The 113,355-nt window shown below is 42.1% G+C and overlaps 1 protein-coding gene across 3 annotated transcripts; it reads left to right on the top strand.

The window, feature by feature from the left end:
- Nucleotides 1-3,128: 3,128 nt before the first annotated feature.
- Nucleotides 3,129-110,635, top strand: negr1 (neuronal growth regulator 1). Of its 3 annotated transcripts, none has more exons than XM_077014755.1 (8): nt 3,129-4,018; nt 41,047-41,285; nt 56,889-57,014; nt 62,801-62,932; nt 72,095-72,215; nt 74,243-74,394; nt 84,901-84,942; nt 104,103-110,635. In XM_077014755.1, exons 1-8 carry the CDS (start codon nt 3,885-3,887, stop codon nt 104,198-104,200), a joined length of 1,044 nt encoding a protein of 347 aa, XP_076870870.1. In that variant the 5' UTR covers nt 3,129-3,884; the 3' UTR covers nt 104,201-110,635. The 3 variants fall into 3 exon arrangements, with proteins under 3 accessions (XP_076870870.1, XP_076870869.1, XP_076870871.1); XM_077014754.1 differs by lacking the exon at nt 3,129-4,018 and adding an exon at nt 11,469-11,967; XM_077014756.1 differs by lacking the exons at nt 3,129-4,018; nt 84,901-84,942 and adding an exon at nt 11,475-11,967.
- Nucleotides 110,636-113,355: the final 2,720 nt, after the last annotated feature.

Raw genomic sequence — 113,355 nt, 5'->3', positions numbered from 1 at the left:
TTTCATACGACAGTGAGGAAAAGAAAATCAGTAGTCCAAATCCGAGGCTCGGTGTGTTTCTGAACGCACTGGGCTGTGTTCATTTGGATTGCGTGGTGTGGCGGTGTTTTACAGGAGTCACTTTAGTGAATATCAAGGGAGTGATCCTGTGCATGAAATCTCTACTGCCGCCCCGTTTCTGCACAGGGTGATCCTCCAATTTGTGAAGTGTTGTTGCCATGGAAACGTCACAGTTCATCAAGGTTCGCAACAATGAAAGGAGTCAAAGTCTCGGGTGAAGTCACACATGGACCTGACCCTTCATGTTCAGACTACACAAACAAATACCTGCCCCGATGACCTAATACCTGCACAAACAAGGCACCTTTCCTTCGCTAATTTATCAACGAAACTCATAAATAACATTCTAAAGATGATTTTGAATATATTCTTGCTTAGTTATGCTACACTCTACGAAGAATAACATTAGCACCCATTCACAGAGCAGCATGAATTTATAAAATGATTTTACACCTAAGGGACGGAAATATGAGGCACATGTTATACAGTGTCAAGAAAGTATGTTCACTCTATTGTAATTCACCTGCTTTTGCTGAGTGTCAGCGTCACCAGACAAAACACTCCTTGTGTTTTGTACAATGCTTCTTTCAAGGGTCCAAGACAATTACTTGGTCTGTGAAACCAGCTTTTTGGGAATGACCTCTATTTCTTTCACTGTATGATACAATGAACTCTTGAATGAGAACAAAAATCGAAGTAGTCATCTCCTCAGTCATTTTCTTCACACAGACATTCAAGTGAACAGCAGCAAGCAGAAAGGAAACTGAACTATGTTTAGATCTTTTTACATAGTTATTGTACAAGCCTGTGGTCATTTAGAGCTATTACAGAAACAAGATAATTAAGGGCTAGAAGTGTTAAGGTTGAAATCAGCACACACAGCACAGAAAATTGGATTTAAATTGTACTTTGCACCCACGTTCATGGCACAGGGGGGGCCCACACTGACTGGGTGCCTACAGTTCTTGTGGGGCCATTATACATATGTGTGTGTGTGTGTGCGTGTGTGTGTGTGTGCGCATCTGTGTGTATGTTTGGTGACCAACAGACTAACATAACAGACTAACAGGAGAGTAATTAGTAAAATTTATATGTAACCATGAATTATCTTCCTTTACTATGAATGCACCCTGCATGCCACACACATCTGCTACATAAACACAGACAAAAGGCACACGTGCAGAAACACACAGTCCTGCCCTGCAGTGGTCTTGATCCGGAGTGCCAGGCTTGGTTGGAGAGTGAAGGAAGAGAGACAATGATGGATTATTGTACATGGTCACTTTCCACTGGCGGTCCAGGGGTTCCTCTATATGATCCTAGGTCCACCCAACCCCCCACTGTTCTGTCCATCTGCTCAGTTTTCCCTCCCAACAGTCGGCAAATCAAAGGGTGGTTTGCTTGTGACGTGGTTGGGCTTCGTTGGAAGGAGGGTGTCAGGTATGCAGGAAAGCAGCTTTGTGGCCACAGAGTGTAATTTGTTATTAAATATCAACAAACGCATCTTGATAGCATCCCATAAGGAGTGTTATAGAAGAAGATATGGTAGGCATATGATCTTAATTCAGATCTTCATGTTTTACCTTAAAACTGAGTTGTGTCTGTAATGTGTCTGTAATGGCCATTAAATAACTATGTAAGAGTTGAATTTCCTTCAGCATCTCCTTTTGAATGATCCATGCTGTTTAATCAGTGTTTGTTCTACACTATGTAAAGTATTCACCAGCAGAAGGAAGACTGTGATAGTGACAGAAATAGGTATCTTAGTCTACAAGAACAATCAGACCGAAAGGAGCTTTTTCTTTTTTCAATACATTCATGTCAAAAAATAATTTTTTATAAATATATATAATTTTTTGTCATGTCTGTGTTGAACAAAGATAATATAATAATTATTATAGTGTATATACATATATGCATTCTACTTACTTGAATTGGTTTAGTGAATTGGTTTTAGTTTAATTGGTTTAGCACCACAGCTGTCACTGCTGTCTGCAAAGTATTTGAAAAAATGTCATTGCAGACTTATCCAAAAAGAATAAGTCTCTCCAAGAACATTTAATAGATAAATGTGAGATGTGTATCAAACTGAATTAAACTAATCAATCACTGAAGTCCCTCTTTGTTATACAAGCACAATTGTTCTATAGCCCACTTAGATTTCACTTTAGATATTGGGGATATTTTACACCCTGACCACCCCCACATTAGTATTGACGTGATGTCTCTCCGCCCAGACATGGCCATCTCCATTGCCTCTGCTTCTCTGTGTCTTGTGGAAGTGTCAGTAGCTACAAATGAAAGCAGGGGTCAAGCTTGTGTGGAAGGGGAAACGTAAGGGGAACTGCCCCCCCCCCCCCCCCCCGCCCCCGCCCACCCCTCCCTTATGGGTAAAGAGCCCTCTAGAAGCTGCGGTATGAATCTCGAGAGCAGCCACCTTTAAAGAGCATTCAGCATGCCTGGAGGCCTTTTATCTGGACTGTCTACCTTGCCCCATCACTTCTCATTATCTCCCTCTGAATATCACAATCTAGCCAATTCTGGGTTGAATAAGATGCTTCCCACTCCCTCACAGGGTTTATTTACCCGTCACACCACTGAGCGGGGAAGAGGCCAAACAGTGTCGGCCATTTCCCCAACGACTGGCAGAGCGCAGATGTATGCTCCTTCGTTTTAATGAGTCCTCCGACAGCCACTGTTACAAATCCTTATGGCAGGAGCTTTGCTTTGGTCCTAGCTACTGTATAGCTGTAAGAGAGAGAGCACTGACCTGAGGAGAGACTAATTCTATGAGGGTTAGTTGTTTATAAGTAAAGAAAGCACATGTTTGGCATTAGTCCAACGTGTTACCAGAGCACAGGTAAACAATGTTGAGCTTTTGTCTCCTGAAATTAATCTGCAGGTAGTATTAAAATTTAGAACAAAACTTTACAGTAAGATATTGATCTGATGTAGTTATTCGGCAGTGTCTGCATCCTGAGTTTGTATCCAAAACAAATTGCCAGAAGGAGAAACAGTTTTTTTTTTTCTGGAGTGTGAAGGTCATCATGACTACAAAAACATATTGATTTTACAACTTTTCTGAACTTTAAAAACTGCATCTAATTAAAAGAATTCCTATATCTCCCTTGGACACCAGCTCTGGGAAACCGACAACTTCATGCATATCAAGCCATTAATATGCACCAAAGGTTTGATCACTCAGGTGCGCAATGAAAAATGCCTCAGGGCCATATGCCCGTGCAATGCCAAACTGCATAATATTTCAGGATTGTGTGTTTCAGTATTATATTAGCTTATACAGAAATAGGTGTGCATTCAGATTGTTATTCAGTGGTGTGCTAGAGATGGTGCGGGTGAGATGGTTCTTGCAGAACCGTGGGTGGCCTGACGCTCTGTATGAGAGGGGTCCAATAGATTAAACCCTGTACTGGGAGTCCCACTCTTGCCCAGCAGCAGGTGTGGGGCAAAGGTCTCCTCTCTGATAGCTAGCTTTAAATGAGATGTAAAATTAACTTCCAGTTTGGCATGTGAAGGTCATTCTCTTCAGCGTTCCTTTCAGTGGGACGCTGTCTATTTCCTGTTAAAAGATTCCCTTGGGCCCATGTTGCGAGGAAGAGGAAAATTCTGGTATTGTAAAAGTTTCCTTCTCATCCACATGCAATAAATGCGCTGAGGGATATTACTCTTTCTGTGAAAATCCCAAAGTGAGGATATACCAGAGGTGTAATATCTGTGATTGTAAAATGAGGAGTTATGAAATGAAAAATGTAGAAATCCAGGGTCAAACACAATTACGTCTGTGTGTCTTAAACCGTTGTTGAATGTGGCTCGTCCGATCTCTGTGGGAGGGGAGGATGATGTATGGAAGGACGTTTCCACTGGAACACTGCCGGAACCTGCCGGAACCTGCCGGAACCTGCAGAACTGCTGCATCCTTGGGCATAAAGGCATCTGGGTAAGTTCAGAGATTTACTATAAATATTACCATCTACAGTCTGTGTTAATGGCTGTCATCACCATTGTCTTAATTATTCAGATAAATGAATTTTGTCATGTGTTGTTTTTCTTACAAAATATATTTGCTATCCACTTTATTGGAACACCAAAGTCACACCTACTCTAAATAGAGAGTCACTTTATTATGCACATCTATCTCAGAGGAGCATCGTTTACATCACAGGAGTACAATTACAAACTGTAACCCAAAAAATAAATAAATACATTCCCAGCCACTGCCTTTGCCATTCGTTACTGGTCAGTTTCTCACTGTGGGGGGAGGGGGTCAGACCATTGTCAATGCAGCAGGGACATAAACGTGGTGGTGGTATGGTGTGAGCTGCTGTACTGGTATGAGTGTATTAAGCACAGTACAGAAGTTTAATTTGGTGCAATAAAGAGTCTCCTCATATGGAAGAGGTCTATTAAGCCAACTGGAATGTGCAAACTAAGTGTAAGACGTTCCCTGAATACCTCACTCAGTCTGTACTCAGCCAGAAAAATGAATGTTATTTCAAACAGTAGACACCAGAATGACAAATATATTAGTATATATACATATGGCACAAAACTGACACACCTCATTCACATATTGCAAGCGCTTATGACAAGGCTCCCAAATGTGTCATGCTGTGATTAGACTTAACTAATTAGGAGAACATAGACTTTAAGTCATTTAAAGCAGTGTGTCTAAAATCTTTTTAACTGACTTTTTAACAGATTATCAATTTCAGTTAATATCCTTCTACACTTTGGTGAATGCATTTTATGGAATTTTAGTTGACTAGTGGCTTCAAATGTGCATTTCAACAGAAAGTCCTTACACCCCTTCAGCGTCAACATGCCATGTTTAAAGGAAGGTTATCTCTAATGACCCTGTTTATCACTGTTTAAAATATTTTAAAGGTCGCTCTTGAAACTTGAGATTAATTGAAGATATAAATCAAGTATTTGAAAGTGAACAAAATTCATCTTCTTCCTCTAAGTAAATATCAGAGCTCTTCCCAAAGTAATTACATTTTCTGCTCAAAAGTAGTTTAAGTTGGCAAAATTGTTAAAAGGAAAAGAAAAGAATGAAAAAATTAACTGAAAGAAAATATTAAGTCCAGTGATTTATCATAATTTTTTTCTTGCATAGCTGCAGGATCAAACTAAGCTATACACTTATGTGGCCAAAAGTATGTAGGCACCTCTCCTAATTATTTTGTTCAAATTTTAATGTATAACAAGCCATGCAATTCCCATAGACACACATGGGCAGTATAATGGGTCGTACTGAAGAGTTTAGGGACTGAAGAGAACCCTCTTATTTATACCACTCATGTATATGAAACACTACAACATTTAAATCTTTTCAACAAGTCAGTTCGTGAAATTCCTGCACTGTCAGATATGCCCCAGTCAACTGTAAGTGCTATTATTTAGAAATGAAAGCCTCTAGGAGCAACAACATCTCTGTTGACTGATACAGTTAACTAAGCTTTTAGAGAGGCACTTAAACAGAAACCACATAACCCCCTACAGAGTCAATATGCAATGTTTAAACCTTTGCCACAAGTCAGTTTGTGAAATTTCTGCCCTGCCAGATATGCCCTGGTCAACTGTAAGTGCTATTTTTTCTGCAATGAAAGTATTTAGTACCACATCGGCTTAGCTGTGAAGTAGCAGACCACACAAACTCGCAGTGCAGGACTGCAGACTGCTGAAGTGGGTATTGCATAATAATCACATATCCTCTGTTGCATCAGTCACTAGAGTGCCAAACTACCACTGGAAGCAACATCAGCAAAAGAACTGTGCATCAGGAGCTTGATGATATGGGTTTCCATGGTCTAGACAAGCAGACAAGCCTTAGACACTATGCACAACACCTGAGTGCTGGCAGGAGTGGTGTAAAGCATGCTGGACTCCGAAGTGATGAATCATGCTTCACTATCTCACAGTCTGATGGGCAAATCTGGGTTTGGCAGACACCAGAAGATCACTATCCACCAGAAGGCAAATGACCAATCATAAAGTTTGTTGGTGTTGTTAGGATAATGGTCTGTGACTGTTTCCATGGTTGAGCTAGAACCCGTAGCTCCACTGAAGGGTAATGTTAATGACAATTCTTTGCCTCACAGTTTGTGGCAACTGTTTGAGGAAAATATTTGCCTGTTTCAGCATGACCAAGGCCCTGCACACAAAACAAGTTTCATCAACACATGGTGTGATGAGCTTGGTGTGGACATCCAGTGACTTAGATCCCTGAGCAAGACCCCACTGAACACCTTTGGGGTGAACAGGAATGGCAACCATGCTTCCTTGTCCAACGTCGCTGCCTGATCTCAATACTCTTCTCATTGAATGAGAACAGATTCCCATAGACACCAGAATCATGTGGAAAACATTGCCAGAAGAGTAAAGGCAGGTATAGCTACACAAATGGGGAGAAGGGGATAGGTCCATGTTAATGTGATGGTGTCATGCTCAGGTGTCCATAGCTTTGGCCATATAGTGTAAATTGTCAAAATAGAAATTCGCTATAGTTATGACAAAAAGACACATTTGTACATGTGTAGTGATAATTTTTTGATTTCTTTCATATATTAAATGTAGAACTCATACTAACTTGTCATACTAAGATGTTCATGATTTCTGCATTAGTCCACAATTTTTTTTTTTACAAAATAAAATTCATCCAGTATTCATTTATTAAAAGTCCTTTACCTTCTGACATTTTAGTAGTTTTCTGAAGTGTAAAATACAGAGAGTGGACACAATCTCAGATAAACATAATGGAAAAGGAGTTTAACATTGAAATAAATTTATTACAAACAAATTAATTACAAATTACAAAATTTTGAAATTCACAATGTTTGAATTCCTGGCAATGTTGACATTCAGGAACTACATCCAACCTATAAATCAATTACCTACTGCAATAATTAGATGGCTGAATTCACTTAACATGCCCAACGAGACTGACACAACTTGCAAGCAAGGATCTTATTACATAATTTGCTATTTGTAATAACAACATATTGAAAGATAAATGGAACTCTTAATTTCCTTCTGAAAGTATCTACTGCCTTAGTCAGTACAACAGCTCTTACTCTCAGATTTATTACGCAAGAGATCAGGACTCTGGCATCTCGCGACATTCTTGTTTCGTCAAAAGAATAAAAAGAGGTACACTGTTCTAGTTTATACATGAGACAATTCATACAAAGTGACCATGATATGTAGTGATGCCAATATATATGAGGGATCCACCAGCTACAAGGAAAGGGTCACAGACCCTTGTCAGAAAACCTCAGGACAAAAACTGTGATTCATATCATTTGTATTGCTGTATTTAAGCTGTGGAGGCCTCGTGACACGTACAAGGAAGGACCCCCCATCAGGTTGATTATGGGCAACAGGAACTGGGTGATATGCTAGATCTCTTAGTAACCACTATGGTACACCACATCCAGAACTCTGAGTGTGATGCTGTAGTTATGTGCACACCAACTACAGGGACAACCGAGAGGAAGTAACGGTTGACATACAGTAGCATCCTGTGTATCCTACTACAGACAGGAATACAGTTACACAAACACTTCACCTGAAAACTTTAGCTTTGTGTGCAGCTATGTCAAGATCATATTAGAAAATAAAGAAGACAACAAAATGTCTTTTTTGGAGCTTGCACTGTACATAAATAAGAGTCGAAACATCAATATTGAAGTCTATAGGAAATCTCCTATCGATTAGTATTTACTATTTGATTCCTATAACCCACTGGACTACAAGCTAGAAGGAAAAAGAACTCCACACCAAGGTGCTCAGACTGTACCAACCAACATGAAGAAACACAAACATCTCACAGGAACACTAAAAGCTTGCAGGTATCCAGACTGTCAAAGCAGCAAAAATGTCCAGTAGGAGTATCAGACTCACAGGAAGAGACTCACAGAAGAAAAGAGGACAGAACAAACAGTTATCCCCCGTGTGGCTGGAGTGTCCAGGAAACTCAGGAATATTTTTACAAACATTGCATTCTTGTGCATGTCAAGCCCAGCAACATACCAAGAAGCCACAAGATGAGAGCAACATAATATACTAAGGGCATGAAAAGGGGAACAGACTTGCACGATGGTGAAAGGTAAAAAACCACAAGTTTCTCTTGAAGTGTACAGCTCAATTTATGGAGATCTGTTCAGGTTAAGATGCAGCGATTCTTAAAAGACAAGTGTGCACATTTTAAAAGGAGTAAACAACTGATTCAAAAGGGAAGCTTCTTAGGTTAACAGAATAGAAAACACACTTAAAAGCTATTTACAATTATAGGCTATATTTACCTAGGCAACATAGAATTAATTTTGCACAGATTAACACCAGCAGCTATCTTGTGAGCTTAAAAGAATTTTGCTAGTTTATAGGTGTTAATTACCCACAAAGGTCCAGCCACTCAAGTGAACCACTGAAGCCCTTTGGATGTGAAGTAAAGGGTCTTCACGATTCTACTGCATGTCCAGTCACCACTACTTACTACTACTAGACAATTAATGTCATTCCTTTCGCATCCAGAGATAGTTACCTAAAAATGTAACTTCATTTATCTGTGGAATTTTTTTAAAAGATCAACATAAATCTCAAATAGTAGGTATAGAACATGTACCTTAAAAACTGTTGTAGGCAACATCTTAAAATGTCCTAAATATTGAACAAGTTTGAAATACTCCTGCATAAAAATGATGGGTACTGGAAAAGTGGCAATACTGGGTTTTTTAACAAGCTTCCTTGCTAGTATTTGGCACCACCTTTAAGACTGGGATTAAATCTTTTTATTTAGATAATTATTCATTTTAGTAGGAAATGCAGCCGAATCATTATTACTGAGTGCATTCTGCATGAAAAGAATGTTGAGTATTATCCTTCAAATGGAAATGTATTCTCTCGATTATACAGGTTTTGTAAAACTCATGCTGTACTCTAAAAGACTGCAAGTTGTCTTTTTTTGGTGATTTTTCTGGAGATGTTCTATAGTAGTAGTAGTAGTAGTAGTAGAACTTTATTGTCATTAGACATTGTACAAGTACAAGGTAACGAACTTTCATTCCTCTGGGGCCTCGGTGTAAAGCAGCGCGATCCCAGAGCGGCCGCTGCATCAAGAGACACAATGTTCTATATTAAATATTAAAAGCACGGTTTAATGGTGCAGTGTTAAGAACAGGAAGAAACTCCAATTGTTGCCACCTTCATGCATGGACAAGTAGGTTGAGAGCTATTCAAAGTCCACTCCATTGACAAAGTCATTAGTAGCAGGTGCAGAATCAGAACCACATTGCAAGTTTGAAAACTGATGGTTACAAAATACTTTTATGGGAATTAGATTCCAGAGACATACGTTTTAATCAGGACGCTTATGGTTCTGACAGGGAAAAACCTTATTTATTATTTATTTAACTCTGACCTGAATATACTGTGCAGTACACTAATGACTAGCTGCCGGTGCAGTAATTGAACGGCTGTCTATGCAAGCCGAGTTAAAATATCAAAAGGGGAGAAAAGATATTGGCAGCCATTAACACTAATGACTATCAAACAATTACAACCACAGTCCTTTCCAGTTAAGAGTAAGACATTCAACAAAAACACAATGTTCCATTCTTATAAAACCTTTTCACTGATTTATTCACTAAGTCACACAGCCAAAAGGATCATGTCTTCATGCTGCTGCACTTGCTAAAGCATATGTTGGGTAAACACAAAACTGTAAAAAGTTAGAAAACTAAATTGTCACTGTAATCTGACAATTACAGCCTCAGATAACTGAAACAGATGTTTTTTTTTTTTGCAGGATACATCTCCAGGACAATAACTGGAGTAGAGATACACCACAATAACCTGTGTAGATACACCAATTCAAATACCCATTTTTTCATGTCAAATCAAATAAATAAGCCTGCAGCATACTACATGAATGTTCTAGTACATTTTAACCAGGTCTTCTTCCTCACATAACACTGTTTCATACAGTGATTAATATTAAGGTAGTATCTGATAATGGTTATTCAGTCTTGGTCCTACGGTAATTAGATTGTCAGCTGCACTGGAGCAATGAATGCCCTATGAGTGTATGAATGATTGCATGCAGGTATTGCAGAGTGAAATTCCAGAAACATATCGTGCTGTATAATAATGTGCAAACTGAGTTCATTTTAACTTTGGTGAGTTCAATTTCAGTTTAAGCCTAAAACTTCTCTACTGTTTACATATTCCCTCATTATTTAAGATGATGCAAACACCAAGAATGGGTATCCAATTAAGATTTACACCTATATAAGAGCAGTGTTTAAAAATCACAGATACTGTTCACAAGTTTTGGGAAGAAAGTACAAGAAAAGCAATGCATTGTTTTGTTGTCTAATTAGCAAATAGTTTATGATGGAAAGAGAACTGAATTATCTGGTAGGTACACTCAGTAGTTAGTGTCTGTAAAAATAAAGCTTCTGTGATTGATCTGGCCTCAGCAACAGTCTGGTTGTAATAGCAACCGCCTTTACAAGGAGACATTGCTTCTAATTGTTTTCATGCATGAACGTAGGAAAAGACGTATCCCATGTCTTGGAGTGAAGGATTTGGAGAAAGTTTTGGCAGGAGGGTGTTGGACTGCAGGAAGTGTATTGAAGTTGTTGTTGGTTAAAACTAGCGGAAGGTAGCTAAATTATTAATATAAGATTTATGTTTTCCAGTTCAGTTGGTTTATAAAAGCTCTTCTCATGGCTGGAGTGCAGGGTTGGCAACAGTGGAACGGTTGGATTCCTTATGTGATTCACCAATTGGGTATCCCACTCTCTCAAGTTCACATGGCAAACCCTGTTTTATTCTATGGTAAAATTAGGTAAAAATATGCTAAATTGAATTTTATGGTTGAATGTGCCTACATTAGCTATAGAACTTTGGTTATAGTGCAGTGTTGAGAAATACTATGTTGATACCATGGATCCAATTTAGTTTATTAGCTCAAGTGAGTGACCCCATTGTTGATCTAATCAAAACTATAGAAAATATCTAACCAGCCAGGTCAATTCTTTACCTGTTGTGATGAAATAAATATTTCCAGAAATAGCTAGCTTAGCTAAACAGCTCTGTTTACTCCAAATGGCAACTTGAGGACATTTGCTCCTTTTCTCCGCTAGTAATCTAAATCAAACATGTATATCTGGCTGGAACGTGTGGGGACGTGGGGCCACAACACCAGGTAAACCGCCCAAGCACACCACACCTCGTGGCGAGGACGAGCCCGCCACTCTCGAAACCCCCGCAGCATCCCCCCCAACCTCCCCTCGTAATGACGTCATGACGTACGTGCCACGCACTTCCGATTTGTAGCGTCGCGTTGAAAACCAGTAACTAATAATAACGCTCGGCGCCCCCGATCCGCTCCTCAAAGGGTTAACTCGCTCCATCACGAGCTACAGGGAACAGGTTGCCTGGGAAACGGCCGCATGGCAACAGGATCAGAGCCTGGGGGTTGTGTGCCGCTCGGTCTGCTCCCATTTTACATCTCTGCACTAGATGGTGTGCGAGCCACTGGAGAGTAACGCACACCTCCTCGCACAATAAGACCAAAACAAACCCGGGAAACTACACGGGACGACGTTTCTCTTGGTTTTAAAGTACGGAAGAGCGGGATTAATATTTTTATTTTTTGACAAGCCTTTAAAAAAAATTTTTGATAACGTGGAAAACACTAAGTTTGGCGGTGATGGACATTATGGTTGCGGTGCAGGACGCGTGTGTCTCCGGTCAGTGGCTCACCGCTATAATTCTCGGTCTTTGCTGCTTTCTGCCGTCGTGCTTGCCCGCAGGACAAACTGTGGACTACGCGTCGAGCGAAAGTGTGGTGAGCAGGCAAGGAGACACGGCGCTTCTGAGGTAGGAAACACAACTGGACTAGTCACTATAAACTGAGGAGGGCTTAAACTTAAACGTGTCCCACCGTCCACCAGTTTAGCGACTAGAAACAAGTCCACGTTACTCTGTCCATCATCCAAACGGGTCATTATAAAACTGAACAGTGAGCAAAAAAAACCCCACAAAAAATTAATTTCTTTCTTTTTTTGTACCCGTGAGTTTCTGAACAGTAGCCTGTGAAATCGTTTATAGTTATCTAACAGTTTGAGAGAGATTTTCTTTAAATAAATGCTTATTTTTTGTATTATTTCACGACCTGGGTCTGGAGATGGCGTGTTATTTGGCGCTGAGAGTCCCAGGCTGGTGGTTGCATAACAAGGATGTAAACACTTTTATAAACCCCAAGATGAGCATTTAGTCCAGATAGCTACATTACAAAGAAGTCATTCATACCCCGTCCCAAACTGCTTGATGGTTTGCTTGAAAAAAATAAGTTTTATGCGTGCTAGACTATAAAGGAGAAGTAGATGGGCATAGTAGATAGGCTCTATAATTGAATATTAACCCCCTTAAGATTAATTATGTAGCATGAATTTGCCGCGGGAATTAGGCCGAGTGTAAGATAGTTGCAGGCGTCAGAAAATCGGAATCGTGATGGTAGATTAGCCTACAAACCTGATTTACATCCGAGCTTTAGCTTTTCTGTTGCTCCCTTCATATCTTCCCATCACAGTTTCCTTCATATGTTAAAAAGAACGAGGAATGAATGAGATTGAACACCCCCCCCTTCTTTCTTGCTTTGAGACCTATTGGGCGTGCCTAAATCAGGGTCTTTTACAACTTTGCTGTCACTTCTGTCTTTAGTCTATTTGTTAAACGAAGTGTAAATTAACCATACTGGGCATTAAAGGAATATTTGGATCAGAGGATTACTTCTTTTTTGGAGGAATGCTCCTGAACCTTGCTGACACTGGCTGATATCCCACCGCTGCTTCCCAAAAGGGAGGACCCTAGAGACACAGGTTACCACCCTTTTGCTTTTCACATTTAAGCTCAACCGGAATCTGGCATTTCAAAGAATAGTGCATTAGAAAGAGACTTTTAGAGAGAAAAAAACCTTAACACTTCAAGAGTAGCTTGAGTAATACATGTTCAGCCCTCAGCCAAGTATTTATTCATGTATACCCAGATTAAAGTAAATAATGAAGCAGAGACAATCTGTTAGATGGTATGGATATAATCCCGAGTGCTTGATTGACAGCAGAAGGCCAAGTCGTGCCTCATCATGTCTCTGTGGCTATTTCAGTTGTATTTAGAACACGCATCCCTTTGTACTAAATGGAACGGCTGATGTGTCTGATACACCCAAGTGCAGCTATGTGTCTGATACACCCAAGTGATGTGTCTGATACACCCAAGTGCAGCTATGTGTCTGATACATCCTAGGTGTGAATTTATATCCATTTCTATAATAAATCGGCAAAATAAATAAATCTACAGACATAAGTGATATTTTTTCAGTTTATTTTCATTCCTTATGTTTGATATATGTATGCTCACTGACCACTCTGTTAGGAACATCTCGATTTTCTGTGAATTTGTGTAAATCTGTATATTCAGACGATAGTACATTTGTTGCTATGCACAATTTGCCAGCCACTCTTTAACCTGTTCATCACTAGTTTGTCTCAGATGACAGGACCACTGCTTGCGGTTTCGTATTTGGGTGAGAATCATTCTTAACACAGCAGTGCCACTGATATGGTTGTGGCATGATATTTGGAGTTGTGTTCATTTGAGTTTATCAGGCGCAGCAGTGTTACTACAGTTTTTACTTGGTGTCGCTGCTGGGTTCAGAGTGGTCTGTCACCCAGAGATCTTCAGCCAGCAGCGGTCGTGCTGTTAGAAACAGTTGATGGAGGGTTGGGTGGCTAACACGGACTGTGCATGGTCTCATGAGAATTTCTATTTTATTGGAAAACGTCAGAGGTGGTCATTTGTAGTCAACACGCCTTCTGTTCTCTTCTCGATTGGGGAAGATTAGAAACCAAAGGCTGCTCCAAGACTTTTGAGGCTTCTTTCAGCACTCATACTTTGTATTGACAGAGTTTCAGAAAAATGCATGTTAAATGCCATTGGCCTGCTGGTGAGAAGCTGCCCATTTTGTAGCACCTAGGAGCTCATTTATTTACTCCATGCTGTTTCATCTAGGGAATCAGCATTTGTAATTATCTTAGGTTGGCCTAAGGCTTCCTGGGTCTACTCAGAGGTTTTCTTCAAAGTGACTTGTACCAACCACAATATGTGTAACACCTACAACACACCAAACATATATACATGCATTTAGCTAAGAATGTAATCAAACAGGAAGATCACCCTCTTCCCCTTCCTATTATATCTCTCACCATTAACCTCACTACTCTTCTTACACACAGCACTTCTATGTTGAGTGACTATAATTTCACCTAGAACAAAAAATTGTTCTAAGCAATGTCCCTTAATCAATAATATTGGCACTTTCAGCGACCACAGCGGTAACATATTACCTATAGTATCTGTGTTTAATAAATGTTACAAATAAAATGGGTGGTGAGTATATTTATACAATTCCATTAAATCGACAGCTAGGGCCCTTAATGCTGCTCATTATGCCACTGCTGCTTGAATGTGGCTTTCTTCCTCTTGAAACGTTTCAGTGAGCTGTTTTTTTCTGTATTTCATCTGTGACTGATGTCACAGCAACAATTTTTCATCAGCTTAGAAGTTAGAGTCAAAGTAACTAATAGGCCTTTCAAAAATATAAATTGGTTAGTGAGTGAACTATGTAAAATATTAACTTATATCAGTATTTATTAATGACAGCTTGTGGTGGCTAACTGAAATCAGTACAGATGTAGTTCATATACATGGCTTGTTAGCTAGTTTATGCTACTCTCTCTCATTTAGCTAAATGCATTTTTCCCAATAAAATCAGCTTCTTCATAATGCTCAAATATGTGTTCTAGGACAAATCTGAATGCCTTCATAGTTTTGTTGCAGATTAGCCCACTTAATATGCAATAAAAGACAAGCCACGAGGAACTAAATTAAACTGGGAGATTAAATGTTGGTAGTTATTCTCATTTGTAAATAATTTTTGCAATTTCTTTTCTCTAGTCTAAACCCATTCCAATTGTCTGAGTAACAGCATGGTGCCCTTGTAACAGTATGTCCCCCTTTTAAACCGGTAGAAGTTTGGGAAGTTGCCACTGGATATTTTCCAGTTGTGTCAGACAAGCATCATTGTTGTGCAGCTCGGTTGCAGGAGAACACAAATTGCCTGACTTTCAATGAATACATGACACCTTAAACTGGCTGCTGACTCACTCACACTGAGTGGGTAAATGCCCCACTTTCCTTCAGACCACCAGAACTCTGGCACCTGAACTCCTGAGGACCCCAATTCGTGATGGACATATTGTGACTAATACTAGTAGAAATTGTGCTCTTGCATCCGAGTTTACGCTAAGTATGTTCGACTTATGCTGGCCTCTAAGTCAACTTAGTCTAGAAAACAGGCGCTATTTTTCATCAGTGCAAACAAGATTATTTTGGTTCAGCCAGGGACGTGTCTGTGTCAGCCAATAGCCCATATATGTGCAAGTGTCTGCTCCGGTTATTTTTGGAACACGGTGCATTTGTATTGTAGTTTGCACATCTGCAGTCCCTCTGTACTGAGAGACATTCTGTCACCACCCAGGGCATCATTATTCATGAGTAAAGGGCAAGTTTGAGCCCTGCTGGTAACTCCCCAATATCCTTTGTCTTTCATGGTCATAAAGGTCTTCTCCTGCAGTTATGCTGGCCATAATGAGAGAGACCGTCACACCTGACCAGAATTCTTATGACCTTAGTCTTGAATATCTTTTGGCTTAATTAGTGGAAGAACCACACCTGTAGCACAGGTCATGCTTTGCAGACCTGAGCAACATATCGCATTTTAGCCAAATCTCCATCCTTTGAGTCATTTGTTTTGTTTTGTTATAGGCCTATACATATTTATTTATTGCTGTATTCATTAGGCCTAAGGATTAAGTCTGTAGCTTCTGCGCATGTAGGCTAGCAAAGAATTTCAAATGATATTATCAAGAGTTAGAGTAGATCTGTTGTATGACATCAGTAGGCCAGTCATGAATGTCTCACCTGCTCTATAGGTGGTCCTGGTCCTTGAGGGTGTGATGCTCTTTGGCCTGTAACTTGCTTCAACACTTCATCTGAACGTGACTAGTTGTTCCTGCCTTCTCATGCCACATCTCACTGTGCCATTTCCTGATTTATTGCATTTTAAATATTGTATATGTAAGTATTTTTTTCCTGACAATGCCAATACATCAGTGCCATTTATAAAATTGTGGCCATATATTGTAATTGTGGATTTTGTTAAGTGTGACTAATGTAGATGGGCAGTGACTAAATGTAACTAGATGGCATGTGTCACTTTTGCTGTCAGGATTTTTTATTTTAACCTAAAATAAACATTTTACGTGAGATAGGACCCCTTCATGCTCCTGAAGGATCAAAGTCATTCAAATTTGAAAATAGAAACTTTCAGATTGGTATCTGGCCACCCTCAGCATGTGGCATTCATTTCACAAAGTGCTCGTGTAGCACTGATGTGTGTGCTCCTTCTGTTTTTGTGCACATATTGTGTGCACATTTTCTGTGACAATCACCACACTTTGTGTCAGTGTTGCTTTGTCTCTTAAATCTTTTAAATGTGGTTTAGCCAAGGTGTACATTAGTCTATGCAGCTGTTATTGTGCTGTTTTCTCACTGTAACCCAACAGATGATCTCTTAGGGAACTTGGGAGGAAATTGTTGGTCAAGTAGGTTGCATCAAGTAGAATGGTTTTGTTGCTATAGTGCATACATCACATAAGTCTTTATGCTGCACTAAATCATTATTCAAAAAGGATGAAGTTAGGGGAAGTGAATGGAAGACTAGTCATTCTTAGTACATTAATAAATGTAATCTTAGTTATAATTATATAGTCTAGCTCTGTAGTCACTGGCAATGTTTAGTTTCACAGAAAAATACATATTTAATTTTAAGTGCAGAAATGTTCTTTAAAGAGATATATTGTTTAAAAATAGACTACAGACTCATATCCTAATGGGAAAAACTCTGTATTTCAGCCTGAACTGAACATCCAATATGGACACATGTTCTCAAGGTACTTTTGAGTCATTCTTACTTATTCACACAGAAAAAGAATGTACGGTTGCTAGGAATTTGTAGTGTGATTTTAGCCTAACAAATAATTAAATAAAATAGCCTAATATTTTATTTTATGTTTTTATTCACTCCATTGAATCATCAGGGTTTGCTGTTCTTATTAACATAGACAGACCTTTCTTTATATCTGGAATTAATTTCATCAGTAATGAAGAAAATATCTTAGTCCTCTTTTGTGTTGAATAATGTTTAGACACAATGTCTGACATGCAGTCTTGTGAAATGTTTATCAGAAAAACATTCCCAAGGTCACAGCAAGCCACTCGTTAGTGAGAAACACTTACTGTCAGTATATATGCCATAATAGGTAAGGCAACCTCATTTTTGCGTTCATATTAATCCTACCTTTCATTGACAGTGACAACAGGATGTACTGAGGGTTTTCCATCACTATAAATTAAGAGTATGTGTTGATATGCTGGGTTGCATCTATCCTGACCTGAAATCAGAGTCTGAGGAAAACAAGGGGCTTTTTGGTGCGAAAAAGAATACTAACTGGTTAATATAGTAACATTAGAAGCATTTCCACCGCGCTTATTCTGTTCTGACAGAAAATGTTCTTTTATGACATTCCTTTTCATCTGACGAACCATTTCTAATCCGCAGTTGACGTGATGACATTATGGAAATTGGGGGAAAAGGATCACTAGGGGTTGGTAGTACACAGGGACGATGGGGATGTTGGCAAGGGTGCAGTTTCAGGCCACCCCAACCCTAAACAGGTGCAGCTTAAATCTGTATTCACCCTCCTCCATGTTAAGACAGCGAATGGGCTGTCGGCTGGCTATGAAACAGGGACATTCTTTGTGTCCTCTGGACATAGCACATTGCTAACATGTCTCATATTTCAAGCAAAGACCATAGTTCATTAAAATCAATCAATCTGTGTGATAATATCTTCATTAGGATAATGTATTGCTTTTCATATTTAGAAAAAAAAAAACACGATACTCCAACCTGCATCATCTAAATCTCAGAAAAGTATTTTTCCACTAATGGGCCATTTATGACACAACCACTTCATAGATGCCACACCTATGCAGTATCTTAGTGGTCCATTCCATTGTTATCTCCACCCTCATAAGAAGGGCTGATCTTTGGGAATTTTCATTTCTATGTATCCTTTGATACAAAGACATGGGAACCTACCTGCTGCATTAGCCTATAAACAAACAAAGGATGTACACCCTCATCTTCACATATTGATGTCTAGATGGAGGTGTACACAAAAGTGATTGAGCCCTATAAAAATGCCGAAGTTTTGTTGTACAATGTTGATGATTTGATGGACACTTAGATTGCTCACCATGTCCACTTGATCCATGATCACGAGTGGAATGATCCACTTCTTTAAGCACATCTTTAAAAAGGGTTGAAATTCATTTTTGAATTCAGTTCTAAGCAGCCACACATAAGCATCTAAATCTGTCCTTGTCTTGGGGCACATTCTCTGTAATGTGGGACTATTCATGCAGGTCAGCATAGGTTATGAGAAAGATTGCGATCTCCCTTGATGGGACTGCACGGGCTTGGTGACTAGTGGGGCATGGGTGTAATAACAAACCATGTGGAATCGGATTTTATTTGTCTCCAAATATAACACTGAAGTTTTGTCATTTCCCTGTTCCAACATGCCACACTCAGGTAAAGAAGGGGCTGATAAGAAGCGGATGAGTTGAATCATGTGTGTGAGCATAGGGACAGTGCGATGCAGTGCGGTGTGTGTGTATCCCTCGGCCAAACTGAGAGAAGCTCTGGTTTAATGGTAGGCGTTCCCAAGTAACTGAATATTCCTTTGTGGACAGAGCTTGCATTTGAAAACATGCAATGAAAGCATGTCTCTTTCCACAGGCTGTCAAATGCACAAGTCCCTCGTCTGCATTCTCCCTTTCTGGAGACGTAGAGATGTTTCACTTTGTATTTTGTAGTATACATCTTTTGCAGTAATATTTCTGTATATACTGTCTGACTGTATGTCGGTTATTTCTTGCCTGTTTATATCCTCATGGCCAACTCTAGAGATGCTAAATGGTGTTTCGTTGTTTTAAGGAATGACAATAAAAATAAATTCAGTTAATTGTAGTGTTTGTGGAGGAGTCATCAATCCATCAGGCTGTTAGGGTGGTGCTCATATTGAACAAGTAGATGAGGCAGCGCTGGCGTATTTGATCAGGCTGGTGGAAACGATCAACTCTGTAACTGATGAAACTGGTGAAAAATAATTTATACTGTCACATAGAGAGTATAGTGCTCAAGAGTTCAGAAGTTCTAGCTGGACCTGAAGATGGTTTGATGTCCTTTATATATGAATGTTGTTGTCCTTTTCGTGTATTTGTTGTAGACTGTTTAAGAGACTCTTATAGTAAGTACACTGGACACTTAAGATATTAAGTGAAAGAGACATAAGCATGCTTTTGGTACAGCTCTGTATCACAGAGCAGACCCATATTTTCTTTCCATCGCACCTGATGTTCCTTAGTATTACCTATATGGCATATACTGATGACTACTACAAACAATAGAGCTTCTTCTAAAGTCTTAAAACCTGAAGGCAGTGGTTTGGTCTCAGCTACTGATGACTGCAGCTTTTCTATTTTGTATATTTTCTGTGTCACATGGACCCCGCTGCTAATGAGGCTTTGGTCTAACGTCACTTTATTATCAAAAAAGTAATCAATGCTACCATGCCCAACCTATCTTTATAGAGTTGTATGGTTGTAATATAGATACGGAAGGTTGTAAGCAGTCCTATCCTCTGTATGCTCTGTGCTACAGGGAGCTCACAGTGCTGCCCAGAGAGTGCAGATGGTTGGCAAAGCTGTCACTACGATGGACCTTTTCATTTGCTGACATATCTGACATTCACTTCCTGACATGTTTGAAGCCCAAACTTCACCTGCACACAAGAGAGTAGCATTTCTGATAGTCTGTTTTCTTTTTTTTTCAGTAAGCTCTCCAGCAGACAGTTGCCTCTGTCACCGTGTCAAATTAAAACCATGTCAATCCAACTGCAAGGTTAAAATGGAACACCCATTTGAAAACACTTTGTGTTTGTCTTAGGTGGTTCATTTTCTCATTCCAAAAAGTAAATGTATCTTAAATATCTAAATAACAGTTGATGGTGTATTTATGAAATCTAATCAAAACTGCTTTTCAGTTAGAACGGGCATGAATCATTACTGACCATTATAATGAATGCAATTTTGTAAATATTGAGCTTTTAATGGCACCCAGCTATACTGTGCAGCACAATTGCAGTATTTTAATGGAAATTCCCAAAGTAGCCACTTTTGCCTGTTTTAGAGAGTGATCATGAGTCAAGATGAAATATGGAGAATAATATTCTCTGCCACCAGAAAATAGCAAGCCTAATCTTCAAAGCAATAGGTATGCACCAGTGTGAAAATTCAGGATTTTGTTTCATGGTCTGCACGGGCTCATATCAATATATTATATTTAAGCAGTGTTTAAACCTAATAGATGAAAAAGTAGCTTAAATGTAGGTCTAACTTTCAGGTGCCTTACAGTGTGATTACTTCATTATCATATTAGTTTAAAATGTCGTTTAAGTCCTAGTCTTGAATTGGGCATTTCAATCCCTGCAATTAAGCTGTTCTTTAAAGAAAAAATGCACACATGCATTAGCTCTTTTCAAATAGACTCAACCTCACGTTTCCTTAGCCTGTCGATCATTTTCGTTGGCTTTTGATGAAGCAGGCACACTAAACACAAGATAATCTCTAGTCTTCTTTCCCTTGCAATTTGTCATTCACTATTCTCTCCCATCTATACTGTATGTGTCTTCTCTTACACAACTCATATATACTTTAAAGTCTCTTTAGAAACACTATTCAGTGAAATTAACAGAGAATATCTTAGGAGTTTATGAATGATTTTAAGAAACAACAATGCCAGATATTAGTCACGTTACATCAGTTTATTTACTTCTAAGCAAACCTTACTACTGTTCAACCAGTAAGAAAAGGCATTTCAATTTACTTGACTGTGCATTTCCATGTCTACAAGATTTGCAAATGAAGTCCCAAGAGTACGCTTTCAATGCGTTCCTGTTATTTGCATAATGAATCGATGTGTGTGCATTGCACATGTCTGGAAATGACATGCAGAGCTGAGTAATTGGAAGACCTCCATCAGTAATTATTAGTGAATGGAATGCAAAGCAAGTAGAGAAAATCAATAATATTGAGATCCCTCCTTCCCCATCTAAGAGTTCATATTAAGCTATCACTGTGCAGTTATTTTAAAATAATATTCAAATGAGTTTTATAGCAATTGATAATAACAAATATTGCATTGTGATTAAATTGCCATAATCTTCAATGGGCTTTATATGTATATATTATAGGCACTCTATAAAATTTAGTGACTTGTTAGAACGATCATTTGCATATTGTGGCCTTCCGTCATGTCGCATTGCAATATTGTATTATTATGCTAACAGTTAACTTGGAATACTGTAGCACTTAGGCTAATTGTTATTTAGGAGAACACCGACTTTTGTGACAGGAATCAAACCACAGCCATTTCAGTTTAACTTCTAATTAAAAACAGGCATTTCATTCTTGCCATTCTTAGGTTAATTTTTCACCATAAATAATGCTTGCTTCTAAGGCTTTGAATAGAAACACTTATTAAGACCTAATTTTACATACTAAATTATTCATGGTCTCTAAGCTTCTGTAATATTTAGCAAGACTCCAGGTACAGCAAAGAAATCTAAACTCACATATGAGATACAGTGGTTGGAGTTTTCCAATCCTACTTTTAATGTAGATTATTCTTATTAAAAATATTATTAATAGATTTTTCCTTATGAAAAGCAATAATGTAGTATAATATATTTCAGCTAAAGCATGTTACTAATGCACTGGAACTACACCACATGCATTATGTTTTTACTGTACTTTAAAAACTTTAACAGCAAAATGTTCCTTTTCTGCAAGGTAGTTTGCTTCCCTCGTGAGGATCAGACACATCACCTCACTCTGTCTAAACTGCCCTGTTTAGAAAAAAACCATTTGGAGTGGCTGTTCCTTTAAATGAAAATAAGGAACTTTCTTTCCCTCTTCCCATGGGTGTGCTAAGCATGGCTTTGCGCTGCCATGGCAACAAGCATGAACCTTGGGGAGAAACATGGCTTCTGTACAAAAGCCTAGCAGTGCAACCATATATTTTTGAATGATTGTCAGAACCTGAGCAAGAGGAGATTTAAGAATATTAAGAATGAGTTTACTAAGAATACAGCAGGTGCGTTGGAATAGTTAGCTATTTACTGTGTTAGTTTGACATTTCTTTTTGGATGTTTCTGGGCTAAGGTCATATGGTATTGCCGGCTGCAGCAGACGTGTGGCAGACGACTGCCAGTGTCTAGACACCTACACACATTCTCTCATTTTATCTCATGTTCTTGTGTGTTTATAGGACAAGGTTCATCTAACAGAAATTCAGCTAATGCCTTAATAGCTTTAATATTATTGTGGGGTCTGCAATAAACAGCAATAGCAATAGCAATAACTTACTTGAACATTACATGACCTAAGCTGTTACATCTCTTTTGTCTGTTGGGTTGCCACAGTTGGACTAATCCCTCTTTTTGTAAAGGTTTTGTTGCAAGTGCTGCATTACCAATTTAGCGTCAGAAATTCCATCCACTCAGCTCCTCCGTGCTCAGAGGCTGAGGGCAGATGTAGCGGTTTGTGCAGGTCTGTGCAGCCAATCACGGCGCAGGTCCTGTTCTTGGTGTTGAGCTTCCACATAATGCTAGCGTGTCTGCTGTTTGTGAGGGAGAAAGGGAAATGCCGGACCCTTGCAAAGGTGGTTCTCAGGCTGCGGGTCGAGGTGTTTAGTCGGAGGGCCTGGCATCTGATGTAGGAAGGGCCTGTTGAGCGCCATGCTTTTGAAACCTTGGCAGCCCACAGAAAATGCTAACTGGGTTGTATCATTTCATAGATTGTGGGCTGGTAGTTTGTGGGCTTGTATGATGTGTGTTGATGTGTCCAAATGTGTGTGCACAACCACTGAAAAGTGAATGCTTCACATTTTTCCTTGTATGTAAATACTGTGCTATTATAAGTGCAGATTTTTGCTTTGAGTCATTTTTTTTTACAAAGAAGAGCTGTGCATTAGAGAGCTGTGTCATTAGCTTCAAAAATGGTTTGTTGTGGCAATACAGCATAGTTTATACTCCACTCATGAGAACACACTCACAGGCCTGAAGCTTCTACACATGTATTGTCAGATGACAGTGGGATGTTTGTGCTGTTAATTGTCTGACAAATTGGTCCCTGGACAATAAAGCAACATTTAGGTCTTTGTTATTGCATACATTGTTTTGCAGTCAGTAAATTACTGGTGACATCTCATTGTCTTAACTTTGGTCGGGTTGTCACAATTGTTGTGCAGGTTGGAATGGATAGAGGAGTGTATGTGTGTTGTGTGTGTGTGTGTGTGTGTGGGGGGGGGGTGTCTCTGTGTGTGAAATACACAAAGAAATATAAAAAAAAATCTTCAACTGATTCTAGGGTACTTCTATGTTTCTAGGGTACACTATGTTTCAAAGGCCTGAAGTACACTTCCCAACACTGCAGGATATAAAACGAATCAGCTTTAAATAAAGTTCAAACACTAAACCTTGTTGCAGAGCTACAGCTGAGTCAAAGGAAGTGTGAACAGATTCTTGGGATGAGTTTAAACTGGCGTATATTTGACACAGGCTGAATTTAATGTAAACACTAGAAGGAGCAGATGTCCAAATGTTTTAAAGTAGGACGCAGGCTTCCTTCAGCTGTAATTACCAGTGTCCTGTCAGCTTTTTTGCTTCAGAATACGGTTTGGCAATGTCATTTCTCTGCATCAGACGACAGCTAGCTGACCAGCAGCTATTTTGTATTGGAGGATAAATGAACCCAGTCTATACTGGAAGGTTTGTCTTAACACCTCTTAATATTTAAAGACATAAGCAGAGCAGAAGCAAGGAGGTGGCAGAAATCACAGCAGAAATAGTGAGTTATAGCCATTTTGTGCTGACCTGTCATATCCTCAAGTTGATCTCTGTTAAAACATATAAACCTGCACAAGAATGACAGCAAAAATAATCCTCTGGGCTTATGTCTGTTGCTATGGCAATGCCCGCTTTACCAGTGCTATACCTTGTGCACTCCACATAAGATGAATGTGTATGTAAACACACAAATACTAAGGCCACATTGAGGCCATGCACCATAAACATCATGGTCAAAAGATTCCTCCTTGAATTCCCATATACCTTGAGAAATGGCAGAATAAAAGCATCCTTGTGTCATAATATATTACAAAGAAAAAGGACACAGGTGAGAATACAAGATACTTTGGACTGAGTTCATCTTTATTTGTAGACACTAAGAGAAGACCAGAGTGGCTCTTTGCAGGAATGTGTTAGGACAAAATTAGCTTGTAATTTTAATGATTAATACAATTAAGTAAGACCAACAAATGCTCAGATGACCATTTGCCAAGATATGATATATAAAAATAAACCTTTAAAGCATGAGGCAAACTTTTGCAATTGTGTTTGTTTGCTAGAGTTGCATTTAAGACCTTATGTATTGGTGATGGGGGTACCTGCGTACCTATTTCAGCTTGGTTGCTATCTTGAAATCATTTCATTTGACTGATACTCTGCAGTCTTCAGACAGTGATGACTCAAAATATAACAGTTTAAAATGGTACGAAACATACTGACAGTAAATGAAAATAAAAACAGAGGAAAGCAGTGTTGTTTGTGCATGTTCAAAGTGTTCTAGTGTTGTTTGTGCATGTTCAAAAAGTAACACAAAATAAAGATTCGCTAAAGTGCCACGTTGGCTGTTGTACATTATTAAGCTGTGCCTCGCTGTTAAAGCTTTTAAATATTGGAGGCTAATTGGTCTCATGAGTGTCTGCTGTCAGCAGTTAAGCTGTTAAATTGTTATTGACAATTCATTGTAAGTCTGGGGATATCAGTGAGTTCACATGCTTTTGGTCACAGCTGTGTGCTGTGGGTTGGTGTAATGGTATGAACCATTAAACAACCCTGTCACTGCTGTTGCATCTTTTTGAGTCAGCAGCAGTGTGGCATCGATCAGTGGTAATGAGTTTCTGTGGTTGGGGAAGATTTTATGAGATTCTGACTTATCTCTAATTGTCTTATGACTCAAATGGGTTTTTATAATTATTTATTATCACTCTAAATAAATTAATGATTCATTATAAAACAAATAAATAATAATTTGCATTGACCAGTAAAATTTTAAATTAAGAATAATTAATGGAATTATTAATTATATGCAGGTTCTATATTTATGAGGAATCTAGAGTAAAAGCAGAATTCTGAGATTGCAGGGCTTAGCATCTTTATAATGATTTTAAATTCACAAGAATAATATGGACCACATCTGCATGTGTTACGGTGACAGTCCCGGACCCTTCCCTGTGGGCGTGCCGCTACGTTGTCTGCGTGCTGTTATGTCCATATTAGTACTTCCGTGGGTGTGGGTTGTCCGTGAGCGTGTTCGTAGTATCACCTGTGCCTTGTCTCGAGATCACGAGGGTCTGTGTTAATCACCTATATAATGTGCGTTCGCGCAGTGTCTTGTGCTCGTCTTTGTCTAAAGTTTCGTGTCTGTGTGAGTTGTGTGATTGCTGTTTACACTCCGCACGGAGCTCCACGTGTTTGTTTGTCATCAATAAATGTTAAACGTTTCACAGTTGACGTTCGTCGTTCCTCCGTTACCGAGCGTCACAGCATGAAGGACGTACTTTCAACTTTCCATTAATAAAACTAGTAAAACGGTTTATAGGTGTTTGCACTTTGCATTGGAGGTAGTTCATTACTAATGATTAGAGCTGTGAACAAATGTGACTTTATAATAGGGATACTTAATATAAAAATTAAATTAATAGTAATTTAAAACTTATTAATCACGTCAGAGTAAAGGGTACCCTGTTTTTTCTGGTTAGAAAAGTAAAATTTGAACTTATATGAAATGAACTTTATGATTTCCATGCTTAACTGGGTTATGCAATATGTTCAGTAATGTCTGTAATATTTAACTTGTAGGACGTTTTTCATGGCAATTCTTTGGGCAAATTCTGGGCAGTTATCAGAGACTAATTTAGTGGACTACACCACCTCATAGAAAGAATTTGCAGAGTTGTCCAATTAGCAGTGAAAAGTGTTGGACTGTGAGTGTCTGTCAGCAGGAAGGAGAGAGAAGATAAAGGCGTGACATCAGTCATCTCCACAGCCTTCCCTGTGCTTTCCTGGGAGAAAAGAAGCCAGTTCAGCCTAGGAATGACACAGAGAGCACAGACCAGCAGTGATGTGGATACTCATTTTCATGTCATTTTGCTGTTGAAGATGTGCTGTGTTTGCCTGGTTAATAAGGCGTATTATCTAATGACTTCAGCAGACTTCTTAGACCAACCACAGCGTTTAATGCCCATGTGGTCTAATAATGTAATAGACATACATACAAACATATATCATAAAATATGATTTGTGTGCTTGTTCTTAATTGCTGTAAAAATTTAACACACATGTGAAAAAGAATTAACTCTTATAGGTATGCAATCATAGATGCATAGCAAAGTCTTCAGGGAAGTCACACAGTCCTTTTTTTAACATACTTACATGCAGGTCTGAGATTTCAGCTAGTGCAGAAGCTCAATAGTAGCTTGGGTTTGAAGGATTTATCAAAATATTTAGAAGTGATACACTAGGGTAACTGCAGCTGCATCCAGTAATGCATTTCCAGACTACTACTTCTATTAGTAAAAGCATTCACAGCAAAGCTGCCGGCAGTTTTGATGCTAAGACAAAAAATAAGACCAGAACCAGATTTATGGAAGTTGAAGATTACAGATGGCTTCTTAAGCACAAAGTCATCAACCCCCTCCTCTCACAAAAGAACAGATTAGGAATAGTCTCCTGAAACACACCATCTTTTCACTGATGCAAACCGGTAAGTCTGATTGTCTGATTCATGATAGTGGGAGATGCACTTTAGGAGGTAACTGTTTAAATAGTTTGTTTATTATATTCTGTCTGATTCATCTGTTTATTAATTAAACTAATGTAAAATGCATAATTACGTCAATTAAGCTCATTGCTTTGTACTGTAGGCCCCATGCAGCACAATAACAGACATTAATGTCACTAATTAATAAACAACCATTAAAGTCTCTTGTTTGGTCGCACGTTTTTAGATGCATTTAGATACATAAGTCTAAGGCTGAATTTGATTTCGAAGCGGCTGAGAGTGGACATGTAGCTTGGGCTTCCGAACTACAGCTTTGTTAGTAACCCATGTTGGTTGCAATGGCAACTCGGGTTGTGTTCAGTAGTCTAAATGCACTCACATCAAAGTCTATTTGCACTCTCAAATCAAATCACTTTTATAAATCAAAGAACATTGTAGGCCAATTTTTTGGAAAGGTGTAATGTCTAATATCTCCAAGAAAACACAGTTTGCCAGAAATACTTTGAAATTGCAGGGTTTATATAGGCCGTGTGGTTGCCTGTGTCATGATGCACCTGTGAGATTGGCAAGTAATCAGAATTCACTTTCTTGGCATCACCGAGATGTCTGCAGTTGCAAAGGATGTATGTAAGAAGACTGATGGTCTTTCCCTATAACCTAGTTCTCCCACTGCATGCAGTGGGTAAGAGTGGGTTCAGCTCTGAAAAATGAGCTGCTTACAGAAGTCAGCAAACAGAAATAGGGCACACAGAATATGGCTGGATCCCAACGGGCCCTCCTACACATAATTATTCCGATATTTGTGAAGAGGAGATAGCGTTAAAGTTCTGTGGGATTTGCCTATCTCTGCTAGCCAGGGCGAGAGAGTGCACTTCCATGATGTTTTGAAGGCAGCACTTGTTGTTTGACTGATAACTATAAGGAATTACCCATTAAATTAGAAAGATATGCATTAAAATCATCCAATTTGAACTCATGAGATGGTTGCGGCAATACGATAATGAACGTAAAATGATTAATTCTAGGATATGCAAGTTTCTGTTACGCCTAACTGAGTCTTGACTCTTTCAGAGAACATAAGATTGACTTATATTCTCCAAATAGCTCTCACTTTTATGGAACTCTTCAGAACTGGGTCCTGTAGACTTTTATATCTGAAGCCATTTGCACATGTGGCTCATGCCAAGTCTGACCTGGTACTACACAAAACCTGAGATTATGCCCTGGGTGTGAGTTAAAATCATAAAGGCCATGTGCCCCGACGACAAAGCAAAAGCAAGACTCAAAATGGCTTCATATATTCTGGAGTACAAAGACCGAGTGTGCAGCACACGTCTGCTCTGTTTATAGGATATACTGTAGGCCTAGTGCACATGACAACCAGCTGATGTATCACTTTACATGCTGATGCTGAATGTAGTAAACAGCTGATATAAGTGTGATTAACAGCTACTCTGCTGACGATATCTAAATGCTTAGATATGCCTATGTTTGCCCTGACAACACCGTTTGGTGTTTTTTAGTGTTTGATAACTGCAGCAAGTTCAATTAAATGTTTCCCAGGCATGGGAGTTCAGAACATCTGTTTTTAAAAACTGATTTAATATGCGCCTTTTTTAAAGAAGCTACAGTCACGATTCAGAAAGATGTCCCAGAAAAGATATAGACTTCGAGAACCAAAATAGGCATACTGTGGCATTTACCCTTTCCAAAGTTTAAGAAAGGGATCCTTCTGGCTAATCCGCATGATCTCCTCATATATTTGTTCTGATAAGTACAAGCATAAGAGTGTCACAGGATTCCATATGAAAAATGGTGTAATAAAAGGTGTGCATGCACTATCTGACACCAACCCTAATATTAAACCATCCATATCTTTTCACAATTGCAGTTTTTTAAAATAATTTACATGGCCCATTTCATATGAAGCACCTTGGGCTTATCGTTGTGGCTGGCATGAATAGGAAATAAATAGCGCGATATCAGTGTTTTGTTTCTTAATATGTCTATGGATTTCTGTTACCTGGGAGAGTAGATATTTCATCAGACACTAAGTCCATCCCAGCTGGTGTTTTTCAAGCCGGCAGCTCTCAGACTCGGGGCGGTGATGTCTGGCCCACAGTGAAACAGACTTATTCTCGGAGCTGCAGTCCCACAACTTTCAAACACTGTCAGAGATTCTGGATTTCAAAAATTAAGGGCCTCATAGTTGTAATGGACAGTGATGGCTATAGCAGTTTATTTAAAAATGTAGCTAGGATAGCTGGAGATATTTCATAACCACCAGGTTCAGCTGACTAGGTGTCAAAACTAAAACAATTCCTTTAGCCATTAACAGTGTCTGTGAGTCCATGTGAAGATATGGTACATAAAAGATAAATTGCAGTGCGGTGTTCAGTCATTTGAGAGAAAAAAACAGAAAACCAGATTATCCTCGCCTCACTGCAAGTCATGGAGGCATCCATATGCAGTATGGCAAAGCCTCAGACTTGTGCAGTAATCCACAGACAGGTGTGTATAAAGAGGGTTGTTTGTATCAGTGTTTTGAATGTTTATCATTCAGCTATGCCATCTCACTATATGGAAGCAGAGTGAATCAGTATGTCACTCTACAAAGAGAGAAGAAACAACAACATCTGGCCAGTGCCCAGTGAGAGAGCAGGGAGAATGCCTCCAGTTGCCCTCCCAAAGGACTCGGAGCCACAGATAACACGGCTTGCATTTCCAGCCCTATGTAGAACACAGTGGCAAGGCTTTGCAGTGTGGGAACAACCCGGGACCTAGGTTTATCTGAATTTTTTGACGTATGGAAACAGCGTACATGATCTCTTGGTTAGTCATTTCCCTTAACATCTCTGACAGCTTATTCATGACATGCTTCATATGTGTCTGAAGAAACCTGTGACTAGGGATAGATGTCCTACATAGATACGCTGTGAGAGGCTCAGTTCTGGAACATCCTGTTAATACAAGACCTACTTGGCAAATCTTAGTCTTATAAAACCCTCAAGATAAAACAACAGTAGCATCCCATCACTTATAATGAAGATGCATCAAATTGTATTATTCAAAGAGTCACAGCCTAATGGTTAGGAAATTGCTTGAATAAAAAAGAAGCAACCAATACATTTTTGTTTTCACATTTATAGTGGTTTCAGAAAGTATTCAGACCCCCTTTCATGTCGCACACTTTGAATTTTGATTTTGAATGAATATAGTTGCCTGTCACGTTGCAGCCCCGGGCCCCTCCCTGTGGGTGTGTGTGTATGTGTAGTCTACGTCTGGTCATGTTCATGTATGTATTTCCTTGGGTGTGGTCCTATGTGTGTGTGTTCATCCATCAGACCTGTGGCTTGTCTCCTCAACACTTGTATCTCATTTATTGTCTATATAATGTGCGTTAAAGTAATGTCCCGTGCTCGCATTTGTCTGAGTCTTACGCTGTGTGTGTAGACGTTTAGTGTGCTCCTGTATGCACTATACCAGGGGTAATCAACTATATTGTTCCGCGGGCCAAATTTGGCAGATAGCTCTGACCAACGGTCCGGGGAACGGGAGGGGGGTGGCGAACGTAACACTCGTGACGGAGTGTTTTTTTCAATAGCGCTGAAATAAATGCTCCGGTTTAAAATTAATTCTCCCGTCAAAATTAAGAAATATTTTTAACAATTTATTCTAAGTCCGGATGGGATGGCATTTGGGTCTGTATCCAGTTAATCAGGAATGAGATTGGGTCCGGACAGGACTGCGTTCGGGTCCGGATCCGGACCGCGGTCCGCCTGTTGGTGACCTCTGCGCTATACTAAGAATAAACGCTGTGTGTTGAAAGTGCAGTCGCCTCATCCTTCTGCCTCACCTCACTGTTACATTGACATTTTGTTACCCATCTGTCTACACAGTCTACACCTAATGACAAAGGGAAAACATTATTTTACAGAGGTTCAAAAACTGAAATCTGTTATTCACAAAAGTATTCAGACTCTTTGCTGTGGAACTTCAGATTGTGGTCACGTTCATCCTGATTGTTTTAATTGTCCCTGGACCTCAGCTGGAGTAAACCGGTTGCGATTTTAATTGACTGGGCATAGTTTGGAAAGGTACACACCTAGGCCATTAAGGGCCACAGTCTACATTGATTTATTGGGACAAAAACCAAGCCATGAAGACCAGGGAACCGTCTGTGGATTGTGGCAAGGCATAGATAAGGGCAAAGATATAAAACAACATCTAAGGTTCTGAGTGTTCCCAGGACCACAGTGACCTCAATCATTTTGAAACGGAAGAAGCTTGGCACAAGCTGGAGCCTTTCTTCAGTTGGCAGCCCAGCCAAAATGGGTGTTCATGCCAAAAGGGCCTTCAGAAGGGGAGCAAGGAAATACCCAACAGTCACTTTAAAAGATCTCCAAAAGTCCTACACAGACATGGAAAAATCTAATGGATGGACAGCCATCTTTGCTGCACTCCATAAATCAGGTTTTTATGGCAGAGTGGCAAGATGGAAAAAGGTATATGACAGCCCAGTTGGAGTTTGTTCAACAACATGTAAAGTACTCTGGCAACATGTGGAAAAAGACTCGGAGGTCTGACAAAAATGTAACTTTTGGGGCAGAACAGCAAGCACAGAGTCTGGGGAAAAACAGACACCTGGCTAATACCATCCTTCCAGAGAAACGGTGATGGCAGTATCATGCTATGGGCTGGTCTTCAGTGGCAGGGCCAGGAAGACTAGTAGCAACTGAGAGATGGATGAATGCAGCCAAATACACAGAAATCCGTAGAGACGACCTCCGCGAGAGCACACAACTTTCAACATTACAGTGACATGATGCATATAGCAACGTAACACTGGAAGATTTCTGGGACGTCTCTGAATCTCTGGGAGCCCAGACTCATACCCCGTTGAACATCTGTGGAAAAACCTGAAGATGACAGTTCACAGATGCTCACCATCCAGTTTGATGGAGCTTGTGAGATCTGCCACGAGTGAGAGTGGGCTAGGTGGGCCCCAGCTCGGTTCTACACACATCTCAAAGATAATTAAAGCAAACCGGATGCACAACGACCACAGTTTGCACTACCACAGCATAGGCTGTTTTGTGAATAAGAGATTTCACTTTTGATTTGTAATAAATTTTAAAAACTGTTTAAAAACATAATTTCCATGTTTTGTGTGATTGCATATAGATTGATTGCAATTCTTTCCATTCAGCATCAGACCCGTAACACAATGAAAGGTTGCAGCAAGTTAACTAGGTCCACAGTATACAGATTTGACTCCAGAAAAAGCCACTTCACTCTAAAAGAAAAGGTAGAAATGTTCTCTGTATGGAAGCTGGGCAAAATGATAATAACAATGGCTAATAGATATCAAATGATTTAGACTAGTGCTTGGGTGGCTGCAGGAGATTGTTGTGCTATGTATAGCATTACATACATTTAAATACATAATTTTGATGCAGGAGATGGTGTTGATATCAGGGCAGTGAGATGTCTGTGTGTGTGTATGTGGGAGAAAAGAGAGGCTGAATTTGTTCATATGGCTTAAAAAGCATCTTTTAATATATTAATATTTTACATTGTTCAGAATTCAGTTTGATAAACTGCATTATAGACAGACCAGCCATTACTTTTAAATCACCTGCGTAATATTGTGTAAGTCACTCTTGTACCTTCAAAACAGCCCAGGGAGTATCTGGCACTAAGACGTTAGTGGCACATCCCTTCATTCTTCTAAAGATGACGAGGTGGGGACTCCATGTATTGGACTTGTGTTTCTAGCACATCCCACAGCTGTGCAGATGCTGGATTGGATTGAGATCTGGGGAATTTAGAGGCCAAGTCAACACCTTGAACTCTTCGTCATCTTCCTTAAACCTAGAATGGTTTTTGCTGTGAGGCAGGGCGCATCACCCTGCTGAAAAAGGCCACTGCCATTAGGAAATCCTTTTAACAAGAAGGCCTGTATTTGGTCTGCAACAGTGTTTAGATGGTGGGATGTAGCATCTCATTGCCTTCTTCAGCTTGCCTTCATTCCTTAGAGCATCCTAATGCCATCTCATGCCCAGGTGAGCATGGCATATACATGGCACTTCCACTGAGTTGATGTCAAAGAAACCACCAGAATGTTGCTTCGTTGGTTCTAATGCTCACATCCCTATTGTAGACACTTCTGACAATGAAGAGTGGTCAGCACGGGCACCCTGACTAGTTTGTGGCTACGCAGGCGCATATGCAGAAAGCTGCAATGTACCGTCAAAGCCAGCACCCTTCTGTCAAAGCCAGCATTGCTTTGTCAGGCTCTTGTGTAGGATCAGAGCAGATGGGCTAGCCTGTGCACCCCAAGCACATCGGTGAGCCTTCAACTACTGCTGGCAGTCAACTGGTTGTGCTTCCTTGGACCATATTCGGTAGGTTCTACCCACTGCATACCGGAAACATCCCATAAGACCTACTGTTTTGGAGATGTTCTAACCCAGATGTAGCCATCACAATTTGACCCTTGTGAAAGTCAGTCCTTACGGTTTACCATTTTTCCTGCTTCCAACACATCACCTTCAGGAACTAAACATCTGCTGCTTAATATATCCTACCTATTGTCAGGGGCTGTTGTAACAAGGTAATCAATATTATTCGCTTGTCATATGAGTGGTTTTAATATTGTGGCTGATCACGGTTTGATGTAATTAATAACATCTATATTAAAGTAATGACTATGGAATAATGTGTATCATCTATTAACAGCCTCAATGAATACCATGTCTCTTATCAGCCTCAAACTCTCTCAGGTGTTAGATGTTCTGACTAATATAACAAATAATAAGTCATTAATTGGAAAAAGGGTGAAAAACCAAAATCATAAAGTTTTGAATTCACTGAATACATTTCTCCAGAATGAATACTCCCAAATGGATGCAAGGGTCTATTTATTGGCCATAAGATGAAATGATACTTGCACCCAACCTCATCAGTACCAGTTGTGGGGGTGTGGTACTTCAGGTCAGTCCACAAATGACTGTCTGAACCTTAATTACGGCGAAAAGGGCAATGGCCCATCAGTATGCGGCACTGTAAAGTTAACATCGTTAGTGTATAGTAAGATATCTGAGCTACAAAACTGCCTAGCATAGGCTGCAGCATTATCTGGTGTTTTGCACTTCTTTTGAGATGTTTTTCATGTATTCGGCATTCTTAAGAAATAACGTGTGAGACTTAGGTCTTTAAGGCATGTGGTAGGAAGAAGGGGTGTGTCACTATTAGTGGGAGGTCGGCTGGTGTTTTGTGTCAGCAAGATCACTATTAATGATTTTTTCATGTGATGCTGAGAGAGAGCACAAAAGGAGTTTCTTCGTTCTGCGTTCCACGAAAACCGTAAAAGGGGCAGTGTGCAGAGCTGACTCCAAAATCACAAGATAAAAACAAAGCACACCAGCAGTGCTACTCAGTATGTAAACACACAGGAGAGACAGTGTCTTTGTAGCAAGACGCAGGCTACCAATGCACAGCACAGGAGGAGAGGACCAGTGAGTTATAAATGTTCATAGTTACTAGTCAGGAGTGGTTTGTATGTGTGAGTGGCAGTGGGCGTGTCCCACGGGCGGGCTGTGTGTCACACCATGACAGTTAACTGTCAGCAAAATGGATACATTTTATTTATTTATGGTATATAAATATTATGTATGGAATAATTATACTTTTTTAAATAAACAAGGTGTATTTATACTTCAGTTCTAGTTCTATACCCTTTTTCCTCCATAATGTAACATTTTCTTTAACGATTATTCAAACCACAACAAGCATAAATCTAAATAGCTTACAGCAACTTATTTCTGTCATACAATCACAACAGAGAGCATAGTTGCTATACTGTAGCTACTAGCCTGTGGGCTTCCATAATGGGCTAAAAAGCAAAGGAGACTTTATTTGAGGAAACTGTTCAAAATAACTTGTGGCACTGCAACGCAACATTGTCACATGGGTTATTCTAATGAATACTGCGAAGCTGGGGACACAGTGCTGCCTTCCATTAGCATTAAGAATAAAATACCAGCATTTCTTCTCTGGCTTGGCTTAAAATGGATTTTTCTGGAACATGTAATTAACATCCTAACACTGAAGTACTGGGTGCACTCCTTAGAAGCATGTTGCTTCTTATGTTAATTCATGCTTTTTATTTATTAATTGCCTTTTTATACTTTATTTATTTATTGTATTTTTTAACTGCCAGCAGTGTTGCAAAACCCATATGTATTTGCTGTAGTTACATTCTGTTGTGTTCATTCATTCAACCATTTATGATGGTATTTGCTTGTTTTTCTTAGAGAGGACTGTCTGGTGTCTATGTCCACTGGCCACATTTCTTTAGCAGATTTGTTGACATGCCGACTTCACCAGCCACCGTCTATCCCATTAATCACTGGTCAGTTTCAAAACACAGGGCCACTGCTGACCATATATTTTTTTTGGATGACAGACAGTTATCGTCACAGCATTACTGCTGACACGGTAATGGCATGGTTGTGCTTGCTGGGCTTTGCTTGTTTATAAGATATGGCAGAGTTGCTGGATTTTTTTTTTTTACACGTATCAGTTTATCAGGGTGAGAGGGAATCTGTCACCCAAATGTCCAGATAGGAGCGGTCCAGTGGCCACAGTTGAAGGGCTAAAGCATGACCTGCTCAACTTGTGTCTGACAGTAGATGCTTTTACGTCAACTCTTTTGTAATGTTTAATATGTGTAATATGTACCTAAATAATACAGATACTTATGTACGGCGATACAGACACAGACAGGACTCTTTATTGAAATAATTGTTTCAGGACTATTTCTGTCAGCTCTTACTTTTGACTGAATCATTCAGAAGTCTGAATTTTTTTCAATTTTTAGCAGAATGCAAAAATGATTTTGGATTTCTTAATAGCTGCCACATTCTAACTGAGTTTCTGTGGAACTGTAGATGCTAATTATGCTAGTGGAAACCATGCATGTCTAGATGAGTAAGATTGAAAGCATGTTCATTGTACTTTTTACATTTTTGTATCAACACCTATTTGTGACGTTGGGTGCGAGGCGAAGGACGAGACACAAATCCAGCTTCACAGACACAACGACACGTTTTAATGCAGACAGGTATTGCGCAATAGCGCACGCTAAACCGACACATACACACGTAACGTGTAGACTCAAACATTAGACAACGACGAGCACAAGACACTGCGCGAACGCACATTAAATAGACAGACCACATCAACCCCACGTGATGACGAGACGAGCCACAGGTGAGACGGATAATGACAAGACGCACCCGCACCCACGGAGGTACACAGACGCAGACTAATAGACGCAGACAACGTTAACACACGCCCCAAAGGAAGGGTTCGGGGACCGTAGCGTGACAGACGCCCCCACCAAGGGCACTACCCGTCCCGGGGTGCCAACAGGACTGAGTGCCCCGAACCCACGTCGATGGGCGGATCTGAAGCGCCCAGTCCTGCGTCTGGGAGATGACCGCCCTCGGCGGAGAGTCCGCCACGCACAGTCTAGATCACCCTCCCTGGGAAGACGGGGGAAAACACGTTAGACACATTTAATGGGACATTCACAAACACACACACAGGTACACTTACACATAGTGGCACGAAAGGGAAAAACGGGTTAGGCACACAAATGGGAAGACTTACAAACACTGGTACACATAAACATGAAACAGGCGCCAGACTACGCGCCAGGAGTAGGGCGATAAGGGGAGAGAGATCGGGAGTTGCCGGTGCTGCAGCGGACGGTCCTCCTCCGGTCCTCGCAGCGGACCCTCCGCGGGGTGCAGCGCGACCGGCGGACGTGCCGGGTGCAGCGCGACCGGCGGACGTGCCGGGTGCAGCGCGACCGGCGTAGGCGCCGGGTGCAGCGCGGCCGGTAGACGCCCCGAGCGGACCGCCTGGGAGATCCCCTGCGGTCTCCATCTCCTCCTCCTCTTCTCCTTGGTCCCACTCCATGGACTGCTCCGGGCTGCCACCCCGGGAGCAGTCCATCCTCTCTCCACCGTAACGATCGGAGGATGGGACCGTCTCTGGTGTCCACCTCCCCTTCACAGTCCCAGCGGAACACTCAGAGGGAGGCGGACAGCCTTCCTCCTCCGACTCGAACTCCTCCACCTCCTCATCATAGCCCACGGCGGGGAAGGAGCGTTCTGACAGAGGGTAATCATTGTCTTCCTCCTCCTCTTCCTCACCGTAGCCCACGGCAGGTGCGTTGCACTCGAACGGAGGGTAATCGTCTTCCTCCTCCTCCTCTTCCTCGCCGTAGCCCATGGCAGGAGCGGAGCACTCGGACGATGGGTAGTCCTCCTCGTTCCCCTCTCCCCCACCATAATCCACTGTGGGGGCGTAGCACACGGAGGGAGGGTAATCCTCCTCCTCGCCGTAGTCCACAGTGGAGGCGGAACAAACCGAGGGAGCCTGATCCTCCTCTTCTTCCTCGCCCTCTGATTCCTCCTCGAACTCATTCTCAGGGGTCTTCTCTGTGGAGCAGAGTTCGAGGGAGCCGACCCTCAGGGGCGAGAGGTCTCTGGTGGGAGAGGGATGTCGCTCCCTCCACATCCGCACCGCGGTCTGGCGGAAATACTCCGCCAGTTCCCCAGTGCTGGCCTCCCGAGCCCGGAGCAGCATGACGCTGCATAAAGGGTCCTGCTCCATAAGTTCGGGAGTAACGGTGGCCGCGCGGTGTTGGGCAGGAGCAGAGGCATGGCGGCGCTTGCTGGGCTTCTTGCCCTTCTTTGGCAGGGTGGTGTAGCCTGGCATGGCTTGTTGTGTCTCTGACGGCTTGTCGTTCTGTGACGTTGGGTGCGAGGCGAAGGACGAGACACAAATCCAGCTTCACAGACACAACGACACGTTTTAATGCAGACAGGTATTGCGCAATAGCGCACGCTAAACCGACACATACACACGTAACGTGTAGACTCAAACATTAGACAACGACGAGCACAAGACACTGCGCGAACGCACATTAAATAGACAGACCACATCAACCCCACGTGATGACGAGACGAGCCACAGGTGAGACGGATAATGACAAGACGCACCCGCACCCACGGAGGTACACAGACGCAGACTAATAGACGCAGACAACGTTAACACACGCCCCAAAGGAAGGGTTCGGGGACCGTAGCGTGACACTATTTGTCTAGTAGAACATCTTTCTCATTTAAAAATAAATATTGAAATATGTCATGTGAAACAATAACATTTTAACAATTAAGTAGAACAATATCACATCCTGGGACCTCCTTAAGGAAGTTCCTTACCTACTGGACATCTAATGTGAAGGCAGATGAAAAAGACCACTTTGGGGTTGCTTGCTTTGAGGAGACCCAGAGGGCAAAGCTTTGAGGCAATGAATCAAACTGATTAAGAGAAATTCAGAAGAATAACAAGCATAGCTTGATTACTGTAATTTTCACAGTAGTTTAGACAGCAAATAGCACAGTGCAGGAATCGTTCACAACAGAAGTTTGGTACTTGCTAACTTCACATACGAGCATATTTGCTTGTGAATGCATTTACCATCAGTGTTCAAAGAATTTTTGTGGAATTCTTCTCAAAGAAGCTTTGTCAGTGTATGACCAAATGTCAATGAAGTCAGTGACCATTCATTTAATTATGATTCACTGAGGAGACTGAGGTTTGCTGAAACAGATTGCCATTTTATGATGCATGGAGTCTCTCTGGAATGCTCACGCATCTTTTTCTTCAGTGTCTTTCATCATTTGTCTTAAAAGCCCTTGTGCAAGAGGATTTGATGAAGTGAATGTGGAATCGCTGTACTGAGCACATGATTTGGGTTTCTGAGTTACTGTGATCTAATTTGTATTTGATAAAGCACCATATATGGAGCCCTTAGGCCTCAGGCATGTTGTTTTGTCATTCTTGTATTACTGATGGACTAAAGGTTGTGCTTATAATCATTCTCTCTCTGCATCTACACTGCATATAAATTGTCATATATTTACCTCTATTCTATTCTGTGGGTTTATTTCTCACGTGTTTTGTGCCCCTCTTTGGTTTTATCAGTAATCCACCAAGTTTGTTGGCACAAATTTGGCTTGAAGTGTAGGATGCAGTTTTGTGAGCCCAACTTGCATTTCCAGTCCGTGCGACTGTATTATCCAAGTTGGCAGTCTCAAGCTGTCCGCATGAAAACGCCTGGGTTGCTCATCCATAGGAGTGATGCTTATAATCTGCTTCATGCTTTGTTTGATGAATGTTATGCTAATCATTTTGACTACGTAAATGATGTGTGAAATATCAGTTTTAGTCAAATAAAATATTCTAAGATATCAAATGAGAAACATTTTTTGCATCTTGAGTTTCCTGTTGTGGGTTGCACAAACAAATGACTATTGGGAAAATGAAAATGGCCAATTATGCTTTATATCTTAGTTCTTTTGGGGATGTTATAGCAATATTGTACAAGAGACTTCATATAAACTGTGTATATTATTAATTAAACATTTTGAAAGTGAACGGTTGAATTGTTAGGTTTATGATTTACACAAATATCTGCAGAACTAAGGTATAACAAAGCAGGCAATGTACTCTATTGACCAGCCAGTTGAATGTGGATAACAGTAATAGAATACTATTTGGATTTTGGATAGATGTTACTGATTAAATTATTACATTCAACTAACCTTCATCCACCGCACACAATGTGCAAGATAGGACATAGAGACACATGGGTGGTAGAATTACAGAGGGCTGAGTGTAATCATGTACGAGACTGTTCAACTCCACCTAGAATCAGTTCTCAAGATGTTATGATGCAGTTTGTAAATAAATGGACATTTCAAAATGTCACTGTTTCCACTTTGTCCTCTAGCACATTATATTTCAACTGAAACAATGACTATAAACTTTAAATGTACTTTATTTTGAAAGTATGTAGCTCTGTAGTGGGTGATGTGTTTAGGGACTACAACTTTTGTTATATATATATAGCCCTCCAAATTTATGGGATTAAAAGTAATTGGACAGTTGGCTGTGCAGTCTGTTGTTGCCTCTCAACAGGAGTCCCAAAAACGTGTCAGCAGCAGTAAGGCCAAGGCACGTAAGGCTGAACCTCAGAATGAATTAACTGGAAAAACAGCCAAAATATTAGGCATGTCAAACTCAAAAGGGACGGATAAGAAGAAGGAATGCACTGGTTAGCTGGATAAAGACTCGTCAGTCTGATGGACTGCTGAAACTAGAGTAATCCTAGTGAAAGGTTCTTGAATGGCCAAGTCGATCGAGCAACCGGATTTCACTTACTGGACACAAGGCAAATAGCCTTTGAAACAAGCAGAACCTGAAAATGTCTGCATTACATGACTGGAAAATATCACCAGGCAGGATCCATCTATGGCTCATCTAGGGCTCATCTAGTGCTCTCTGTACTAAAATGTCCATTGTTTACCTTTGTTTGTTCTTTAATTTATGGTGCCCTACAATGTGGAGACTGTATAAATGAAGCAATGATTCTGTTGACTCATCCAATAAAGAATACGAATACTTTAAACTTAGACTTGATCATGTGTACATACGATTTAAAAGCATTGTTTCATTTCAAATCCACTGGAATGTACTGGAATGAAGAAAAAAAAACATTTGGGTGCACTGCTGTGTACCTGTGTATGTAGACAATAGCCATAATATTCCAGCATGGTAATTGTTGATAAGACAGTTTGTTATTTTGAATTAGCGTTGTCATATGTTGCCATTGTTGTTAAACCACATTTCCTTGAGTAATTGTTTGCGTTCTTGGGGTTTCAGGTGCTATCTGTTGGATGGGATCTCAAAAGGAGCATGGTTGAACCGTTCCAGTATAATATTCGCAGGAAATGACAAGTGGTCAGTGGATCCGCGCGTGTCCATTGTGTCGAATGTGGGTGACAAACATGAATACAGTCTACAAATACAGAAGGTGGATGTAACGGACGAAGGCTTGTACACCTGCTCTATACAGAGTGAACGCAACCCGCGACCCAAACTCATTCAGTTAACTGTCAAAGGTAAGTGTCTCAAATCTCTAACCTAGCCAAAACTGCATAAACTACTTTGATCAGTCATACACAGCAAAACAAATACAATTCCAGCTGGAGTGAAGCTTGACACAGCTGGTCATCTCTACTACATTTCCAACTACACCTGCAGAAGTGAAAGTGCACCCTTTGTTGAGTCCTGCTTGCAAGTAATTGATTCAGCTAAGGCTTTTGTTACATTATACCATTAGTCAGCATGACTGGGAACTGCAACAGGTTACTCAACACCAGTATCTAAGATGTCTGCCTGTATGGACATGCTTCTCCCCTTGTTGAGCATGCTGTTAGCTAGCTAGTTTACAGGAGTAAGCGAATGTTACCTCACAGACTGCGGAGCCCTGCACCTAAAGCAGGTTTTGTGGGGAAACTGCAATATAATAACAGTAATGCTTTAGCTGTATTCCTACAGTGTGCATTTCAAACCGTTACTATTTTTGTTCATGTTCTGTCACTCTGAAACTTTGCAATTGAATCTTTTAGTTCCTTCATTGTATTCTGCATAACACTTGGGCTCATACAAATATGTTAAGGGGCAGCAGTTGTATTTCAGAACTTAGGCAAGTTGGCTAATGAATTTTAATGCACACGGGCAGCCTGCTTATGAATATCAATGACAAGTGGGTGGTCTCAGCGAAAGCGTCTCAGGTGTAAGCTAAAGGGAAGCAGAAGGAGGTACCCTACAACAGTTTATTTAAAATTCATAGACATGATTTTCATAGTAAAAATCACCTGAGACATGTTTTGTGGACACTAAGGAATAACAGAAAAAATGCTTGAAAGCACAAAATATAGAAGATTTAATGGCTTGGAAATTCACAAAGGATCACGGAACACACACTGGCCCCTTTAGGAGAATCACTTTTTTTCAGATTCCATAGGCCATCTGTTGCCATCCACAACATGCACAATAGTTTGTATTAGCTATCATACATCCATTCAGTGGTTCATTTCTGATTCTTTTGTAAGAACCTGAGCAACACTTCTCGACCTGATAAACTCACACCATGCCAATGTCACACTGATTGTAGCACTGGGTTAAGAATGGTCTGGCAAATAATTTATGGTCAGCAGAGGTTCTGTGGACACAAATAGACCAGTAATGAATAAGGTTGGGGCTGATGAATTGGGCACGTCAGTAGATGGGCTAGAGTTTGTAATTGTAGACCTCTAAAATGCACCTATAAAGAAGGTGTTTAATGTGGCTTGTGAGTGTACATTGCATGGATATTGTACAAGTGACTCATGAAATGGAACAGTTTTTCCAGAATGTCCTTCCTGTGACACCACATTGAGTTACACAATGCCTCATATTTCTGGTGGCTGTTCTAGATGGAATCAATTCTGTTTTTGCTGTTCTGGTCAAAGGCAGCTTTGGTATTAAGCTAAATTTATATCCAAAGGATTTGAAATGGAAGATCTTAAACCTTAGTTTGAAAAAAGCAATAGAAAGTGGGGAAATCAGATGTTTCATGGATGTAGATTTTCATACTTCTCTGCAAAAATGCAAAGGCTGTGTCATACACCTCCACAGCTGGTTGTATGTGGTGTTTTTTGCATTTGTTGTTTTTTGTATCAGTTTTGGAAGATATATTCAGCCTTAGATTTTAGTCAGGTACAACCCCACTTCTAAAATGATAAAATCAATGTTGCTGCATATTTCTGTGGATTTAATTGGAATTCTGCTCTAAAATCAGTCTCACCATATTTGGTAACGTATCACTTTGACATTATGAAATGATTATCAATATAACCATATGTGAAACTAACACAGTAAATGTGATTTATTGATTATTTAGTTTTGGTCTGACTAATTCAGGACAGGGAGAATAACTGAATCCCGCCAGGTGCCAACATGTCCGTCAGTTTGACCCATGTTCTTTAGGTCTGTTTTGAGCCTTCACCACTCTTCTTCTGTTTCTATTCTCTAATTAGGGGAGCTGAGTAGTTATAGTTATGGGCTTGCTTGCACACCACTGTGGCCAGTTGCTTCAAAATAAAGTACATTTATATGCACATGCAGAGAAGTGTTGAAAATGCCTGATTACTGTGAATAATCAGACGGGCTAATATTCCGTAAAACAAATTAGCATATTTTGAAAGTAATTGGAGGTATGTGCTTGCTTCATAACTACACTCCATGGCTGATGACAATGTACCATCACACCTTTTCTTCTGCCAGCTGAGTACAGAAACAGCCATAGAAACAGAATTCTTCTTGTTTTTCTGAACATCTTCTGCTGGTGAGCCTTCTAATGGAGATAACAGGCATGTTAAAAATACAGGTTTCTGAAAGCTAGATAGCCTTTCGTATATGCAGATATTGCTTTGTTGAGCAATAATCAAAGCTTCAGCACAATGTGAACTGACACTTGGTAACCTAATCTCATTAATTTTACACATAAACAGTAATAAGCCAGTTGTTTTACTTGTATTAACTTTTCTTGATTTTCCATGTACTGGACGCTGTAGGCACTGTAGGCAATAATCTGTAGGCCTTTGTGTTATATAATTACGGTACATGTCCCAGTACTTGTTAGTATCAAAGTTTGATGGCATTCGTTCCAAAATCTGTGCACTGTGGTACAGTGAGTAACTTTGCTGACTTTAGTTGACAGGGTTCATTTCAGCCAAATGGATCTCACCTGTGTGACAGGGAACTTTAACAAGAGGCTGTGGACTTAATATGCTGGACTTTGTCTTCACTTTGTGCTTAAAATGCTCTTTGTCTGAAGAACTCTGTGTCTAATGGAATGTAAGGAGTGCACATAGGTTTCTTTATTGTTCATACACACTGGAAATGGGGGAAACTTTGAGAAGAGAATTTGACTTATGAAGTGGTTACTGGCACAGTTCCTGGCACATTCTTTCCCACAGAATGTGAATTGGTTGTATTTTCATATTTATGGAGGTAAAACTGTAACACAATTGTATCACAAAACAACCCCCACCACAGGAGAATCCAGTGTGTGGAGGATTAGAAGGGAAGTTTTTCCTATTTTTTATTGCATGTCTTTGATCATTGGCTCAGGCTGGGTGAAATGGAACAGTTAGAGGAATGCAAGTTTGCATGTACTATAGATGTGCAGCTCACTGGTGTAGACATGTTCTTTTTGGACCAAGCTGTCTGAAGAAAATGCCACATTTGTTAGAATGAAAAGTTGTTCTGATAACCATTATTGCTGTAAAATGATGTTTTTTGCTTTGGAGCAAATGCAAGCAATTTTGATTGTTGTTTTGGTCTTATATATATTAATGTTAGCTTTGATGTCTTGAACCATTTTTGACAGGAGTGGTTTCTCAGAGAGACCTTTCTCCTCATCATTAGATGCCAGACACTACAGCATGGTGCAGCCTAAATGTGCATTCTCCATCAGTCAAGGATGGAATGGCCTTCTAACTGGCTCCTTAAGGCAGGAGGTTCGTCTTCTGCACATCTTTTTGTTAATGCATTTGGTAAATGAAAGTCAAGCCATATTCATTAAAACTGTTTACTCCACTCTCTCATAACAGAGACACTCACCAAATGAGTTGGCTGTCCATTGAACCAATAAGATGTCTCGTTTTCTGGAGGATCTTTTATTGTACCTATTAGTTCTAGATATGTTTACTGAAAAGGTAAAGACATACCAGATTGTTCTAAATAAAGTTAACATTAGTGTTTCATACAGCATACCTTCCTCTTTAAAGACATAGTTTTTGTGGTCAACCCAGACATCTGATCTTAATGAAGTCAGAACATGACATATACAGACAGGTATATAAAACTACATTTACAAAATGAATCATACTGTAGTTATGTCATCAATACTGTAGTTATGTCAAAATATTATTTGAGAGTACAGCAGCCTCTTTATGTTTTTTTTAATGTTTTTTGGAGCACCACACAAATCCTATCATAGAGTCAGTTTCCCAGACCCAGATTAAGCCTGATCTGTTATCAAAAAAAAAATTTCATTGGTGAATCACCATCTGTAGTTTAATCCAAGACTTTGCTTGCTCCATATCTAGTGCTGAGTTCATACTGAATGCTTTAATACTTCTGAATTCTTGCTCAGGTGTAATCTTTTTGCCTCGACTGTTTGCATTCATGCTGTTATGTGATCCACATCTATGATCAGTGTAAACAGACCTCTGCCCTGAAAGGACACACATGCACTCATGTAACAAAAACAATAACGTCACATTGCATAACCTGCAGGAGTGCATGAGCGATACTAATAACACTCATATTCGCAAGACATATATCCATCAGTGAGACTTGCCAAATAAATGAAATATATATGCTCAGTGCAAACATTACTTGCTATGGAGGTGGTATGGCAGTGTGTCAGCTGCTGAGGATTAGGGCAAAAAATGGCAGTGGCAGAACTGTTGTAGTTCACCAGCTGTTCAAAGAGATGTATGTGTGCGGGAGGTGAGGTGTCAGTGGTGTGGACGGCCTCACGCACCTGCACGGGCTGATGTTGGTCCCGATGAAAGCAGAACATATCTAATATGTAAAGATCACATTTTTGTTTTCACACTGCTTGGAAAAAAAAATCGAATACCCTAACAAAAAAAGCTGTTGTGTGAACGTGGTTTAGGGTATCGGCCATGCAAATGAGCAGTGCAGTCTTTTTTCCACATAAAAGTTATGTGGGACATTTGAAATTCAGTGTGGTGATCACACTTCACTTCTCTTTGTTAACGGTAATGGTGAATAGTTTCCCTGATGTGACAGGGAAGACCCAGTTAAAATGTCTGTGTTTGATTAGTGTTGCTATTTGTAGTTGCTATACTGAATATTACTTATTTATTAAAAGACTGCTTGAAGAATTCATATTTAGGAGAGAGGAGTAGCTGGATGCAAACACTGTTAAAATTGAATTTTATTGAGGGCAAATCCATAAACATAAAGTACAGACTGTTGTCAAAAAACCAGGGAATCGTAGCGCAACGGGAAACAGGGCAGGAAAATGAAACCATACATGGAATACAAACGGTATAACAAAGAACACCGCACATAATGCCAACAATGACATGGTCAGTAACGTAACAGGGGAAACGAAGGGCTTATATAACAGACCTAACCAGGACAAACAAGGAGCAGCTGAAGCCAATGAGAAACCCAACAACAGAAGAGGTGGAACAAACAGAATCAAAACAAGGAAGCACATGGAGAGATGTATCTGGGGCACCAAGGAGGGGCCAACTGTGACAATTCCCCCCACCTCACGTATGGCACTGAAGCGCAAAATACAAAAACAGAATCAGACACAGACAGGACCACAAAATGTGGAGGAACATGGAGTATAAACAAGAGACACAGGAGACAAAGCAGGACACGGAACAGAAAGAGAGACCGATGCAGCTACAGGATCAGGCACAGAAGCAGAAACGGGAAGCGTAGTGACAACAGGAGCAGGCACAGAAACACAAGGAGAAGCTGGAAGAGCAGGCGGAGGATGAAGCCCAGCCCTACCACAGGGATGAGGAGTCACGTCAGAAAACACAGCCGAACACGGGACGACACAAGGTGAATCGGGCCGAGGCGAAATGGAACCAAACAGAAACTGAACAAAAGACACGGGTACAGGAACAAACACAGACAAGTGCAGAAGAACAGAAACCGAAGCTGATACAACAGACACGGAAACAGGCATGGACACAACAACTGGATCCAAAACAGTGCCAGGGGACAGGAAGAAACAAGAAGGGGCAGACAAAGAAGCCAACAAAATGGCCACAGAAGCCATAGGAGCAACAGAGGGCAACAGGAAGGCCAAGTGAGTAGCCACAGGAAACACAAGGGACCTAGAGGCCCAAGAAGCAGCTGCAGGTAGGGGAGGTGGCAGCCAGGGGCGGGGTGGGCTAGGCCGGAACTGTGATGGGTGGCAACGGGTGGTGGGACCGGCAGGTCTGGAATCCTGGAGGCTGGTGGCAGTAGGTCTGAAGGTGCATCGGCTGCAAGCAGCAGTGGGTCCGTCAGGTCCAGAGACACAGCAGCTGCTGCTGGTGGCAGTGGGTCCAGAGATACAGTGAGCTACAGGAGTCACTGGGGTGCTCCAGGGTATGGCCACTGGAGTTGTGGGCGTGCTGCTGTGTGCAGCCACAGGAACAGCCTGGAAGACTAATGGAACAGCCACAGGAACCACCTGGAAGGCTAATGGAACAGCCAGAGGAGCAGCCTGGAAGGCTAATGGAACAGCCACAGGAACAGCCTGGAAGTCTAATGGAACAGCCAGAGGAGCAGCCTGGAAGTCTAATGGAACAGCCAGAGGAGCAGCCTGGAAGGCTAATGGAACAGCCACAGGAACAGCCTGGAAGGCTAATGGAACAGCCACAGGAACAGCCTGGAAGGCTAATGGAACAGCCAGAGGAGCAGCCTGGAAGTCTAATGGAACAGCCACAGGAGCAGCCTGGAAGGCTAATGGAACAGCCACAGGAGCAGCCTGGAAGGCTAATGGAACAGCCACAGGAACAGACTGAAAGGTCTATGGGACTGGAGCTGCACAGCATGATCTGCACCAGGACAGCAACCAGGGCAAAATCGCCTGGGAACACTGGGAACATGATTTTTTTTTAAACCCATAGTCTTCTGTACACGGGGAATGGGAGACTCCAGGTGGGTGAAGTTGTGCGTAATTGCTCATATGCCTTCTCCTGAGAGACAAAGACAGGAGACAGAGACAATGAAGCAGAGGCAGACCAACTACTGTCCAGTCCTGCTCCAGCCTCCATATCAAGGGCTCTCGAGGTAACCCGTCTATAATTGTCACATACCATGGAGTGCTCCTCCTTGCAGCAGTGATAATGACATATAGGTTCTAGACACTTACCCGGGATCTCATCATATGTGAAGTCCAGTGGGGAAGCTTCCTTGGAGGACTTTCAGGCCTGACAATAAGAGGTCTGCTGCACCAGGAGATTTTCTGGGTTTGAGCTAACTGTAAGTATTGACCTAATGCAATAATAATAAAAAAAACAGAATCAGACAGCGAGAAGGGCAGGAAAACAAGAAACACAGAAACCAAAAACATAACACATAACCAAGATAATATAACACATACACTAGCAATGATGAAATGACCAGTAATATCTCAGGTGAAATTACAGGCTTGAATAATACTTGAGTAATAGAGCTACCAGGGCAAAAGAGGAATGGCTGAAGCCAATGAGAAACCAAGAACAGAAACAAAGAGGCGGAGCAAGCACAATCAAAGCTAGGAAGCTCATGGAAAGATGTATTCAGGGTAATTGTGATGCCACGGAGGGGGCAACTGTGACACAGAGGTGTAAACTATCATCATCATGTGCAGCAGGTCTAAGACACCATCATAATATTACATAGTGATGTTTGTTCCTCATTATGTGACTACATTTGCAATTTGATTGGGTATTAAGGGGATTTATCGCTTTAGAGATTTCAGCTTTATATAAGTAGTTCCATAGTGAGCCGGTAACATGAATGAACTAGTTTTGACACCTGCAATAACCATATGAGACCAAGGCTATTGAGTGATTGTGGTTATGTGGTGTCCCTCAAGCGGATGTGCTGTGAATATTCTGATGGCGCAAGTTTGCTGAAGGCAACAACACTGCATGCACGCGGTTGTTTTTATTGTGTTTTTAAAATTAGACTCCAGATTTTTCTGGTTAGCAAATTTAACTAGAAAAAAAGGGTCAAAAACACATGATGGCGGTTAAATGCATTTAAACTGGAGTTAGTTGGCCTTCTTGTAATTATGACTGAACAGTAACCGGAAACCATCCCAGACAAGACATTTGGGAACTCAGCATAGCATACTCATTGAAATAAAAGGTCAAAGCAAAAAGATTCTTTATTTTAAGGGCTTCTGTATTTGGCTTTTAAACTGGCCTATGGTTTATTACAATAGATTGGATGTATCTTACATTTTCAGATATATCAGTCTTTTCACAAAGTCTGTCCTAGTGATTAACTCCATACTTTTGTATGATTGATAATATTTTAATGCAGTAACCCACAGCAACTCTGGAAACTAAGAACAAAAGGTCCTAATATGAATCCTCGGTGTGGAAAATATGTAGAAAGCCAGAAACGCTGGGGGTTCAAATGAATGTCACAGTCCTCATTTTGACCTATTTACTGGTAATGCTTTCTGGCAGACCACATTCTGTTCTAATATATGCTATTGTATTGTCGTTACAGTACATTGGTCCACTGTCTACTGCAAGCGACTGAGTGGAATATTTGTTCAGCCTAAAACAGTCTTCACAGTGTGTCAGAGGGACATGTGAAGTGAGTCTGCCCCATATGTGATGTCAGACTTAATTAAAATCATTAAACTGGCAGCAAATGTGTTTGAATGCATGATTGGAGGCAACATACTTGATTTGACTTCATTTTGTGCCACAGTGTGTGGACCAATGACCGTTCAGCTTCTTGCATGAACGTGTATTCACCTCTGTGCTAATTCCCCAAAGAGCACATAGCCTTGATCTCCATTCCTAGAGATACACAATTGTTGGGAGGCTGAATGAAAAAAAGCAGACTTTTAATAACAGACAAAAACCACTCCCAAATATTTTATTTTAATTCTAATTAGGCAACTTACTGTATTGGCTTTAGCACAAAATACCTAAGATAACATAATTATCATTTCTTATGTTTACTCATATTGCCTGATATATTGGAAAATCCTTCTGCTGTTGCATATCATAATCATGGGGCATGCAAGTAGAACCAGTTCATTTAATAGTTGGAGGGTTCACACGTCTCTTTATTAGAGTTCTGTTTATTGTGTGATTTGTAAAGGCTCATTGAATAAAAGTGGTATTAGTTTTGTTCAGTGAACAACTATCTAGCTGTTCTATTTATAGTCGTGATGTTAGCCAGACAAAAACAAACATGCTACCATATTAAACCGTCGCCGTTGGTTCTAAAACTGCGCGTTGAATCATTTTCCTTACAACTGCCTAGCAACGGCAGCATCCATGCCTGGTTACCCGTCCTGTAGCTCCACCCTACTGCCCATTGAGCTCAGCTTCAGTAAGCACCACACCATGAACCCCCGACTGTTCCCATATTTACACACAGTGCAGCTCCTAATTGTATTCTGATTATTCTCGGTCTTGTGCGTTAACAGGCGAGTGTTTTTGTGACTGTATTAAAAGGTGAGAACAGAGTACCGGTGGTGTGATCAGTATTTTACTGTTTGAAAGTGAAACACAAACTGCGTTTGCTCTGATAGCCCTGGCCATGTATATTGACTTTATGTAAACAGGACATATGCTAAAGGTTCACTATTTTATCTTAAGAAATGCTCAAAGTATTATCAGAAAACGGAGCAGTATGTGGGCATTTGTGTGTGCGTGTGTTTGTTTTCCTCATTAAAAAGAACTGCTTCAGGAAACAACTGCTATGAGCTCTAGCTAATTAATATATGTGACAACAAAGGTCAGAAATTCTGTTTGAAAGTCTTTTTCTGGATAAAAGGTTTGAAAATTAAAAGTAAGTGGATAAAGATGTTTTTTTTCCTTTTCTTTTCTTATGTTTAATAGTTAGATCTCAGGTAATAGCCTACTTAAATACACTTACATGTAGTAACATAAATCATATTTACTTAAACTAAATGCCCTGAGTATTATCTCTAATAAATATGACCATTTCAAATCTCTAACAACAATCTAAACATGTATTTACCCTCTTTAACAGGAAGCTTTTGTTGTTGAGTAAGCTCATTTGTTGTCCATACAGACTATTCACTTTCTAATCCCTTATTTTGATATTTAATTGTTTTTGCTTAATTGCATAGCATGGCTTAGCTAATGCCACAGCTTTTGCAGTTATAGTGGGCTTGGACTGAGTGCTTTCCTGCAGCGAGAAGCATCTTCATAGGGATGGCACCATAGTGGGAGGGTCTGACTCTCAGCAGCAGTAAATATGCTAAGATATGAGCTTTATTTTAACGAACAGCACAAGTCGATGGTCTTTAATTAGATAGAAAGATATTACAGAAAATGCTCTCTGCCCTGTGAAGTACATCTGGCAAATGGATATCTTTAAATCACAGCTCTTTAAATATGTACTTTTACAGGAAATACACCTCATCATTGAGCCATTCTCTCATGTATATTATAATTACCAGAATGTAAAACACACACACTCTCTCTCCCTCTCCCTCTCTCTCCCCCTCTCCTTTAGCTCAGGGCATTCGCTTGATCGTGATGGATCTCTTGTTTTTAATAGGATTCATTATTTATCTGAAGAAGAAGCAGGGTAATTGATAAGCAAACTAAGGGAGTGTGTGCATAGTGTCGAGATAGTGAGAACAGCGAAGGGAAAAGACAGTGATTGAATAAAGGCTTTGTGCTGTGTAACTGTGAGCTGTTTGCAAAGTACAGAGCCTTGTAGTTGTTTAAAAACACTATACAACTTATGGATCTAATGCTCGTGAAACCCAGTGGACACATATAATTTAAATTCTTATTTTATGTCTTATCTTTGTTCCTATCTTGGTCTTGGTCTCTATGATTTTGAGCACACTGTACTGGCAGTGTCTTCAATCCTCCTGAAACTGTGGAAAGGGGAATCCTTTGCTAGGTGTGTCCTGCTAACCAAATGGTCAATACTGGCCATTGTCAGAGAATGAGGAGACTTGTTTGTTTCACAGGGAAAAGATGAGTACAGCCAGCACACATTTTTCTGTAGATAGACACCCATGCTTGCCACCACTTACATGTTAGCCTTGCCTGCCAGAAACCATTTGTCATAGTGAGTCACCAATAAAGAAAGCAGTTTAGCTTCTATGCCGATACGCAGTTTGAGACAATCTGATTTGCAATGTTTGTGAATGGCAGATTTGTGTTTTTACCACAAACATTAGTATATTCAATCTGGAATTAGAAATGTGTTTTATTAAAATAATTATACAGATAACTTGATAAGTTGTTGAATGTGCATGAGTATTCGTTGGAGCCTGTCAAAATGGGTTTTAGTACTTAATTTGCATGTTGGTGAATGAATTTGAATATAATTCCCATTAAATGCATGACTAAAGCTATGTGCTGTAATATGTTTTCATATTTTTAGTCTGATCCTTTATGCATAACGTTGTCCTGTAATCACTGCTGTGATACGTTTCTTCTTCTAGCTGCATCTGTTTACACACATGCCGACTTGGCAACAGAATCATCTGGCAGAAATCAGCTGGGAATCTGCACTGGAAACGGTGTGGAGTCTGTTTAACTCATACTGCAATTCAGATGGAATTCATTCCCTAATTGCATCGGGGATTAATTGAAATTCCCTTAATTTCACCCAGTCATGATTACAGCTGGATGTCATTGAAATGTTCTATTGTAATGTTCAAATCTCTTGCATATATGAGTAAAGCAAAACTGTTGGATTGCTTTGTGTGACATCTATTTAAGGTTTTGTACTTTTGCACTTAATTCATTGTGGCATTGCAAACTGTGGAAATCCCACTGGGTAATGCAGTCTGTCAGTGTGTGTGTTTTCTTCGTGCGTCTGACACATAATTAAGGGATTTAAGTTGGTTTGTTTTTGCAGCATGCAGCTTGTATGGGGAATTGGAATCCTATAAGAATGAGTCTTAGGATGGCAAATGCAGTAGGTACTGGTTCATATTCCAGGGATATGTACCACTGGCATTCACGCAAAATGCAGGCGTATTTTGGAGCAAATTCATAACCATGGTGACTAATCCTTAAAAAGTGTTTGTAATAATTGGCCTGATTGTTTCCCTACTGGAGAAGTCCTACTATATCTGCCTTATGGATATATTCATGAATACAAGCAGGTCAAATGTTTTTACTACTATTATAGTTTTTAGCTACTATGTAGCTAACATTAACTAACTACATTACTATTATCTGGTGCAAAACCTTGCAAAAGTGAAATATTACCATGACAACAGTTTGAAATGTCTAACTGCTTTGGCTAGCCCAGTGGCCACTTGCCTGAAAGCTGTAGGCGAGCCCAACTCTGACACTCCAAACAGGCAGTGTGGCAGCTCTCTGGAAACAAATAGCAAGACTTTAGGCACAACGTGACTGAATTCAGAAACACAGCCTGACTGACAATGCTTTCTTCAGTGTGTTATAATATTAATCAATGATTTTTTCCCCCAACTTCTGTGGAGCAAAACATCTACTTGAAAATGTATGAAGTTAGAGACAGGAATGTTAGTCTATGTGCATATAGGCTATGAACTTTTTAGAATATAATGAGTTCAGATGACAATTTTTAAAAAATGTTCTTTTCTTTGTAATTTTTTCACTTGTTGGAATGAGTAATAGTGATGGAAGTGCATTCATTTATTCGAGCAGCTCAAATTACCATGCACTGCAGAAAAAATATTAATCATCTTCATTAACACTGTGTTTGCCAAGTAAGGTTAATAAATGACCTGTTCCTAAGTGACGGTGAATCTTTGTAGGCTTTGAAAATTCCATGATACATTTTCCAGAATCGCCTCATGTTCGTGTATCTGATCTAGAAGACATGGTAGCCATTTCCACTGAAACAGCCTAGCTTCAGGTAAAGGTGAACAATGCTGACACATCTTAAAATTGCTTGCAGATGAAAACATGCAGAAAACAGGCAATTAGGCAGAAAACAGGCAGTTTAGCTACACCTAACCACATCAGTATAGATGTATCAGTAGTGTGTAATGTTTGTTGCATATTAGTTTTGCTTCTAGGTTATATGCTCATGTTTTAAACTCGACCTGTATGAACTTAATAGAGTAGTAGGTCCTTGTTTGCAGTTATTCTTCTTCATTTTATGAAACAATCATTATACTGACACCTAGTGGCCTGGATGTGTCAGATTTTGTGCTGAATCTACTTTTAAACATGGCCGCCTCCATGTGGGGGACCCACTCTGAGGAGCATAAACAGGTTCAGTCGGGGACTACAAAGCAATCTGATTCCTCATCTCGTGTGAGCTGCACTGCATGAAAAAATGTAGAAATTATCACTTTCATAAATATTGTTTGCTACTTAATGCTGATAAAAATGACTGATTGCTCCTATAAAATGAGAACAAAAACAGATGAATAGATATCTGAAGATTCTGGGTCTCTTCTCAAGCCTTCACACGTGCAGGTCAGTATGATGACAGGTGGCAAAATCTCTCAACTCGGTAATTGGAATGTGGTCTAGCAGTAGGTGGGAAGTAATGGAGTCTTACCATTCGGTGGCAGCCCTCCGCTGTAGAGAACCTGTCAGGAGTCAGTAGGTTGGAGAGCTGTGCACTCCGTTCCATGCTATGGAGAGCCTGCATTTTATTAGTGCAGTGGTAAACGTTTCTGAATTTTAAAGTGGAGTCATTAGAAGGGTATTTATTCACTCTGGCGTTCATGAGCAGATAACGCCTTGCCCGTCAACGTTGGCAGCTCCATCTCAGCCCCACTGCACCAGGAGGATGGGAAAACACCACAATCACTCAGCACTTAAGAGACGAAAAGACCAAATGGAGATTTGACCTGTTGATAAGGCCGGGAATATAATTCCGTTGTCTTTTTCCCTCTCGGCCCCCATATTATGCTGCGGCATGGCAAATGCAGATTGAATAGAAAGAAGCAGAAAAAGAAACTCTGCAGCTGGAAGCTTTGAAGTTTGAAGCTGGTGAAGATTCAAAGAGTGTGAGGATCTCTAGAGGGGACACAGTAATTGTGGTCCTTGGGTTAGAGATTAAATAACATTTCCTTTCATTATGTGCTCAGGAAAGGTAAGTTTGGGCTGCTGGGTTGTTGACCTCTGCAGGTACTGGTGATAGCTAGCCACTGTTCAATGCCCCTTATTCACATACTTCAAAGCATGTTGCTCAGTTGCAAACATCTCAGTGAGTATGACACAGGAGAGGTGCACTCTGTGGCACAAATTAATCTGTAATGAACCAGGGAATCTACTACTCTGAGCATTCTTCCTATGAAATGGTTTCTATGTACCAGGTTGCATTTATAGGCTATGGTCACGCTCCTGTTTATTGGCAGCCAGGTGAAATGAGAACAGACATAATGGCATCCTTTAGTACTTCTCTTATGAAACGGTAAGATGTTAATGGATAGACTATTTAGGCTTTTATAAGGAATTGGAAGGCAGCTATAAGACAGATATTCCCTGAGTCCTCATAAACAGAAAGTACAACAAAGTGATGTTTTTATTCAGTCTGACCTAGCTTTCCAAAAGCACAGTAAAAGCAAAAAAAAATGATAAAGCAAATAATGGTTTGGCTATTCTCACAAACAACTGATAAGATTTTGTGAAGGTGTTGATTTTGGGAAACTGGGTCATGATTCATTTGTTAGCGGTAGAATACACAGATAAAGCATCAAAGCCTTACACCCTTTAAAAAATCTCTGCTTTAAGCCTCTGAATCTTGAGAAACATCTAAACATGGACTGGGAAAGTGGACTTGTTCCCATTAAAGACCTCATTGATCAGTAGACAAATACAGTAGCTTCTATTTGTGGCTGAGGGCACACGCCAACAGTGGGGTAAAATGTAAGTAAACATATTGGCAGTACATGCCTTTGAACATATCTGTTACGTTTTAACCAAAGGTTGAAATTTATATTAGTAAAAAGGCAACAGATGTCCATAGATGTCAGGTTACAGCTCATTAAATAATGTGGAAAGAGCCTAATGCAGCCATCTGAATCTAACAAAGCTTTTCCTGTGGCCCCTCACCACCATTTTGGCTTTGGATTTGTGCGGTTTTAGTGTACTATATGTTAATGTTGAATGTAGCAGACGAGCACCAAATGCAGTTATATAGTGGGCATATGTTTGGTTCTTTTCTTGTTTTAGACAGATGTAGCCATTTTTTCATTGCTCCATTTTATTGCTTTCACCCAGGTCATTATAGTTTGCTCTTTTATGAATACTGATGTATGGTGATATTCACCAAACAACTTGCTGTGCTGCTGATTACACTCATGCTCAGCAAGAAATCTGTCTGCACAAGTCAAGAACACTATTAATTGGAATTTCCAGCCAAAGAAAAAGATAATTACTGCTAGACTCACACAGCTCACCCATGGAAAAAAAAGGTAACTCTTGGAAAAGTGCCTTGTGCACTTCCCCCAGCCCACTGGCGCTGTTTAGAATACTGGATTGGGATTAGACAAAGAGGGAAGACGGGCCCAGCTAAATTGGACACATTTCAAGCCACAGTGAACAAATGGCGGGGGTTTAGAGCTGGAGCTCAAAGAGGCACCCAGGGATTTGTTGATTTTTTATTTTATTTTATTTTTTGCTTTCTTATGACAGTTGACAGCCTGCTTTACTTTGGAGAGCTAGATCAGGGGATGAGGGTTGTCTTTGACGTCGCAGACATCTGAAGGAGGAGAGCAAGAGGGTGGAGGTGTGGTGAGACAGTTTGCAGCTCGATCGTTTCTCCATCACGTGGACTGGACAGTTCTGTGCGGATGACTAGATTATCCCCTTTTCAGTCTGACATATGCAAATTGACAGAAGCTTTATTAATATTATAAATCCTTCATTCGATGGCATGGAAATAGTTGTCAAGTAAAAGTCTACAGATTTATATATCCCTTGGTGTGTTTTGTTTTGTTTTTTCAGTTCCTCCCAAAATATATGATATTTCATCGGACATCACAGTAAACGAAGGTGGGGATGTCTCTCTCTTCTGTGTCGCCAGTGGGAAACCAGAGCCTAAAATCACCTGGAGGCATATCTCCCCATCAGGTGAGTTCTCCCCCGCCATGTTGACACCTGTCAGAGCATCTGTATTCTTAGCTATTGGCCTTGACACTGAGCAAGATATTTAATTTTCTTGTAACTGCTTGTATTACTTTGTTTAATCATCCACTTGCTTCAATAATCCATACAATAGTTGTGATAGTTTTGTGTGTTGGTTAACATGATAACAGTGCAGTCAAGTTTTGTTCAGCTAGCGTGGCGGTCTGGAGAATCGCTAATTTCCTGTGATCATTTATTTGAAAATGTGACATTTTATATGTAATACTACACTGCAAAAGAAGTAGAGCAAACATCCAGAGAATGTAAATGAAGATCGTCTGGTCTTTCCTGTCTCAGTAAGACAGTCAAAAGAGGATGCGTGCATGTTACCAAACTAGCATCGAAATGCAGTAGCACAGTAGCAGGTCTGACTGCTCGTCTGGTTTTATGAAGATGCATGTTGCACTTATCTAATAATTGAAGACAGCTTCACTTATCTTGAGGCTGTCATATTCCTTCTCCAGTACATTTCTGCTATTGAATTTCTCTTTCAGATTTTGATCAAAAAGCTTCAGTAAGTCATAAAGCTGGCATTTACTAACAGCAGGGTTCTTTGAAGTGTACATTCACCTTGAAGTTTTGGGAGTATGTGGTCAGATTAAATGTGCCCTTAGAAAAATAACACATAAATGAAACAGCATTAATATGGTATGAATGTATTGTAGAACAAAAAATATTTAAACCCTGTTTTGAAGACTTTGTATTCTAGGGGGGAGTGTTTTTATTGTTTTGAGCTATTAATGGTCTTTATGGGCGTACTGGTGGTAAAAGATGTTTAAATCAAGCAGGATTTGAGTGAACCCAGATCACCCTTTTCTGTATCCTCAAGCAGTCTGGATTTACCATTATATCGTATAAAATGTCACTTTTTGTTCCTGTGCATTTGTGTGTTTTATACTTTGTTCAAAATTAGATAAATTACTTAGTTTATTCTAAGTGTTATTCCTTTATTTAATGTCAGATGGTGGGAAAAAAAGAGACTTTGTATAAAAAAGTGGAATTTGGTAAAAAGAAAGAAGAATTCGTTTAAAATTGTAGCATGGATTCTCAGCATGGCAGAGGTAGCCATGGGGACCATTCTGGGAAGCTTAGCCATGACAGCAGAACATGGCTGTGGATGATAACAGAAGAACTATTCCAGATGTGAAGAAAAAAACCAAAAACAACTGTCATTAAAATCACCAGCAACCTCCACAATGCAGGGGTGATGGTATCACCACCTACCGCTCAATATTTTCACAGTTGTGTTATAAAAGTTACATTGTAGCATCCAAGCACCAAAAATAGAAATGGCTAGAATAAAAATTGCTAGAAGAGATGTGACATGAGTTCTGGAACAGTGCTATGGACAGATGTGACAAAGCAAAATATGTACCAAAGTGACTGCACTGTGAAAGTGTGGAGAAAGGACAGAAATGGTGTGACTGGCTAGAGTATTCCACTGCACCTGTAGAACATAGTGGAGTCAGAGTGTTAGGACCAGAGGTGGGCATTCCAGGTTCAGAAAGTAAAAGTTCTCACCAGGATTTTACTCAAGCTTGCTAGATTTTCTAATTAGTGCAATCCAGGTCAACACAATCCAGGAAGCCTGAGCAAAACCCTGGTGAGGACTTTTACTTTCTGAACCTGGAATGGTTCGGACTTAAGACATTCATGATCAGCTCTCATGTTTATTAAAGACAGCATCATGATTTTGACATTCATGACCAGCTCTCATCTTTATTAATGATATGAACAAACTGCCAAATACCTGCACAGTCGCTGGGCTTCATGAATGATTTCGTGTGATTTCATCATACTGCAGGACAATAACAAACACTTGACTAAATGCAACCGAAGAATTCATCAGAGGAAAAAACTTAGCATAAATTATACTTGTTGAAAAAGAGACATCTAAAAGTTGATGCAGTTACTTGCAAAGTTATGCTAGGTGTTTGTTATTTCAGGTTAATGTGATCCAATAGTTATACTCACTTAAACTGGTGGGAGAGATCATAAAAAGAGTGTAATCCTTCCAACGTGTGCAATGCACACAGTAAATATCTAGGAATATAATAATATTGTGTACTTTAACCCTATATTCATACCTAGAATCGGAACTCCTTGAATGTACAGGAAAAAAGGCAATTTATACTTCACTATCACTACACCAACACTTAAATAGGAGAATGCACTGTATGTGACCGTTCCATCTTCCCAGAGGAAATTACCCTTAAAGATTGGCATCTGTTTTCTCCACCATCATGACAGCAAAAAAAAATAAAAAATCACTTTGAACTGTGCCAGCATTTTTGCTGAAATGAACCATACTGCACAGCAAAACTACTTTAAAAAATGGAAAGCATTTATCATGTTTTATTTAAAAAGGGCTTTTCCAAATGACCTGGGCCTTTTTGTAATGGGCCCCGTGCAGGTTCAGAGGCAGGGCACGGTCTGGCCTCTCACAGCCTTCTGGTTCGCACCGCTGATCCCAAACATGCTTCCATAAGCTCTTTCTGTTCTGACATGAAGCCTTGAGATATACATAACTAGGACATTTGGAAATAGCTGACTACTGTGGGTGTGATTATTATTATTTTCTTCACATGATAGAGGTGTGCTGAGGTCCAGTGTGGTTGCTTTGTTCAGGCTTCGATCACACTCAGTTGTCTTGGGCTGGATGCACTGTGCTTTGCACAATAGCTTCCTGCCTTGTAGATGCACCAGGGGAAAGCTATCAAAACCTAGCACACAGGTCTCTGAGGTTGTCACTTAAGAGATGGTCATAATTGCTGGTTAGCGACAAGGGGCCATATGAAAGGTACCAGGGTTAAAGAGAGCCACAGTATTCAGAGAAAAAGACATTTAGTGTGAATATGGGTGCTTGCCTACGTGTGGGGGTGTGTGTTTGGGTGCATGGGTGTGTGGAGGCGGGGGTGTGGGTGTGTGCGTTTGGGTGTGTGGGTGTTGGGGGTTTGGTTGTTGAGCATGTGGGGGTGTGGGTGTTGGGCATGTTGTGGGGATGTGGGTGTTGGACTTGTTGGGCGTGTGGGTGTTAGGGCTGTGTGGGTGCGGGGGTGTGAGGGTGGGGGCGTGGGTGCTAGGGTGTGGGTGCGTGCGTCTGGGTGTGTGGGTGGGGGTGTGGGTGCATGCGCGCATGTGTGTGTGTGGGGGCGTGAGTCTTAGGGTGTGGGTATTAGGGCGTTAGTGTGGGTGCATGAGGTGTTAGGGTGTGGGTGCGGGGGCATGCAGGTGGAGGTGTGGGTGAATGCGTGCATGTGTGGGTGCGGGGGCATGGGTGTGTGGGTGCAGGGGCGTGGGTGTTAGGGCGTGTGGGTGCGGGGGCGTGGGTGTTAGGGTGTGGGTGTTAGGGCGTGCGAGTGTGCGTGCGGGGGCGTGCGGGTGGGGGTGTGGGTGCATGCCCGCATGTGTGTGTGTGGGGGCGTGGGTGTTAGGGCGTGGGTGTGGGTGCGGGGCGTGCGGGTGGTCTGTTCAGGATGATTCATGGCTGACAACTCAATGAATGCCAGTGGGGGAAGCCACTCAGAGAGCATTTAGACCAGTGCTGTATTCTCTCAGGGGTTAACTGTAGAAACACATACTGCCGTCGTCTTCCTCCATAATGCATTCCCCAGCAGCACCACTCCTATCAGCACTGGCAGGCCTCAAGGAAATGTACTGTGTGCTCTCCACACAATGTGGGAAATTGCTTCCCATGACTGCACTTACCACAGAGCAATGTGGAATCGTAGATTAACCTTGCTCTGCTTTGCCTAATTTGGTTGGAGCGACACGTCCCTGGAGCTACGACGAGGCTCACTTGAGCTTTTCACGGAACTCTCGACGTACATTTCACCGCACAATTCAGGGGGCATTTATGATGGCTAACGATAAGGAACAGCTTTCTGTTTGAGTGCATTTTCTGTGAACAATCAATGGTTCTTGCTTTACTTTTGAGGTGTGTTGGCCACTTTTTTTTTGGTTTTGTTGTCAGCGGGGATTCGCACCGTTTCAAACATACAGCCGCCTCTTCCTAAGGTCATGCATTCAGGCCTTCTACATTTATTACACCCATCAAAAGCCCATGGCCATTTCCTCTTCTGCTGTAATGACTTTGATAAATGAGGGTTCACTGGGAAATCTCTGTATGGGAAAAGAAAGTAACTCAGTGAACTAAGGAAATTATACAGTGGGTTAATCACAGATAAAGATTATACTGTTTGAGAAAGAAAGAAAATGCCCACTGCACAAGCTATATAATGGTCTCTTATTAAAGCAGAAAAAAGCTCCCTATTGATACAGGGGCCTTCATCTCTTCCCATCCCTTTCACGAAGGTACGTGCTCATGGCATGTCTTGAAACGTTGATGCATCCTTTGAAGTTATGAGGAAATAGATTGACTCGAAACCCCCACAGTTTCAGGTGTTTTAACCGAGATAATGCTAGTCTTGCGTTTATTGATTAGCCGGGCCTACTGTGTATCATGTTGCATATTTGATCTTGTAGTAAAAGAGGTGTTCAACGTTTTTATGTTGTGGGTTACATTTTATCTCTCGAATAGTGAGCAGGCACCTGTGTTTTGTCTTCCTAGGATAGTCCATACTGGTTATTGTCACATGAATACATTTGAGTCGATTCATTTGCAAAGGAATGGAAGTAAGGTAACACCGTGTCTTCCCAAATAACCCTCTCTGGCATTTCCTTAATAGCTCAGAAGTGTACTAAATTCTCCTGTTTGTTTCCCTCTATAAGGATGTCTTTGTTTTTGCGTAACATGCATATATGTATGCAAATTACAGAGCTCAAAGAATAATGCTGCTTTAGTGATTGTATTCCAATGTCACACCTACCATTCAGGACTAATGTGCAGTTCTTCCTCTCAGGAGTGTGTAATTCAGTGTCAATGTTGTTTAATGTCGACAGGGCTAAAACTTTCTGATAGCCCTGCAATTGCGCTCACTATGTCTTCGCAGTGTTGGGCACTTTGGCAAAACATTTTACCACAGCACTGGGTCAAAAGCTCGTGTTCCCTCTAGCAATTCCTCTTCCAACCTCTCTCTCTCTCTCTCTCTCTCTCTCTCTCTCTTTCTCTCTCTCCCCCTCTTTCATTCAACGGGACATATGCTGAGTCAGCTTCCTTTACTTCATGTTGGAGTTTAGCTCTGCTATAAGATGGATTCTCCTCGCTGTAAAGAAGGGTATAAATAGATTTCATTGAGCAATACTGCAATAAAGATGCCTCCTAGTGTCGGGAGCTCCGTGGAGGTTTTTCGACCAATGGCAGCGTGGCCGCCTCCTGTTGTTCGATATTGCCGCTCATTACTCAAGGACCTCCAGTCAAAGCTGCCATATTGGCCCTGCTCTGATTTGTTCATGGGTTTTGATGCCAGTAATCTCTGTGTGTGCAAATTATGCCTCAAAGGATAAATACATCCCCCTGGAATTCTGGCCTACAAAGTGATTATTTGCTATTTAGGAAGCTAAATTACATTATGCATAGTTTTATAATATTAACACACTCATCTGATTATCATTATTGCCTCTTTTTATTAATATTGTTCAGCGCTAGCTATGTCCAAACAGTAAAACTGTCAGTATTGAATGTACATTGACTGAAAATAACGCTATTACAGTTTCCGTCTTGAGCTGATTAGATGGAACAGTATCTGAGCCTTGAAGGCCGTAACATTAACCCGAGGCTTTAGGGAAACCACTTGTGAATGTGTGTACATATGGTACTTTTTCATTCACAGCCAGGAAGTTCGGGAGTGGAGAGAATCTGAACATAACTGGCATAACTCGTGACGCAGCGGGGGACTACGAATGTGGCGCCGAGAACGACATCGCATCTCCTGACACCAGGACTGTGAAAGTCACAGTTAACTGTAAGTGTGTAGCTACTCACGCTCATGCTGAATGATTCCGCACATGCACACATGATGTCGTTTTTGTGTGTGTGTGTGTATGTGTGTGTATGTGTGTGTGTGTGTGTGTGTGTGTGTGTGTGTGTGTGTGCTTGAGATACTGCCTTACCTTGAGAGGCAATGGTGCTGGCTATGGTGGACGTTAGAATAGAATTCATTGTGTGAAAGTTTTTTAATATTTAACAAGAGAATCCCCTTTTTGTCTGGGCTGAGATGATTAATTTCCAGTGAGGAATGGTCTCAGTGTTATAAGGACTCTTCCATTATGCAGGTAATGAGTCTCTCAAAAGTGTGAAAAGACAGTAATGAGCACTCTATGCATTCATGATTTATACTGACTTTACCCATCATGCTTATGGTGATGATCTGGCTTCCCCAAAAAGAAAGGAGAAGGACACGTGACCATCTTTCTCCTCCTCGCCTTTTCTCTTTTAAGGAGTCTCGTCTCATTTGTGGCCACCGCAATCATTAATCTCTTTGTCTATGTTGACGCCATACGCTGAATCACAGCAGAACGCGAGCGCATAAATCAGCGGCGTGTGTATTCCCACAGCCTGTGTGGAGCATGCCCGTCAGGCGGAGCCTCCCTTCACCGTCGGCGCAACCAAGACTGATGGGCAGAGAACACCGCGGAAATGTCAGCGCTTCGCTGAGGGGAGGCCGTGGACGGCTCCGGAGTCATAACTCGCGTTCCGGCCCCGCCCCGTCGATCGTATTGACACGTTCTAACAAGAAACAAAGCGGAAAAGGGTGCCGAGCCGTCTGCCTGGGCCCACCGTGCCAGCTCCACCACCACTGCGCCCAGCAGACGCCGGCTTCTTCAGCTGGTTGCCGTAGTCTCTAATCTGTCCACATGTGAGGATTTGGGCGACGCCATGCAGGGGCGCGGGCGTGATTTAGTGCGGCGGATGACGTCAACAACGCCAGTAGCTCTCCCCGCCTTTGAAACATCGCTGGCTGAAGATGGTCCCGGGGGTCATAAGGAGAGGAGCTCAGTTATAATCCCAATCTATGTTTTTTAGCAACACTTGTCCATCAGGGTAGGTTGCTTCAGGCTCCGAACAAATGTGCCGTAGAACAGATGCCAAGCCTGGAATTAGAAGAGAGGTTTACCTTGTGCAAAAAGAAAAGTGTGAGAGCAGTAGAAACGTGGCCAGCTGGTCTGTGACGAGCACTGCCACAGTGAAACCTGGAGTAGTGATGGAATATTCTCTAACCATGGTATGATTAAAGGCGTACCTGAGAGACAAAGAAATGCTGTGTGTGTGTGTGTGTGTGTGTGTGTGTGTGTGTGTGTGTGTGTGTGTGTGTGTGTGTGTGTGTGTGTGTGTGTGTGTGTGTGTGTGTGTGTGCCTGTAATTGTCTCAGGAAATACTACAGCAAATATATAATTAGAAATAAGGGTGTGGCAGTTTGTATTGTGATGTCTTGGGTTATTATGTATTCTGAGCTCAGATACTATGAAACAGGACTGTGAACAATTCAAAAATATTAACATTTTTACATTTATTTAACAGTAATACCAAAATATGTTGCTACATTCTTGTTGTTATATTATTCTAACGTGACTATAGATAATGTGACTTGACTCTTGACATTTCAAGGGTAATCAGTATAATTAAATACACAGCAAAATAATCTCATTCCCCTTTGAAAATAATTACAGCTTTTAGGTAAGAGCAGAACTGACCTCTAGGCTAATTGCAGATTATGGCCACTAATTGAAATAAGCAAATTTAATAGTTGAAAACAAATTATGTTCATGTGTGCATGAATGTACTTAATAAAGTTTTGTGTTAATAATAATTTTATTAAAGCTGTAAAGTTTCCTCCTGCTGCAGCTCCATTGGCCTGACAGTCTCTTTTATAAATGCAGTGCGAGTTAAAATGGGAACATGTGCGGGCATTTGTGTGTCCTCTGTGGCCCGAGTGAGGAGCAGAAGGGCTCCAGGTAGTGTTAGGGCTTTCCCCTGACCGCTGCTCCTGTGCCCTTGAGCAAGGCACTTACCCTAGAAGTTTCTCTGCAGGGTCACTGGGCTTTCAGCAGTCCTGCGCCGCGTACGTACAGTAGTAGCTTAGCAAAGAAAGAAAGAAGCAAAGCCTGGTCCGTAAGCATATGACACGGCAGCCTGCGGTGTGCAGTAAAGTGACCGTACACTTGTACCTAATCCCTCAGTCACTTCCTGTTGCTGTTATGTTGCCATTACAAAAAGCCTTAAGAAGGTCACCCAGATCTCTTCTGTCAGAGTTATTGCAATATCATGTACATCATTGAGCCAAACTGTTAGTTAACGTTTGTACCCTGATCGTGTAACTAAATACTAGGAAATATGCAGCATTTTCCCTATACAAACTCCTCAGTCTGCATGTAGTTGTAGTGCACAGGTAATAATGGACAGCGGTTAAACATCAGCTGGCTCAGTGGTCTACAAGACATTACAGTAACCCAACAAGCGCACTAATTACAGAAACAGGGCCTGGGTGTTGAATCCGAGGCCTGTTCTGCAACCTTAGCTGCACCAAAACAGAACGGACTCCACACCTCCAAACCCACCACCAGTTACATGCTCGGCCCAGACACACTTGCTTGGTTTTTGTCTTCAGATAATGAGAGTTCAGATGTTGAAGAGGCGTGCTACAGTGCACGGTTCGTCTCCCCCGGCACGGCGGCGTTTGCCGAGGCTTTTGTCGCATCGCTGTTGCGAGCACCACCAGATGTTCAGCGCCGCTTTCCTCCGTCTGGCCATGCCCTGCGTAAACGCCGCCTCTACACGCATCACGGCGAAATAAATATATAAACATGACGGATTAGGTGATGTCACGGACCTCTGCAGATGGTTAGAACGCGGATGCAAAACACAACGGCTTCTGCTTTCTAGAGGCGACGTGATGCCTGGGCTTCATGTGTCTTCCTGTCAGAATGCATTCTGGCTTAATGTGTGTTGGATGAACTTGACTCAGTTACGAAAGAGGGACAAATACTTTTCATCCAGGCTGAGAACGTATCTTTTCTTGAGTGTCAAGGCCTTGAGATCTCACCACGTTAGGCAAGAGGCTCCCATTAAAGTTGAGAATCTGAAAATTGGGATTGATTTTTAATGTACCTTAATTGAGTAACACATAATGCTTGTATCTTTCATTCTGCCTCATGGTGTATTGTAACTGTCAGCCTCTCTGGTGAGGGAGAAAAACCCTTTTCTTTTGGACTAATTAACTTGAAGCTGCAGGATGTTTAGAGTTAGCCTTTTAGCTCCCACAGCTATGATATGGCTCAGGGGTATTAGAGTGACACCCAGCATTCAGAAGAGATAAGAGAACAAACAACCTGAATGGTTTCTCACCATGACCGCGGTAGTGTTGAGGAAATACTCAAGTCTCTGTTCATATAGACTTCCTCCTCGATGACAAGTGCGTCGCTTGTGTCATGCGCACCAATTTTTCTATTGCTATATTTGTGGAGTTTAATAGATTTTTAACAGCTGTATCTTATTGGTCACACTCTTGAATGTGTGGGGTAGGCTGTTGTTTTCATACTTAAACAGGAAGTACCCATCATTTCCATTTGACTTGAACTCTTGTTTGGGTGTTTTGGCTGGTTTCCCGGACAGAAAGCAATAATGTAGCTTTGGGAATATGTTTGGTTCGGTACATTTAATCAAATATTGTCAAGAGAGGAAAGTGATTAGACTAACAGAATATTACAGTAAAACAGACTTAGCTAGGTGATTGTCAGTGTAATTAATTTCAGTAGAAGCTTTGTAGGAAACTATCAATGAGAAGTCACTATTCTTCAGGTCCAGTAAAGCTTTATGTGGCTAACATCTTCATTTTCCACATAGTAATTCTCATCACAATTAATTGCTGTTGCCTAATATACTTTGCTGAGTGTAATATATCCATCCAGTACATGAAGATGTAATGGACAAACGTACGCTGTTGCCTCAAATTATATCAACCCCTACGAAGGCATGAAAGACATCCCCTGACTGAGCCGTTTAGCCCACTGACTAAGCAGAATGCACTCTTGAAGCCACTGCTCACAAAGACCCTTATACATTTTCATAAAGACCTCTGTGATTATTGCATATTGACATTATGAGGCCCCATAGACAAATGACAGATTGTCTTGATTGTCCAACTCTACTGCAGTGTACAAAATGGAATCCATTCTTCAATTTCATACGCCAAGAGCTAATTTGTCTACTTACAAAGATGTGTGCCTCTGTTTTTAATGATTTTATTCAGTGGGATACATTTCTCCCGTACCCACTATTCTCTATGGGTCTTGCTCAGTCTTTGTTTCCACATAGCATGACTGTTATTTATAAGGATTGGCTGTATTAGAGAAAGAACAAGATGTTATTCTTGAAATGTAAATGGAAATCTTAATGAATTAATAAATCTTGGCTGCTAAACCCAGTGCTGGCGGACAGGATGGGACAATGAGGTGGAGGCTGCCGTTGAAGCAGTCTTTCTGTTTGTAAGCTGATAAGTCACGGACTGATGAGTCCCATTTCTTAATTGTGAAGAAACCTCATTCTCAACTGTGGCTGAAGAGGCGGATTATTAATTGATCTTTTAAATTAAAAATGCTACACTTGTTGGTGGAGCAATCCTGCAGGCAATGCTTTCTTTCTTTCTTTCTTTCTTTCTTTCTTTCTTTCTTTCTTTACCAATAGATATACAAGTTCATTATTTATTCTGTTCGTACAGAGAAATCCCAACACCAAGTTATATGATTAGTTTGTGTCAATGGACTTGCAAGTTGTTTAGGTATCAGAGTGACATTTAACTGGCCAAACTAAAGCAATTGGATTAGTATGTAATTTCTACTTGACCAGTGACCTTTGCAGTAATGGACCATGCCTTGTGCCAGCGTCTAATAAGCCCATATTCTTACCCTCGACGGGGTGGTTCGTGTCCTGCTTTTGACCCTGCTGAATGACACACCCTTAATGCATGTCAATATACATTAACCAGTATCTGGATATTTTAATATTAGGACTTTTACTGGGCTCAGATTGTGCGTATAGGTATTTTCCCACAGCGTTTTGTATCTTGTGTCTTCCATTTGCATTCGTGATCAAGCTGCTACTGGCAGATTTGTCACCCAGTGCGTCCTACGGTAGACGCTCCTCACAGTTCCTGCGCTATTTCCAGACCCTCCCATCTGCTGGGGGCTTAGGAACTCACAGATGATTTACAATTGCACTCTTCTGCCATGGAGCCTGTAAATTACTAGGATTATTGGGCTTTCATGATTTTTACACTGCTTCTTTGCATTAGCCAATTCTGGAATATGCTGCCAATAGTGACGACGCCTTGGAGAACCAACGTAATTGAATCTGAGAACTTGTGTAATAAATTTGCATTCATCAGTGAACTCTCATTTCATTCATAGCCCGGATTTGTTTGAAATGGTTGTATTTTGTTAATAAAATGTAACCAAAGCATTCACCAACATGTAATCCTCTGTTAACCATGATCTTTATGCTTCCATGAGTCTTGTACAGCATCTCTTGCTCTCTGCATGATTTTCTCTATCTCTATCTCTCTCTCTCTCTCTGTTTCTTTCTCTCTACCTCCCACTCTCTATCTCTGTCCGTCTCCCCCCCTCTCTGCATCTGTGGGCAAGATGGAAAGGCAAAGCAAAGGATTACTCTGACAGGACCACGCAGCACGTAAACAAGTCAAACTTTCTCTGAACCCAGTCCTTTCCCTGCAAAGTGCAGTTACTGACTGGTTTCCTAGTTGTTGCTCTCTGTTTATTTTAGTTATTTACATTTCTGCGCACTTCCCATATACGCTGCTGAATGGGTCCAAATATAAAGAGATTTGTCCCATTGGCTCATTGGGAGTGCTCATTTTGCACACCAAGTATCCAAGTTTGAAATCCGAGCGTTCATCCAAACTGTGCTGGAATTATGCTGCCTTGACTCTTCCATGCTTTTGTTTCTTTGATGACTTGTTGTGGCAGTTGTCACAATAGTTTTTCTTTCCTCTGCGTTGCTAATACAGTTAGTAATTAAGCAGATCACCCTTCGTGATGACAGCTATTCTGGTGGTTTGATTTGGGAGTTAGCTCTGTGGATATCTGTCACAGCTGGCTAGTCCTATGCTATTAAGCCTCTGTCAAGGCCTGCCAATAGCTCACAATGCAGCACAAATCTTGTTGATCGATGACCTACAGAAATCTCTGTCATTTCTCACACATCATAGATTTCACCTTGTTGCTTGGGAGTATAGGGGGTACAAACAGCTTAGAGATGATCAGGTAGTACTGAGTACATGTAGTACTAAGGCCATTAGAGGTTTCAGCTTGTGTTTAGCGCAGACGCAAACACAGATGCATGTCCGTGTCCTTACAGACGCTCTAGTACAGGTAATCCTTCGGTTCAAAAGCGCGCAGACTCTAAATATTGGAAGCTCACACAGATAAGCACTCAAGATATTAATTTTTGAGGTAAACAGTGACCTTTTTTGTTTTTTGTTGTACAAGATGGGGGACAGTACCTACAACAAACAGTACCTGCTGTTTGATTACCTGTCATAAACAAGTACACTTGTATGTGTATGTACATATATATGTATGTACGTATGTGTATATGTATGCATCTATTTAATCTCTTGTTTGTTTTTAATGTATCATATCAGGCATAGCAAGAATTTTATTTGCTACTGATGAGTTTACAGATTTGTGCCAAGTGCCACATTCATTCTCTAGCAATACTGGCATCCTATTTTTTAAAATAACTTTCATAACTTTTTGTTGCACAGTGTACCAATGTGGCCTAAGACCCTCAACTAAATATCTGAACAAACCCTGCAGTTTCAAACTGTTCGTTGAATTTGTTTGGTAAAAATTATTGACACACCAAAAGATGATGTGGTTTGTGTGAGAAAGCTACACATACACACACATGCAGCAACCTTGTTGTTTGTTTACAGTCCAAGCTTGGCAGCTTCTGTTTGAAACCTAGACTCCTGGCAACTGTTGTCACAATTCGAGCTCTATGTGATATATGAAAGAGAATGTATTATTAATAGGTATGAACAGCTCAGAGAGCATTAACAGTTGTTAGCAGTTACAGCCGTTATCTGCTTCCTTCAAGCTGAACAGAAGAATTCTCCAGCTGGGAAAAAAGTGGATATCTTTCTTTTTTATTTGTACATAAAGAAATGATTATATATTGATTGATTATTGATTGTCAGACATTACTGATTGCTCACTTCTGCCACTATATTGCATGGAAAGGGGCTCTGGTATAATCAGTCTCAGCCCCGAAGAAGCTAGATTGAAACCAAGACAGGAAATGCAGGTTATAACATGGCAACCTGAGCAAGGATACATGTCATGCTTCTTGCTGGATTGGACCAAAACTATTTCTGAAAAAAAAGTTTTAAAATGCCCTGCAACTGAAAAATAACACTGTATTTTCATGCATTGCATTGTTATTGCATCGTGTTGCATTATTAGCTTGCCCACCTTAATGTGGTGCTGTGCAAACTACAATATCCACCCTGAACCAGCCGCCATTACAGTCCAGATGTGCATTATGCAAAACATTATTTATTCATTTATTTATTTTTGTAATCATCACATCAAGGGTTGCAGAGAGTCAGCAGAGCATTCCTTCAGTCTCGTCACTTAATCCTCGAATCTCACACTAGATGCGACACACTTGCCTCCTGCCCTGTTGAGATGAGTTAAGATTACGCAATGCCCAATGGACTTTCAAGTGGGCTGGCACACGGACTCTATGTCACCCGGGCCGCGACTGTCAATTGGCACTTTTTCAAAAGAGCCAAACTCCTCATGCGTATGGTGAAACTCTGCTTTCCTGCTGGGTTCATCTGTCAGACAGATCTTCTCAAGTGCTCTCTGGAGAGCACGTGGAGGAGGAATAATCAAAATAATCTGCTAACCCATCCTCTCGGTCTCAGGTGGGGGGCATGAGTTCAGCGAGAAGAGCAGGGGGGGGTGGGCATTTAAACACTTTCGGTGTAAAAATGTCCCAGCACTTTAAGTGGTGAAGAGAGCACTGCAACGTAGTTTAAGCAGCTGAGTGTTTGTTTGAAAAGCATTTACTGAAATGGATGACATTTTAAACTGCAAAATGACAGCATGCTGCACTGTACATTTAGATTACAGTTTTTTGGGGGGATTTTTGGAGGGGGGTGGAAGTGGATGCTTCTGTAGCATGAGTATAGTGAAATCTGTGTGTTCAACATGAATAGGGAGACAGTGAGTGAAGGCCTAAGACTCTTTCAGGCACCTCAACTCAAATTCAGGATTAGGGGCTTGTTTAATGATAGTCACAAGAACATGGTAGATGACCATCATAGCAACTACTTCCTACTTTTCTGTGTTCTGTTCATCGTTACGTTCTGCTTCAGATGTGTATGATTCTTCACTCATCTCCTTCATTCTCAGCACCATCGCGGCACCAGTGCTATGCTGAGTACTGAATTCAGTGGTAAAAACTGATGTTTTCTTTTCATTTATGTCACAAAGTATAAAAGAATACAGTGAAAAGCAATGTACTTAATGTCCTGAATGTATCTGTTTTTCCTGTTGAATGGATCAGCTTGACTAAAGAATGATTTCATATGTACTTGAAACCCTGCACCTTTTTTCCCCTCTTGCAGGCTGGAATGAAATGGCCCTTAGTTACAGCTGGGCTCTCTGACACTAGGAAAGAGATTTACACAATGTTTGAGAACATGAAAGAGCCCTCATTTCATATTCACAGAGCCTACCTCTGCTAGTCAGCCTTTGAACTTCTATTAAGCAATTTAGCACTGTGCATTTAATTTCACTTCGAACCCTTTGGATGAATACGATTTCTCCCCACTGCGTTAGTAGTATTTCTTTGCCTTTACCAGTCCAAAGTATTAATGTTATTGCTATTCAAGTATAGCAATTCTTTTTTAGAGCATGTTACAATTAATTATAAAGTTTCTGTTTTATTTCAGTTCCCTAAATGATACTGATTCATTTCCTCCTCCTACTAGGATTCGATATGTTGTTCTGAATAGTGAAGCCGCAACCTCGTTGGAATTTTGCCACTAATTCGTTTTTATCGTTACATCTACTAATCCCATTTGAATTTTTGTCCGCAGTTCCGCCATCAATCCATGAGATGAAGAGTCATGGCGTCCGGCCCGGCTTCATGGCCCTGCTGAGGTGCGAGGCGGCTGCGGTGCCCGCCCCAGTCTTCGAGTGGTACAAGGGAGAGAAGAGGTAGGACCCCAGAGCGGCCTGATAAAATGCCTGGTCGTTTATCTCCACTTGGCCCCGTGTTGATGCATTTACTCATCATGCATTATCAGGCATTGTAAGTTCATCTTTGATTCAAGGGGCGTGCCACAATGAAGATTTATGTCAGCTGGTCCCTCTTTTGTGTTATGTCGGCCTTCGAGCTGACCAGGGCATCGATATGATCTAAATCCCTGTAAATATTCAGCCATTTGACTGGGTGAAGAGGGAATCTGGATAAGAGAATTTTCTGCTTTACTGCTTAGGGGAAACATGGGAGTTCCACACAGCCTCATGCTGAGGTTTTAGATGAATATTCATATTTATTATTCATACTTCCAGTCTCAAGAGGCGGTGCACGCTATATGTTCTGGGCGCCCTACAAATCTAAAATTCAGTAAGATTATTTCCAACTTGAAGCTTTTACCATTCAACTAAAACTCAAAGGCCATGACTTCCTTCTGCTGTCAACGGCTGAAAGCTTACGCCGAGAAGTCTTACTAGAAGGGTTAACCTTGCATTTTAATTAAATGTTTGCATAACCTTGCCACCAGTAAAGAGCATTCCCAGTTTCTGCATCAATCAGTGTCGACTCAAGTGGCAGTTCTTGAATTTAAATACCAAATTACCCCATTACCCATCATTTACCCACTCTTTCTGAGTACGATCTGAATCAGCAGTTCACACTGTGCTAATTGTAATTATAGGCTTCACTCAATTTATTCAAATTGCTAAGGAGGCCTTGGCACTGGTTCTGGAGTTTGCCTAATTTAAGACTACATTTGTTATTCTTGATAAACCATCTTTTTTCCTGTTTTCTCATGAAATTAGTACTGGTGTTGGTGACTTTTAATAACATCATAATAAGATCCTATTAGCGGTATAAAGATAGCATGCATTGTTGTACATGTACTATACGATGAGAATAAAGTTAATGAATGGTTCTGCGCTGGATGTATAGTGTTAAACTGTTTGTAAACACCGCTCCTTTTATTTCAGTTCATTGGTATGTTTTCATAAACAAATCATGTTGAATTTGCAGCGCCCTAAAATAGCATGTGATGTTTCTAGGATGAAACCCTCGGCTTTACTATTGTGGTTGTTGCTTTGTAAAGGGGCAACAGCGCTCGTTTCCCCTTGAAATGATCGTCCGTGAAATGAACGTCCACGTAACGAACGCCGGAATGCTAACATCTGAGCGAATCTCAGTAGGAGAGCAAACAGCAGCTGCTGCCAGATTTGCTGGCCATAAGGTCAGGCGAATCTCCTCCGCCCGGAGAGGAACATGGGTAGTCCATCAGTTCAGACGAGTGTGGGGAGCGGGGCAGAGGGAGATCCGTCTCCTGCACGTTCCACCTCTGGAGTCGGTGCGGCGGAGATGACAGCCCCTGCTCCGAGAGCGTCTCAGCCTCGCCATCCGCAGCCTTGCAGCTACCTGCCTTCTCGTTACATCACCACAGTTCATCTGCAGTTCACTTATAAATAGCTTATTCATTCATTAGGGTTACAGTGCCTATATCGTTATGGAGTAGCAGCAACCCCCCCCAGAGGAACACAACTGGATGGGACGGCGTTTGGCCGGCTCCCATTGGGCAGGCACTGGATAAAAGCATCACTCTCTGTCCATCGCGCAGCAATGCACCGATTCAGCCAAGCCGTCTTCACGGCTATGAGTGATTGGCATTCTTGTCCATGTTTGGGGAGACGGACTGGCAGGGCTATTGTGCACCAGGGACGCGTGGTCTTGTGCACCAGGGATGCGTGGTCTTCCCACCCGCGAGCGGCTGGCCACAGGAGAGAACCGAAACGTCTGAACATAAGAGGAAAAATAAAATTCAAGTGCTTAACAAAACAGCAGACAAAATGTTGATAATGAATATAAATATAAAGTGCTTTGTTATTTTAGATTCGCTCATTAAAAAATATATATTTTTTCACTGTCTCAGATCAAATGCTGCTCATTAGCGCGCTGACTGATGCTAAAACTCCATCTTGCCGTGCTGTGTTTTCAGGCTTAGCAAGGGCCAGCCGGGCATCGACATCAAGAACCTTAGTTCCAGATCAGTCCTAACAGTGAGCAACATGACTGAAGATCGCTATGGCAACTACACCTGTGTGGCTGTTAACAGGTTGGGAACAGCCAACGCCAGTGTGCCTCTGATTCGTAAGTAACGAGCATTTGTTCCTGTTGTTTGGCACTCATTAAACTCAGAGCTGCTTTTAGCATATATAGCCCTATAGTCACCGCTGCCTGTGTGCAAAGATGCTTGTTTAGTTGGTGGGCAGAATGAATGCAACGTGTGGTTTTGTGCCAGTATGTTGAGGTGTTTAAGAGAAGTGTTTTTTGTTAAAGGCTCAGCAGTTCCTTTGGATTTCCATTTTGAAATATTTAGTTACTTCATTGATTTTGAGCTTTCAAAGTCAATGATAAAACTGGGACGGCAAAACAAGATAAATAAATCTTAAAAAAAAGCTTAAGTCCTTCAAAATAGTAAATGGGAAAGGCCCCTGGTTTTACATGACGCTCATTGTGAGGGTGGAGTCTAAAAAGATTGTTTAACTTCTACTAAAGACTCAGAGGCTGTGATGCAGAGGACAAAAACTACACCAGGTCATAAGGCTTCCAGGCCCCGCCTCTCCTCTCTCTCATTTCTCCTCTCTCCCTCCTCTCCTCCAACCTCTCTTCTTCTCTCCACCCTGCTCCTCTCCCTCTCCTCCCAACTCTCCTCTCTCCCTCCTCTCCCATCTCTCCTCTCTCTCTCCTCTCTCCCTCCTCTCCTCCCATCTCTCCTCTCTCTCTCCTCTCCCCCTCCTCTCTCCCTCCTCTCCTCCCATCTCTCCTCTCTCCTTCCTCTCCTCCCATCTCTCCTCTCTCCCTCCTCTCCTCCCATCTCTCCTCTCTCTCTCCTCTCCTCCCATCTCTCTCCTCTCTCTCTCCTCTCCTCCCATCTCTCTCCTCTCTCCCTCCTCTCCTCCCATCTCTCCTCTCTCCCTCCTCTCCTCCCATCTCTCCTCTCTCCCTCCTCTCCTCCCATCTCTCTCCTCTCTCTCTCCTCTCCTCCCATCTCTCCTCTCTCCTTCCTCTCCTCCCATCTCTCCTCTCTCCCTCCTCTCCTCCCATCTCTCTCCTCTCTCTCTCCTCTCCTCCCATCTCTCCTCTCTCTCTCCTCTCCTCCCATCTCTCCTCTCTCCCTCCTCTCCTCCCATCTCTCCTCTCTCCCTCTTCTCCTCCCATCTCTCCTCTCTCCCTCCTCTCCTCCCATCTCTCTCCTCTCTCCTTCCTCTCCTCCCATCTCTCTCCTCTCTCTCTCCTCTCCTCCCATCTCTCCTCTCTCTCTCCTCTCCTCCCATCTCTCCTCTCTCCCTCCTCTCCTCCCATCTCTCCTCTCTCCCTCCTCTCCTCCCATCTCTCCTCTCTCCCTCCTCTCCTCCCATCTCTCTCCTCTCTCTCTCCTCTCCTCCCATCTCTCCTCTCTCTCTCCTTCCTCTCCTCCCATCTCTCCTCTCTCCCTCCTCTCCTCCCATCTCTCTCCTCTCTCCTTCCTCTCCTCCCATCTCTCCTCTCTCCCTCCTCTCCTCCCATCTCTCCTCTCTCTCTCCTCTCCTCCCATCTCTCCTCTCTCTCTCCTCTCCCCCTCCTCTCTCCCTCCTCTCCTCCCATCTCTCCTCTCTCCTTCCTCTCCTCCCATCTCTCCTCTCTCCCTCCTCTCCTCCCATCTCTCCTCTCTCCCTCCTCTCCTCCCATCTCTCCTCTCTCTCTCCTCTCCTCCCATCTCTCTCCTCTCTCTCTCCTCTCCTCCCATCTCTCTACTCTCTCCCTCCTCTCCTCCCATCTCTCCTCTCTCTCTCCTCTCCTCCCATCTCTCTCCTCTCTCTCTCCTCTCCTCCCATCTCTCTCCTCTCTCCTTCCTCTCCTCCCATCTCTCCTCTCTCCCTCCTCTCCTCCCATCTCTCTCCTCTCTCCTTCCTCTCCTCCCATCTCTCTCCTCTCTCTCTCCTCTCCTCCCATCTCTCCTCTCTCTCTCCTCTCCTCCCATCTCTCCTCTCTCCCTCCTCTCCTCCCATCTCTCCTCTCTCCCTCCTCTCCTCCCATCTCCTCTCTCCCTCCTCTCCTCCCATCTCCTCTCTCTCTCCTCTCTCCCTCCTCTCCTCCCATCTCTCTCCTCTCTCTCTCCTCTCCTCCCATCTCTCCTCTCTCCCTCCTCTCCTCCCATCTCCTCTCTCCCTCCTCTCCTCCCATCTCCTCTCTCTCTCCTCTCTCCCTCCTCTCCTCCCATCTCTCCTCTCTCCCTCCTCTCCTCCCATCTCTCCTCTCTCCCTCCTCTCCTCCCATCTCCTCTCTCTCTCCTCTCCTCCCATCTCTCCTCTCTCCCTCCTCTCCTCCCATCTCTCCTCTCTCCCTCCTCTCCTCCCATCTCTCCTCTCTCCCTCCTCTCCTCCCATCTCCTCTCTCCCTCCTCTCCTCCCATCTCTCCTCTCTCTCTCCTCTCCCCCTCCTCTCTCCCTCCTCTCCTCCCATCTCTCCTCTCTCCTTCCTCTCCTCCCATCTCTCCTCTCTCCCTCCTCTCCTCCCATCTCTCCTCTCTCTCTCCTCTCCTCCCATCTCTCTCCTCTCTCTCTCCTCTCCTCCCATCTCTCTCCTCTCTCCCTCCTCTCCTCCCATCTCTCCTCTCTCCCTCCTCTCCTCCCATCTCTCCTCTCTCCCTCCTCTCCTCCCATCTCTCTCCTCTCTCTCTCCTCTCCTCCCATCTCTCCTCTCCCCTTCCTCTCCTCCCATCTCTCCTCTCTCCCTCCTCTCCTCCCATCTCTCTCCTCTCTCTCTCCTCTCCTCCCATCTCTCCTCTCTCTCTCCTCTCCTCCCATCTCTCCTCTCTCCCTCCTCTCCTCCCATCTCTCCTCTCTCCCTCTTCTCCTCCCATCTCTCCTCTCTCCCTCCTCTCCTCCCATCTCTCTCCTCTCTCCTTCCTCTCCTCCCATCTCTCTCCTCTCTCTCTCCTCTCCTCCCATCTCTCCTCTCTCTCTCCTCTCCTCCCATCTCTCCTCTCTCCCTCCTCTCCTCCCATCTCTCCTCTCTCCCTCCTCTCCTCCCATCTCTCCTCTCTCCCTCCTCTCCTCCCATCTCTCTCCTCTCTCTCTCCTCTCCTCCCATCTCTCCTCTCTCTCTCCTTCCTCTCCTCCCATCTCTCCTCTCTCCCTCCTCTCCTCCCATCTCTCTCCTCTCTCCTTCCTCTCCTCCCATCTCTCCTCTCTCCCTCCTCTCCTCCCATCTCTCCTCTCTCTCTCCTCTCCTCCCATCTCTCCTCTCTCTCTCCTCTCCCCCTCCTCTCTCCCTCCTCTCCTCCCATCTCTCCTCTCTCCTTCCTCTCCTCCCATCTCTCCTCTCTCCCTCCTCTCCTCCCATCTCTCCTCTCTCCCTCCTCTCCTCCCATCTCTCCTCTCTCTCTCCTCTCCTCCCATCTCTCTCCTCTCTCTCTCCTCTCCTCCCATCTCTCTCCTCTCTCCCTCCTCTCCTCCCATCTCTCCTCTCTCTCTCCTCTCCTCCCATCTCTCTCCTCTCTCTCTCCTCTCCTCCCATCTCTCTCCTCTCTCCTTCCTCTCCTCCCATCTCTCCTCTCTCCCTCCTCTCCTCCCATCTCTCTCCTCTCTCCTTCCTCTCCTCCCATCTCTCTCCTCTCTCTCTCCTCTCCTCCCATCTCTCCTCTCTCTCTCCTCTCCTCCCATCTCTCCTCTCTCCCTCCTCTCCTCCCATCTCTCCTCTCTCCCTCCTCTCCTCCCATCTCCTCTCTCCCTCCTCTCCTCCCATCTCCTCTCTCTCTCCTCTCTCCCTCCTCTCCTCCCATCTCTCTCCTCTCTCTCTCCTCTCCTCCCATCTCTCCTCTCTCCCTCCTCTCCTCCCATCTCCTCTCTCCCTCCTCTCCTCCCATCTCCTCTCTCTCTCCTCTCTCCCTCCTCTCCTCCCATCTCTCCTCTCTCCCTCCTCTCCTCCCATCTCTCCTCTCTCCCTCCTCTCCTCCCATCTCCTCTCTCTCTCCTCTCCTCCCATCTCTCCTCTCTCCCTCCTCTCCTCCCATCTCTCCTCTCTCCCTCCTCTCCTCCCATCTCTCTCCTCTCTCCCTCCTCTCCTCCCATCTCTCCTCTCTCCCTCCTCTCCTCCCATCTCCTCTCTCCCTCCTCTCCTCCCATCTCTCCTCTCTCCCTCCTCTCCTCCCATCTCTCCTCTCCTCCCATCTCTCCTCTCTCTCTCTCTCCTCTCCTCCCATCTCCTCTCCTCCCATCTCTCCTCTCTCCCTCCTCTCCTCCCATCTCCTCTCTCCCTCCTCTCCCGATGGAGCTGCACTGCTTCTTTGTATCATGGACGTTAATGAGAAGGAAACCCATTCCACTGTCCCCGTAATGAGGAATGACAAGCAATTCCTGCGCAACACACACTGCTACATTTGCGCAAATTACAAATCCAAGAAGCGGCCATCATTACTAGTGACTGAATTGCTATTATAATATCAGTCAATAGGTATTGATGAAGCAAAGGTGGGCTCAGGGACACATTAATATTTAATGGAGAGCCGTGACCTAGAGACAAGGTTTGCAGTGCAAATCAAAGTGCCTTGTGCTACTCGATGTTCTCCTCAATGTGAAGAAACCTGACACTTTGGACTATTTCTAGCTCAGTTCATGAGCCCTCCTGTCATATGCCATACATGCGATCCATTTTAAGCTGTTCTGAGCTGTGTAGTGCAGGACCTCCGTGATGCGGTAAAATCAATGTTGGTAGCTCGTGACGTGCCAAAGTCCTTCAAATGCTCCAAACCAGCGTAACCTACAAATGCCTTTTGAGAGATTGTTCAGCCTGTTTCTGGATGACCAAGTGGAGCAATTAATGTAGCAAAAGACTTCTGAAGACCAGTGATGGTGTAGGTAGTGGGTGTAGACTGATGTATGCTGATTGCTCCTTCTTATCCATCTCCATCACATTCTGGTCCGGTTCTCTGCAGACAGCCATGTCAGCGTTGAGTAAGAGTGAATCAGCCCACCATGCATGGACAGTGTTGCAAGGCTCACGCTGATGGTGATGGATTGTGGTGTATATGAAGGAAACTGACATTATTATTTGCTTTACTGTTAAAAGAATTTAGTTATTGGCACCCTTTTGTCCTTAAATCTCAATTAGCCAGACTTACCGGAATTACAGATTTAGTTACAAATATTTTTGGAAGAGGGAAAGTGTGTGTGTGTGTGTGTGTGTGTGTGTGTGTGTGTGTGTGTGTGTGTGTGTGTGTGTGTGTGTGTGTGTGTGTGTGTGTGTGTGTGTGTGTGTGTGTGTGTGTGTGTGCGTGCGTGCGTGCGTGCGTGCGTGCGTGCGTGCGTGCGTGCGTGCGTGCGTGCGTGCGTGCGTGCGTGCGTGCGTGCGTGCGTGCGTGCGTGCGTGCGTGTGGTTGTGTGGTTGTGTGGGTGAGTGTGTGGTTGGGTGAGTGGGTGGGTGTGTGCGTGCATGAGTGGGTGGGTGTGTGTGGGTGGGTGAGTGGGTGTGGGTGAGTGGGCGTGTGAGTGTGTGGGTGAGCGGGCAGGGGGGATTGTGTGGGTGAGTGTGTGTGTGTGTGGTTGTGGGTGTGTGGTTGGGTGAGTGGGTCTGTGTGTGGGTGGGGGTGTATGTGGATGGTGAGTGAGTGGGTGGGAATGTGTGGGTGAGTGGGTGGGTGTGTGTGGGTGAGTGGGTGGGGGTGTGTGTGGGTGTGTGTGCATGCGTGAGTGGGTGGGTGAGTGTGGGTGTGGGTGAGTGGGCGTGTGAGTGTGTGGGTGAGTGGGCAGGGGGGATTGTGTGGGTGAGTGTGTGTGGGTGGGTGAGTGGGTAGGTGGGTGTGTGTGTGAGTGGGCGGGTGAGTGTGTTTGTGTGGGTTAGTGGGTGGGTGTGTGCGTGAGTGGGTGGGTGGGTGTGGGTGAGTAGGTGGATGTGTGGGTGGGTATGAGTGGGTGGTTGTGTGAGGGTGGTTGTGTGTGGGTGTGGGTGTGTGGGTGGCTGTGTGGGTGGGTGTTTGGGGATGAGTGGGTGGGTGGGTGTGTGTGAGTGGTTGTATGTGGGTGAGTGGGTGGGTGTGTGTAGGTGGTTGGGTGTGGGTGAGTGGGTAGGTGGGTGTGTGTGGATGAGTGGGTGGTTGTGTGTGGGTGGTTGTGTGTGGCTGAGTGGGTGGGTGGGTGTGTGTGGATGGTTGTGTGTGTGTGTGTGTGTGTGTGTGTGTGTGGGTGAGTGGGTGGGTGGTTGTGTGTAGGTGAGTGGGTGGGTGGTTGTGTGTGGGTGAGTGGGTGTGTGTGGGTGAGTGGGTGGCTGTGTGTGTGGTTGGTTGTGTAAATGAGTGAGACAGAAAGTGAGGCAAATAACAACCACATATGCCCATCATGTAAAATGCACTTATACCTAATATGATGTTATAGTCTTGTAACAGTATATATTTACTTGGGCCTTTTGTTAACCCATGGTATTCTCAGGTGGTTTTATTCCCCTCAGTGCTGCTCTACAGTGATGGACCCAGAAATGTGCCTTCGGCTTTTCACATGTAATTAAACAAATGGACTTTTTCAGCTTGGAAACGTGTGATGATTCCCTGATGATTCTGCAGCCCCCCCAACACACATACACAAGACTCCACCACCCCACCATAACAAAGTGCCACAGTTCCTCTGACACGCTGACAAAGCGGACACTCGATTTAGCATGCTAATCAATCCTTATCCCGGTGTCATCATTTTATATCGCCATGGCTGTGGTCGGCCCTGGTTACCTCGCCGTTACTGCTGCTCTGGCCATCGGGGAGGCTGTTGTCGTAGTTACCATACCGCGAACGCACCTGAGTCACGGTGCGGCGACACGAGAGGACGGATGAAATGGAAGGTGAAACAGAATAGCTATGATGTGAATTCATTTGTGCGGATGCCGTTTCCTCCTGGGGTTTTGGTAAAGGGCCAACCGTCCTCTGAATAACTCCGCCATGCCACGCGGGTGTAGCCGCTCGCCTCTGATTGGCCCCGGCGACAGTAAGCCAAGCTCAGCTGCTTTTTTTTCCCAGGTGCCCCGCATCCACAAAAGAGAAATGCCAGATGCTGATTGCGTGCCATTCATACCCATGCATTTGAGAACAGTGTGCAGTATTACAGGGCTCCGCGATTCTGCGGACCACATGCACGCGTCTGCATTCATTTGCAGCTCATTTCATTGCACCTTAATCTGCGTTCGAGTTGACGTGTTCAGAATGTGGACAGCGTTGCGAGGTCGATGGCGTTCTAATTTATTCTTTGCCGTTTGAAGCCCTTGCCTCGATGTCTCAATGCCAGTCCTCCGGGGAAAGGGCCCGCGAGACTGGAGGTGTGTTTGTGTTTATGGCCTGCGTTTGTGTCTTAATTTGTTGCAGTTTTGTGAACCTGAAATGCACAGCAGCAGGCAGGAAAGACAGTTGGACAGCAGGAGAGGTGGCATCCCTCGGTCTCATTGATCCATGGTTCTCATTCCAGCACATCAGGCTGATGTGCAGCTTTTACAAAGGACAGAGTTTCGCCGCTTCTTGGCAGGCTGAAGGTGCCGTGAAGATGCACAGGAGAAGGTCTCGCCTGAAAAAGTGACGCAAAGATGGTTCACGCTCCACTCTGTAAAATACCTTCCCATGCATTAATGAAGCAAGCCATTATAACAACCAGGAGAAATGGGCAGGCTGCCGTGGTGAGGGAAGGCCATGCCTGCAAGCTGCCTAAATCAGTCAGTCAAGGATACAAGCAGAGCTCATCAGTGAGTACCTTTCGTTGTGCTTCTGAAGATAAGAGTGAATTAGACCCATCAAATGACTCATCACATGACCTTCACATTTTCAAACCCAGCATTAAGAGACCAGCTAAGAAAAATGTATCCACTATCCACTGTTTACTGTCACATTTGTTCACAGTGTTCCTAAGGGAATATGATAGTACTCATATCTTTGCCGTTTATGCCACTATGAATTGTGGGGAAGCTGCACATTTTCTCTGGGTGCTTTTTTCTGAGCAACAACGTGATGTTATTTTAGAATGAAATGCTATTCCTTTCTCCATAATGTATCTTGTCTTGCGAGTGAGAACAGAGGTCGGCCATTACACACACGGGTCCAGTGTTATGGGATTCAGTGCTGCTTGTTCTGTGGCCCTATTCCCAATCAAGAAGATGGCATGTCAAAAAATGTGTTCTACCATAATGTTGATGGAGAGAAACCTCAATGTAAAAGAATAAAAGTGTGTGTGTGTGTGTGTGTGTGTGTGTGTGTGTGTGTGTGTGTGTGTGTGTGTGTGTGTGTGTGTGTGTGTGTGTGTGTGTGTGTGTGTGTGTGTGTTTGATATGTAATTTAGGAGTGGCAGACTAGTCTCAACCAAGCAGTAATATTGACTGTGTAAAACCTCCTGTGCAACACATACTACCAGAACACAATCATGGGAGTGATATTACTGTGTTGGGAGTGTTGCTACAGTGTTGGGAGTGTTGCTACAGTGTTGGGAGAGTTGCTACAGTGTTGGGAGAGTTGCTACAGTGTTGGGAGTGTTGCTACAGTGTTGGGAGTGTTGCTACAGTGTTGGGAGAGTTGCTACAGTGTTGGGAGTGTTGCTACAGTGTTGGGGAGTGTTGCTACAGTGTTGGGGAGTGTTCCTTAACCCAAATAAGATCATCTGTGGTGATGAACATGGTGGAGGAGGGCAGCAGAGGGGTTGTAACATACACCTTTAATGGGTAGGGGTAGGGGTAGTATTAGGGTTAATTAGGGTTGGGGTAGGGTTAGTGTTAGGGGTAGTGTTAGGGTTAGTTAGGGGTAGGGTTAGGGTTAGTTAGGGAAGGTTAGGGTTAGTTAGGGTTAGGGTTAGTTAGGGTTAGGGTTAGGGTTAGTTAGGGGTAGGGTTAAGGTTAGGATTTCCCTTTACGTCAAATGTAGCTGATCAGCCAAGATGCATTTGGTGTCCTAATATTGCTTTTTTAGTGTTGACCTAGAGTTTTAACCAGACAGCTATCTACTGTCTGAAATGTGTATGTGTGTACGCACACAAAAGCACGCACACACACACACATACACACTCACTCACACTCACTCACACACACACACACACACACACACACACACACACACACACACACACACACACACACACACACACACACACACACAAATACAGGAAGTAGAGCCAAGAGCTAAGCATTTAAATCAATGAAATAGAATGGCTCAGTAAAGTGGGTTGTATTACAAAGGATAAAGGTTAAGCCAGAAATGTACTGCTGGACTGTGTCCTGGCTGGACTGGTGTCCCCATTGTGCCAGTGGGTGAAAATGCTCCCTCTGTAAAATTATGTTTTATGATGACTTTATACGACGGTGTTTCCTGAAACTTTCTACTGTTACTTTTTTCTTTCATACCCTAGAAAACAGTTTTTTACAGTTTTATACATTCCTTCATAAACTCTGGTGTTTGAATCCAGCCTCCATTTTGTTTCCTGATTCTGTTTATTGAATTTAGTGGTGAACGTGTCCCAAGTTTCTCCCTTGTGTACGATATTTGAGACGAAAGTGTTTAAGGCCTCAGTTACATAACACATGGCAGTTTGGTTTTCTCTACGCAGACCACGAGCGTGCTGCTCCTGGCTAAGTGCTGCAATTTGAAAATAACTCCTAAAATCACAGGTTGTGAAAGGACTTTCAAAAGGAATGTCTTTTATAGACGTGAGCTTAGTCAAAAGGACTACACAATAACCCCTTTATTAAACTTCCACGGCGTCACGTACACTTGTACAGCCGTGACCATGCAGCAGTGTTAAGATGATAAACACTGGGAGGTGGTGGCCATTTGGTTATGACTCTTGGCTATATTTCATTATTCATATTTTGCTTAAACATTAATTAGTGATTGATAATAAGGAAAATGTAAAGAGGCCGTTGTTGGGGGTTATTGCCACATACCAGCCCCGTAAATGTAGTGTTCCTAACACAGGTGTGAGAATATTTCTCTAAAATGAAATGAATCTGCAATGGAAATGCTCGGATATTTAATTTAATTGTGCAGAGGTTACTCTTTTTTAGGTATTTCCACTTGAGATTAAAGAATTCAAAATTTAATCATTGAAAAAAATGATTATGGAAACCAAGAGGGCCCAATACAGATTGATATTTAAGCCATGGTGTCCGCATATCCCTAAAGGGGAACTAGGTGAGTTGAGAGTTTGATATCCGTTAATAAAATGAAAAGCTTATTACATAGTCATGATTAAATGGTTGTCTGCTAGGTGAAAATGTAATTGTATGTTAATTGAGCTGAGCTCTATTCCAGACCACCAAATTGAAGGATCATCATAAACTTCAGATTTGGAGTATCAAAGATCAGCAGTTCGGCATAATGTGAATTAAATGTGACTCAGTCAGTCCTCGTGTGAGCTTGAACGGTACCCTGGCAATTTGTGAGTTCTGTGCTGGCTTCCGCTGGCTTTTGGGGTCAGAGGTCGGCGTGGAGGGCAGAAGCTCAAGTGCAGAGGACAGTTGGTCTCTCCCGCACTCTCTTCTGTGCATGTTCTTTTCCTTTTGTTTCTCTGGCTTTCTTTTCGTCTTTCTGCATCAATCCGATTTTTCCTAATAATACATGAATGTCCTCTTTTTCCCTTCTCTCCTTTTTCCCCCCTGTAGCAATTATTGAAAGCACCACAACTAGCGCGGTCTCAAGTCCAGGTCAGTATACATCACCGTGCTGTAACGCACCTCCGTAAAAGGACCCTCACTAACCAAAAATGACCTCTTCCTCATTGCGACCTCTCCCCACTCGACCTGGCCGGGATGCTGCTGGCGCACAGCTTTGTGTGTCTTTGATTCACTTTGGTTTCCTTTACTTTGCGTTTCCCGTTTGGCCCATGGCACGGCCCAGTCCAGCGCTGCCTGCCCCCTGGTGAGAGATGTGGCCTAATGGTACTGTCATGTGTGGGGCTGAGGCCGAGTGGCTTTCCTTAAAACGCTGACTGCTTTTCTCTGGCTCCCCCCCCTTCCCCCACCCCCACCATCCTCTGCTTCAGTGCGGTCTGCATGAAGAGCAGGACATTGATAACACGCCTCCTCTACTCCTCTCTTTTATTTGTTGTCTGTGCAGCCATTTTCTTTTTCCGACTAAGCAGCAGATCGACTCCACCGCCTCCGATCCCTCCTTCCGCTCGTTACGACCTCACTGTGTGTGTCGTGCCCCCTTGAAATCACGGCTGTGGTAGTAATCATAGTAGTCTTATTTTGGGGCAGGATGGGGTGTGTGTGTGTGTGTGTGTGTGTGTGTGTGTGTGTGTGTGTGTGCGCGCGTGCGTGTCTGAGTGTGGGTGCACACGCACAAGTGTACAGGCATACAGCTTTTGAGCACACGAAGATGTGTGTGTGGAGGCGTGCCTGGGTGTGTGCGTCTGTGTGTTTGTTTGCATTTTAAATGGGGATGTGGGATATGCTCTGAAAGCCTTTTGAAAAGTGGGTTACATTACTTCCTCTTCAGCACATGCAGCATCAGTTCCACATCCAATACACACACACACACACACACACACACACACACATACAAACATGTGAGTCATGCTCACACACCAACTTTGTGCTTGTATGTTTGTTAAGTCTTTGTGTGTGTGTGTGTGTGTGTGTGTGTGTGTGTGTGTGTGTGTGTGTGTGTGTGTGTGTGTGTGTGTGTGTGTGTGTGTGTGTGTGTGTGTGTGTGTGTGTACATGTGTGTACTGGGGATCCTCAAACAATTCCCTGCTCCATTTTGCAGATTCAAACAATTCCCTGCTCCATTTTGCAGATAGGCTACTAGGTACGACCCTCTGCCACTTCGTTATCTGTTTGTTTGAAATGGATATAATTAGTCTTGGGAATCTCTCCCTTCTGGCAAGGATCAGTCCTCTGCAGCCCTAAACTTTGATTTGACTTAAGGCTTGCAGAACAAATGACAATTTCATGGTCCAGTGCTGTAGTGGCAGTATCAGTCTGTGAGATAAACTGACTTGACGGCCTACTGTTCTTGTTTTGTTTCAAGTTCCAAATTGTATTTAAAATTAATTTTGCAGTGTCCCAGATGAGTGGCTTGAAGGGAGGGAGGCTAGGTTTACATTTCTGGCAACGGGTACCACGTCTCAGTTAACAAAGTATGTAAATGAATTAGATGGTTAATTATCTTCTGACATCGTTCTACCACAGGAGGGATGATGGCTATTGAAGAGAACGGAGATCACAGGAGGGAAATGAGCTATTGAGGTGTTCAGCTTTTCAGCCAGATATTTTTGTAAAGCAAAAAAAGGAAAAAAAAAACATCACCTGAAATGGAAAGCGATAATGTCTTCTTGCTGAAGGCTTGACAGCGATTTGCACACTAACAGACTCACTTCTAATCGACTAGGATAGACTCATCATTGGCTGTTCAACTATATTAAATTCCCAGGTTGAGCTAGCATACAGGCAGGTGTGAGGTTTCTGGAATTGGAGCAAAAATATAGCATTCATGAACTTTGAAGCACTAAGATACCTACCAATAGTCTATATTAGCTATTTCTGCCTCGGTCCCTTATGACTGAAATGTGTGGAGGTTCTGTGCATTATACTGAACACTACACTGAAACTGGTTTAATAACTTGAAAATCAATGGCTGACCCTCACACACTCTGTGGTCTTCTCCACACATACCATGAGATTTGGGTGCATCAGCAGTGCTCAGTATGTTGACTAAAATAACAGATAGATTCACCTTCTCCCAGGTTGCTTTCAAACCAGACCTAACAGTTATTTTTTATTATGCTCTGCTAAAAAGAACCACAGACACTAGTGCAGAGCAGCGGAGACTGATTTAACCAGAGCAGATGTGAAGGACATGCACCCGAGCACGTTGTTCACTTAATAAAATAAACCATGTTCTGTTGAGCAGTAAGAAAGTGATTCATACTGCACCTGCGAGTCCTGATACAATCCACCCTGCCCAACTGAACAGAGCTACACCTGCCATTGGTTTCCAGAATGCTCAGCATGTTGAGAATATATGTGACATACATGTAACTATTTGTGAATACGTGTGATTATTTACTGATTAGACATGCGTCAAGATGCAGCATTTGGAAACATCTCAGAAAGCCCACTGGTATTTGATGGCATCGCTGTGTGGCTACCTAGTCAGACCTTTGTGCTGGGTTGATATTTGGGGGAAATGAGCTGTTTCAGATCTGTTCTTTCCCTTTGTTGTTGCTGGGCTGCCAAACGTGTTTACGACTTTGCTTAATGAAACCGTAATGAAACTGATAGGGACGTGGGCAAACGGCACGCTTCTGAGTGAGGCTTTGAGCAAGGTTTTGAGTGAGGCTTTGAGCAAGGTTTTGAGCGAGGTTTTGAGCGAGGCTTTGTGGGAGTCGCTGGCCAGCGTTTCGTCTGGGCCCAGTCCGTGCCCTTTCCATCCCATTCTTCATGCCTCCAATGAGCTTAGCTACAGGGCTTAATCAAGTGCAGCAACTCGCATTTGATATCCCGTCCAACTGGGTATTTTTCACTGTCTCTATGAGCAATTAGCCGGATGTTATTAACTTGACATTGTTCTTTCCTCAGAGTCACGCGCCACCTATGTTGTCCAGCGAACAAAACACACACTTCGCCGGTGCATTAGCTGCAAAGATGCTTTTTTGTTCTTGAATAAAGATAATGAAAGAAAACCTTGTTTTTCAGCACTAGTTCAACCTAGCCTGACAAACAGGATAGAGTAGCATTCTCTGAGAGCCTCACAACAGTGCATATAAAACCCCTTTCAGCTGATTCTCAACATATGGTGGAGCATATGCCTAGCATGTGGTGTGCATGAATACTGATTATTATTGCAAATACAGGACCTTTTATACCCAAGCAAGCGTCATTGCAAAAGAGATATTGCCCATGGACATGTGCTGCTTTAGAATGGAAATGGGATCATAATTAGGTTCTTTGTCTTTAACTCTCACTACAAGGGAACAGATATGTGATGGTTCAACAGTACATATCTGTGCTTTGGTTTAGTTTGTGAGGGGTTTTTTTCTCTCACCTTGACTTTGCTCACTTTCATTGCGGCCGAAAATGCCGCTGTGAATATAACTCACTACACATAATATCTGCTTCAAAACCAACATTGCTCTGGTATTGTAATACACTGGTCTGATAGAGTAATACACTGGTCTGGTAGAGGTATACACTGGTCTGATAGAGTAATACACTGGTCTGATAGAGTAATACACTGGTCTGATAGAGGAATACACTGGTCTGGTAGAGGAATACACTGGTCTGATAGAGTAATACACTGGTCTGGTAGAGGAATACACTGGTCTGGTAGAGGAATACACTGGTCTGATAGAGGAATACACTGGTCTGGTAGAGGAATACACTGGTCTGATAGAGTAATACACTGGTCTGGTAGAGGAATACACTGGTCTGATAGAGGAATACACTGGTCTGATAGAGGAATACACTGGTCTGGTAGAGGAATACACTGGTCTGGTAGAGGAATACACTGGTCTGGTAGAGGAATAATCTGGTCTAGCATTGTAATAAACTGGTCTGGCGTTGAACTAAACTTGTCTGGTATTGTAATACACTGGTCTGGTAGAGTGATTAACTGGTCAGATAGGGAAATAAACTGGTCTGGTAGGGTAACAAACTGGACTGGTATTGTAATGAACAAGTCTCTATTATTCCTTTTTGCTTCCATGGAAGTATGCCTCAAATTTGGAAAATTTGCTTTGCTGCATTGCTTGGTCTTAAATTATGTTTTGCGCATGTCTCCTCTATGAACTTAATGAAGATACGATATCTACTTTTACTACCATGTGCTATTTTAGACATTTCCATAATGTTCTGTTATTATTTTTAGTGTAATAATGTCTAAATCAACTTGCGATTGCCTTGGGTTTATCTGGAGCTCGGTGGCTATAAAATCCGTTAGAGTTCCAGCTGAATATGCATGCATAGTATTGCGAAGGTTTACTTTTTAATGAACGTTTAAAGTGGCCGAGCCGTTGGACGGGGAGAGGAACCTCACCTTCACCCAGGCTTAGCCAGAAGCAGCATGGCTGTTTGGCGCGTGTGCCTATGTCCCATCACACTGATGACAAATGAGTCACTTCAAATGGATTTTGCGATTGAAGAGCTGGCTTAAGCTGTTTAAACCTCCAGACTGCGGGCGTTTTTTTAAACATCTCTGAGACGTACTCTCCCCATGATGCTTCCCCTGTCTTCCTCCAACAAGCACACCCCTCCTGTCCTCTCCTTCCAAACACGTTCGCGGATTTCTCTGAATTCTCCCCCCTCAGAGGAGGACACTGGGGGCACTGCAGCCTACCGGGACTTAATCCTGTTTAGCAATTCTTTCAGGTGTGCTTATCAGATTTGTCACATATCAGGGTGGGAAGGATGGAGAGAGGAGAGCCCCTCTATCCTCTCTGTGCTGTCTACCCGACCTTTGCTGTAGGAAGAATAAAAAAAAAATGCCCTCATCTCTGGTTGTAGATGATAAGCAGATGTTGTGCTGTGTATCATAACGTGACCTCTAGATTCTAAACAGACATGGAGTAGAGCATCAGCGCTTATATTCATCCTGGTCAACTAGCGGCCAGTGTGTGCTTTTGTTGAAGACATCCCCATTCTAAATGATCCTGTGTTTACATGAGCCCCAGAATAGCTCCAAAATCAATAGTTTGCCCTGGCCTGCATACAGATTTGTTTGGTATAGATTCCAGGTTCAGAAGCTTTGCTGTGGGGGTGTGCACTGCAGAGCAATTAACTCAGTTTTAGTTCCTCTACGGTGCCCACGTTAAAGGGCTTACTTACTGCTTATAGGGCACCATATGAACTAGCACATCCCGTTGAGAATACCTTTGCATCGTTCTATGAAAATGTAAATTATGCAAATACGCCCGTTATCCTTAAGTCAGAAAAATGCAATGAGTATGTATATATTACACTGTGTGCATGTTTGTGTTTGTCCATTTTGTGATTGTTGCCATTAGTCCTAATGGTTCGCAGTAGCTCTCCTGCCTTTGTTGCATCAAGCGGCTGTTGGGTTGATTGGGATGAAACGATGCGCCTGTACCGAATGTTCCAGAGACCTCTACGGACACGCCGTTTTCACACCTGTGCGGATATGCGGCAGAAGTGCATTGTTCATGGGCTCGAGCGTCCTCCTCAGACCTCAGACCGCCTGACCTCTGCTTCCGCCGCAGGTTCATCTTTAGCCTTGGGCTTCCGCCGTCCTCCCAGACGACACGCTAGCGCTCTGAATAGGCAGTAGCCAGAGATCACTGCAGCCCATCCACTCTGCCCGGCCCTCGTGTTCTCCTACGTTCTGTTATCACTACCTCTCCTGCGTGCACTCTCGCTCTGATTATCTCGCCCCCGGTGAGGCGAACCCTCTCCGGGGTGTCTGTTAAATGCCGTCCGTAAGCTTCCACCCATCGCGGCGCACTCCACGCCGACCCACAATGCTATGCTGGAGCACTGGGCCTGCCCTCCTTCAGGGGTGAGGTCCAGGGGGTCCGAACACAGCTGTAATAGAAAGTGCCACAATCGAAAGTGCTATAATGGAAAGTCAAATGCGCCGCATGTTGTCCACCAGTGTATTATGTCCTGGTCCACCAGTGTATTATGTCCTGGTCCACCAGTGTATTATGTCCTGGTCCACCAGTGTATTATGTCCTGGTCCACCAGTGTATTATGTCCTGGTCCAGGGACCGTGCTCCTCCCCACTGCAGCCACGCAGGAGGGAGTGTGTTATTGGCGGCGAGCGTTAGTGGCCACTCTTGCACGCGGCTGTGGTGAAGTTTCGTGGAACGTTCGTTGTTTTGACAGGTTCCTCTCTCCTCGTTCTCTTGTCTGCTAATTCCCGCCTCCCGCCTCTCATCCTCACTCTTGATCTCCACAACGCTTTTATCTTGTCAGACCCATTTCAATCCCATCTCGAATATTACCTCTCTGTGTCTATATATAAATATACATAATTATTTATATTACTTGACTGCATGATCAAAGCACCTGCTTCAGCTCTGTACTGTTAGTACATAATGCCCCCCACCCCCCCATCCAGATATGATGGTACAGTGTGTGAATGCAAATGCAGAAAATGATAGCCAGCTAATTTAAAATGCAAATGAGAGAGTCTTTAAATGGTTTCAGCGAGGAGGGAATATCATTAGTAAGTTGGTTTGCGGTGCTGTTTCATGTGGATGAGTTAAAAGACGAAGTAATGGTCTTAGACCATGATTTGGAGAAGCTAACTAATGACTGGCAGGACAGTTAACATCACTAACAGATTTTTAAAATGTATTATATATTTTTTACTATTTATATTTTTAAGTTTTCTTCTCCAGCTTCAAAATATGAAGTTAATATAGTGCATAGTTTGTAATTCCAATGCAATCTGATATTACTAGTACCACGTATAGTGCTTTAAATGGTACTTGATGGGATCTGCAGATGCATAAATACTCCTGTCATGCCTGTCAAGTAATAGCAGTTGCCTGCTTTAGGAATTTATTGCATAATCAATGATCCGAATGGCTGAAGGACCAATCCTGCCTTATAGTAGTTTATATCGGCTCCAATCGCCAATCCATTTAATTGACATTTTAATTGGGATTATTTGCAGAGAGGATCTCCTGGCTGCTCTCCTGAGCATTTGGACACAACTCCACAGCCTCTTGTGTTTTTGCGAGGATTACTGTGACAACTGGTAGCTGAGAGATTAGTCCAGACTTTTAGGTTGTCATGCCAACAAGGCTCCTGTTGTCTCTTCGTGTCCCTAATGGCCTCCCAACCTCGGGGCTTCTACTCACAAGAGAACGACGTTTCTCACGTTTTCACGTGTGCAGAAGGTTTCCGCGTGCTTCAGAATGGACTGTTAATGGTGTGTCGTGCCACTTTTATCCTCAATGACTCACATAACAATCATCAAATTGAAGTTCAGTGCTTTTGGTCTTTTTTTTTTTTACAAAATGTACATGGAAATGGTCTAGAACATAAAGCTGATGTTTATGAACACGTGGTGCTGTTCTGGTGCCATTTCATCAGAACACATTACGGTTCACACACAGTACAAGTTTCTTCTACCACTTGTAGTGCATTGCAAATAACTCCATTAAACACTATTCTAGTGCCTATTGATACTTAAAATCAGGTAGTATAAACACAATTCATTTGTCAAATATAGTGTACGTTAAAATAATGCCTTAGCTCTGCTTACACCTAACAAACTGTTCTCACCTTGCATGTGACACAACATGTGTGCATGCGCTGTGGTTGTGCTTGGCCGGTGTGTTGTCATTACCCCGGCCTCTGGAGTGGAATACACATGCTAGCACTAGAGCATGACTGGGCTATTTCTTATTCTGCCACCCAATTATCCCTGATGCCTATGGAGAGGAGTGTGGTGCTGCTGCGGACATGTGCTAACCTCCCTCACCTGCTCCCTTCACTCTTCCACACAGTCGCTCACTGTCACACAGATGAAATCCTGCTCCCCTGTGCATACTCGTAATAGGCCACATTAAAACATCCATTAATAACACAGAATCAAGGTCAGTTTTTGCCATGCAAGTTGTTTTCCTGTTGAACTGCCAAATAAAACCTTTAGGACTTTTAAATGCGGTTACGAAAGGTTGTGACATTCACAAATGTCACTGTTTTTCAGAGGCAGTGGAGGGCCTGTGTCCATCTAACAAGGTTCTAAGGCAAAAGAATTATGGGCCAGTTTTATGTGGAAAGTGTGCTTCCTAGTTACCGATAGAATATCGCCTAGTATAACTAAACAACCCAGTATACTCGGGAGAACAGATGTCTGAGAACCTTCTACCAGTTATTGGTTCTGTAAAGCTATCATTGGATTTATTGATCTTTTTCTTCATTGCTCTCAAACATGCAGCCAGTCATCTTACTCCAGCTATTCACTCTTTCCCACTCTCACCCTCCTGCTGGGGCTGGATAGAATCTCTAATCATCTCTGTAATCGCATGTCCCATGTCAACCCCCCTTTTGCACCGTAAATGTATTTTGACTCCAAATTAGAAGGAATGCCTGAGGACGTTCACAAGGGCTGAACTGAACTTTTTTTCCCCAGTTGTGTAAATCCATCTGATGGTGCACCGATGACACATAGGCCTTGGCAAAAGGAGCTCTGGGTGTTCATTTGCTCGCTGTGTGTGGGAGAGATTAAGGAGACCTGTGTGTAGCATGCTGTCTTTGGCACAGATCTAAGGGCACGTGCCCCAAGGCCAAGCTTGCTGTGAACTTCTGAACACACATTTTAGAATCCCATTAGATTTAACACGAAAAAACAATCAATCCAGTTTAATAAGTCCCATCTTACATCCTGTATGCACAGAGAATGTCAATTTGCATGCAGCTGAATGGCAGGCGCTTTTGTCTGAACTGCTCGGAGAAAAGAGGATTAGCCCGTTTGCTTCGCACTTGTTTTATTATTGTTCTTCTTTCTGATCTCGCGCTGTCTCGGAACCTTCTGAGCATTACTGCATTACCTCAGTGGCCCACACACGCGACTTTCCCCCAGAGTGAATCGCAGGAATATTAAATCCTTGACTTCTCCTGTCGACGTGTGTTTGCAGTTCTGACTTCTTCCCTTTTCCTTACAGAGATATATTTCCCTCAGTTCTTTATTTCCATGGGTTGTACATGTCTTCTATGAGATTACTTTTTGATAGTGTGTCCTTTGCTTTGTTTGTTGACATTTTGGTGATTGATGTGGGTTTATTCTGGAGTCGAATAGCAGGTTTCATTGAGAGCTGAGAGGAGAGTGTCATTTCTGTGACTGCAGATAAAGTCGTTTCGCTTAAGAGTTTTTGTTACAGGGAGAAACCAAATGCTTTTCAGAGCCTGGATAAACTTCTACTCGACTGAAATAAGGGGGATGATGGCATTTCAACTGGTTGCTAATCTGTTCGGTGTCTAGATTACACATAGATTTACCCCTTTGTTAAGATTTAGTCATTGTCTTAATAATAGTTAAAGCATTGTCATTTAGCAAGAGGTGGAATTGTGCATTTTGTTTAGTTATTGAAAGAAATAGGAATAATGTTGCTGCTGCAGACAGAAACACACTTATGAGGACTTTGGAATTCGGGATCAGGTGTACTAGCCAGGTACAAACACACTTATGAAGACTTTGGAATTCAGGATCAGGTGTACTGGCCAGGTACAAACACACTTATGAAGACTTTGGAATTCAGGATCAGGTGTACTGGCCAGGTACAAACACACTTATGAAGACTTTGGAATTCAGGATCAGATGTACTGGCCAGGTACAACACACTTATGAAGACTTTGGAATTCAGGATCAGGTGTACTGGCCAGGTACAACACACTTATGAAGACTTTGGAATTCAGGATCAGGTGTACTGGCCAGGTACAACACACTTATGAAGACTTTGGAATTCAGGATCAGGTGTACTGGCCAGGTACAAACACACTTATGAAGACTTTGGAATTCAGGATCAGGTGTACTGGCCAGGTACAAACACACTTATGAAGACTTTGGAATTCAGGATCAGATGTACTGGCCAGGTACAACACACTTATGAAGACTTTGGAATTCAGGATCAGGTGTACTGGCCAGGTACAAACACACTTATGAAGACTTTGGAATTCAGGATCAGGTGTACTGGCCAGGTACAAACACACTTATGAAGACTTTGGAATTCAGGATCAGATGTACTGGCCAGGTATAAACACACTTATGAAGACTTTGGAATTCAGGATCAGGTGTACTGGCCAGGTATAAACACACTTATGAAGACTTTGGAATTCAGGATCAGGTGTACTGGCCAGGTACAAACACACTTATGAAGACTTTGGAATTCAGGATCAGATGTACTGGCCAGGTATAAACACACTTATGAGGACTTTTCTTGGCAGTTGGTGATGGTAATGAATAATACCCAGAGGCAAGATGCATGCGCAAGATGATTTAATGAGGTAACCAATTCACAAGAGTCCAAAACAGACTGTCTGAAGTCAAAAACAACTGCAAACAGGATCCTGGGGAATAGGCTATAGTCAGACAACAATATAAACAGGCAAAGGTCAAAAACACAAACACTAGGAAACTGGCAAATGAAAAATTCAGCTTGGTGACAAACTGAAAAGTAGGTGCTAGTGATTTTGTAACAAGAGTCAGGTACAAGTGCAGAGAATAAGGTGTTAATGGGGTGGAGTCAGTGGTCAGTAGAGCAATGATTGGAGGAGTTATTAATAGGGTGGAGTCTGTGGTCAGTAGAGCAATGATTGGAGGAGGTATTAATGGGGTTGAGTCAGTGGTCAGTAGAGCAGTGATTGGAGGAGGTGTTAATAGGGTGGAGTCTGTGGTCAGTAGAGCAGTGATTGGAGGAGGTATTAATGGGGTGGAGTCAGTGGTCAGTAGAGCAATGATTGGAGGAGGTATTAATGGGTTGGAGTCAGTAGTCAGTAGAGCAATGATTGGAGGAGGTATTAATGGGGTGGAGTCAGTGGTCAGTAGACTAGTGATTGGAGGAGATGTTAATGGGCTGGAGTCAGTGGTCAGTAGAGCAGTGTTGAGGAAGAGATGTTAATGGGATGGAGTCGGTAGTCAGTAGTTGCTAAGCTGAGGAGGCACAGAAAATGCCTTAAATAAGAAATCACACCAGTAAATAAATAAGTAAACATTCAAATAAGGAAGGAGGCCAAGGAGGCCAGTATGTACAAAACCATGTGGCACAGATTTACAAATATGTAGGACAGGAACATTGCACCTGAGTAATGGCAGGTTATTATGTATGTCCTGTAAGGTTTTGTACACAAAGAAACTATTGGTACTTCAGTTTGCACCAATTGGGACTATTTATGTGTTTCTGCACAGTGGGAAGTTTCTGTTGGGAAGTAACTATTGAGGTACAGACTCAACTTTTTGGCTGCATTTGAAACAGTTTGTGCAACTTGTCAGAATGTGAACAAACTGAGAGATCGAAGATTTCTTTTGTGTTTACAATTGAATTAGTATGGTAGTGTACCTGGATATGTAAACATGTTTGGGAGAACCATGTGTTCAAGAGGATGCAGTTAGATGATCATAGTGCTTTTGGGTATATGATTGATCATTGTCAATATTATTATTATTAGCCCATTACTGTTATTTAAAATGTAAAAATGCTAAATACATTGCATATGTTGGATATATATTAATATGAATATGAATTTTTGAGTGGGTGAAGTACCAGGATGTTCCAGCCTACCTGAGCAGAGTGGTACCTGTGCCAGTGGGATTGCTGTAGCATTAACACCATCAGGAATAGGTAGCCAACTTTAAATGATGGTAGGCCTGTTCAAATAATAAATTAATTAAAAAATCACAAATCTTAGCATGAGTTTGTTGATAATGATTCAAGACAGTGTTGAGTGGTGTAGAGCATTAGCCTTGATGACGCCTTATAATTGCCAGTAAGCCACATACTGAAACGACTGAAAACATTTTGTCATTAGTTTTTTTGTTGTTGGAAGGTAGTTGCATGTAGAACACTGCAGTAATAAGTCTCTGACTGTTCTCTGACTGCATAATTTTTCAAGCTGGGTTTATGAAATCCTAATGTGAGTTTTATGCTCTGGGATGTCAAAATATGTTCAGTACGTTGAGCACTTGTTTCCCAAATCTAGACGTGTATTCTGTTTTGTGTAATTAATTTGGATTCGATATTTTATGGAAGCTTGCCCTGCTCTTGCTGGAGTGATCTCAAACCAGCCTGACTTGTTTTTACCAGCGTCTTAGCCATGGCTAATTGGTTTGAGACCACATCCTCAGATCAGGAGAGTTTCCATTTCAGGTGCGTCCTCCATTTCAGATTTTGTTGCAAGCAAAATGAACCACTCTGTTCATTCTGTTGGTACTTGGAGAAGAATCCATGCAGGAACCTTTAACATTATCCATGAAAGGACAGGACGCCCTGACCCATGATCTCCAGTTTCTGCACTAATAGAACAACATCTTCAGCCCCGTTCATAGTAATGGCAAAGAAACGAAAAATACACTCTGAGGGATATGTGACGTTTGGCTACCCTGAGAGCTGGTTTCTAAACAAAATCTAATCCAATCAGCAAAACCACCGACCTCTATAACTCAATTCATTAGCAAGTAGCAGGATGACAGTTCGAATGAACCCACTTTAGCCCGTGTGGGCGGAGAAAAGCTCGCGCCGCAATTATTAGCCGCGGTACAAGCTAGGAGCTCAGCACTCGCTTCTTATGTGTTTCCTTGAGCTGGATGGATTTTAGCGAGCGCCGCGATGGAATTTGCGTCACAGCCACCAGAGGGGGTCATATAGGAGGTCAATATCGCAGGCTTAATTTGTCAGGAATCATCAAGTAAGGCTGATCAATACATTTTGACCCCTTGCAGAATTGGCAGAACACAGAGGCATAAAGCACTTCCTGGCCTGGAGCCGCAGGAGCCTGACAGCATGTAGCGTGAAGCTAAAGTGCACGTGTCACTACTGGGGATTTGGTATTTATGCAGTTCTGTAAGTCCCACAGATAGTGTCAGAGTAGCTGAATGGATAGAGGAGCAGAAGACAGGATAGAGTGGATTTCATGGCGATAACATTTTGTGTGTGTGTGTGTCTGTTTACTATGAAACTTCTGGCTGAGGTGGTCTGTTGGAAGAGGATTTTATGAGCCTTTTAAAGCCTATCCTACTACTAACAATGAATTTTGCTTTACTCAACACCACCACAGGATTCAGACACGTGGAGTGTAGCATTAATATTACACTTTGACCTCAGATACACGTGATTGCACCTTGTCTAGTAAATTTCAAAATGTTTTGAGGTCTTTAGTGGCAGTCCGAGGCCTTTAATGATCTCATAAAGAATTCAAAATAGTCATAGAGACCATTTTAGTAATGGACACTTAGCACTTTGTGACCATGGTGTTCTACTCCATGGTGCTGCGTTTTAAAAAATCGTTTATTAAATAATCCCTGGCTAAGGCAGAGAGGATGACTCATGCACATACTGAGTAGAGTTTTTGTATTCTAGAGATGAGCGCCTGTGAGCAGCGTGGGGCATCGAATGCATATGCTGCTCTCCTGGACGCTATGCGTCTTTGTATACTCGTCCTCGGGGGGGCTGCACAAAAAGTTGATGCATACAAGACATGACACAATCCAGGGCTTTGGGGGTTGTGTTATGGAGAAATATTTCATGTGCGCAAATGACCTCCAACATGGCACTGACCATTGAAAATGCTTTTGAAAAACATAACATAAACAAAACTGATTACAAAAAAACGCTGAGCCACATCAGGTTATCTGTATTTACACTACCATATAATGGCTCCTTTTACCCTCACTATTAACCATTACCGTTACCTTTTATTAGCCATTATTAGCTATTTACAACATTACTTTGTACTCCTTCACAATTTTAGCTAACGCTTAATATGTATCCCATTAAAATGACTCAGAATGATAAAATGAGCAGGATTATTTTCCCGTGTTAGCGGATGCTGTTGTGTTTGTGGTTACGTAAACCCTCTATGAGCTGTGACATGAAGATGTGGCATAGATGTGGGTCAGGGCCGACGCTAGGAACGGCCCGTCTGCAGCCGTGAAGGTGGACAGAGCTCCACCACGCCCTCTCCTCACCAAGCTCCAGGGCTGAAGGAGAGAAAGCCCTGGAGAGATAGAGTTTGTGAATTCCCCGTTTGCTACATTTCTCCCAGCAGATGGATTTCATTTGTGCTCTCCCAGCCTTTCACTGCTTAATCAGAGCCCTTCAGGCATGATTATGTCTTGGAAATGGCAATGTTTAGAACACTGTGCGTAATGATCAATCAATGCTTGTTTGGGTCGATTCGATTACGGGGAACAACTGAACATTTCTCAGTGTCGAATAGGCAGTGGATGGGGAAGCGTTGTGCTTTGCAGAGCATTAGCCTGCAGGACTGTTGAGCAGCTCTTTCCGGCAGGCACGCCTCATGCTTAATGCTGCTGAAAAGCACAAGGGATGTCTGGTGAAGTGAAGCTGTCTGCTGTCTACAAGCTGGAGTAATTCCGCCATATCTTCACTAACACCTGCTGTGATAGTTATAAAGTGAACAACAAGGCCAGTCGGAAATTCCGATGAAGCGGGTTCACAATGCCGCAATGGAACGTTCTTCTGTGCTCTGAGAAATAAACGGAATGAAGTTTATTTCAGTCTGAGGTTCCTGGCTACGCTCTGATATGTTGAACCCGTGTCACATTATTCTGTCTGTCACCTATGTTATGAAAGCAGTGTGTGAATCATACATGCGTAGATGTATCTGAACAGACATTGTTTCAAAATTTGTTTACCAGCCATTACTGTTAAGTGTCGTGTGTTTTTTAGTAGTGCCCTGAGTGGGTTCGAAAGTGGTGTCACTCTTCTTTAGCCTTCATCGAGAAACACACAAAAGCTTTGTGAGGTTTTAGCACGCACAGCTGTGGAGCATCTCCACAGGACCTTCTCCAAAGAAAGCTCTTCAGACATGAAACTTCAAAGATCCTGAGATGGGTGTTGTCACTATCATCAGAGACAAAGACAACTTAACCAATTGGCCTCAAATAGAGACATAAGTATATGTCTTTACTTTATGTTGTTATTATTTTTATGTTTTTCTGACCCAGTCACAAACAGGTGGGTTGCGGCTTCTTTCAGGGGTTACCAGTTCTTGCATTATCCCTGTTCTGATGCAGTCAGGCCTACCATATCAGGGTGTACTGCCATGGACAGACTGTAACAGAGGTCCTCTAACACTTCCATACACTTAATCCAGATGTATTATTAATTACTTTTTTTTGTTTTGTTTTGTATAACTATACATGAGTAAAATAATACAGTAGAACCCCAGAACTCAACTCTAATTCGAGGAGCGTAGAGAAGTGATGCAGTCGAGTTCCGAATCAATTTTCCCCATAAGAACTAACTGAAAATGGATTAATCCGTTCTCAACCATCAAGTTGAATTCCAATGCTAAGTCCGTCACATGAATGCCTTTTTCATACTTCTCTATGATCACCTTTTTCAACTCTATTGTTCTTACCGTTTTCCTCTTCTGCTTTTCTGCTATGTCTTTCTTGGGACCCATGTTTTTTGTCTAAAACAGTACAAAAAACAACAAAAATACAGCAAAAGCGTGGAGCACAGCCTCAAAATAGTTTAAAACCCATTGAACAACAACGCCAACTAACGCCAACTAGCGGCATGTTACCAAAGCACGAACTGTATTTTGCTTACAAAAGTCATATGAGTGGGGTCAGATTCAGAAGTTATGTTCAAGCTTTCTCAAAATTTTGCATTGAATTCCGAATATGTCGAGTTCCGAGGTTCAATGAAATATAAAAGTATTACTACCATAGATTTGTTGGTTGCTTTCCACTCTGTCAGTTCCTAAACTTTAATTTAAACTGTTGATTTTTCCACTGTATGTTGGGGCATCCATTCATCCGTTCAGAGCAAGCAGGGAAGGAAAGAGGTGCTGGTGTTCTTCCCAATTCAGTGCCCCCCTTCAGAAAGTGCACTTCACACAATAATGGATACTTGCTCAGGGCTCAGACTAAAGTGAAGCTAAAAAAAATAGCAGCTAAAAATAAATAAATAAATAGTTTGTTTCATTATGAGGTAAAGGATTAAATCTCCAGAGAGGCATGGTGTGTGCCTTTGGAGAAGTGATAGTCTGAGAGAAGGTCTAAAGGCATATTTGTCAAACAGATGACTCTAGATGAGGGGTTTACTCCACACTGCCTCGGTCTGGGCTGGGGCTTAGTAATGTTTGGTGAGATGGGTTTTTTTTACCCCTCTGGAGGCAGCACGGGGAACAATAGGCCACTGATTGATGGTCAAGGACATTGAACTCTTCTCTCAAGGCCACAGAGGAGCTGCCTCATGGGGGAAGGGATGCAGGCTACCGTCAGCTGGCCAGATTACCTGGAAATGCAGACGTCTTCACAGAACATTAAACTACAATGCCAAGAGCTGCATCCGGTCAGTCAGAGTTTAACTACCAGGCTGCAGTTTAGTATGGCAGTGAATGGGAAGAACCACTGGCATGGAGATCATTGTTCTTGAGAGTCAGTTTTGGCTTTTATCTGAATCTGAACTGAAATACTGTATTTCAGTTTCACATCCACCATCATTTAATAACTTGCTGAATATGAATAATTAACTAAAGGCAGTGCTAATACATTTGATATTCTAAGAGGTTGCACATTGTCATTACGAAAAAATTTGCAATTAATGAAATCTATTTGCTCAGTGGCTCAGCAACTTGCAGGGTTTATCCATAGGATGTGGTAGGAGGCGGTTGACTAGCGCCGAGGAGGAAAGGCTTGAGTAGACGGGATTCATTAAGCAGCTTAACGAAGAGTCTTGTGCCAGTCAACAGGACTGGTGGGATTAAAACATCCTGCTGATTAAGAGGCCTTTAGTCCTTCCTGTTCTCCCCCTGCTCTGCGCCACCAAGACCACCATGCCTAAAGAGACTTAAGAAGCTAACTAAATCAACCAAGACAAATATACAGTGGAAGCAAAAGAGATGAGAGAGAGAGAGACTAATTCTGCTCTTTTAGCCGAGCGAGACAAATGGGGGCTTGAATTTGGTTTTGCTGAAATGCAACACAAGGGTGTGCTTTGGCTCACCCATGCAGAGTGTTCTCCATATCTCAGTGGTCATGGAACAGGATCGCGGCCGATGCGTCTGATGTGTGAGGCAGCCGTTGGCGTGATGAGCGCAGGTCAGCGTACGACTCCGGTTCACACTGACCCTTCCCCCTAACGGCACTTAACGAAGAATTTGCCGCATCGTATGTCTCTCGTCCTGAAAACCTGTAATACAAAGGAGAGGATTCAGCGAAGTCCACGGGAGACATAACCCAAGAGTATTGCAGTAGCCACTGCAATATCCTTCTTTCCCTCTATTACTTTATACAGAAAGGATAGTAATCAGGCACTAGGCATTCTCTGGTGGTTGGGGGTGGGGGTGGAGTTAATTAAAACAGCAAGTGCAGTAACAACCTGCATCGTCACAACAACAGGGAATGATTTAGACCCAGTGGGATCTTAAACAAGCCCCCAACTTATATGCTGTAACTGAGCAGGTGATATCAGTGCTTGCCTTAATTACTCCTAGCGCTGGACAAAATGTTCTTTTTTCTTTCTTTTTTCTTTTTCACAACATGACTCTGAATCATGGCTCGCGGAGATGAGGTGATTATTCTGACGAGACTCCTCTAAAATAAAGTGGCAGTAAGGACGAGGCCTTTTGTGCCGTGGCCGTTTCCTCGCCATATGTGTGGTGTTGTCGCGGCTAACCGAAATGTGGCTGGACGTTGCAGCAGGTGCTTATGGCCCCGGTGCTTTTGTTCCATCGCTAGCTCCGCGTGTGCACTCTCTATCTCTGGCAAAGGGGACCAGTGCAGGATGTAAGCTGTTTCCATGGTTACGAACCCTACTCCCACTGCCTAGCGAAAACTGTGTCATTATCCGGCGCTGCAGATAGAGGCCGAGTGGAGACGCGGACCAACACCCCCCCCCCCCCCCCCCACGCACACGCACACACCACCACCCCCCCCCCCCCCCCCCCCCCCCACATGTCAGTGCGCCATACACACTGTCGCCCAATTTACCCCATTTTCCGGCCACTGCTCATTTGCACTCTCCTCTGTGTCCGGGCCGAGCAGCGCAGCCACTACCCAGCGTGCCGTGCGGTTTGGAGGGAGTAAACACCTGTAATCTCCGCTGATCATTTAAGAGTCCCGAAACGCAGCAACGGAGGTGAAAATGGACACGCCGCACGGATGTATTTCATCTCAACACACAGCTGCAATTTGTAGTCATTCACTGCAAGGACGTTGTACAGAGAGCTTACTATATGAGCACCCTGCGTTTACCTGGCAGATGAAGAAAGTCATGCCAAGTCCAGTCAGATGCATCATGGGAAAGAGCATTCAGACATGCCAGTAAATATTTGGACAGGAAAAATAAATAAATCTAAGCAATAAAATGAGACAGGCGATTCATAAAAATTTAAGGGGAATCCCGTTTCATAAGCAAACACTTAGACCAAGCACATATTTCTGTGCGCACACGTGTGTGTGTGTGTGTGTGTGTGTGTGTGTGTGTGTGTGTGTGTGTGTGTGTGTGTGTGTGTGTGTGTGTGTGTGTGTGTAGGACAGTATTCTCCTCCAGTAGGGCAGTGACTGTCATTAAGAGAGCCGTGTAAGCCTTTGGTGAAGATGGATGTCCACACACTCTCACACCTGCTCTGAGGCACCTCTCTTGAGCACTACACTCCAGTAGTGCTGCTCAGGGGATGGACCTGATGAGTTCTTCCGCTGAGATCTTTGTCGACTCACTGAGTAAATGTGAATGTACCTGAGCTCAGCCCAGGCTGTTTGTACACTTTGATCCTTACTATAGAAAGGAGGCAAGTGCATTTGCAAATAGTGTTGATCTAAGTAGTATGGTGAAGAGAACCTTTATTTTTTGTGGTTTTTTGTACAATATTATATATTTTTCTCAATATACTTTCATAACATAAATTGCATGAAGTGTTAACTTTTCCTGATTTGTTTGACTTCAGATGCTGAGCCAGAGAGACAGACATGTTCCTGGCAGAGATGTTGCTTCAGTTTAGATCAAAGTGGCAAAAGTGGCTCATGAGTGTAAGCGTTGCTGACAAAAAAAGATGTGCCAAAAGAGAAAGAATCCAGTAATCAATGTATATGTATGTGTGTGTGTGTGTGTGTGTGTGTGTGTGTGTGTGTGTGTGTGTGTGTGTGTGTGTGTGTGTGTGTGTGTGTGTGTGTGTGTGTGTGTGTGCTCTCTTGTTCACAGCACCCAACGCAACTCCGTATGGAAGTACAGGAGGAGGTGAAGTTCTGCTGGCCTGCTGGTATCTGATCCTGGTTCTCTCCTCACTGCTCTGCGTTTAATGGCCTTGGGGGCAGCCATACACAATGACTGTAAAGAACCCTTTCGAGCATTTAACAAATCCTTTGACATCACTGATGACTGGATCCAATCTAGTACCATTTGTTTGGGGAGCAGCAAGGGATTTTAATCAGCAGTACTTATGTTTGGGATGGTGGTTTTGTTATGTGGAATTTCTCATCATGTAAATACGTACAATTTTTCTTTTTCTTATTTTATTTCGTTGATTGCCCACTTTGTGAATCAGCTCACATTGTCCTCTTTTGGATAGCTCTGAAATTAGCCACACTTTATACAAGGAGGGCGAGGGAATGGGCAACATTAGTGTCTTTGTTGTGGGAAACATTTAAGAGGATGCCCTTGTGTGCCACGCTATCAGAACGCCGCTCCGTCATGGATGTAGACCCAGTGGGCGTGTGCAGTCTTTTAGGTCAAAAGATTTGGCTAGCTAATTTAAATCTAGTTAGACTACACAAACAATCAAAAGGCTTTGAAAAGGGACCATTTTTAAGATGAAATTATGTTCAAGCAATTGTATGGTAAATGCCAAACTGCTGTGCGGGCGGCCGAAAGAGTTACATAGATTTGTGTAAGAAAGTATTTCACTAAGAATTGTGATCAAATGTGTGGACCAAAATTACAGCCATAATTCACTGAGTTATCGCATTATGCTATAGTGACACATTTGCCACAAGTAATAAGGCAAGCCCACAATGAAGTAGCACAGTCTTATTGATAAACCATAATCAACAAATTCTGTCTGCTATAATAATTTGGCAAATAAGCAGCTGGATGATGCTGAGTGAGATAAATATTTACCTTTACACTGGTTGCCCAAATAGGTAAGAAGATTGTAACAAGATTTCATGTTTTAAAGATATATTGCATTACTGACCATACGTTGAAAGCAGATATTACATATGCAACATGCAGCAGATTTAGGGCAAAAACAGCAGTCTTCTCTGTTGGGCTAGAAGAGCCACAGACCATGGAAACTATGTGGTGTAAACAAAAAATCAAATGAGGTTATTTAAATAATTCATGTGAATATTAGTTATAATGTATGTATGAACATATTACAGAGAATCAGTTTTATGCACTATGATTAATTTTGCTGGTGTTTACAAACTGAAAGTATGCACAAATTACTACCAGTTGATTACCATTCCTAATTAGGACAAAGGGTAATTAATCTCTTTATTGAAATTATGGATTAATTTTTGCAGTCCACTTAATATAATTTAGAGAAGTCGTGTTCAGGTGTCGTACATGGATTAGTCTGATGGCAGTATTTCCAATTTCTAACAGTTTGTCTGAATGCCCTTGTCTGTGTGTCATTGTAACTTCCCCATTTTTGTTAAGGTTTTTTTTTAAGTATTGGTCTAAAGTTTCTTTACTTTGAAAGATTAAGTTCTATTTTATTATCATTCTAATTTGTACAGGATTTTGATAATGTATTAATGCACCACGTGTACTCCCTGCTTTGCTTTAGTCCGTGTGAAACTGTTTTGAACAGGGAAGTCGAAAAAAGGTCCAGTGCGCTTCCCATATAAGGACAGTATGATATGAAGTGTGGATCTCAATATGAAGTGTGGATCTCAATATGTCAGCTAATATCATTTAAAAAGAAGTATGCAGTATGGCATAGTTTACAATGTTGTCTTTACGTTTAGATGCCATATCTGTTGTTGATTCTTGTCAAACAAATAGATTCAATTAAAAAACGAACAATTTATAATCAAATAATCTACTTTTTAACTCAGAGAGTGTGAACCAGTTATATGATATTATAGAAGATAAGTCGTGTGTGTATTTGGAGAAAGTAGACTTAATTTTATATTATTGGTAGAGCCTGTGTATAGGTTTAGTTTGACCTCTACCCTAGTTCCTATACACATGTTGTGTATTCTGATGTGCAGAAATTATGATTGTGCTGCATGTCAAATGAATATGTATGTTAAGGTGGCCAATGACCATAAATCAATACCTTTTGAGTACAAAACCAGTTTCTAGACTGTTTTGACTCATTTCACTCACTGGAATGAAGAGCTATGGTGCAAAAATTCCTACAAGTTAATCATGAACCTTAAAAACATTTAGTTGATTTCAGAAATACTATGGCACAATGGTCCAAAATAACCTTCCAATCTCCTGACATATTTCCATTGATTTTCTGTACTGACGATCTATGCTGTTGTATTTTACATAAATTTAAACCCTCTGCTTTTTGCTAAATTTAAAACATTTTGATGTACCCATTACAAATTTGCGTTTTTTTGTCTGTTTAATTTGTTGTGCTTCTTACAAAGTCCTTCTTACATAAACATTTTGGCAATTCAGGTGGAATTATCGCCATAAATTTGAAAGTTTGTGACATCAATCATGTACAGAGCACAAGATAGGTGAGATTCCTTGTGAGGCTGAGTTCCAGTTCGGCATTTAGTGACATACTGTTGAATTGAAGTGAGGATGTCACGCTCATTTCATGCTCACTAGACTGATCTTGTGCTTATTTTTCATTGCAGACTTTAAAGCCTCAAACTTCAGATGCAGGAATGTGTAAAAATTCATTTGATTGCAATCTAGCAAAGACCTGTCTCTCTCTCTCATGCAATTGCAGTATTGTATGTGACATCAAAGCATTCACTAAACTTTAGACCGTTGTGTAAACCTTTGGGCAAAGATATTATCAAGGCTATTAGCACTTGTTAAAGTGCTTTGTGCAGTTATGTAACCTTGGTCCATAACTTGTTTATGATTAATTACTCGGTCAAAGACTGCATTACTTGTCTGGCTCAAGCTAGGATATTTACATGTCATAAAAATCCTTAACAATTCAGTCCCATTGACTAACATTCAGCACAGTAAATAATAAATAGGTTGAATTAAATTATCATCTAAGAATGAGTCAATTTGGGGAATAAGTACTGTATAAAATGTGCCTTTTTAAAGTACTGAGTGATCTGTTATCTGTTTTAACCATATAAATGCCTCATGTGTTTACCTGCTGTAGGTGGAGTCAGAAACAGTGTTCTGCAGTATTAGTGATTTTCTTTAGTAATTTTCCATTTAAAACTTTGTATGCAGTATATATGTGGGCATTTTCTCATGCTTGCTCATTTTAGCTATTATAAATATCTCATGAAGTACTTTTGCACAAATTCTATCAAAAAGTATTCCGAATGATACATCAGTAAAGACCATTAATATTGCCTAAGTTGGATATTAAGGTAAAATGAGGACACCAAAATAGCCAGGAGATACTCATGCATGCATAATCATTCTGAAAGTTACAGCTTCACAGAGTATGTAAATAACAGGTAAATGTGCTGCAAATCTACAGTCAGAACATCTAATGACTTGATAATTACATTTTGGGCATGCGTTAATATTCAAAGAGTTTTTAATAGCTTGCATTGTCTAAACCCTCCCATTATTCCTTATTAACCTAAAATACAACATTCCAGAGACATAAAACTTGCACAGTGTCTTCACATTCATCTGTGGCCTCTCTATGCTTCTGTGATCTAAGTAGGCATAAAAACATAATGAGCCGTTTGCTATCTTTAAACCATTTCCGTGCACTGGAAACAATTCAACACTTTATGTTCCTGTATCAGTCCCCCACATAGTTGACTCGTTATGAATGACTGCGCGGTGTTGTGTGGTTCAGTACCTACAGTTCTCTATGGTGTGGAGATTAATGCGTTAAAAATGTATTACACATATCCAACAATTTGTAGTGATGAAGACTGTTTGGATTGCTGTTGCCTGATGCACACTATTAGCCTCTTTAAAAAAGCATTTTACATGTTTATAGCAAGCAGAGCTATGGCTCACACGGAATAAAAGCGCTGTCATCTTCATCTGCGTATCGCCTTCACTGGCCTGGGCGTCTTTGTGAGAGCTGGTTTTCGGAGGGCTGTGTGCGTGGTCAGGGGGGGGGAGATTCTCCTGGCCTGGCAGTTAATAAAGTCCTTCCTGTGCCTTTGTCAGTTTGTGGTGTAGGACTTTGTGGAGTGCTAGAGGGGTGCTGTCTTAATCGCCCGCGAGCGTTGCTGCTCCCAGCAGTGCTCAGGCAGAGCGCACCGTCTCGGAGAAAATGTTATTACAGCTCCAGTTCTGCAGGTTAAACCTGTGTCCTTTCAATGGCTTGCCGGCGAGTTTAGTTCTGATCGACTCCACAGAGCAATGTAAAGAACCAAATCCACCAACCTTTGACAGCCCTTGAAACTCAGCTGGTTTACAGCTTCTGCCGTCATGTGACTTTCGTATGATACGCTGATGATTGCTTGGAATGGCATAAATGTGTTTACATTTTTAGATTTTGTATTGGTATTAAATTCATCTGGATAATAAAGTAGCTACCAAATAAGACTGCCTGATTCCTAAAGGTCTTTTTTTTCCCCCAAGTATTTCTCAATCCAGCACTCATTATTTTCAGTGAGCTGGAAAATAAGTTAGCCAGGCAATGATGCAGCATTCCTGATAAAGCTACACGCTCTTAACAGAGCTATCTAATCCTGTGTGCTATGTGAAACTGATGAGGCTGCCTCGTATTTGTGGGAGAAGCACAGGATCAGTTGGAATTTTATAAGTACAGTGCAGGGTTTTACAAAAACAGTCAAGAGTAACCAGCTGTAGCTACAGTGACATCCTCTTTCTTGTTGAGTCTCAACTGCCAGTTGGTCTATTTTGCCATTAGTTTAGAATGTTAGGGAGAATTTGCATCAGCGCATCTAACACAGATGTTCACCAGTAACTTTGTTTTTGTGATGGAGCTACCAAAAATGAGCACCCACCCCCAGTAAGTTTGGAACTCCTAACCTGGGTCATCTTATGCCCATTCTTGGGCTAGTTGTACTTTGTTAGAAAGAGCTTGTTCATTTTTCTAAACTGCTCCTGTTCTAACTTTTTTATGGAGGTTCTGATGCAAAGCTCCTCGTCTGCTCTGAACTCATCTGTCGCTTCTTAATCCTTTATTGTTCAGCCCTTTGCTTTTCATCTTCTCAACATTTAATTCATATTTCTATGCCTTCTTGCTCCTGTAGTTTACAAGCTAGAGCCACCAAAGTTGGCATTCATATTAAGGCTGTCCTAACCTGAGTGCACATCTATTAGGTTTTCTCCACTACCTTTTAATCATTTCTTCTTTCATCCCTCCTCCATTCCACACAAACCCACTGATTTCAATGCTTCTCAATGCTGGAACCATCAAACGTGGATTAAAGATTTAAACCCAAAACATATAGAACCGTATTTCATATTGATAGCAGTCATCTATCTAAATCTGCTCTACTTAATTTCATTCCTCAGACATCCAATAAAGAGCCATTCATTTCTCAGACCCTTGAAATTGTGAAGTTATCACCCCAAAAATGTAGCTGTTGACCCAAAACACATGACTGCATATTCTTCTAATAGCACTCCTTTAATCCCCTTATTCCTTCTCCTGTACTTCCATCCTTCCATAGAAACTCACTAGATTCTGTACTCACCATGTCTTCAAACTATTGTCACTAAACAAAAGCACATGGAGGCATTTCAGTAGAGTTCTTCTATCTGACCATGCTTTGCTTTTTGACTCTTCCTGATTATTAAAATATTAAGATAAAATCACTACTTTTTAGAAAAAATTGAAAATTCTGATTTTTTGAAGTTCTGAAGTTTTAGAAGTGACCCAGAATACAACTGGATTTCTGCACACTGAGAATATTCTTCTATCGAATCCTGCTATTCTATTACTTTTATCTTCTCATAGAAACATGCTGATTTTACTGCTCCTGTAATTACCAAGTCACAATGAGACCATTTGTAACAATAACAATTTATCTTTTAACTCAATTAACCTGCTTTCATTTCAAACTGGTAGCACAAATAAACAGTCAAACTCTTTAAATTTTCATACTTGACCTGTGTTCTTAGTTTCCATGGTCTTGTAATAGGCTTTGTTAAGCCAACCTAAAGTTTGTTCACAATCACAAACAAATCATGTTTGATTTTGTACAGTTTTTTGTTAACGGTGGTAATGATGTGGAATCGATGTCATAAACATATCCGGGGGCCTAAGTTGTGTTTTGTTTCCAGTTTGGTTTCCATTCTCCAAGTCTATACTGACAAATTCTGTGATGAGAAATTTGAAATGGTCATCTTAAATGTGTTTTTGGAGGTACTTTAGTCACCAGGGATATAGTTGTATATTTATAGGCTCTAGCTCACTTGAATGACATATATGGCTTTAAATGGCATTGATATATATTGATATTTGTCAAAAAAAAATCATATACTTTAATTACTTTAAAGCTTACATTGTGAATAGCACGTATGCAATTTCATTTTCATCATGTTTGATGTAATTTTGTAGCAGTGGTTTGATACTAATAAATGGAAGTTGATGATGGAACTGTGAACTGTGGTTTGCAAAATGAATTAAACAGATATTTATAACATGAAGCTTTTGTATATATCTCAGATTTGTATTTGCTAACTGCAGAACTGCGCTAATAATTAATATTAGATATTTCATGTTTTTGCTGAATTGTCTAGTAAGTTCCAACATGTGAACCAAATATGAAGCAAGTCCATCAGACTGGATTTGGTTTTCTGACTTATTTGGCCCAATTAATATTGTAATATGTCCCCATGAGAAGCACTAATTATTTACAATTTAATAACCAGAGCGTCATACTTTGCTGTACAATGCAATAGCTCGAACGTGCCATTCATTCATCACACTGAATGTGATCTCTCCTGCTGCCCTTCCTAAGCCCCCTCTACTGGGATCTCGCTGCTGGAGTAATTGGCTGAGCACCGGCTTATTAAAAGTTCATCTCTGCCCGTTTGAGTTTTCAGCTGCAGCAGCAATAGTGCACAGCGTTCTGTTTTTGGAAACCCATCCAGCACCTGTTCAGGGCATATTTCCAGAGGTGAGCGCTTCTGTGGGGGATTAGCTCTGATCTGTTTCATGCACACCTGCATAGTCACATCTGTTACAGACCTGTCCTCCCCAAAAAAATATCTATATAAACAATCTTTCCACTTGTCAGAACACTGGTGTTTTTCCACATCGTTACCACGTGATCTCATCGTGATGTCAAAGCTCACACGTTCCTCAGGAGTTTGCAGTGTGATTGAGTACATGGAACCTCTCACCACCACCTGCTTCCAAAGGGGCAGTCTGTAGCTTGTTTCTTTTGTTTTGGAAGACCTGTCCTGGTCAATGGTCTTCTCAATGTATGACTTAATGAACTTAATGACTTAGTGAACCATATTATCAGTACTTCTCCATCTTGATACACAACAGTCCCACACTGTCAGTTAAATACAGTTGTCTGTAACGTAGCTGTGTTAACAATTGTAAAGCGCCTTGGGTATCTAGCTAAGGCGCTATATAAATTGAAACATTCATTAATTCATTCATTCAAATTTCTTCTTGAAGCTGAAAATTTTGTATCGGGTATGTATATTTATCCAGTATTTATATTCCAGAAGCTACATTTTGAGGTTTACCCAGTTTTCAAAAATAATTTTGATTTGAGTGAATGTTCAGCAATTTTGTGGTGATTCCAATTCAATTAAAATTGTTTAAACTAATAAATTGCAGTCAATACAAGTGCCATTCACACCGTTTTTGCTGCAGAAATAGATAAATTACAGCAGAATAGTGGCAGAAGCATTTTTTGTTTCAGTTGTTTGAAAGGTCTTTATTTACTCAACAAACTGCTGGGTATGTGCAAGATTAATCAATTATCATCTTATTCACCTGTAACAATTATAATTTTACATATTTCTCTATTACTATGTTATTACAGCCTAGCTTCATGGGGGACAGGGATGCTCTGAATTGAAAGTGATAGTTTCCCTGTACTATTACTGCTGGTAAGCTACGGTGAGACACATGACCTCAGTCTAACTGGGTATAATTAAAAGGCTTTTGGCCAATTAGGAGAGACAGTGATTAAATTGCATCTTTGGAGTCCTGTGACATGTTAAGGCAACCCAGCTGGCTGGTGTCCAGCAGATGCTGTTGAAGATCAGAGTCTTTTCTGTTAAAAACAGTCCAGGACAAAAGAGACAAAAGAACAAGTCATTTTCTGGCCTGTTTACCCAAGTACATACATCATTCAGTGGACCCATTTTTACTAAATAGAATCTTTTGTCCACTGATAACTAAAAAATGTTCCATATCTTTTTTTAAAACTGCAGTGACTTCAACACTGTTCAGGTCAATGACAGGCATGGTGTACTGTGATGTGATTTCTCATTTCCAATCTAAATTTCATACCGGATGTCTATACGTGCTTCTGGTTAAGGTGATTGCAAAAATATCAGCAATACAAAATCAATTTCTCAATTACTATGTGATCTACAGTCTCATTTTCTTTTCTGTCTGTTTTGGGTTCTCATTTCCAGCTGCCCACGGCAGGAAGCTCTCTCCGCCGCATGATTTCAGAGCATGGCTAATAAGATTGAGGCAGTGTGGGTTAGTGTCTCGTCGATCTTCTCTCTGTGCAGACGGAAGGGTAGTGTGTGGCAGGAGAACACCTGCAAGAGGATTAATGAGGGGGAGACTGGTCTCCATGCAGCCAGTCCTCCTCACGTTAATTAATCCTGCTGGTCATTAGAGCTAATGGGGAGCCTCACAGCTATCCCTCAGTCCAGAATACCCAGCGTCTCATCTGAGTCCGATCCTGGACCTAATGCTCGACTTTAGGGGGGGGCAGCTCTGCGAAGATGCAGATTTAGTGTGACGGATGAAGTGCCAAGATGGGTCTAGTACCTTTTAATTTAGAGAAGAATGACGTGGGAGTCTCGTGATAGCTGTTATCATTTATTTATATGTTATCAGCGAACCACATGATTTAAATCGACCACTGCAGTGGAGCCCTCTTCCAACACTCTTACTCTGTCTTCACTGTCATGTTCTTGGAAGATGAGAGGCAAGTCAATACATCGGAGAGGGAGAAATAGAAAGAGCTAAAAGAAGGAGTGTGCAGAGAGAGAACACAGAAAGAGACAGACAGAGAGAGAGAGAGAGAGAGAGAGAGAGAGAGAGAGGCAGGCTGTCACAGTGTGCATCCCCAAATCATGTTACTGTGTCATTATCCCACCTCTGCTCCCTTCTTGGCAATCACATTTGGAGAACATCTTTCTGCAG

Source organism: Brachyhypopomus gauderio, chromosome 8, assembly GCF_052324685.1.
Source record: "Brachyhypopomus gauderio isolate BG-103 chromosome 8, BGAUD_0.2, whole genome shotgun sequence".
In the NCBI taxonomy this organism is placed as follows: domain Eukaryota; kingdom Metazoa; phylum Chordata; class Actinopteri; order Gymnotiformes; family Hypopomidae; genus Brachyhypopomus; species Brachyhypopomus gauderio.
Note: the sequence above shows the minus strand (reverse complement) of the source record. Positions and strands in the feature narration are given on the sequence as shown.

What these genes read in the sequence shown, in the direction of transcription:
- negr1 (XM_077014754.1), top strand. Translation starts at nt 11,798, where the DNA reads ATGGACATTATGGTTGCGGTGCAGGACGCGTGTGTCTCCGGTCAGTGG. An exon ending in GGAGACACGGCGCTTCTGAG is followed by an intron (nt 11,968 to 41,046) that starts GTAGGAAACACA and finishes TTGGGGTTTCAG; the next exon opens with GTGCTATCTGTTGGATGGGA. An exon ending in TGGTACAAGGGAGAGAAGAG is followed by an intron (nt 72,216 to 74,242) that starts GTAGGACCCCAG and finishes CTGTGTTTTCAG; the next exon opens with GCTTAGCAAGGGCCAGCCGG.